This window comes from Mixophyes fleayi, chromosome 3 (genome assembly GCF_038048845.1).
Source record: "Mixophyes fleayi isolate aMixFle1 chromosome 3, aMixFle1.hap1, whole genome shotgun sequence".
Classification (NCBI taxonomy): domain Eukaryota; kingdom Metazoa; phylum Chordata; class Amphibia; order Anura; family Limnodynastidae; genus Mixophyes; species Mixophyes fleayi.
Window position 1 is genome coordinate 310641649 of NC_134404.1, and position 123051 is coordinate 310764699.

Here is a 123051-nt window from a genome sequence, read left to right on the forward strand (position 1 = left end):
CATAAAGGCCAGAGACAGGTGATTAGGATCAGAACACATAATGGAGGTTTAACCCCTTGCTGGGAGGTACAGCAGCATTTAGGAAAGCGATGCTGATCTGCAGCCAGGGGGAAAACGTGACACAATCATTTTGGCAGGTATCAAATGTTCATGAGCTACTTTTGTGACAAACTAACTCAATAATGATCATTTACTAACTGCAGATTATGCAGACATGCAAAAATTAATTTTGAACAAATGCAGTTATAGTTCCACAAAATGCATACATAAGTACATGCCCCCATTCCAGTTTTGAGAGCAGCCTACTTGTACTTTATGGCCAACCCTTAATTGATTTCAACTTTTACAGTTTTCTCCTGCTACTGCTTGATACTGCTACTTGGAGCCAGAACTACCTCTAAAATAGGTAACATCATCATCATCATCATCATTTATTTATATAGCGCCACTAATTCCGCAGCGCTGTACAGAGAACTCATTCACATCAGTCCCTGCCCCATTGGAGCTTACAGTCTAAATTCCCTAATATATACACACACTCACACAAAACTGAGCAAGGCATTGGGTGGGGTTCTCCTCATGTTTGCATGAATTTCCTCTCCTAGTCCGAAACCATGCTGGCAGATAATTGTTAATGTTAGTGTGTAGAAAGTACATTAAAAAGACATGGACAAGAAAAAGCATATATACGTGTTCATGTCATATACACTTCAAGATGAAGCCGGCTCTAAAATACTCGTGTTTGTGTGTTTGTGCCAAAGTGCATCAGGCATACAAGTGTTAATGCACCATGATACCATAGTGATCGCGTATAGATGTGGCTTGACAATGTTAGTAGTAAATGCTAAAGTTATAATACACTATTTGTACACAATATAATATGGGGTGTAATATACACAAGAGGGAATAGTGTCTTGACACTTATTAATAAATATGAAAGTCACATTTTCAATATAAAATGTAATTAAATACAAAGTACCAATTAAATTAATTACAAACAACTGCAGTTTTGCCCTTTAAATATCAAATGGGAATCTTCTGTCCCTGCCCACCCCCATTCAACCTCTCCATGTATAAGGAGACACATGTCAACAATACTCAAAATTGTATATATGAACATATTTATACCTATGTTTGCAGCAAATGCACAGAAAAATATGACATGCATCTATTTTAAATGAGCCCCTCTCTACAAAGCATAACATAATATTTTACATCTATTTAAATAAATCTTAATAATAATGGTGCTGCTGTTTTCTTGGAAACAGTGCATGCAGTATAAAATCAGTGGATAAAATTATAAATTTGAGAATTTTACATAATTGCTGAACTAGTGACATCTGCTGGTTCTAAGGAGTAATACAGCACTTGCTAGAAGAGAATGCGTGGAAATGTTCATCTAACACAACTGTTTCTTCATTTTTGTAACATGCCACTCTCAGAGAATTGCCTGATCCAGCATCCTGTCTTCTGGCATCAGGTCTGTGTTTGTTCCTTTTTAACCTGAGTTGTAGCCTGAACATGCTGCAGCTGATGTCAGCAGGTGTTTTATTTAAAAGTTCTTTCAGTGTACTATACTGTTCCTAATTATCATTTATTTTTGTTATCCTATACGGCTTATCTGTTTACCCATTACTGACCTGACTTGTCCCGAACTATTCTTGAGCCTGTTGTCTGTCTGCTGTTCTGACCATCCCTCACTGCTTGCGACCCGGACCTCCAGATTATATTTTAATTGGCCTATCCATGATTTGCAACTTATCATGTAGTATGGTTTGTGTACTGTCAGTTACTGCAAAGCGGGTTAGCCTAGGTGCTGCGACTGGTGTGTGTGTCCCGCAGAATAGCCCATTATATCATTGTATAAGCTTTGAACTCCCTGGGGCTCCGTCAGTTTGTGTGGCGTGTCTTGCACATGCTCAGAAAGTGTATGTATTTGCTCCTTATCAGACATGTGCGATTCTGGAACTTACACCCACCAGTCATATGCCCACAGGAGCACTCATATCCCAGGACAGAAGAAAGACAGGGATTATATAAAACATCGCTGTATCAGTTCAGGGACCGGGCTACAGGGTCACCGTAAGGCATCAATCCAATTTACATCCATTCTGCAAATTACATCTCCTCTGAAAATTATATATATATATATATGTGCATTGAGAAGACATCTTAATATGTGTTATAAACAGATGCAATAAATTTATGTTTATATTAGACATGGGAATTTACAAATTAATTGTGGATCTCACTAATAAGACCACAAGGCAATCTTGCACCAATGGAGTCCTTTGTCTAGCATCTCCTATCTTCAGTAAACCACCAGTCAGCAATCAGAAGGGGGATGCCTGCTGACTGGGGACTTACATTCACATATCCATGAGGGAGCCTCTAACTCTGAGGTGAAACACGTTAGGAAGATAAAACACTATTTACTTTATCTGCTTATACTATCAACTATTATCAGCATTATACTCGCACAGCTCAATCGCCACCTAACCTGCAACCTGGGAGCATTCACTCGCTTGCGGAACGCAAGAGACTGCAAACCGAGACAGAACAGCCGGAAACGCTGTAAGAGACTCTGGGCTAACAGATGCTCAACATTTTTATGGACACTATTTGATCAGCCATATTGCAATTTGCCTATCATATGTATGTATGGTTATACGCTTATGCACTCTGGCCAGAACTTTGCATGTTTTTGTTATTATGTCAATAGCATTTTTAATTTTTACATTTCAATATAATAAATTAATATCTGCAATCCACACTGCATATATTATCTCATATAAGCTACACAAACCAGTGAAGCACCAGGTGTTACTATCAATATTTTTATCACGAATGGTAGGGACACCATTTTACCCCAACAGGCAGCACCCCAGGTCCACCCGCTATTGAACATCTCAGGCAGACAGCGCTGGTTTATTTCTGTATTACACCCACATGTGCCTGGAACAGCGGGACAGGGGTACAAAGGGGACTGCAAATGCAGGCCAGGTACATTAAAGGTGAGTTCATGCACATGCGGCTCATGCATAGAAGAAACATGCATATACGCCTGTTATGAGACATGTGTTTGCACCTGCTATAGGTCAGGTGCAAGTATGCGCTGATGATGATGACTTATTGTAAACTAGGCACATATGCTGCTTATGCAGAGACAGACACATCTCCAGGTGCATACGTCTCTGCATACGGGTAGAAGTATGCTTGTTTTATATGCTGTTTTTTAAAAGTAAGTTACTCCCTCTGCATCAGCTGCCAGGTGAGCCAGCATCAACTGCTAACAGTACAGTAGATCTACCCACGCAGTCAGGGACATAACCCAAAAACTAAATGTTTATTTACTTTTAAGCACTCTGAAATCCAGTAAGAAACAGAAAACTGACAGTGACAGGAGAGAAAGTGAGTCAGGAATTTGCCTCCAAACTACTTGAAAGATTAGTGTACAAAGGGAAGGAGAGAAACAGGGCGATCGTTGGAGAGAGAAGCTGGATCGAAAGATGGTTTCTTTAGAATTGGTGAGATGAGTGCATGTTTAAAGGAGAATGTAAAAGTACTGTCTAGAGAGACAGATTGAAGAGGCGAGCAAGTGGTGGGCATGCAGTGGGGGAGGGGGATCTGAGAGGTCAGGAGGGAATAGGGTCCAGAGGACAGGTTTGTAGAATGAGATGATGAGATAAGTGCAGAGACTTCATCTGCAGTTACTGGAGAGAATGAATTAAGGGTGGATTGGGGAGTGTAGGTGGATAGAGTAGGTGGAGTGTGTGGAATTTGGCATGACGAAATATCTTTTTGATTGGTTTTGATTTTATATTTGAAGTAGGTTGCAAAATCATGGGCTGTGATAGAGGAAGGGGGGGAGGTGCAGGTGGGCAGATAAATGAGTTGAAGGTGACAAAGAGGCAACGTGGGTTAGAAGACTGGGTGAATATTAAAGATTTGATGTATATATTTTTTTTAAGTGAAAGGACAGCGCTATAAGATGAAAGGATGACTTTATAGTGGAGGAAATCGGGATAGGAATGAGTTCCTCCAGTGGAGCGCTGCAATGCAGAAGCACTTTTGCAGGTAGCGGGTCTGTTTGGTGTGCCGTGGTTGGGGTTTGGATCATCGGATACTGTATGTGGTAGCTGCATTGTCTAGGGCTGAAGTAAGTGTTTTGCTGTAGAAAGAGGCAGTTGGACAATGCAGTCATAAGAGAAAGTAGTTGTTTAATGAAAATAAGAAGTGTCTTTTGTTGAGGTGTGGCTGTGTACGTTTGAGTGCAGGAGTATGATTTGGGTGCAGGAGGAATGGCATGAAGTAAGATGAGGCTAAAGGACAGGAGGTTGTGGTCGGAGAGTGGGAAGGCTAAGTTGGAGAAACTAGAGATGGGGTAGTAACGGGTGAAGACAAGGTCAAAAGAGTGTCCATCACAGTGGGTGGGAGATTAGGTCCATTGGGAGAGACCAAAGGAAGAAGTGAAAGAAGTTGAGTGGCAGAAGAGACAGTGGGATTGCCAATGGGAATGTTGAAATCTCCTAGTATTAGAGTAGACATATGAAAGGATAGGAAATAAGTGAGCAAGGCCTCAAACTTATCAAGGAATAGGGAAACAGGACCTGGGGGATAGGAAATGAAAGCAACATGGAGGTGGAGATAATAAAATAGATGGATAATGTGGACTTCAAAGGAAGAGAATAAGAGGGAGGTTTCAGAGGGTATGATTTGGAATGTGCAGCTTGGATAAAGTAGAGTGCCAATTCAAACCCATATGGCTGAGAGAGTCCCCCATAGGAGTGAGCTACAGGGGATGCAGTGTTAGAGGAGGTGAGCCAAGTTTCTTTAATGGCAATGAGGTAGAGGGTTCTAGAAATAAATAGATCAAGTTTGTTGCAAACAGATCTGACGTTCCATAGTGCACATTAGAAGGGAAGAGAGGGTAGTGGAGATACGTGGATAAGGTTGGCGGGATTGGAAATATGGGATGGATGTAAAGGTTTGAGGTGGAGCATGGAGCACAAGCTTATAGTGGGGAGTGCACGGTGCCCTGGCATGGGTGAGATGTCATTAGCAGCCAAGGTGAGGAAGAGGATATGCAAGGATGATTTGTGGGTGTGAGGTTCATTTCTGTTTATGTAGGCTTTTGAGTGTTGTGGGTACAGGAGACAAAACAGTTCATGTGTGCAGACTAGTGAGGAGGAAAGTAGTGAACAGGAAATAATAATAGCAAAGGGAGAATAAGAATGATGGAAAGAGAAGATGAGTTTGTAGAGAAGAGAGATTGGAAATTGAGTGTGTGCATGATGAAGTGATGTTAGAGATGTGGAAGAATGTGTACAGTTATGGCCAAAAGTTTTGAGAATGACACAAATATTATTTTTCACAAAGTCTGCTGTCTCAGTTTATATGATGCCAATTTGTATATACTCCAGAATGTCATGAAGAGTGATCAGATGAATTGCAATTAATTTCAAAGTCCCTCTTTGCCATGCCAATGAACTTTATCCCAAAAACATTTTCACTGCATTTCAGCCCTGCCACGAAATGAGCAGCTGACATCAGGCCAGTGATTCTCTTGTTAACACAGGTGAGAGTGTTGACAAGGACAAGGCTGGAGATCACTCAGTCATGCTGATTGAGTTAGAATAACAGACTGGAAGCTTTAAAAGGAGGGTGAAGCTTGAAATCATTGTTCTTTCTCTGTTAACCATGGTTAACTGCAAGGAAACATGTGTATTCATCATTGCTTTGCACAAAAAGGGCTTCACAGGAAAGGATATTCCTGCTAGTAAGATTTCACCTAAATCAACCATTTATCAGATCATCAAGAACTTCAAGGAGAGAGGTTCAATAGTTGTGAAGAAGGCTTCAGGACGCACAAGAACGTCCAGCAAGCGCCAGGACCGTCTCCTAAAGTTGATTCAGCTGCGGGATCGGGGCACCACCAGTGCAGAGCTTGCTCGGGAATGGCATCAGGCAGGTGTGAGTGCATCTGCGCACAGTGAGGCAAAGACTTTTAGAGTATGGCCTGGTGTCAAGAAGGCCAGCAAAGAAGCTACTTCTCTCCAAGAAAAACATTGGGGACAGACTGATGTTCTGTAAAAGGTACAGGGATTGGATTGCTAAGGACTGGGGTAAAGTAATTTTATCTGATAAATCCCCTTTCAGATTGTTTGGGGCATCTTGAAAAACGCTTGCCCGGAGAAGGTGAGGTGAGCGCTACCATCATCCTGTGTCATTCCAACAGTAAAGCATTCTGAGACTATTCATGTGTGTGGTTGCTTCTCAGCCAAAGGAGTGGGCTCACTCACAATTTTGCCTAAGAACACAGCCATGAATAAAGAATGGTATCAAAACATCCTCCAAGAGCAACTTCTCCCAAACATCCAAGAACAGTTTGGTTATGATCAATGCCTTTTCTAGCATAATGGAGCACTTTGCCATAAGGCAAAAGTGACAACTAAGTGGCTCCGGGATCAAAAACATCAAAATTTTGGGTCCATGGCCAGGAAACTCTCCAGACTTTAATCCCATTGAGAACTTGTGGTCAATCCTCAAGAGGCAGGTGGAAAACAAAAACCCACAAATTCTGACAAACTCCAAGCATTGTGTCACACAGCGCTCATTCGGCTTCCACAACCGAAGACTAAGACACTCACCTGTACCTCATTAAGCATACCTCAGCTCCTGGCGTTGGTTCTGCGCATGCGCAGACTTAGTACCTTTCTGTCCGTTGCAGTTTCCTATTGGTTCTTAGTTCTGGCTCTAAACTTGAAAAGCCACTTTCTCCCTCTCCTCTGGGCCTGTTGATTAAGTTACCTGCCTGATTAGAACCTTGTCTGTTTCCTGTGTGTCTACTTGGATTGTCAGTGCGTCTGCTGTGTGTTGCTGTTCCAGGGGCTATAGCACTCAAACTGCACCTGTCTCCGCTGTGTTGCTGTTCCACAGGCTATACCGCTCAAGCTGCACCTGACTCTGCTGTGTTGCTGCTCCACGGGCTATACTGCTCAAGCTGCACCTGTCTCCGCTGTGTCGCTGCTCCAAGGGCTGTACCGCTCAAGCTACACCTGACTCTGCTGTGTTACTGCTCCAGGGGCTACATTGCTCAAGATACACCTGTGTCCGCTGGGTCACTGCTCCACGGGCTATACCGCTCAAGTTACACCAGACTCCATTGAGTAGCTGCTCCATGGGCTATTCTGCTCAAGTCGCGTCCTGCTGTCTGGATCATCTACTCTGCATCCGTCCCTGTGGTCCGGCTGTACTACAGGTTGTATCTCTCAAGCTGCTTGATTTCATCTACCTCTGTTGGCTGGACTGTTCATGCTGCATTTGTATCTATTGTGTTACTGTATTAAGGGCTATTCCACTCAGGCTGCACTTATCGTTATTACCGTGCTGGCTGCACTGTTAACTGCACCTCTCTTAGCGTGCTGCCATACTGTGGTCCCAAATACCTAAGCTGCACTTGTCGCTACCATTCTGCTGCTGGACTATTCATGCCACTACTACTCTGATTATGTCATTATACCGCACAGCTGTATTTACTCCTGTTACTCTGCTAGTGGAACTGTACATGCTGCAATTCTCCTTGTGTCAATATACTACAGACTGTTCTGTTCAAACCTCGTCATCATTAAACCGCTACTTGAATTGTTCATCCTGCATCTGTCTTCACTCTGCTACTTGGTTGTAGAGCTTACATCCCAATTATCGCCAGTGTGTCTGCATACCTCTTACACCTACTCCCCTGGGATCTGGCCTGACACTCCTGGTAGGGACCACGACCTGCGGACGGATGCTGCTAAGCCCAAATCACCTTGCGGTGATCACTGGTGAATACCATCCGTCCGCTAGACTCCCCGTCCTGCTGGGAGTAGCGCCAAGTTGGGCAGGTCCAAGAGTCCGGTGTACCAAACCGTGACACATTGATTAAGCAAGAATGGGCGGCCATCAGTCAGTATGTGGCCTAGAATGTTGATTGACAGCATGCCAGGGCGAATTGCAGAGGTCTTCAAAAAGAAGGGTCAACACTGCAAATATTGACTCTTTGCATAAACCTAATGTAATTGTCAATAATAGCCTTTGACACTGAAATACTTGTAATGTTACTTCAGTATACCATAGCAACATCTGACATAAAGGTCTAAAAACACTGAAGCAGCAAACTTTGTGAAAACCAATACTTGTGTCATTCTCAAAACTTTTTGTCATGACTGCAATAGCTAGGCAGGGGTATGGGGTATTATATGAAAAGCCTGATCACTATTCAGTTTTATTAATAACACGCAGTGCCAATACATAATTGGCTGTTTCTTTGGCTATAAAATCATTATTTTATTAATTGTTTTAACTTTATAAGTCTTTTTATTAAATTAACTTTGTGAGACATTTATGGTATTCCAATTATATATTTTTATCTAATTAAAAGAACAAAAGGGGCAAACAAATTGAGCTCTGCTCCTATTTTTCAATTAATGAAAGTGGTGTGTGACAGGCTGCTGTGAGTAGATAGCCTTACTCAGACTTAGGGCTAGATTTACTAAGCTGCGGGTGTAAATTGTCAGCCATCATATCTCCATCTCTATATTTAATCTTTGCCAGGGCCAAAATCTGTCCTCTTAATTGCTCAGATTGTAGACTTTCAATTGCATTGCTAAGACATGTTTTGAGCAAACAAATCTGCATCAATGTGAGTGTTATACAAACTTACATGTGTGGGAAGGGCAATAATTGGTCTATCTGAACTGTTTGTTTTACAATTCCTTATACCTCATGTCACGCTCCGGTGTCGCAAACGGGCACCTGTCTCGTTACCTGCATCTCACTGATCTTGAAACTGGCTTGTTCTGGTGTCAGGCTCACACCATTCATTTATCTACTGTCAGATCTGCACAGGTGCAAAGTCTGTTTCACTTCAGGACCTCCTCCCTTTTTCTCATTGGCTAAGTGTTATTGGAGCACTATTTAAACCTCCTGGATTCACCTGTCTGATGCCTGTTTTTCAAGTTCACTTCCTGCAGCCTGTGGTTCTGGTTCCTGTTCTCCTTGTGGATTGCGTGCACTTCAGTCTGCTCTCAGCTCTCTGGCCTGTGTTGAACTAACACTGATTCAGTATCTCTATTACATCTCCAGAGTACTTCATCGTGACAACCTCGGTTCTCTCATCATTACCTTTCAGAGCCGCTACTACTTCTGTGACTCATCAGCTGTTGTCCTGAGTTACCTACGCTACTTCAGTCTGCTCTCAGCTCGTGGCCTGTGTAGAACTACCACTGTTCCAGTATCTCTATTACCAATTACTGAGTACACCATTGAGACAGCTTCGGTTCTCTCACCGCTACCTCGCAGAGCACCTACTACCGCAGTGACTCATCAGCTGCTGACCACTATTTTCCTGTGTTCCTTTTCCCTCAACGACCATCTGCATATATTACTATTGTTCCTGTGTCTCAACCACTTACCTGTGGGTTCCAGCGTTACTTCCTGCATCACTTGGCTCCTCCACATCTTTCTGCTGTTCACTCACTCACGGGACCGCGACCTGCAGGTTCAGTGCTGCAAAGACCATATTTCCTTGTGGGGGTTCCTGGTGAAAACCACCTATCTGCTAGACTCCGCGCCCGTGGGTGGGCCCGGCCATGTTCAGCAGAGCATATGGATCTATTTCCAGTATAGCCAACCGTGACATCATGTCTCCCTTCTCGTACTTCTTGACCTATCTGCTGCTTTTGACACAGTCGATCATTCTCTTCTCCTCACCACTCTTCACTCCCTAGGTCTTTGTGAAACAGGTTTACTTCCTACCTCTCTGGTCACTCTTTTAGCGTGTCTGCTTATGACTCTTCCTTCCCCCGCTTCCCTTTTCTATTGGAGTCCCACAAGGCTCTGTCCTTGGCTCTCTGCTCTTCTCTCTTTACACCACCTTTCTCTGTGAATTAATTTCATCATTTGGCCTCCAATACCACCTTTATGGTGATGACACGCAAATCTATATTTCCTGTCTCCTAACCCAGGTATCTAGCTGTCTCTCTGCTGTAAGTGTCTGGACGTCACAGTGCTTCCTGAAGCTCCTCATCTTTTCTCCTGCCAATGTTGCAATCCCTCCCAATATCTCCCTCTTGGCTGACAACATCACTCTTTCTCCTGTCATCCAAACACGCTGCCTTGGAGTCTTCCTTGACTCAGCCCTCAGCTTTACCCCTCATATCCAGTCTCTCACCAAATCCTGCCACTTCCTCCTCCGTAACATCAACAAAATCTGTCCCTTCCTCTCTCAGGAAGCAAACAATCCTGGTCCATTCACTTATCATTTCTCAATTTGACTATTGCAACCTCCTTCTCACTGGCCTTCCTGACTCTCACACTTTGACCTTCAATCCATACAGAATGCTGTGGCTAGGCTCATCTTACTCTCCCACCAACGTCTTCGCTTCTCCTCTATGTAAATCCCTTCATTGGCTCCCTATCAAGCTCTTTAAACTCACTTACAAAGCCACTTAATAACACTTCTCCCCCTTACAACACTGACCTTGTCTCGAGATACATACCTACAAGGCCACTCTGCTCTGCCTCAATTCACCTCATTGCCTCCTCTCGTGCTCACCTCCAAGACTTCTGCCATGCTGCCCCTAATCTTTGGAACTCCCTTCCCCGTCTCACTCGACTCTCCCCCAACCTTTAGTCCTTCAAATGCTTACTCAAACGTCACCTTTTCAAGCTCGCCTCTCCTACCACTTCCTATCCATCACCTCCTCTTCCTCTCCTGCCATATCCATCTTTTACCAGTGGGCAGGGTCCTCTCTACCTATTGTCTTCTGTATCCGGTGCTACTGAATCTGGGGCGCCTAATAAATAAACAATAATAATGGCGAACTTAGAGAAGCCCATTGTGAGGCTGGTGGTGGTCATTTTGGAAAACTACACAGTGGAAACTACTACACTCAGAATGCACTAAGAATGGGGAGGTGTGCAAAAGGAGAGAAGAGACTGTGTGTGAGACATCAGAGAGAGATAAGGAGGAGAGAGATTAGAGCTGGGCGAGTGTCAGACATCCGAAGGATTTGCAAATTGAAAGTACAACCTACAGGAGAGAGCTGGAGAAGTAAGCAGGATGAGCAGAAATAAGAAACTGTCAGATAAGAGTAAGGCTGGGTACACACTCCAGAAGAGTTCTCCTGATGAGATATCGTTAACGGTTTTACCAACAACCCAAAGTCCCGATCAACATGCCAATTCATGTGTACACACTATACATGTTTTACAAACCATCGTCTGAAAAGATCGTGACTATGCAAACTCTATGGAGTTCTGCCTACATTGCTAGTCGTGAGTGCATACACACTTCAGAATTTGTCATTGTACCTTGTTTATAGAGATTTTTAGTTTATAGAGACTTTTGGTCCATTTATAAAATCAAATGCTACAATGTGCTTTGGAACAATAAAACATGATTGTTGGAGCATATACACTAATGCAATATCATACATAACGGTTGTTTATTGTGTGATTAGCACGATAATCGGGTGAAAAACTTGTAGTGTGCACCTAGCCTAAGAAAGCGGAAGACATAATAGCTGTAAACAAGCAGAAACATTATGACAAGAGCCACGGAAAGGGAAGTTGCTTAAGAGAAATCATCTAATTGGTGAGAAACAACATTATTACGCACACCTAAACCCTTATCATATTGCTGGACAGTAATTAATATTGATTCAACTGACAAGTCGAGTTCACTTAAGGCACATTGCTATTATAGCAAGGATTTCATGTTCACAGTTCACCTATATTAAACAGTGCTGCAACATTAAACAGTGCTGCAACATTTGTCTATTTACACATAAAGAGAAAGGGACAATCTATTCTATTTCCATACTTTGCAAGACAACAAGGGCCCTAATGTGCACATTAAAGTTTAGAATAACTTGGGTTAAACTCCTTAATATAAGTTTGTTTGTAGCATTATAACAGAAATTCTTGCTTAAAGTTGATTGCTATAAGACATTGTTACAGAGAGTTAAAGCAACAGTCTTAATTACTGTTTTATTTATTGCTGATTTATTAATACCTTTGCCTTATCTAGATGTCAGTCTTGTCCTGAGCAAAATTAATATTCTGCTCTATGCTTACTTCGTGGCATATTAATACTGTCCTGAGATAGGTATAAGTGAAATAATACATTTTTCACCTTCAAGTTACGGCTTCAGTGAATTTAACCCCATGTTTACAGTCGCAGCTGGATTTTCAGCCGTTTAATAAAAACTAGTGATTATTCAGCCTCTAACCTCAGTGCATCTTTACTATTATAACATCTCTCTGGTGGGGAGAATCCTTGTCTCTCGGCTATGGTGTGGTGGGAGTGAAGATGTGATAGTGCTGCCAAAGTCAGAGTGCAGGTGCAAGAGCCAATTCCAGAAGCCGTGCCATCTTACTCTAACACCTCACTTATACCACACACTCACTTCCCCAAACCTAGACATTTTATAACTAATAACCTCTCACACATGATGCACTTCTGTATGGTGCAAGAAATATACAAGCTCAGATAATCCTGAAGTGAAAAACGTGTCGTATTTCCATTTCAGCTTATTATGGAAATAAAGGCATGTATTCTAAGCGCAACCCGCGTTCAGTATTATACGCACGTGTGAAAGGATGGAACGCCTATGTCACCCTGTCTGTTGTTGCTGGGAACTGGCAGGGCTTACTTTGCCACCGTTCCCTTTTGTTATCCCAAATGTGCCCTCTTGCTGCAGTAGGAGGGGCTTATAATGCTGCCAACACTGAACTACTTTATGGCACTCAGAACCACGTTCCTTCTGGTTAACTGTCACTGCTAGTGTACTCTTGTGCTGGTACACTTGGGCATGTTTATATAAATCAGCGGCCTGCGCTATTTGCTTTAAATAAATTTATACCAAAAGTTACTTAATAGTGATCCAGTCACAGCACGTATCTAGACTTTGCGTTCGCAAGAATTTAGCAAGGCAAGGCATGAAGATATGTGTGCTTTTGTAATCGGGGGCAGGTCTGCTGTGCTCAACTACACCAGACACAGCAGGATGTGTGGATTATAAATTCGCCAAAGACAGAACAGGAAAATAAAAAAAAAATCTTGCATTATTGTTACCTGATAATAACAAAGACATTAATGTTAAAGCAGTAATAAAAAATTGTGTTTTCTTATCCCCCCCATGAAATACATTTATTAGAATAAAATAGATTTTTACAGTTGTTTGTGATTGCAAAATCATGTTATAGCATGCATACAAGACCGTCATCACTACTGATCTGGACTTAGAATAGCCCTGTAGATAGAGCAAGAGATACAGCAGAAAAACAAGTAACTTTGAGATGCCCAATTTCTAGAATTGGATGTGGCTGTGTGGGCTTGAGTTTGGCATGCCCCTAATTTAAATTTACTTGTTACGACTCTGCCAATTCCTTGTATGTAGCAGCAGTAACTCAAATCCACCAGAGGTGCTGCTGTTCTGTTCCTGAACTTTTCACCATGTCTGTAGGAGTTAATCCGCTTGCCTGATGGCTGATTAGAACTTCACCTGTCCCACAGATTGAAACACCTGCCTCATGCTGTGCTCTGTGCAGTTTATCTTTAATCTCTGGCTCCTGCTGGTTCCTCCCTGTTCCAGTGTTTGTGCTTCTGCTGTTGATCTCCCATTGTGACCCTAATTCCTGGACCCTGCTTGTTTGCCTGTTGCCCCGACCACGGCTTGATTACTGGACTATGCTATTTTGCTTGTGACCCCGACCTCTGCCCGGCTATTGGATTCTGCTTAACCTGATCCTTGCTTGATCACTGGACTCAGTTTGTCTGCTTCCCTGGACAGTCTTGTGCCTCCTGGACTGGGGTAACTCATAATACTTGTCCCTGCTATTTATCTGTATGTCATTATTGCCTGCTCTGTTAGAGAGCCGCGGCGGCCACAGGCACCGCCACGACTCACCGCCCCTCTCTCTGTCGTCCTGGTCGTCACTATGATGACTGGGACGTCACTTCCGGACAACGGCCGGACGCCGAAGACAACTTCTATGCACTCCAGCAAGCTGAATAGCTGGGCGCGTGTGCAGAGTCATTCACAGCCTGTGGGCTGATTAAGTAGTCCACTTCATTTGTTAGCCTGCACCTGAATGTGGGTTGAGAACAGGTTCCTATTGCCTGCTCTAAGTATTTAAGGCTTAGCCTCCCTGCCGGTTATAGCGCTTCTGACCTAGTCTTGCTGACCTGCTCCTGTTTGTTGTACCCTGTCCTGTGGATACTCTGTTTGATTCTCTATGTATGACCCCTGCCTGGACTTTGCCTGTTTGCTCGTGACCCTGACCCTTTGGCCTGTACGTTGGACTCTGCTACTTTGCCTGTAACTCCGACCTTTGACTACCATGCTTGCCTGTGACCCTTGACCTCAGCTACCGTCTGACTATCCGCTGCTTTCTATCCAGCCTCCTGGTCTGCCGCTACGGGCCTGCATTACCAACCCACATTACACCTGGAGTTAAGTCCTGGGGGCATCTGAGTACCTTTGAGCACATTAAGCTCTAAGGGAAAGGCGGCTGCTATAGGTGAAGACCTCCACCATCTAGTTCTGTGGGTTGGTGATCAGACCAGCAGCCTAACATAAGCATGCAGACATGGTCAAAAGGTTCAGTTGTTGTTCAGACCAAACACCAGAATAGGGAAGAAATGTGATTGTTGATGCCGGACAGAGTGGTTTGGGTATCTGAGAAACTGCTGATCTCCTGGAATTTTCACACACAACTGTCTCCAGAGTTTACAGAGATGGTGCACAAAATAAAGAAAATCCAGTGAGTGGCAGTTCTGTAGGCAAAAATTTGTTTAATACATGCCACAAAGAATTCAGGCTGCTCTTGGGACGAAGGGTTCTAAAAGTGACCACAGACATTAAGTACTGCCATGCTGGTGAATGCTTCCAGTGCCTATGCCTGGGGGGAGAGAGTATTTATCAAGTATCTCAGAATACCATTAACAGAAATACTGAGCTGAAATAAATGAGTTATTTATGAATCCAGCTTCCAGTTCAATGCATGCATCGGGCCCAAGCTCATGATTAGTAGAGCAGAACAGGGGCTCCCGAGCGATAAGTAACTCTAAACACGCTGGACAATTTTCACCATGCAGCTTAGTATCACTTTGTAGGCCTCTTGGATTATGATTTTGTAGCTTGCTGCATATTTGTTGCCTGCTCTTATACTTCGTTGCCAAGTTGGAATTCTTGGTCTGCTATCTACCACTGTCTTTCTGTTGTGTATCTATTTGGCCTACTAGTGAAAACTTGAGGCTTGCGTGCAAATACTGGGAGAAAATGAGTATCTGTAAACATGTGAAGTGCTAAAGTAAAAGTCCTGTAATAGCTGAAACCCACGCTAGCCTTGTATGATATGATCATGAATGGATTGTGGACTCAGACCTGAAGTGTGTAGTGAACCTCCCAGCTGGAGCTGCTATTGTACAAACAGTTCTACTCATTTTTTAAAACATTTCAGGCACTGAAAAATAAAATGTATTTTGTTCTACTTTTCAGATACAGGTTGTGATTCTGAATAATATAACCTCAAGGTTGACATTTCCCTATAATCTATATAGAATGTTCTATATATTGCCCCATAATCTACAAAGGGTAAGGCTTTTTCCTTTTAACATTAAAGTATAATCTATATGCTTATATGCAGATATGATTAGCACTAAGTGCTAATTTTAAGCAGTTACACAACTAATTCCTGTTTATACATATATTCACATGGGTTTCTAGATAATTTAGATCAATGCCACTTTCAGCTTTTATCATTCTAGGATCTTTACTGTGGTTATTTTGGAGTAACACAACCAGCAATATTGGGCCAACTGTTGTATTGCATTATGTGTGACCACCAAATCTATCAATCTAAACTAAAATTGTATTGGGAGGAGAGTTCTTGAACAGAATATTTGCAAAGATGTCACATATTTTTTACAAAAATGCATTAATCTCACTCAAAATAAATGTACCCCCCCTTCCAATCCACAAAATCAAAGCCACTCCTCATTATTCATATGTCCACCTACTCCAACGTTCATCATTTTGCGTTGTATTTCTGTACAACTGTGATATGCCATCAATGGAAAAATAATTTTTAAAAGCAGTACTGTTGTTCCATACAGGGCAGTGTCTGCCAGGAGGAGAGGAGTCTCTCAGTTGTCACTTTTGAGCAGCCAGGAGAAGATGAAAGTGCTATTATTAGATCACACTGTCCCTCTCACTACCTACATTGTCCCCAGTGCCCAGAAGCAGGCTGTCAAAGGGCAATATTGTACTGACAACCAATAACCCCTTAATAGCACATAAAGAACCTTGCTCCCATTATATATCACTATTTATCTCTTTTTACACCTAAGCATCATTACATGTTCTCCTATGCAATCTCACAAATCACACAAGTTCTCATTTTAGGTTAAATCTTGTCAGCTAACAAGTCTACCAATAAGCTATTTTTATGAGAATTGCCTTCAATAATGTTTCAATGTTTAATTTTTTTATCTTCTATTATTGTGACTATAAAGAGACATTAGTGAGGCTAACCTCCAGCATACACATCAAGGCCCCAGCTCTGGGGTAGTAATGCAGCACTGCCCTCCCCTCCACACTGCACAGGCGCGCTCTGCGTGTCGGGGCTGCGCGTCTGTACCCAGCGCGTCCGTACCCAGCGCGCACTCTCCCTTTCCCCCCGTTGTGGGATGGCCGTCGGTCGGGAGCGAGCAGCCTGGGCCGGCACATCCCCGGACCCCGGGGATCAGCGGGAAGATGGAGCTGGGAGCCGAGTGAGCGGTCGGGGCAGCGGCCGGCGGGATGCCACGGATTTCATGACGGCAGCGGGTAGGTGTCACAGCTCTTGCTGCAGCATCATCCTCAGGCTGGACCAGAGCATCCTCCCCCTATCTGCAGCCTGCATCCCTGCACTTATCCCCCATGCAAGCATCCGTCTGTTGCTTTTAAATAGCATTCCTTTTGTTCTCTTCTGCACATCCTACCATTGCTCAGATAATATATATAAAACCATTAATGTTATCCCTTATCACCTTTGTGCTGTGCCTTGTTGCATTAGCATCCTGGAAAGACTGGTCCTTTACCCTGCAGTATTATACTGTATCCAATTCAGTAATTCATATTTCAATTATTTTATGGTGTGTAATGTATTTGTTTGTTTTCTATCACCCAATATTGCCCAGGATCTACTTTGTGTATTTATAGGGAGCATCTTTCAGTTATATTCAACTCTTGTACAGCAGCTATCCTGCCCATAGTGAGATGAAATCACTTGGTCCAGCTGCTTTCTGTAAACTGGATAGTCCCAACCTCAGTGACCTTGTTAAGCCCAATAACCTCTTACTAGCCCTTGCTATAAGGCTTGAGTCATGATGTTCTGGTTTAGGAGATTTGCAGAGTTAAACTAGGCCTGTGTTCAGCAACCTGTGTACTTTAAAGCTTGTCTTCGTAATGTGGCACATTTATTTATACTTATTGTACACACACCATCTACTTAATATATTGCTTTTTGTATGCCACATGGCTTATTTTATCTCACTCTGTAATGACAAACACTTTTGTTATTGTGCGCTGCATAGTTTCTTAATTTGGGTTAATCTCTTGGTCCTGTATACAGGAAAATCAGTATCTGGTAAATTTTTCTCCTCCCAAAACGTGTCAGTATACAAAGCAGACAAGTGAACAACTGCATTTAAATTAACAGCCTATATTAACAAAATTGTGTCTTTCTGTAATAGTTTCAAGGTTGTTGTGTATAAAAGCATAGCTCTGTAACTGTTCCATATGGCCACCCTACTATGTTTGCTATGCTCTCCCACATGCTCATATGGGTTGTAGGCATCTCTCTAGGCTGCTTGGATGTGTCCCAGTTGTCTCTTGCTTTCCCTTCTTTTTGACAGAACAGTTGACTTGTTTCCTTGGTGATCAGAAGCGGCTATTAAGTTGAACAGATGGCTTCAGATTATCAGGGTCAGGCTACACAAATCCTGTTTTTGTTATCTATATCATTTTCTGACAATAACAGTTTTTCACATCAGGACCTGTAGTTAGATTTTTTTTTAAATAAGAAAGGCTTGAGAGCAGGAAGTTAATTGTCCTTTGAATGCAAGTACTGCTGCTATGTTCACCTTTACACTTTTAAATATTTGGATGTCCGCACTTTATGTTGCCGTGATGCTGTGCAGGCCTCCATTTGCCTCTGCACTTGTAAGTAACTGTTTGCCTGCATCAAATGTAGCATGGTGTATAGTGGGTACTTACATACCATAAATAAACTGCATATAAGTTATTTACACAACTCCAGTGGGTGCCAATCATCACATATAAAATTATTTCAATTTTAATGAAACTGATCCGACCAATGGTGCCTGAACATCTAATTTGGGATGGCTTCTGGACCATAAGGCGAGGTGTCACCTTTGACAGACATTGGGTTCTCACTTTGTCTCAAAAACTTGCTCCTTTTCTCTCCCTAGTAGCTCCGAGCACCAAACTCGTGAACAGTGAATTACAGAAAGAAATGCAGGGTGATACACAAGTGGACTGCATGTCCTCCTGCAGTCACTGTATTTACAAGTGCATTGACTAATAGAGTGAGTGAAGAAGGGGGGAAAGGAAAGTGTCTTCCCTCCTGCCACTAGTCCACTCATGGTGTTTCTAAGCCTGCTCCTAGCATTGATTGCAGGAGGACACAAAAGTGATTGGTTTGATTGAAAACGATTGTCCAAACATGTGTAGTCACCTTACACTCTCAGCAAAAGGGGTACACCAGAATAATTATTATTGTACTTGCTTAGGCTTTTCGGTTTATTGTTGGGGTCAAAATAACTTTATGTAAAAGTTAAATGGCCAAATTAACAAAAATAACTGTAAATCTGTTATTTGCTGTGTTCTCATTTTTTCTTTAAATAGGTTACCTTTTTAAGCTTGCATCTGATCATTTGTTTCAGCTGTAATCCCTCAAAATCGTTCTGGAGGGTAGACAAGTATGGCTATCAGACACACTCACAGACTCAACTGGAATGCATTTGTGTCTTCTCAGTGTTGTGTACTCTGTAGGAAGCCTCTGTGGTCATGTGATGGTAAAGGGAAGAAGGAGGGAGTTGATTTTTTAGAGCACAAGTAGAGTGAACTCAGAGGGGTATTCCAAAGCCTCTCTGCTCATTACTTCATGCGCCAAGTGTCTGTGGTTGCCATGGTAGTCACATGACACCTTGAAAACTCTGCAGAACTATAAATAGTAGCCTGGCGAAACAAACAAAGGTTTTAAATACTTTATTACCAAGCTTTTTTTCATAGCCTACCACAGTGATTTTTATGTTCAAAAAGACACCTATATACAATGGGCTAATTTTCTTTTAAACAAGCTATACACATGGACACTTTTCCTGTGTCTCTAGTACAGTTGGCCTGAGCTGGGTTCTCCACTAGGTGAACGAAATGCTCAATAAGCACTGCCAGTTGGGTCGTTAAACAATATGAAGAAAGTGCTGACAGTACATGAGAACGTTCTGAGTGAACTCTGGATGAAAACTGGATGCAGGACAATAGGACATGTTGCATCCAGTCAGTTTACCCTATTTGCAGTGCCAATTAAGTTGCGTTCACAAAGCAGTAGACTGAGCTCAGACAGAACATACCATAGGCACAGGAAAAGCGCATGAGGCCTTATGATTTGTCAATATTTTTTACCCTGAATATGCTACCTCAGACAACTAAATTGCTTATGCCACATTTAGTAAAACTACTACAAAATAAGAACAGAAAAACTAACTAAACCTCTGACAGCAGTGTTAAGAAAATGGAGCATTCTCTAGACAATTGGCAGACACATTTACAAAGTATTGCAGGGGACACTATATAATGACTTTTTTGGGGTGTCTGTCAAACCTCTCTATGGGCTAGATTTACTAAGCTGCGGGTTTGAAAAAGTGGGGATGTTGCCTATAGCAACCAATCAGATTCTAGCTGTCACTTTGTAGAATGTACTAAATAAATGAAAGCTAGAATCTGATTGTTTGCTATAGGCAACATCCCCACTTTTTCAAACCCGCAGCTTAGTAAATCTAGCCCTATGACTCTCTGGCTTTGGTAACATCCGAGCTATAATTGTATTCTCTCTCAGCTTGTCACATTTCCACTTAGAGATTGTCACATTCATGGTCATAGCAAACAGATATACTGTTACTGTGTTCTAGCGTCCTCCACATATGTCTGTACATGTGTCCATTACCTGCTCTGTCCCCCCATAGTGGTGATGCAGTAAGGCAATTTACACTAGGTACTACCTCAGGTGCTGTCAGCTTTGTCTCCAGCTAGAATGGATGTGTATAGAGATCATTAAGGTCTATGGCAAACGCAACCTCCATGCACTAAACAGCAGGCCACACTTGAAATGTAACATGTAGGACTTGTTCACACTAGGCTTTATCATCTGCTTTGCAAGCTGTGCGATCAGGGTGCGCTGTTTCTCTGCTACTTGTAAAACTCATGGTGACCTAGATTTTATTGTTTTTTATGGTTACCATCATCACAATTAACAAGTGTTCCAAGCACTATGGTTCTTAACGTGCATTATAGTGTTATTAGGTGAGGTGTGCTAGCCTAGGGATCAATGATCCCTGGTCACAGTGTGCTTTACAAGCCGTAGAAATACTGACAGCTTGTAAAGCGGATGATAAATGCTGTGTGAACGATTGCTGAAGGTTGTGTTGGCTATAGAGATCTATAATCCATATAGCAACAGCTTTTCTAGCTGCACCCAACATGTGGGGGACTCGGCTGCTGATGGCACCTAAGGTAAAACTACTGCTTTTGACCCATTGTGCACTAGGTGTAACAGAGATTGCAATATAGATTGTCAATAACTAAGGATAACAGTGACAGTGCACACTGATGATACACAACACAACCAGAAAACAAATATGCAGCATGAACTAATATTTCCAGTCATACTATTCCAAGCTCTTTCTTAAATGTCCATAGGTGTAGATTCTGCCCAGCAGTTTGATATTATATAGAGGGGATATAAAAAGTCTACACACCCTTATTGAAATTGCAGGTGTTTGTGGTATAAAGCCTGAAATCAAGATAAATTATGCCAAAATTCAAGTGAAAAACAAATAGACCATTTTTAGGAAAAATACGTTAAAATAATACACCTCCAATGTTGCATAATTGCGCACTCCCCATAAACTAATACCTTGTGAAAGCACATTTTACTTAAATTACAGTAGTGAGTTGGTTTTTTAAGTCTCTATCAATTTTGCACACCTGGGGGTAAATGTATCAAGGTCCTATTTTTTCAGTGATTTAAAATCGTGGCAAATCGCAGGTGATAAACTGCGATATTAGTCCCCAAATCGCCAGGTGCATTAAGCTGCGATTTTTACATGATCTTTAAAATTGCTGGTCATCTCTGGTGATTTGCTGCAATTTCAAACTCTCCCGTGTTTAGCAAAGTCTCCTGTGTTGTTGTAACTAGCGATTTTTAAAGCAATTCATACATTTGAGACTTGTATAGCTAGAGTGACATACAGTAGGGACTTTGATCTCTATCAATTTTGGAAATGGCGATTCTGACAGAAACACATCTCTGGCGATTTTACATAAAATCTCACTTTAATACATCTGTGAGATGAAACACCCGCAAGAAAATTGCTGGATTTTCAAAATCGGAGCTTGATACATTTACCCCCTGCACTTTGCAATTCTATCCCACTCTTCCCTGCAAAAAAGTTCAAGATCCGTCAAATTGGAGGGAATCTCCTGTCCTCAGCCCTCTTCAGGTCATTCCTCAGATTTTTAATGGGATTGAGGCCTTGGCTGTGACTGGACCAATCCAAGATCTTACTTTACTGGAGCCATTCCTTGGTTGGCTTAGATGTGTGCTTTGGATCATTATCATGTTGGAAGATGAAATTCTTCTTTATCTTCGGCTTTCTGGCAGAGGACACCAGGTTTGTGCCAAAATTTCTTGATATTTGGAGCTATTCATTACGCCCTTTATCAAAACTTGAGCTCCTGTCCCAGCTGAAGAGAAGCAGTCTCCAAGAATGATGCTGCCACCAACATGGTATGATGTTCTCTGGGTAATGAGTTGACTTGTCCTTGCGCCAAACATATTTTTTAAAATTAAGGCCAAAAAATTGGTCTCAACCTTGGTCTCATCAGACCCTGAAGCATTATCCCTCATAGGGGGGTTGTGATTGAATGTATTTTTTGGATGCTCTCTTGAGTAAGTCTTGCCACCCTACCCCATAACCACCCTACCCCATAACCCCCAACCAGTTTCTGACAGAAATTTCTGAAACTCCTTTAATGTTGTCGTATTCCTCTTGATAGCCTCCCTGATTAGTTTTATTTTCATCTATTGTCCCTGAAAAATTCCAATTTGTTTTCAGCCCTTACTTTGTATTTTATTAGTTGCAAGATCACATTAAAGGTGGAAATATGTCTCATGCTATTTATCTTGATCTCACCACAATCACCTGCTATATCATTAGGGGTGTGTATATATATATATATATATTACAGTGGTAAGTAAGGTTTTAGGCAGGTGTGGGGAAGTGCTGCAAAGTAAGGATGCTGCCAAAATCCAAGTGTTAATAGTTTATTTTTTTTATCAAATAACAAAATGCAAAGTGAATAAACAGAAGAGAAATCTAAATCAAATAAATATGTATTAATGTCCGATTTTTTTCAGCGTTTTAAATTCGTTCCTGCGTGATTAGTAAATACATCACTGTTACACTGCTCCTGTCTGTAGAGCCGGAGGTCCCGGCAGCTGTCAAATGTGTAAAAATAGCTAAAAGTTTTTTTTAAAAAATGCATGCGGTCCCCCGCCTGAGCACTAGTAACCCTAGTGCTGCCAGCCTACTGCTGGTTACGTGAAAATCGTGGAAACAATTTGCGTGGGGTCCCCCCCGATTTTCACTTAGCCAGCACTAGGCAAACCAGCAGGGGGACACGCGGCAGGGGTCCCCCTGCCATAATGACTAACCGACCCCAGGCTGTCTTCTAAACAGCATCAATGCATCAATTCTTCTAGGTACACTTGCACACAGTTTTTGAAGGAACTCGGCAGTGAGGTTGTTCCAAACATCTTGGAGAACTAACCACAGATCTTCTGTGGATGTAGCTTGCTTAAATGCTTCTGTCTCTTCATGTAATCCCAGACAGACTCAATAATGTTAGATCAGGGCTCTGTGTGGACCATATCATCACTTCCAGGACTCCTTGTTCTTCTTTACGCTGAAGATAGTTCTTAATGACATTAGCTGTATGTTTGGGGTCGTTGTCCTGCTGCAGAATAAATTTGAAGCCAATCAGATGCCTCTCTGGTGGTATTACGTGATGGATAAGTACCTGCCTGTACTTATCAGCATTGAGGACATCATTTTTCCTGACCAAATCCCCAACTCCATTTGCTAAAATGCAGCCCCAAACTTGCACGGAACCTCCACCATGCTTCACTGTTGCCTGCAGACACTTATTATTGTGGGGCCATATAATTCGTTTTGAGAGTCATAACTGTATCCATTAATGTCTATTCCTGTTCTATAGACATTAAATAGAGTAAAAGTGCAAAGAACTATTGAAAATACTTTTGAGTGTGTTGGTCTGTTTTGGCAAAAGACATAAGTGATGAGCTCTATCTTTATTTTAAAAGTGTGGCTGTCCCATATTTTTTTCTTTTGTTAAACATGCATAGGAATCTTCCACCCTGCAATGGAAGTTTAGCAAAAGCTGGAGAAAGAAGTAGGTTAGGATCGCCTGCCCACTCATCATACTGATATCACTGGAAAAACATGTTTTTTTATTGACTCACAAGCCAGTTGACTAATGTTAGTGAAAATGTCTATGAGACTACAATTGAGTAATATAGTTGGGAAAGTTTTAATTGGAAGCAGGGAGCGAAAAAGTCTAATCATTATCTTAAAGTTTACACACTTTGGGGTCTATTCATTAAAATTGTAATTAATGCAGTGATAACTGTCACTCTTTATACTGCTTATCACATATAATTAAAAGTTACATATCTTCCACATTTATCAGAAAAATATTGTGGAGACAGCTGAGTGTTATCAAGCTGCCCCAGCAATACTGACCTTTTGCAGAATATCAGTCTGTCTCTGATGATTCTTCTGGAGAGAAATGGCTTCTTTGCTGGCCTTCTTGACACCAGGCCATCCTTCCAAAGTCTTTGCCTCACTGTGCATGCAAATGCACTCATACCTGCCTGCTGCCATCCCTGAGCAAGCTCTGCACTGGTGGTGCCCCGATCCCGCAGCTGAATCAACTTTAGGAGACGGTCCTGGCGCTTGCTGGACGTTCTTGGGCGCCCTGAAGCCTTCTTCACAACTATTGAACCTCTCTCCTTGAAGTTCTTGATGATCCGATAAATGGTTGATTTAGGTGCAATCTTACGTAGCAGCAATATCCTTGCCTGTGAAGCCCTTTTTGTGCAAAGCAATGACGACTGCACATGTTTCCTTGCAATCTGTTATTGTGACTCAATCAGCATGACAGAGTGATCTCCAGCCTTGTCCTTGTCAACACTCTCATCTATGTTAACTAGAGAATCACTGGCCTGATGTCAGCTGGTCCTTTTGTGGCAGGGCTGAAATGGAGGGGAAATGTTGTTTTTGGGATAAAGTTTATTGTCATGGCAAAGAGGGACTTTTTGAAATTAATTGCAATTCATCTGATCAGTCTTCATGACTTTCTGGGGAATATGCAGCAGACTTTGTGAAAAATAATGTTTGTGTCATTCTCAATACTTTTGGCCATGACTGTAGGGCTGTAACAGCATCGTCACTCTAATTCTAGATTTCGAGAAGGAAAGTCAGAGAACATGAGATACATTTGAACGGTTGCAGAAATACCTCCAGGTTAATGGTAACAGTTTTTTTTAATGCTTTCCCCTGCTAGCCTGTGGGTCCAGAATGGAGAGACCATCTGCTTTTTCCTATCTGTGAAAGAAGCTCCCTCTTGGATCTGTTCCTTAGCAGGCCCAGGCTGATGTTTCTATATGTGACTACTTTGTTATTGAGGTATTATTGGCTGCCAAAGCTGATGAGTGTGGGCCTGAACTGGCATATGGACTCTACAATCTGCCAAATACAATCTTACATAGGTAAATATCTCTCATATTCCATTCTGCTCCACAGTTATGTACATTTCATAATAAAGCGTCTTTCATTTTCCAAGGAAGATGCAGGAACTTTGGGTTTACGAATTATATGTTTGTTTTTTTGTATGGGCAATTTATGTTGGATCTGGGATTGCTACATGTCGCACACATGCTGGAATTGATGAGCACATTTAAATAAATGTGAGAATCTCTAACATTTTTAAAGATCACTGGTGAAATCACATTTCATCACAAGACGGAAATCACTAAAAATTGTTGTTTCAATCATTAGAGAGTTGGGACAAAGAAATTCCCTTTTTTCCATTATCTCGTAATGTGGGGCCACAAAAAAGCTGCATCCGGCATCTAGTGCTAAAATCTAGCTTTTGATGGTGATTGAGTAAAACGAAATACAATAATAACTGACTACTTAGATGTTACAGTACTATAACTAAATTTAGAGCAGAATAACAAATTATACATGTGGAAATTATTTCCATGTGATATATCTTTTTTAACCCTTTGACAATCATGGGGAGAGATTCAATTCCCCACAACGCAGGGTGCGCATCATTACTGTTAGTTTGGTCATTTTAACACGGATTTCTGCCAGCAAAAATTAGCGATGAAATTACCTTACTAACGGGAATAATGCACATCAATTACAGTAGTAACGGTAATGATGCGCATCCCGCAGGGAATTGAATCTCCCCCTAAGAATTGCAGCTCTGAACTTGGAGTTGCAAATGGTTTACCCATACTTGCTGGATTATTAATATAACTTTAAGGGACTCTTTGCTTTCGCTTAGTGCAAGTCAGACGTGAAGCACATAATGATGGGCAACAGGCGGCCCAAAGGCTGGATACGGCCCTCCAAGCCTTCATCTGTGGCCCCCTGCTCCTTCTAGCACTATTATCAGATTTGTTTGTTACAGCTTGTTATAACAGTTGTATAAAATGCCTGCTGATATGTTGCTACAGATAGATGTCTCTTTCTTTGACTAGATATATTGTATCTGATCACAGAGATTAAAGGTTAGAGGGCCACCCCTAAAATGTATCAGGTTGCCTATCATTGCACTAGGTGGACATGCAGTATTACACACAGTAACATGACATTACCACTACAATACAAGACATCACAATACAGTTTTTCGCATACTGCCCGAAAAGTACATATATTGTGGGTTTCCTCCTGGTGCTCCAGTTTCCTCCCACACTCCAAAAACATACTAGTAGGTTAATTGGCTGCTATTAAAATTGACCCTAGTCTCTCTTTCTCTCTCTCTCTCTCTCTCTCTCTCTCTCTCTCTCTCTCTGTCTGTGTGTGTATGTTAGGGAATTTAGACTGTAAGCTCCAATGGGTCAGAGGCTGATGTGAGGGAGTTCTCTATACAGCGCTGCGGAATCAGTTGCGCTATATAAATAAATGGTGATGATGATATATCACCCCAACTTGCCCACCAAAATATAAAAAAGTAATCTGTTTATTGCTACTCTGGATTTTGCATACTTGACATATAATTACTTTGTTTGGCATCTGCCATTCACAGTGTAATGCCACTATACTACAGACTAGTTTGCAATATTGCTGCGATTGTCATTGAGAAAGGTTGTCACATAAGTCACAGGAGATCTGACCCAGACTGAATAATGCCATAGTACACAGAGACAATCAGAAACCTGAACACTGAGCAAGTCTGACAGTTCTCCTCATAAGTATTTGATGCCCTCCCCGAAGATGACTCCTATCACTCAACTATTACGCAGACATGTGAAAAGGTGATTATAAAAGAGACTATACAGTTATCTATCAAATTGTAAATTTTAATTATTTTATTTGTTTTCTGTTAAGATTTATGTTTAATGTATAGGTGACAGGTCCACATTAACTTGTATAGCATAAAAGCTTTTAAACAATGCATTCAGCCTATAGAACAATACAAAAACTATGCTGCTATTGGTCAGTATTTAAAAAGGAACATTGTAAGGCCATTCATGTCTAAGGACAAGTTTCCAAAAATGGTGAAACCAAAGTGGGAAACTGTTTTTTTTGCATTATGTAGTTACCAAAGAAACAAAAGAGTTCCCCCTCTTCACCTGGGAGAGAGCATTTCATAAAGAGCACTGTTTGTGCGCTATGCTGTCTCCTGGTCAGGTTTCCTACAGCCCACACAGCGATAGGACTGTTTCCGCAACTGACAGGAAGAAAGTTCTTTACTCTGACAGACCGACTCACCTTGTGAGTTGAGCTTTAATATTGCACTATGCTTCCTCCTGTGCCAGCTTCTTCTATTCCTCACAGCTCTGGATGAAGCCTCCCAAGGGAGAGCATTCCGAGGTGGATTAAATGCTCTGTCTCCCAGGTGAGGGAAGCTTCATTTCTCCGGAATTCCGTTTTTTTTTGCCTACTACTTAGTACAAAAGATGGTATGTAGTAAAGAGACAAAATAAGTGACAAATCTGCTTTAATTGTGACAATTGTGGGACCCTCACTATTGGGGAAGTAATTGTGCTAGGGTAGGTAGGGTTAACATGACGTGCAACTGTAGGATATGCCATTACTGTACTTATTCAGTAACATGATGTAGTGTGTACAATCATGCTCACAGACATGCATGAGATTAAGTGAATGGTGCCAGAACAACCATGGTAACTAATTTGAGCCCTCGAATATTAACAGCACGAGGGAGTATTTTTTAAACTCAATTTCTTTGGGGCCGATTCAGTTCTGCCACGAATAACGCGGCGTTAGCAGTATTACTGTTATTACGGTAAATCTGCGGATAATTACCGTTAATTTGGTAATTTCAACGCTGGATTTTTACTCGCCACTTCCTGAGCTGCGAGATGAAATCCAGGTTAAACTGACCGTATTAACGATAATACTGTTAATGCTGCCTTATTCGCGGCAGAATTGAATCAGCCACTTTGTTTCAATATAGGCAAGTTTGAGGGGTGAGGGAAACAGGTAGCCAACCGGATCTTCTAAACATTAAGGCAGCGATTTAATTAGCCACAAAATATAGAGAGCAGCAGCAGCTCTCTCTCTCAATTTTTTTGTGGGGGTCTAAACCCCCCCTTAAAAATGATGTGTGCGCCCCTGCTAAACAATGAGAGTCCCTGTTTTTGGGCCATACGTATATATGTTTTTAAATTGAGAGCTAACTTACCAAGAGGTAGCCAAAACTCCTCCAAGTGCCAATATAGCACCAGCACTCCCCAGCAGCCACTGACACCATAGCATACCGCTCAAACAATACAGAAGTGGAAGATACTTAATCAATTTACAGGTTCATAGCAGGTGCTTGAAAGTGTGGGGTTATCCTGCAAGGAAGTTTGAAATAGAGCACATTATCAGTGGGGGGATCTGTGGTGGGGTTATCCAGCAAGGAAGGTTTTAATAGAGCACAGGATTTGTGCGTAGTTTCAACCGTATTCAAATCTAAGCGTATCTCAAAATATGTTACATTTTGAATCTGGGTGGAAATCTCTGCTTAAACAGTATTTGCCATACGCAGGCACACAGAACAGACTGCAGTATACTCACATGGGAATATACAATAAAAGTTCACATCAGAATGCATAAAACTTTTAATTGATCATAAAATGATTACATATAAAATGATGATAATATTAATTACATGTAGAGATGGTTACAATGCATTTGTTAGTTGTTCTGTGATAGCTAGTGGCATGCATACATATAAATCAAAGACTATGCTGTGTCAGTCATTATCAGTCGTCATGTTTACCTGCCCTGACGAGGGTGTAAACGATACGGCTGAAATCAAGCGTACTTCTGAGAAACACAGTAGTTTAATCTGCCTTCCCTGTTTCTCCTCTCAAGGTGCAGGCAATTGTAAGTGTCATTCGCGTTCAGACATGAATTGCGCGCAATTGTGTTCATTGGTGTAATGTCCTTTTCTGTCTGGGCACACATGGAGCTATTTAGCTCAAGATAATCTACTTAAACATCCAAACATGAATCAGTCCCATTGTGCATAAACTCTGCTATTTGCAGAAATATTGGTGGAAATTAAGGGAGGCTGCTAATGCCCGTGAAAAACACATACCAGGATTTTTCTTTAGACAGCCATATTTGTTTAGGAAATTACAATATTTTTAGATTGGTAACGTAACAGATATAATAATAATGGTTGTTTAGCAAAAAGTGACTTTTTTTTTTTTCAATAATGGCAGGTTCATCTCACACACTTTGTATAAGTGCTGAAGAATTTCGACATTAATGTTGATGTATAAACCTTTTCACTACCTTCTGAGGTGTGTGAACTGTGTTTAGAGAATGTTTCACCTATACTTGAACGGTTCCGCGCAGTTCTCTCCAGGTCTATGTGAATTGATTATGCAAGGTGAAAAAAATAGCATTTTCACAGGTGAATTATTGGCACCAACATTTGCATGGTGATGGTCATCTATAGCATATATTGTATTCCAGCTAACAAATTTGACAATTTATACAGAATGCAAAGGATGTTGAGATCTGTATTAAGCCAGCTCGAAACTGGGCCGACTAGGCTGTAGATAGGGCATAAGGGTTTTGGGTGGGTGTTCCAATTCTGACAGGGAGAGGTATGAAATTCTTTTTAAAATATAATTAATAGTTGTCCTCCAAAGTAAAAAGAATATATGAAAGAAAAATATAGTAAGCCTTTAATCTGTACACATTCCCATGGTAAAGACTGAAGATAATGAGTCATCCTTGGGTGGAGACAGGTGGGGATGTGACAGCCCCCTCCTACCATCACATCTTTAACCTCAGTTGCACTCGTTCACACCTCTGTTCTGATATACAGTTGTTATGATTTTAAAAAACAAAATGAGTGACAAAGATTCCAGAGAGCCGTTTAAAAAGCCAAGTGGAGCTGAGTTTCGATAACACAAGAGCATAAACATTGGTGGGATGTGTGTGTGAAGGAAATTGGAATTTAAATTAAGGAAGAGTTTGTTTTTACCTGCCGCATATTAGCCTAGCCAGGTGAGTGCGTGCAATGAGTGTATTAGCCTAGGGCGTCCGAAACCCTTAATCAGGTCCAAACTGGATCGTCTCAGTTAATCATTCGATCATTGCCCCTACTAAGCTACATGATCTTTGAATGACAGTGATAAAAACTAAACTCATTAATTAAAATGAATTGTGCAGGGTTCCACTGAACAGCATATCTTCAATACAGCCTTTCACAGTGGAGTCCTCATTGAATTAAGCTTTTTATCCTTTTATTTCCAGATCACTCAGTTAAGAGGAAGCATTGGTGTAACATTTTTCTCCTACATAACTATGCCAGGATCCCAGGGGGTGGTGCCTAGGGACCATTGTCTGGAGGCTGAGCCCACTACTATAAGGTTGCCGCCTTTATTTTAGAAACAAATACATCAAATTATTGGCTTCCCTACCTCTTTTTTGTTTTTATGCCCTATTTATAACATTAGTACAGATTTGCAGTTTTACCTGCCAGGGTGGTAACATCCTGGGCATGTGGCAACCCAGTCGTAATGCTAAGCACAGGTGGCACAGCTAGAGGGAAAATGTAAATGAGTCAATGTTCCCAAATTTTCCTCTGAAATGTAGTTTTTCTTTTAGAAAAAAGTGCAAAAAAATTATTAATATTGTTTTGTTTTAAACGTGCAATTAAAATGACGGTATACTTTCTCAAACAATTCCTACACACATATTCCTTAATGTGGCATTTATAATTTATCAAGCAAGACAATTAAAAATACCTGGCCTTGATGCTATAGTGCATGAGACCTTCACCACCAGTAATAGATATGCTGTAATCCAAACTATTGAACAAGATAACTGGATTTTCAACACCAATGTTGTATTTTTTTTCATTGCAAATTGGTAATGTGTTTTGTTTTATTTGAGAGAACTTGTCTTCATTTGTATATTATACATATTTATATTCTGCATGCATTTTTACATTTGACAGAGAAATAACTGATTTGCTTTACAAATGTGGAATGCTGCATATTGTGTAGCGGTTCAGAGAGAAAACTATTATTTATGTTTTATGATATTCTAAATTTCCCACAAAAAATAAATCGTATATATTTGTTAAGAAACATGGTGATCACAGTCGCACGCCATGTCAGTTACCGAGCGACAGTAGCTGGTGTCCTCTCCTTAGCAGATGGCACTGCATTATGCCCCGATGTGAGCTAGTTTCCATATATGGTAGCAGGGTGTTCGCCGCAACACGCCATATTGATTGCTTAGAGACAGCATCGGTGTCTTCTCCTTCTGATGCTGCCGCAGCAAAGTTGTTCCAGCCAGTTGCTATGTAAATGCAACCAGCATCTTCTCAACTCTCAGCTAGTCGCTAGGCAGTGTTAGCTGTCTACTTTCTCCAAATCACTTGCTGCACTTGTGCTGCTAATCACTTTGCACCTTAAACTCTTCTTGGTTCCTCTCACTTTATAAACCTCTTCATGTTCAGTAATGCTGGTGATAGTTCCTGCTTGACCTAGTGAGCCTTTGTATCCTGACCTGATTCTGTCTCTCAGTGTTTGACCCGGATTCTTTAAATGGAATTGCTGTCTTCTCCTGCTCCAGACCTTGGCTTGTTAAACTAATCTGCATTTATTTCTATCTGCCCTGACATCTGCCTTGTTTAACGGAATTGCTGTCTTCTCTTGTCCCTGACCTTAGCTTGTTAAACGGATCTGCATTTGTTTTTACCTGCCTTGACTCCTGTCTTGCTAAATGGATTTGCTATCTTCTCCCACTCCTGACCATGGCTTGTTTTATGAATCTGCGTTAACCCTTGTCAGTTCAGTTCTCTGTTATAGACTCTTCTATTGCCATCTAGGTTGCTCACTATCTCTTTTCTGTGTTCTGTCCACTTCATTGGCAATAGTGTGATCAACATCAACATCTACTACTACTCAAGCACAAGTCCGGGGAGAAATGTGAAACACATATAGTTCGTTGGAAATGGGGCTACATCTGGTAGTTGAGGATCACATGCAATAGTGCCATTAACAATATCCTCTTCTTTTACAATAGTCACTTATTTTGGCTGTGTAATTTCTGTTTGCATTTATAGTAAATTAAAGGAGTTCTCCATCTTAGATGTCTAATTTATTGGCTTCTGGGGTGAAAGACACTGGCTGAGAGAAGGAGGATACTGGGGTGAGAGACAGTGGCTGGGAAAATGAGGATACTGAGGTGAAAGACAATGGCTGGAAGAAAGAGATTCAATAAATAAATAATTTTTTCTTTCAATATTTTGTGCTATTATCATCCTGAGAGTGTGTGCTACCCCTGGAGGTAGCCGTTCATAGATAGGAAGAAGCCCATTTTTACAGAGATTGGTCTTTTCTCAGCTTCATAAATACACCCCTTAATATTTGTTCAGGGATGAAAATCTATTAAAATTAATATCTGGTAGTTGTTATCTTCTCACCAAGTTTATCGGTGAAGCGGTTCTAATAAAATGTAAATTAAATGTGAAAATGTCTACAAATCATTAAATATGAGCTAGTAAAATTAGGTAGCCCCTACTACTATATTTGTGGTTATTTTACACTCTCAAAAGTAGCAGTCTGATACTCTTAAATAAAATTAAAACATTTTTAATTAAAGTTAGAGTAATAATTTTACTTATGTGTGTTGTTAGGGTCATTTTTTTTTTAATTGGAATTCTGAATGTCGACCCTTTAATTGTGTCGATATTCTGATTGTCGACAGCATAGTGTCAACATTATGAATGGCGACATTTTCATTTCAACTACATCCCCCTGTAACATACTGCATATATGTGTAGTGTAGTGAACATGTGAGAGCAAAAAAATGGAATACTAGGCAGAAAATGTTTTCAATATATTATCAATAATGTCTAGTTTTGTCACAAAACAGTACAAATTAATGCACAGTGTAGTATAGATAATGACGTGTACACCTTACAGCAAAGGAGATTATCAGCAAGGTGCATAGGCATATACACTAGAGCATACTTGGCACACAGCTACCTGTAGTCTGGTACGCCACAAGGCTTTCACTGCAGAACATTGCTGACACTGACCTTTTGCGGCTGTGCAGCAGTTCCTTCTAGGGCCCCATTGCGGAACGGATGACTCGTGTCTGCATGAGGTGAGTCGCGAACAGATGTAGCTAAGTGGCATCATATTAATTGGGGGCACTTATGTGTGGCATAATGGGAATTGGGGCATGTATGTGAGGCATAATGTGAACTTGAGGCAATTTTGTGAGGCATAATGGGAATTGGGTAACTACTGTGCCATAATATGAACTGGGGGCACTACTATGTGGCATAATATGAATTGAGGGTACTACTGTGTGGCATTATAAGACTGGGGGGCTCTACTATGTGACATGATATGAATTTTGGCCACAACAATGAGGCTTAATGTGAATTTGGGCACATCTATGTGACATGATATAAACTGAAGGTACTAACTACTATGTGGCATATGAATTGTGGACACAACTATGAAGCATAAAATGAAATGGGGGCACTATGTGACATAGCATGAACGGTTATTTGTTGGGCATATACACTAAGGCGCATATTCAGTTAGGTCCGGCACTCACGATTACGCGCGGCTGCGTGTGTAAAGGAACAATACGGTACCGCAAATATTCTTTATATAAGCTGCACCACACTGTAAAAGCAATAACAATATTCGTTTTTCACAGGCAGAAGCAATGGCGGAAGGGAGAGAAAAGCTGATGATGTTGCACTTCTTTATATTAAGGAAACTAATGGCTAAAGGAATATAACATAGTTGGGCCAGCTTAGCCAATTGGAGTTTTCTACTAACTATATTTTTATGTCCTGTAGAACCAGATTCCTAACGGGGCCAGATACTTTAACATCAGTTGGTGAATATAAGTGACAGAACAATATAACAAAATTTCAGTTAATTACATCGGTTGACATCGCTAATAAATATAACTGATGGCTTATTACAGGGGTGGGCCGGCAAGTGGACCAGTTCATATTAGCATTGATATTTGGGCATTGACATCAAGGGCTCTCTTAGATTCCTGGAGTAAGAGTTAGGGTTAGGGATTGGGCAAATTGAGAAGAAAATTGGGCTAGAGTTAAGAATATAGGTTTAGGATTTGGAAACTTGGGTTAGGGAATGAATAGGAATTTGGGTTAGGTGTTAGGGACTGCGGTTAGCAACTAAAGTTAATGTTAGTGATTTGGGGCGGTGGAGTTAAGGGTTGGGTTAGAGATTGGGGTTATGGGTTGTGATTAGGTACTCAAATGACAGGTAATATATAAATGGAACTAGACCCCAATTGGTAATTATTGCCACCCGTAGGTATCAATCACTAGTCTCTACGTTGCAGTTTTTTGGTGTCTGCAGCTATAAGCAGTTTAAGTTATCAGATGACTTTTGTACTAATCATGTCCACACTCATTACATACTCCTCTTCATTGAGTCATTTTTATGTAGGTGTTATTTGTTTTTCTTCCTTCTGTTCCCCTTCAATATAAAATGTAAAATATATAAAAAAAAATCTGCTAACATTTCACTTCTTACATTTCTACTCCCTCAGAACTGGTGAATAATCGCTGTCAATGTTCACCAAAAAATCTGAAGCATCTGGAGTCTATTTATCCTAGGAACAAACGACATGCAGTACCGGTATATTTTAAAAAAAAATTGACACATTGGCTGTTAATTAAAGCGTTCTCATAAATCACCTCTTACAAGCTCTGTACTTGAAACACACCTTTATTTATTGACAGATTGTCAAGGTTCTTTACGGTATAGTGAGATTTTCAGGAATAAGGCTACATGACCGGGCACATTGATGGAACTGACCTCAAGTCACCATGAATCAGTGAACCCATTAAGTAAATGAGATATATTGTCACAAATATGTAAGCTAAAGAAAAGTAGCCTGTTTTATATCCCCTCGACTTCTCTATTGTTTGGCAATATCACCATTTGCTGTAAAAGTTTGAAAGCCCTGCTTGATTTATCGTGTTTCATATTGCTATATGCAGTCTACACATCTTTTGTTAGCACCTTTAAGCTAACCATTAGGTCTGATTTAGCTTAAGTATCCTTCCCGTCCTGCCTATGCTAAACTCACTGTGTAGGTCACTGTGGTCTTAACACAGCGATTGCTGGAAACTGCACACATGACTGATGTGTTACTGTGTACTTCTTGCAGTTATTGCAGAGCTTGTGTGATCGTACTATTGGTCAAGGAGGGTGTTTCATGGGTACCTGCATTACAAGTGTTACTTAGGGTGACATAATGGGCTGAAGACCAGCTTCATTACTTTTCTGTTTTTGAATTATTATTTTTTTACCTATATTTTGGCCCTATGTAGTTTTATTGTGAAACGGAATTTATACATGCGCTCCTAATATAGTTTTCCCACATGTTTTATGGATTTTTTAATATGTAAAAGAGACTTTTGGCCTAATTCATTAAGGATCTTATCTGAAGAAACTTCTTATTTCAGTCTCCTGGACAAAACCATGTTACAATGCAAGGGGTGCAAATTAGTATTCTCTTTTGCACATGAGTTAAATACTGACTGTTGTTTCATGTAGCACACAAATATCAACTTTAAATTCCAGTGTACAAATAAGCTATCAAGTATTTGTGTGCTACATGAAAAAACAGTCAGTATTTAACTTATGTGCCAAACAGAATACTAATTTGCACCCCTTGCATTGTAACATGGTTTTGTCCAGGAGACTGAAATAAGAAGTTTCTTCAGTTAAGATCCTTAATGAATCAGGCCCTTTGTTCTTTCATAGGTTGTATGCATGTAAAGTCATTTTTGGTTTTTAACTATTACTGATACGTAAAAGAAAAAAAAAAAGATCAAAGCATAAGATCGTCTACTGCTTAAACAGGAGATAAGCCTTTCTAAACCTTAGCACCATTTTTAGAAATCTAGGTTAAGAAGTGCTGACAATTTAGTCAGAAGCTACAAAGAACATAGATGAGAGAGGAATTTAGAGTTGTACAAAATGTTAATGTAGATGTTGTCTTCTCAGGTTCATTCAATGAAAAAAATCTCTGGAAAAATGTTCAATGTTGTTAATGATTATAAATTATTTTAAAAGTGTTTTCCTAGTCTGAGTACACGCCATCTAATTGCAGGGAAACTCTTACTCCAGTCCCAATGCTGCTGGATACACTGTTACACAAATATCATCCCAATTTCCAGGGACCTTGATGTCTTGGAGGCCAAACTGCTGCTATGCAATTAAATGGACCTCAGTGTATTACTACGGCAGCCCTCTTACAACATTCCAATAGCCAGGGACACTGCCTCTTCTGATGTGATCTTGTATTGCTCATATGCTTGTGCGTACACTGCACTCTGTTCTGTCTGTTAACATACAGAAAGTACCGTTTAGGCAGAGCATAATTACACCCAGATTCAAATCAAAACATATCTTGAGAGCCGCTTGGATTTGAATACGCTCGGAACTATGCTCATGTTCCGTGCATGTAAGTTGTGTACCGATTTGAATCAGGCCCAGTATGTTTTTTGTTTTATTTTTTTATGTTTATTTTATCAAAACCATGCGCATAAACAGCAATCCCATTTTATATGACCTTTTTTTCACACCCGGGCAAATATCTGAATAAAGAATATTAAAGTTTAACAAGAGTGTTCACCAACAATGCTCCAGACCTGTCCCATAGTGGGCTACCTTGGGCTTGGTCACTGGGCTATCTGCATTTTTTTTCCGTTCGAAGCCAAGTTTAACTCCCCCCGGGATACAATTTGCCTGCCAGCAGCCAGCAATACAGCATAAGGAGATAATAGAACATTACAATTACCAGTCTCGTAAGCCAATCCCTGGGGTATCCTGTTTGGGCACAGTCAGATGAAAGCCAGGTGTTCCCGACTCAAATTGCTGGCAAGCAGCATTCCTGCACAAGTGTCACACCTGCTCAAGTGTCAACCACATGCACAAGACCTTGTGTACCCAAGAGATTGGGTATAATGGTATAAAGGAAGAAAATATTTGGTTGTCATATGTAGCCTTTAAGCCTTTAAAACCCAGTTGAAGTTGTAATCATCTCGCCAGTCCTGTCTTTAAGTCTCTAATTTCACATATTTTTTTACATTTCTTAAATGTTTGAATCTATTTTCTACAATTTTTTTTATTTTTTTTTAATCAGTAGAACTCGAACTTCACATGACACTTGTGTAAAAGATATAAAAATATTCCTACAGTAAATATAATTACTGTATAGTTATTTGTTTTAGCATGCCCCCTCTTGGAATGAGCAGCAATCAATGATGTGGCACATCCTACCTATATAACCTCAGCAGTGGCATCAACTGCTATTTAATCACAAAATCTATAATCTAGATATTGGGCACCACTGTTGTTTAATCCTTTGAGTGCTCCTGATATAGTTTGGCATTAGGCATTGATATTTAATTGTGTGGTCCCTCCTGGTATAGCCTACTGGTGTTTAGAGACGCACACTGCTAGGGTACTCGATAGCCCTGTGATGAGGGCCGGCGCTGGGATCTCCAACGCCTCCCTCTGCCCTGAGCTCGTACATGCACAGTGAGGTCCTTTCATGTGTCCATCCCTTATACCCCTGCACCTGTTCTGTTAGTCCCGCTCTAATTTTATAGCGGGGACTCTGAACATAAGGGGGCAAGTCACTGGAGTTGAAAAACCAACAATTTTGGTGCTGGTGGGCTGGAGTGGTGCCCCGTACCGCTCTTACCAGGCTTGCTGTTTTCAGCTGGCCCTGTCTATGGTATTTAATCATGTGATACCTCCACTCATATTTAAGAATGTGGGGCCTGATTCATTAAGGATCTTAACTTGAGAAACTTCTTATTTCAGTCTCCTGGACAAAACCATGTTACAATGCAAGGGGTGCAAATTAGTTTTCTGTTTTGCACATAAGTTAAATACTGACTGTTTTTTCATGTAGCATTTTATACTTAAAATACATTTTGTTTAGAATCATGTTTACAATAAAGCTTCCTCCATTTGTACATACACAGCACATATCTGTACATATACATTTTGCATGTGGAGCCTATGCGCTCAATGGCATTTTTACAACCTTTGCAATTGTTTAACAGTTTTCAGGGACGGAACTACCATTGGTGCAACAGGTGCTGTGCATCGGGGCCCATGGAGATAATGGAGCCCACTGCGCGGGGAACTAGCGAGCTGTGGGCCCAGGTTCATGCATCCACACACCGGGGCCCACAGGTCGCTAGTTCCTTCTCTGAGTGTAATGATCTATATTCTGCCTGGAATGGAACTGGGGTAACAAATGTAAAACTGTATTTGTGGTTTCCTTGTTGGAGGTAATATAAAACATAAATAGAAACCAAAGATGACAGGTATAGGTATATTTCTGGAGTTCTACTAATTGCATAAAATAGCATATTATGTTTAAGTGCAATGATTTTTTAAAATGAAATTATTTCCAGTGTACCTGATACATCTATAAAAGAGAAGATGTATTTGGTCATGATGACATAACATATCTTATGGGTTAAAGGGCAAAGATGCCAACTTTGAAAGTTTTGCACTCTTTCTCTCTCATACTGACCAATGACCTATAGCTGCCTCTTCAGTATGCTAGGTGTCATTTTCATTATCTGGTCTTATTCTTTGTTTATTAGGTCTGCTTTAATGGAGGTGAGTAACATTCAGTTAGATTGTAAATGCCCAGTGTTTCTACCATGTTGAAGTGATATATAGCATGACGTCCAGAAAACATTTCTCTTGTGGCTTAGATGAATGCATCTGCCCAGCAGCAAATTGCTCCTAAATATTGTATTCTCTTGTTGTTAGCTATGAAAGCATGACGTTACAATGTTTCATATCAAAGCAGCCTGATAAGTAAGGCATGTATTTCAAGCAGGACCTTGCTGGCCCTGTAACATCTCTGGCATACAAATCACACCAGCTAACAGTCTTGTGCAAATCAAAAATAAAATAGCTTAACCCAGTAATGTCCAGAGGACTTCATCATTCAGCAGGCAGCTCACTATAATGGTCTATGATGACCCAGTACATACCAGTACTGGCTGAGTTCAGACCATTGAGTGGCTTCTGCCTATATACTTAATAGCAGCAGATTTGGGTGGCCGTGCAAGAATTTAATAAAAATGTTTGTGAACCTAGGCCAGTCCAGGAATACTCTCAGGGATACCAGCTCTTATGGAAAATGGCAGATTTTCCAGATTGTCAGTACAGGCCTGGTTACAATCCAGACATGCCAGGAAAGTGCAGAAGAATTCCTGTAGTTGTCTGCTTGGGACACCTGACATTTCTACTAATGTTTGACAAGGATGGACGGAATGCTAACAACACAAAAAGCTTTATCCAAAAGCAGCTGACTAGGGCTGGAATGTAACAATGATCTAGTTACAACTACCAGTAATACAGTGAACAGGGAGGCTTGACACTGACTCTGAATGATCCTGCTGGCGTTTGCACTTTTATTGGAATCTCTATACACAGTTAGCTTACCGTTCACTTAAACCCACCGAGTGACCAACAGTAGGCTCATCATTATCTGAAGAATCTCCAGAATCACTTGCTAGCAAAAGTTTTATGTTTATAGGAATGCTGGAAGACGCCCTGGCCACAGGATGATTCACCTGAATGGTAAGTTCTATTCCTGTAACGGAGTCATTTAATGCTAAATGAGGAGTGTATACATGTTATTTTCCATTTTAAGAAGTGTTTATAAAAGCGGACAATTAACCAAAGGTTGAAGACTCAGAAACAGTGTTTAGCTAACTATATGTTAAAATATAAGTGTGGATGTTTTTGCTGCACTAAGTAATGCATTGACTTAACAGATTATTAACATGTCAGAGCTTTTATCAGTTCCAAAAATAACATCAGACCTAGCTCAGTGTAGAGTGCCCTGGTGGAGAGACATGTGTGACCTGTGACACTCCAGCTGGTGCTGAACTACATCTCCCATAATGCTTAGCCCCCTCGGCATTAATTTCCTCTAATGTTTCAGTAGAAAAGTCTATATAAGACTTCAGTTATTTACCTCTACATCAGCTAGAGTGACATTAGAAAAGGTATATGTTGCCTGTGTCTAACACTTTATGCCAGTGATGGGCAACAGACTGTCCTAGGTCTACATTCGGCCCTCTGAGCCTTTACCTGTGATTCTCAACTCCTTTATTGTCAGATTTATTTGCTATAGTTTGTATAAAATGCCTGCTGATATGTAATTTCAGATAGGTGTCTCTTTCTTTGATTAAAGATATTGTTTTTATTACTGAGATTAAGGGTAATGTGCGGCCCATTTGAAGGTTAGAGGACTGCCCATAGGGCCCATGAAATGTATCAGGTCACCTATGCCTGAACATATAATGTAGCTTTCTGTTATATGGACACATACCTCTAGAAGTATCTCATAAGATCTGTATTATTTCTTTATATGTAATCAAACATATTAATTATGAGAGGGAGAGGTAGAGGGGGAGAGGGTGAGGGAGGTAGGATGAAAGGGGGAGGGAGGGGGAGAGAGAGAGAGGAAGGGAGAGAGAGAGGCGTAGGGATAGAGTGGGAGGGAGAGAGAGGAGGGAGAGAGCGGGAGGTAGAGGGAGGGAGAGAGAGGAAGAGAGAGGGAGGGAGCGGGAGGTAGAGTGAGGGAGAGAGAGAGAGGGAGTGAGGTAGATGGAGAGAGAGAGAGGGAGGGGGAGGGAGAGAGAGGCGTAGGGAGAGAGCGGGAGAGAGAGAGAGAGTGAGGGAGGGAGAGAGAAGGAGAGAGAGAGAAGGTGGGAGAGAGAGGGAGGGACGGAGCGGGAGGTAGAGGGAGGGGGAGAGAGAGAGACTTTGCTGTACAAAGTGCCTCCATTGACAGGCAACTAACTGATGGTCAAGTAATATTCAGGTTACCTCTCTTACAGTGCCCCTAGTGTAAGAGCACGTATTTACATATTATTACTTAGGATTAAATACCTATGGCATACATGCCTATAGCATTTTTAAATAACACTTGTTCTTCAAGTTAAACTTTAAAAAAGTGTAACACTATAGCCTAAATACATTAAAAAATAATGTAACAAAGTATGGAAAAACATAATAATAATTGTAGATAAAAATATGTGAAAAGAAATGACCCATTAAAAATGCTTTAATCAGAGAATACAGCATTTTTCTTTGCCTTTCACCCATTAGTGCCATAGATGTCGATAACAGGACAAGTTTTGTTAAATAGACTTCCTCATGTAAACCTATAGCCAGCGAGAGCCTGTGAATCTTACCATCAATGGGGGCTACCGCCTACAATAGCACTGCTTACGATGGTGACCTCTTGATGTAGAGGATGTTGCCCATTTTTGCTGGAGGACGGGCTTTTCATCCTTTAATAAATAGGCCCCCTCTTCTCATTTTATTTTTCCAATTAGAAGTTGAAAGACATCCGCAGGCATAATAAAATATTATTAATTCAACAGTTGTATAATGAACTGTTGATTTGATATTGCATAAGTGTAGGTATTGCACAGAATAGGTTAAAGGTAAAGATGTGTTGCCTAGAAAAGTGAATATATGTATGTCTGCTCTTTAGCTAGACCCCTGTTGTCAATCACTGGTGGTCCAACATTGGTGCCAGGAAACATTTTTTTGGTATCTTTCCCCTACGATTATAGCCTACAAAACTGAACCCCGTGGAGGACATTTACGATTGGCTTTGTACCTGTGCACCCACTTGGTCCACTCAGCACACATCAAAGGGCAGACTTGTTCCTCTCTCAGAAGATGCATCTACAAAGTAAAAGTGCAAATATCATATTAAAAGTGCTACTTCCTACCACTATAGAAACACCCATTGCATTAAATGGAGCTTGTCAGTTTTTCTGCTAAATTACTGTGTGACATAATACAGGTAGAAATGCAACTAGATATGTCCCAATTAAAGTATAGAACGAGACACGGTCTGTGCCAGCTTAGAGCTTGTGTAAATATCAATTTCTTTTGCATAGTAGAAATGGCTGTGCGCCCCTCCGCAGAATATGGAGTGCTGCTAAAATGCTCCATCTCCACTACTTGATTTAATTTCAGTAATCACACTCCACCATGAATTCTCCTTTTTGCAAAACTAGGTGTGGCAGTGTTGAAATCTGTAACATTCAGCAAAATCGGTGTATTTACTCTACAACAAGGTGCCTGTAAAAATCCCAGATTTACGCCCATATGCTATGTTGTAGGCATTGCAAGATGCGCCCAGCTCTGCACCTGTAGGATATATGCCAGGTTTACGTCAGGCATACATACACACAATCAGGTCATAAGCACAAGAAGAGTTTCTTAACATTTATTTTGATAGTGGAAAAAGCATTCGCTATTAGGCATGATTTAATACAGAAGATGTAATATTCCTTCTCACATACGAATGAAAGTAGCAACAGAATAATTCTTAAAACACAGCCACAAAATCCTATGATATACGCATGATAGTGCAGTGTGTATTTCCACCTACCCTCTAGCAGGTGCACAGATATGGTTCCCGACAGGCGTATACACGTTTTCGCGCTGGTCCGCCTCAACCGCATTTGTGTGAACATGCCGTTACTTTACTCAAATTGTAAAGAGGCACGGGTGTCAGATGTGTATGCGCACATATAGCTGCGTTCTCTTTGTGAGTATGTGCAGTGCAAATTTTAAGCGTACATCCAAATCAGAACCAGGCCCATTATCTCCGGCTATTCGAAGTTCCACCTCTAAATTAAAGTAAATTGCTTGTTAATTGAGGCAACCCTAGTTAATACCATAGGCCTTAAGCATTTCATTTTAATAAGTCTCAATGTTATGTTGTCTTCTTTCCATTTTTCTCTTGCCCTAGATTACAGTAATTTCCACCCTTCACACCGGTACTGGCTAGTAAGAATAATTTAACCACTTAACTTTTGTCTTGTCTGGTGATGATCCTCGTGCATATGTATTCCCACTTGAGATATAATGCATTTGTAACCTCTAATATTACAATGATGAAATCATTTTTCTTCATTTATTCAAATTTATGACAAATGTTTGAAGCAGATCTGTGTTTCATCTTTCCCCATACTAGATTTTTGAAACTGCATTGGGAAAGACATCTTTAATTATTCATAACCAATGAATTTGTTAAATTGTCTTGTAACCTAAAAGTATGTCAAGCTCCTGCTATGGAGTAGGAATTTAAAGCTACATAGATGAAAAATGTGGATGGGTGGTCACTGGAATAAAGAAATGTAGATGATTTGTACTAGCTCAGTAACAGAATATGTTTCATGGTTGTCTCCCTGTTTGTTAGCTAAAATATGATATAGTTAATTTGGATATATACATCAAAGATGCAGTATTGGCCACAATTTCTATTTTCGGTCAGAACCCTGTGTCTTAAATGAAAAGCAAATTCACAGTGTGTAATCTTACATATATATATATATATATATATATGTATATATATATATATATATATATATATATATATATATACAAGTTAACCCGTGCATGATACTCATGCATTCTAGTCAAATCAAGCTACTTAAAGTGTTAAAAAGATTCTTGTCATGTATTTGGGCCTAGCCCAGGCCTCCTCAGGGGAAGAGCGTTACTTCCCGACGCAAGCGCCCTTTTTTAACGTGGTTTTGTCCACATGTCACCACCTCATCATTTTTCTCCATCACCTCATCCCTCTTCTTCATCGCCACATCCTTCATCAAGCTACTTAAGGTGTTAAAAACTCCCCACTGTCACCCCCGGCAACCACCAACCACTCCCAACTGTCACTTCTCCTTCAAGAAATATATAGGTCAGTGTATAACTCTGCCCAGCAGGTGGCGCTGCAGCTTGTTTTTTTTTTTTTCACACACGCCACTAGGCATTTATATAGTAAATATATATATATATATATATATATATATATAGCTATATACACTGTATATATGTAGCACATGTGCGGTGGGTGTGAATTAAACAAAATATTTATTTCCTCTCATTTCTTTGGGGCAGGAGTTGATGCAAAAGCGACAAGGATGCTCTTTTTTGTTATCACATTATGCTAGTTTGTGAAACGTTAGTGACAGACACCAAATTTGACACATTATTTTTGCAACATTTATTTATTTGTTACTGTTTATTTATCTTTACAGACAATAAATGTACTTATTTTTTTACCGGCTGTCAATAAATTTATTGACAGTAGACAACTATAAGTGACGCTCAGCTCGGTAATAGGTGTCTATCTAGCTAGTGTCCTGTGACTTGTAAGACATGACATCAGTGAAAATTCTCAGTAAAGGCATGCAAATTATAGAAATGACAAAAGTATGTTGATGCAGTTGAAAAGACAAATTACTTATATCTGAAGAGAACATAAAAATTAAATACAAGTGGTGTAAGGAGGAAGGTTGTGTGATGTGGAAATAAAGAAAGGAAGCCAAGTTGCACAGAAATGTGTTACCATATAGTTAGGAAGCTGAATGCTCCTCATTTAAATAATATGAATCAAGTATAAGTTGGGAGAGGCCATTGGCCAGGAGAGAGAACCTAGTGGCCTATTGAGGTGATCATTCTGGTGTAGGGCTCTCCGACATGCATAGCAGGCTTATGGCCTATTCCTTCATACCTGTGTATATATAACCGTGGTAACCTTGCATGCAGACTTGGTGTTCAGGACAAATGCAGGATTTCTAGAGATGGTTTCCATACCAATGTCATCAGAGTGAAAATGACCATCATGCAAGGGGTGTGACTATCATTTTAGCCAGTGCTAGGCTGCTCTCCAGTCCCTTCCCATTCCCTTCAGATACACAGACAATGCTGCGGGCACTACTGTTAGGTGCACACAGCTCCTCCTTCACAAACAGAGCAGTGTGAAGTCAGACATGCCCATCAACTGTCCTTGCAAAGTACTGACTCACCAGAATAAGACACTTGGCAGACTGTCCTGCTCTCTCCTACCTGTTCTTGTAGCTTTCATTAACTGCTGCTGCTTGTGTATTAACCTCAGTTGTTGCTTGTCTGAATCCTAGAATGTTTAGGCCCTGTTTGGGAACAGGATAGGTAGATGATATATAGTTTATCAATGAGTGAACCTTTAGGAGTTTGAAGTCTCTTCTTATTCAGTAGCACTCTAAGGGGGGTATTCAATTGTTAGCGTTAACGGGAAAAAACGAGCGCTCAAAAAATATTACCGTTTATACGGTAATATTGCGCGTGAAAAGCATTACTACGGTAGTTTACTCGCGGAATTTCAGCTCGCCGCTGTATTAACGGTAAGATTTTTTGAGCGCTCGTTTTTCCCCGTTAACGCTAACAATTGAATACCCCCCTAAGTCGTAAATACAAGGTAGTCTTGCCCCTTCATCTGAGAATATTGTAGTTTATTTAAAATGGCCATGTCATGAGTATAGCCTAATCAGGATAAATAGAATAATAATGTATTAATGTTGTCATGAGCTGTCCTAAAATCTGAAGTTACTGTACATAGAATGATTTCCAGAAAACCACTGAGTGTAAGTGAACAAGGTGTTAATGTATTTTGATGAAGGAAATCAAAAGGCTTCAGGGGCATCTTTTCTGTCACTGTAACTTTATTATTTACTGAGAGATGCCCTGTTGTCACAGAAGAGTATTAAACCATTTTATTTGCCCAGTAAAGAGTCCCAAGGGCCATAAAAGCTTGACTAAAAATCCTTTGACTAGAATGGACCATATTTGGGTCACTCCAAGTTCAATGTATAATCATTATGGGAAACCTAATGGATCAAAGCAATGATTTTCATAATCCATGCTTCAGAAGACCTTTGTAATATTGTAACTGCTGGAATTGTCCAAATAATATGTGTCAATGACACATGCATGCCATTTAGCAATCTATAGGTATAATGTATCTCCCAAAGGAATCAATATAATGTCATCATATTTCATATGTGTAAGTGCAAAAATACACAGTTTCGTGGAATTAATACTATATCTCTGCTATATGCCAGAATAGATTCATAATACATTTTTAGAACCCATTGCTGGAACTCTTCTTAGACAAAAGACATTAACAATTTCGTAATGTAGATTAGCATACCAACATATCTGTTTCAGTGATGTCACTGATGGGGGTGGGGGGTGAACAAAGAAGAATGTTTAAGTAATGGAACAATTTCAATTGTTAGTTTTTTTGGAGTGCAGTCTGCCACCTTCTAGCATTCAGATTACATGAAAAAGTTTGTGAGTGTAGTTTTCCTGATTATGTGTTTTATTTCTGGGGTTTTTTATGACACTGATTTGCATTTATGTTTCTGCATTTTAATTTGTTATCAACATTTTTATTCAGTAGGCATTGTGAATTTTTGACATATTTAATCTCATTTAATAACGTTCTGTCTTTGTTGTCTTAAAGAATTCACATGTCAGATAGGCTTGGTTTTTATAGCACTACATCTGTTCAGGGAATTGGTCAGATTTACACTAAGTCTGATTAAATTAGATTGTTATTGCTGTTTAGGATCAATCAGGGAATAACTGAAGACTTAAGAGTGTCAGCTCTCTAACTAAATTCAACTACAAAGATTTAACAATACTTTGTGGTTAAACATTAGTGAAAGACATCATTTTGGGGGATTTTAGTCATTTTTAGACTGACCGTCCACTTTTATTTGATTAACCCTTAGATACCATTATGTCATGCACATCCAGGTGGGTCTTGTCTTGAGGGGTCATCACTGCTCTCCTACCTTGTACCTAGAAGGAGAAGAAAGTAGAGGTAGTCGATTGTCACAATCAATGTTTAATATTTCCCTTCCCTTGCTAATGGGTTTTTCACATCACTGAACTTATGCTAAAAAGATTTTTTTTTTCTGCAGGTTTAACTGGATTGCCCAAAATGTTTGGGAAGAAGAAGAAAAAAATTGAAATATCAGGGCCTTCTAACTTTGAACACAGGGTTCACACTGGATTTGATCATAAAGAACAGAAGTTCATAGGCCTTCCTCAACAATGGCAAAGTTTGCTGGCAGACACAGCCAATAGACCTAAGCCTATGGTGGATCCATCTTGTATAACACCCATACAGCTTGCACCCATGAAGGTAAGGTACTTAGCTGCTAAATTGTTGTTGTTCATGTATACTTCTAATTCTTTTCATATAAATGTACAAAAATAACTTCATACTGTAAAACTACTGTTTATTGTCTTCTACGGTAATATATACCAACAGTATGAATATATAGTTTTATTCATCTTTACCACACAGCGTTAAAGGAACAACATCAGATATAGAACATGTAATGTACAATTTTAAATCAATAACACCAAGGAAGTATGGATTGTCTTTTCTTAATATTATTTCACACTGGGCAGCTCTATGGAACTTCTGTCATGGACATCGGGCCTCATCAATGTTGCTGAGTGTTGACGCATGTTCGCTTGTCATGTTCTTTCCATTCCTGAGTAATCTGCTGCTGATGCATGCCAATCCTACTACTGCCATTACAAGTCATGTTGTGCCAATGTTCAGTTAGACTTTCATTTTTACCTCCATACTTACAAAATAGGAGAGATTCACTAAGGACCAGCCTACAGGACCAACAAACACGTTCCATTTTAAAGCTGAGACACAACTTTGCTGTCTAGGTTTTAGAAATTCAATGCCCTTGGGTGTCTTGAATGCAGTGTCTTGAAGGAGTGTCAGCAAATTTGTCAACATCTATTATTATTATTTATTTATTTATATGGCGCTATAGATTATATAGCCATGGATACAGAAACAAGTAACCAATAGACATAGAAGTAGCACAGATGAGTGTGAGTAATGCTATGGGGACTCACATAAACTGCAACAAAAGATGTGACAGGAAGAACGAGTAAGTCAGACAGTAGATAGACGTGGGACAATAGGTAGAGAGGACCTTGTCTGCGAGAGCTTACATTCTAGAGGGAGAGGTGGTGAGAGACAGTAGTACCAACTGGGAAAAGATGGAGATGGCAGGCGAGGAAGAGGAATGGTTAGAAGGTGGTAGGATATGCGAGTTTGAAAAGGTAAGTTTTGAGTGAGTGTTTGAAGGACTGAAGATTGGGGGAGAGTCGAGTGAGGCGGGATAGCGAGTTCCAAAGATTAGGGGTAGCATGGCAGAAGTCTTGGAGGCGAGCATGGGAGGAGGTAATGAGAGGTGAATGAGGCGGAGGCCAGAGGCAGAGCAGAGTGGCCGGGTAGGTCTGTACCTCGAGACAAGGTCAGAGATGTATGGAGGAGAAGTGTTGGTAAAGGCTTTGTAAGTGAGGGTAAGGAGCTTGAACTGAATTCTGAAATGGATAGGGAGCCAATAAAGGGATTTACGCAGAGAAGAAGCGTAAGAGATGCGGTTGGAGAGGAAGATGAGCCTAGCCGCAGCATTCTGTATGGCTTGAAGGTCAAAAATGTGACAGTCAGGAAGGCCAGTGAGAAGGAAATTGCAATAGTCAAGGCGAGAAATGATGAGTGAATGGACCAGGATTTTGGTTGCTTCCTGAGAGAGGAAGGGACGGATTTTCGTGATGTTACGAAGGAGGAAGTGACAGGATTTGGCGAGGGACTGGAGATGAGAGGTAAAGCTGAAGGCTGAGTCAGGGGTGACTCCAAGGCATTGGGCTTGGGTGACAGGAGGAACAGTGATGTTGTCAACCAAGAGGGAGATATTAGAAGGGATAGCAACATTGACACGAGGAAATATGATGAGCTCGGATTTGGAGATGTTGATTTTCAGGAAGCCCTGTGACATCCAGATAGTTACAGCAGACAAACAGCTAGATACCTGAGTTAGGAAGGCGGAAGAGAGGTCAGGGGAGGAAAGATAGATTTGCGTGTCATCAGCATAGAGGTGTTATTGGAGGCTAAATGATTGAATGAGTTCAGGTGAGAGGTGGTGTAGGGAGAGAAGAGCAGAGGGCCAAGGACAGAGCCTTGTGGGACTCCAATAGAAAGGGAAAGAGGGGGGAGGAAAAGTCAGAAGCAGACATGCTAAGAGGTAGGAGGCAATACAGGAGAAAGCTGTTTCGCAAAGACCTAGGGAGTGAAGGGTGGTGAGGAGAAGAGAGGATCGACGGTGTCAAAAGCAGCAGAGAGGTCGAGGAGTACGAGGAGGAAGAAGTGACCTTTGGACTTAGCTGAGTGTAAGTAATTTGTTATTTTAGTGAGGGCAGTTTAAAGCTTAATTGCTTTGGGTGTTGTTACTGATATGTTAAAAGTTTGAAAGCTGCTCTTCATAAAAGGCCACAGTACAGACAAAGTTTCACTATAATTATTACTGTCAACGATTGCTGTGTCTAGATGACCCACAAGCAAGGAATGTTCACATACACCTTAATGAGAAAATAGGGAATACATACTGCACAACTAAGACATCATCATGTATCTCCAAATTTCAAATGTTTATGAAACAAATCTAAGCCACACTGTAATATATAATGCATTCAATTCACTACAATTACTATAATGAAGGTGCTATTACTTCAAAACATGGGTGACTACATTTAAAGCATTGTATATTACTGTGTGCCCCTATGAGAACATAAATGGCACAACAAGTCAGTGCAATTTTATCTATCTTATCAAGGGAGGGCTGATAATGTTCATAAGTGGCCCAGGATAAAGCCATACCAGTTAAGGAATGCAGAAGTAGCCATTCATAACAAGCTAGCCGCTGTGTCCTACTGCCCGATAATCATTACTATACCTGTTTCCTATGCCAGTCTTGAGTAGATATATGCTGTGTGTCAGAGATGCTACAGTCCTGCCTCTAATCTCTTCCAGTGTCACTGTTGCCTGTAAGTAAAGCGAGTAGAGGCAGGCAGGCGCACACAGGCCACTCTTGGCCACCTGTGATCATCTTCTCACTGCATTGTCATAGACGTCATTTTGGGGACCAAACACTGCAATATTTGGCCAACTAAAAGACATCGCAGTGTGTGTGCTACCACTATTAACACAACAACGGCATTCACCCACTCGTGGTGTGTTACCCTGTGCAGTGTTTACCATATGGTGATCTCGGCAGGAAACAATCTTTTTTTTTTCTTTTATAAGCGATCATTAATGCCTATGAAATAATACTATTCAGTACTCGTTCCATGAGTATTCAATGCTAACGCATGATGAAGCATGTAGACATGAAAACATAGAGCTGTATATGTTGATCAATAGTCCGTAATGAAAGAGCTGTTTCTGCTGCATTCACAGCAGGATAAACCCAGCAGAGGCTAACACACCACAGGTAGGTAGTAAGGTTACTCCTCTGACCCAATAGACACATAGCATTTCCCCACATCAAGATGAGCATAGGCTGTGTCGTCATTCCTTCCCAATGCAACTCAGGACAATGTGCCACAGGTGGATAAAACTGATGTTTGCAAGTAGCCTTAGTAAGTAAATAGCCATATAGTCATAGAAGTGCTGTATACTTAAACTCTACATGGAAGCACAGCACTTCTATCAGGGCTGGCCCTGTCAACTGCTTAGTGAATCTCTCCAAATATTTGAATATTTGTTCAGGCTACCAATAATGCATTTTTCTACTTCAAACATCGACCTGTCATGCTATTAGATGTGCTTTTATTCTGCAAAATGATGTTCTTCAAATAAAACCTCTATTACTATGCAAATGTGTGTGTAAATCCAGAATATGAACCTGTAAGCACTACAGTATTTACCTATTGTTAGAATAGTGTTCCGCTTTTTCAGTTTTTGTTTCTGTAAATCCTTCATTAACACATAAATATAATGAAAACATATATACACATTTTTTATAGTCCATGCTGATGTGTATAATCTTTTCACCTTCAGAGCCCCCTTAAACTGGAACGAGAAGCTTCAACCAAGGTAGGCAACAGATCCATGTCATATGAGGCAACAATGTGTCATATTAAAGGGGAAGTATCACTTTTTTTTCCAAATTTATATGTGCTCTAATAAACATGTTCTGATCTGCGTGAAATAGCAAGAGATTTACTAAGATGTTTCTCCCTCTATTGTCTGTCTTCATACACTTGTTTTCTTAATACAGTCCCTGTCTCTTATCACTGATCCATTGTAACAAGGATTACCTGAGATCCCATGAGAGTTCTCACTATGTAATTACTGTAAACCTAGACCAAGCAACAGTAGACTGAACAGAACAGATCACTTTTCAGTAGTCTCTAGTCTCTTACCACCTCACTCTTAACCTATCAACCCCATCTCCCTGCTTGAGTATCTTCACTACATAAATGACTGCACAGGAGAAAAGATTCTTCTAATTCTGCCAAAGAGTACAGTAAAATGGAAACAGCTGCATTTATGTTTAATAGAAAATAATGTCACCATATTATTCATAGTTAAAAGAAATGATACTCCCCCTTTAATAGTTTTGTTCTGTTTGAATTACTGCTGAATAAATCAAACAGAACTGCAAAGCACTCACAATAGCTAGATTACATTTTTTTTTATGAAAAAGGGTAATTTTTTTTCAATTCTGAAGATGCGGAACACTGACCTGTCTTCATATTATTTTTGAAGCAGTAAGTAGTGTCTGACAGCAATAGGAAATTTCCTTGCATTAGGCTAATCATCAGAACCACCATCAAAAAATTCAGGACCCTGACATGTACTGCCAACTTAATCATCCTAGATTTTTAAGACAAAACAATACAAACACAACACTGCACATAATTAATGGCATTACACTAAATTTAGCAACCAGGCAGACACTTATTGGAACCAGTGTAGAACTTTATCTGTACAAATATAAAAAGTACATCTAAGTGCAAAAACCATAAGAGGGACAGGGTGAATAAAAAAAAAAGGGTCTGTCAATTAAAGTGGGGGAGTTGGAAGGTATGTGAATTAAAATATATTAGTGAAAGTACAGAGGGAAATGATGGGAATTATTTATCATGTCAGAATATGTAACAAATGACTATTAATACTTTAATCCGCTTCACGCAGAATACCTTTTGTAAATTTATGTGAAGCCGCCACACTGCAGGTTGAAGTTTAAAAACATCATCAAGTGTGAACTGACAATATTCAAAACTGAACGTTGTTGTCACGGTAACAAAAAAATAGTTATTTGATCTCAGGGCGGGGAGTAGGTTGCGAGTGTGGGCTCTAGTCTTAGCAGTCACCAGCGGGTGGATGTGTCCCATGATTGACCAAGCAGAGTACCAAGGGTTAATCTTGTAAACTTAATCCACAATCAGGCTCAGTACACAGAGAGGGAATTTAGTTAGCGAGCTTCCAAGGGTTAATCTGACATGTGTAGTATACAGTCAGGCCAGTACACAGAGAGGCAACATATAATAAGCAAAGTTCCAAGGGTTAATCTAGTACGCGTAGTCAGATAGTCAGGCAAGGTCAGAACACAGGTTAGCAGAAGCAAGCAGGTTAACAAGGAGCTGCAAACTGAAAAACACAATGACGTAGTAATTGCTGTAGTGAAAGGATGTCCCCTTTATTGTAGCGGCCAGATACTGTCTGATGATGTTACTGGGCTGTCAGGGGAGTTTGGACATGTGTAGAATGCCAGTGTTTCCCGACTAGTGCCGGCGCTGCCTTTTCCTTAGATGTCGGGCCACAACTGCAAAGTGCAGAGAAACGTACAGTGAGAAAAAGGCTTGGCCTGATAGGAAGGGTTTGATGATATTGTTATTTTAACAAATAGCATAAGACAGAGTGGGACATGTTTTACATGATTGTTAATAAGTATATATTGTAACTAGGCTTATTCTTAAGCTGTACTATAAAGATTAGATTCTTTAAAACTGCAGGGCAGGTACACTTTATCCTATGTGCTTGGATATTAAGCAACTGCTAGGCATCACACATCACTTTAAAGGCTTTATTGTGCTGACTAATGCTTTTACAGTACAGATCTCAGTGTCACAAATATAGTGCTAGGGTCTGTCTACGCCGGTAGTTTTTCTTACATTTCATTGGCCAACCAGGCCCCTTTTTTGTTTCAATCCAACGGGATCATTATCTGTTGTTTAGTATTTTTCTTTTTCGTATGTTTCAATAAACACATTAAGAATCTTTTTTACTTGCTGGTGCTCGTCTGCTTCCTTCTAGGAATTTTGTTGAGTCTATAGTTAGGTATTTAGCTGGCAATCTGCAGAGCAAACAGAGTTACACATTTGTACAGTAGTGCACCTTAGGTAAAGAGATACAAGTGGAGGACATATGTGTGACAAAATAATATTAGAGCCAAATTTAACTTACATATTTTGAAGTGGTTTAAAAGCATCTCTTTCCACAGCTAGTTGTTAGCTGATAGTGTGTCTGCGAACAAACAGAACACCTGCAGAGGACTCTTTTTTAAAGGCATGGTGGGAGTGTCATTCCTAACTTGGGCTGTGGGAGGAGGGTGAACTATTTAAACGAGACTAAACTATTTAAACCTCTCTTTTTCTTTTGTGACAGTGGCCGATGTCTAGGGAGCTGGACTTTGTTAGTTTAGCGTTAGAGTCACAAGAAAAGTGTCTGCAAACTTTGTTATAAATTACTTTGCCATCCTGACAATGAAAAGAAAAGTAAAACAAATAAGGTGTTTGTGTGTGCATCACTGGAAGTGTGCCCGTGTCACAAGATATATATACATACATACATATAGTGCCAGAGTCATTAAGGAGAGTAAAGCATACAAAAGGAGTAACTTTGCACCTGGGCAAAACCATGTTGCATTGAAGGAGGTAGTAAATTTCAAATGTTGGAACATATTTATAGTTGGGGTAGGGCATGTACTAGATCAATTTTAAATTTCAGTAAAAAATTAAAGCTATCAAATATTTTTGTGCTACATGAAAAAACAGCCAGTATTTAACTTATGTGCAAAATAATAAACTAATTTGTACCCCTTGCATTGTAACATGGTTTGTCCCAGAGAACATTTACTCCTTTTTTTACCTTACTTTCCTTAATGACTCAGGCCCATATAGTATAGCTCTAATATACATTACAATATTTACTGCTGCTTGTCTCCAATTCAGCGATTTCCTTCTGCACAGCTGGTTCCTCAGATCCGCAAAAACATAAAGGTTTGATTAATACAACCCTTACACCAACTCCCACACGGTATCAATATAACCCCTGCACCAACTTGTAGATGGTATTAATACAACCTCCGCACCAACTCCCACATGGCATTAATATAACCCTTGTACCAACTTCCACATGGCATTAATACAAAACCTGCACCAACTCCCACATGGTATCAATACTACTCCCTCACACCAACTCCCACATGACATTAATACAACTCCCGCACCAACTCCCACATGGCATTAATATAACCCTTGTACCAACTTCCACATGACATTAATACAACCCTTACACCAACTCCCACACGGTATCAATATAACCCCTGCACCCACTCGTAGATGGTATTAATACAACCTCCGCACCAACTCCCACATGGCATTAATATAACCCTTGTACCAACTTCCACATGGCATTAATACAAAACCTGCACCAACTCCCACATGGTATCAATACTACTCCCTCACACCAACTCCCACATGACATTAATACAACTCCCGCACCAACTCCCACATGACATTAATACAACTCCCGCACCAACTCCCACATGGCATTAATACAACCCCTGCGCCAACACCCACATGGCATTAATACAACCCCTGCGCCAACTCCCACATGGTATTAATAAAACCCCATGCACCAACTCCAACATGGCATTATTACAACCCTCACACCAACTTCCACATGGCATTTATACAACCCCTGCACCAACTCCCACATGGTATCAATACAACTCCCGCACTAACTCCCACATGACATTAATACAACCCTTGTACCAACTCCCACATGGTATTAATGCAACCCCTAACACCAATTCCCACATGGCATTAATGCAACCCCTGCATCAACTCCCACATGGCATTAATACAACCCCTGCACCAACTCTCACATGGTTATTAATACAACCCTCACACCAACTCCCACATGGCATTAATACAACCTCTGCACCAACTCCCACATGGCATTAATACAACCCCTGCACCAACTCCCACATGGCATTAATACAACCCCTGCACCAACTCCCACATGGTTATTAATACAACCCCTGCACCAACTCCCACATAGTATTAATACAACCCTCACACCAACTCCCACATGATATTAATACAACTCCCGCACCAACTCCCACATGACATTAATAGAACCCCCGCAACAATTCCCACATGGCATTAATACAACCCCTGCGCCAACTCCCACATGGTATTAATACAACCCTCACACATGGCATTAATAAAACCCCATGCACCAACTCCCACATGGCGTTGGTGTCGGAAAGAATCCAACTCGCATTCAAAAAGAGTCACACTTAGGACTTGATAGATAGATGTTCTTTTAAACAAGTTATAAACATGTTAGTGAGATAGTATATTGCTGCCAAATGTTAAACATAGACCGTGTAGCCCAACGCTTGCCTTAATAAGCTCATATGCTCAGTAATGGTTCAGCAACCCATGTTGTAGCATGGGGATAGTTAGTGCTGGGTATTAGGCAGCTGTGCCCCACTTCCCTGTTAGTTTGAACCAACTCTCTGATATATTCACGTCACTTGTACCTTGAAATTTCATCATATATATCTGATTCGAGGTATTGTAGCCTCCTATTAGCCTAAGACTGTACAAAGATGTGCTGAAGATATACTTTTACTGTACACATGTATGCCCTACTTACCTTATTTCCTCCCTCTCCGCTGCTTTCCTTCCACTTTCCCAGATGCAGTTCTAAATAACTGATAGTGTAGCTATTCTAGTGGTGCTTCCTGAGTGTAGCTATGTGGACTCTGTGTTACTCCTGTTGGTAAGCAAGCCTCTATGTGTATGCCGAAATGACCGACTCTTTCAGAATACCCCCTGTGACCTTGTGATGGCAGCACAGCTAACCACAGATAATATCTGATTCATTTATGCTATTTTCATCATGTTATTAATTAAGTCATTAGTGTATTGGTACTCACCAGAGCCTTAACTAGACATTTTAGTGCGATGGGCGGGAGAGAACACTGGCACCACCTCCCCCTCGAAAAAAAACCCAACACTACAGGAGGGAACGTAGCCACCCTACTGTGGGTGTGTGTCTAGCTCTTTGCAAGTCCTTGCCCGTCCAGGGGGATGACCGCCCTCGTTACGGTCCTGCCGAGACACAACACTGACAGTGACAGTTAACAGTACTAAGCAGTCCACTAAACTGGGCCTACTAATAACAGGGGATACCTACTGTGGTGTATCGAGACTCTTGAAAGTCTAGAACTCCCTTCACCACACCCCAGGGTAAACATTTGTTTTTGTTTTTTTAAATATATAAAAATGAAGATAAAAAAATTCTTCCTTTTTTTTCCCCCACTATAAAGCATCAAATATTTTTAAAGTACACATATTTAGTATTCTACTCGGGAAAATCAGATAAAGTCTGTAGTAAACTTATGAATTCCCTATTCTGAAAAAGTAACATTTGATGTCATATTTCTCATGTTTGAATATATATTTTTCTGCACAGTCCATTTATAATAAAAATATATTTATGGCAATATGGTCCCAAAATATAACCCACGTGTTCAAATAAACCCCAAAACATTTGCTTGACTATGGTAAATAAAAAAAAATACTTACATAATTTCTTATGAAGCAGATCATGAACGAGCACGTGTGATAATGGCCCCTGCTGTGTACAAAGAAGTTTATTCTTCGCTAGTGGCAACAGTGGCGAGTAAAGCACTTCCAATATGTTCCTTTAGAAAAAAGTTTATTACGAGATCAGCAAATTCAACCCCTAGGTAACCGATGTAGACATGCATGAGACACCCCCCTCTCCTCTGCTCCCTCTTCCCCTCACATCTGCTCCCCCTCTCCTCTGATGCCAATCCCCCATCTCCTTTGCTCATCTGCTCCCCCTCTCCCCCTATCCTCTACTCCACATCTCCCCTGCTCATCTGCAGCCCCTCTCTCTTCTGCCCCCCCTCTCCTCTGCTGTCAATCTCCCCCTCTTCTCTGCTTCCCCTCTCCTCAGCTCCCCCTTTTCTCTGCTGTCAATCTCCCCCACTCATCTGCTGCCCTTCTCCTTTGCTCCAAATCTCCCCCGCTCATCTGCTGCCCCTCTCCTCTGCTCCAAATCTCCCCCGCTCATCTGCTCCCCCTCTCCTCTGCTCCAAATCTCCCCTGCGCATCTGCTCCCCCTCTCTGGTCCAAATCTCCCCCGCTCATCTGCTCCCCCTCTCCTCTGCTCCAAATCTCCCCCACTCATCTGCTCCCCCTCTCCTCTGCTCCAAATCTCCCCCGCTCATCTGCTCCCCCTCTCTGGTCCAAATCTCCCCGCTCATTTGCTCCCCCTCTCCTCTGCTCCAAATCTCCCCCACTCATCTGCTCCCCATGTCCTCTGCTGTCAATCTCCCCCACTCATCTGCTCCAAATCTCCACCTCTCCTTTGCTCCAAATCTCCCCTGCTCATCTGCTCCACGTTCTTTGTCCTTACCTTGGGTCTCTTCTCAGTTTGCCTCCTTGCTGGTGGCGCTGCAGGAAGCAGGCGCTTGTCTCCTTAGTTGCGGTCTCTTTCCAGGGGGAAGGAAGGTGCTGCTCACATAAATACCAGGAGTGGATTTGATTGGGGCAAATAGCGGGTGGCCATGGCGCCCCCTCAGCCTTGCGCCCTGGGCGGTTGCATCGGCTGCACCGCCCTAGTTACGGCTCTGATACTCACCTTCCCAACCATGGCCTTATTTGTGCGGAGTTTGTATGTTCTCCCCGTGTTTGCGTGGGTTTCCTCCGGGTGCTCCAGTTTCCTCCCACACTCCAAAAAAACAAAAAACAATCTGGTAGGTTAATTGGCTGCTAACAAATTGACCCTGGTCTCTCTCAGTCTGTGTGTGTGTGTGTGTGTGTGTGTTAGGGAATTTAGACTGTAAGGCCCAATGGGGCAGGGACTGATGTGAGTGAGTTCTCTGTACAGCGCTGCGGAATTAGTGGCGCTATATAAATAAATGATGATGATCTTCTGCATGAATGAGGGAGTACCTAAAAGTTTAAATTAATTGAATTTATAATAATATAAAGTCTATCATTCTGTACTTTAGTGTTTTTATAACATAAACATAGAACCCAATTGCCACCTGTCCCGCATTTAGTTGTAGGGTTAAGTGCTCAAATTGACCTATTTGCGGAGCAGTTTTCCCATAATTCAGATAATGGGCAGATAATTTGATTCTGCCCCTTAGCAAGTTTTACTTAGACTTGGTACACACTACAGGTTTTTCACCCAGCTATCGGGCTGATTAGACGATAAACGACTGTGAGGTCCGATATTGCATTAGTGTGTACGTTCCAATGATCATGTTTTACCGTTCCAAAACACATTGTGTCATTTGATTTGATTTATAACTGAACTAAAAATCTCTATAAACGATGGAACATGGTAAAAGACAAATCCTGCAGTGAGTACGCACTCACAACCAGCAGTGTAGGCAGATCTCCATAGAGTTTACAGAGTCACAATCTTTTCAGCAGTTGGTTATGACAGAAGAAGAGCACAGATCTGAAGGTAAATCATGTAAAATTGTGTAAGTGTGTACGCACAAATCAGCTTGTTGTTTGGGACTTTCAACCGTTGGTAAAATCATTAACAATATCACATCGGGAGAAATTTTCTGTAGTGTGTGCCCAGTATAACTTTATTTAAATAACAAATAAAGCAACTTGAGATAAAATATGAATCTTTGCTGCCATCTATAGGACATTTCATGATAACGTTTCTAAAAACCTCACTGAGCAGTTTTTAAGCATGGATAAATTGGAGCAGAGTTCAATTATATATTCTCTTTTACGTTTATCATACCATACACATTTAGAGATAAGCATAATACATTCTAAATCTGACATCCAGCTGGTCTTGGCTTAGTGAAGATGAAGTTGAAAGAAGTGCCAAGGAAAGGTGGGAGGAAACGTGTCTTTCTCTGGGTGCTTAGCAGAAGTACTGCATGAGCCATATTTAATTAGTAATATGAAAAGGTGGATTAGCAGAGGTGGCTTGGATCCTTCTTAGAATACAGAAATATGTTATTTTTGAACATTTTAAAGGGGGCATACTTTCAATACTGTCATTCGTTTTAAAACCAACACAACACACAGCCATGATAATTGGTCTGGTCATAAAAGTGTGAACTACCTTCAATCTTAAAGGGATAAATAGAGGATAAAGATGGGGAAACATAATCTATAGTGTTGTAGGCTGGGTTTAGGCTGAGGGCATAAACAGAAGTGAAGAATGCAGTATTACATTAACTCTTTGAATCACACCAATGTAGGTTTTACAACGAGATTGATGTTCCACACTGGAAAATGAGGTAAATTCTACTGTGGCGGGCGCCTATGGGCACAGCGCTCCTAACCGCAGACTATGACCACAGCTAAAATTTCATGATGGGGGCACAATTTATACTGCTCACTTGTGGCACTGCAAGTGCCAGCATGCACATGGGCACTGTGCTCCCATCTTGAAATCATAACTAATGACCCCGTTAGCAGTCAAATAATGTCCCTTAATTTAATAATAATTTAATTTTGACCCAATAAGTTAATTATAAATAAATTTTGCCACCTTAATCAATAAATATTTCTTACCCCATAATTCATAAGTTAAGGGTTCTTATGTTATAAATGGCAAGATAACTCAAGCAGCATGTGATTTTCTAGCAGTTTTCTATCAGTTCGGCCTTTCTTACGTCTGGTTTTCAAAACAGTCCAAAAATGCGGAGAAACAGAAATTTTCACAAACTGCAGCTTGATACACTTCCATCCACAGTGTTATCATCATCATCATCAGCTATTTATATACTACCACTAATTCTACAGCGCTGTACAGAGAACTCACTCACATTAGTCCCTGCCCCATTGGAGCTTACAGTCTAAATTCCCTAACATACACACATTCAGACTAGGGTGAATGTTGATAGCATCCAATTAACCTACTAGTATGTTTTTGGAGTGTGGGAGGAAACTGGAACACGCGGAGGAAACCCACGCAAACACAGGGAGAACATACAAACGCCACACAGATAAGGTTTGGGTTGGGAATTGAACTCATGACCTCATTTCTGTGAGGCAGAAGTGCTAACCACTAAGACACCATGCAGCCCATTGTTTTTGTTAATTTAATTTAACTTAAATAAGCATACTAGACCAGTAGGGTATTTTTGTTAAAAAAATATGTAAATATAAAATAATACTCCCGTTTGTGGTGAAGGTTTTCATGCAGTTCTCTGAATAATCCTGGTCCCCACTGCAAAATATATTCACGTTGGTGATGTCATGGAGATAATACAATAGTCGCACTGAAAAGGACAACCTAACAATACTTTATATAGTAGTTTGTTTATTTAAGAAAAGAAAACATGTGAAATCCTAACTTTTTCTTTTTAATCAGGTGTTTTTTATTATCTAAGAAAATGTTGATACATTAACAGAACAAACAGAAGTCAAAACAACAACTGCCAAAAAACATCATATAATATAGATAATAGGTGTTAAACTGCAAACTATTCTATTCTGCACCACCTAAAAGTAACAATAAACAGCAGAAAGATGTATGATGACATCACTTATCAGTTTACAACATACAACTACCGCAGTATACAGAATTAATACATACAAAAATCATCATTAATTGGCATACAAAACAAGAACAAGGGTGCCTTATTCTTGTAAACTGGGTTTCACCATTGATGTTACAGCATAGGGGAAATCTGAAATTGAATAGATCAAAATGTAAAGTAATGCAAGTAGAATTACCAAATGATTGGTGATGCAATTACAGAATGCATATTGTTGTAATGACAGAATAAATTGTAATGTCATATCAACAACAACTGAGGAAAGGGAACAGGTTATATGAAGTATACTTTATGTATTGGAAGAGGTGTTAGGAATGAAGAGGAAGAACCAGTTTATAGTACACTGGTAAGACTCGAGTCCTGTGTACAGTTCTGGAGACTCTATCATCAAAAAGGCAATAATCAACAAACTTAGGAGATGGGAAACTAAATGGTACTTGGGCTATAGGACAAAACTGATCCTGAAAGACTTCAATAGCTGCAGGGGCGCACAGAGGATTGTCGGGGGGGGGTTTCTCCCCGCCGACCGAAAAAAAAAAAAAAAAAAAACACGAGAGAGGCAGCAGCTCAGTTTCGCCAGCGCTGTCCTATACAGCAGCCGCGGCGCTGTCTAAGAAGCATCGGCGGCGGTGCTGTATACAATACAGCACCGCCGCGGACGCTTCTTTGACAGCGCTGTGGCTGCTGTATAGGACAGTGGCCACTTAGTTAGCGCAGGGGGGGTTTCTAGAGACTCAGAAACCCCCCCCTGCATGCGCCACTGAGCTGAGCGTGTCCAGCTTAGAGGAGAGAGGGGATATGGTAGAAACAATGATATATATCAAAAGTAGCATTCAGGAAGGTAATATATTTAAAAATAGAGACATGAATATTGAATTTTTTTTCTTTTTCTTTTTTTTTTTTACAGACTAGATTATAGGTCCATGATTTAACCAGCAGCTGTGATTAGAGCTCATACAACAAAAGTATTAAAAAATGCATGGGACAAACATATCTTTAGGACTTAGATTTAAATTATAAGTAAAAACGACAACCCTCACACACCATCATATTCTATGATTCTATGTCCACAAAAGTGGAATAAGTTTTCATTCTAGCTGCAAAATTTATATTTCAGCAGTAGATGGCAGCAAACAGTCCCGGAGAAAAGTGAATGCATTGCTTTATATTTCTATCGGTTGCAGAATTTGACAACACTATATAACACAAATGCATCTTTTTAGTAAGTTAATAAGTACATGTTTGTTGTTGTTGTTTTTTTGTTTTTTTTTAAATGCTCTGTCTGGTATAGCCTGTTAGTTGTGAATGAACTGACACAGAAATGACCTATTTACAGAACGTTGAAAAGCAATTTTGTAAAACTGGTATCCGGTGTAAAATATGATGTAAAAGTCACAAAATTAAGATTACATTTTCCTCCTTAAATATTCGTCATACTAAATGAACCATGAGAGTGAGAGCACATTGTAACCGATGTCTCACTATTGTGTATTTTCATGTTTTTATATACATAGGCATTTCTGTGCATAAAACTGCAAAACATGGCATACCATTAAATGTATATGACGACTCTTGAATGCTGGCAACTGACCTTGCCGAGAAAAAAAGGTTTCCCAGCCTGTCAGGGAACGCCACTGTAAATATGTCCGCTGCACCTCATGAATCTCAATAAATATCTCAACCCTGCAAAAAAAAAAAAGAACGCTTGTTTTTGCATGTGGGTACAAATCAAGGCGCATGAAAGCACCCAGTCTGCATTTAGCTAGGAACCCCCCAATCCTCCCACCTCTTCCCATCATAAGATGCCAAATTGGCCCCCTGCAGGCAACACCATGTTCCCTGGCCTCCTGTAAACATGGGCACATGTGCGCGCACCTATTTCATGGTGTTATAAAATAACATAAGAGCTGCAGTTTTGCAGGAAATGCACTTAATACAGAGAATGTTGCTTACATTGATTTTATTGCAAAAACATGGAAAGTCCTCAAGTATTAAACAATATTATAATTACTGGTCTAGATCGAGGAATTTACAATGATTGTTGCATAGAACTATTATTATTACTAAACAAATTAGGTGAGATGGTGCATGTTTCTCCTTGTAATTTCCTGGTGTTGGTTTTTAATCCAGTGCTGCTCATGCACAGAAATGTTGGTCTTGTACTAGCTGTGAGCATATAAAGACCCTCTTTAAGTAGGCAAATTCTTACATATATCACTAATATGTACTCAGTGGCCACTTTATTAGGTACACTTTTCTAATACTGGGCAGGAGTCCCCTTTGCCCCCAGAACAGAACAGCCTGAATTCTCTGTGGCATGGATTCAACAAGGTGCTGGAAACGTTCCTTACAGATTCTGGTCCATGTTGATATGATAGCATCGCACAGTCGCTGCAGATTTGTCAGCTGCACGTTCATGCTGCAAATCTCTCACTTCACTACATTCTAAGGGTGCTCTATTGGATTGAGATCTGGTGACTGTGGAGGCCATTGGAGTATACTAAACTCATTGTCATGTTTGTGAGAACCAGCTTGTGCTTTGTGACATGCTGTGTTATCCTGCTGGAAGTAGCCATTAGACAATGGGTAGACTGTGGCCATAAAGGGACTCACATGGTCAGCGGCAAAACCCAGGTAGGATGTGGCATTTAAACAACAGTCATTTGGTATTAAGGGGCCTAATGTGTGCCAAGAAAACATTCCCCACACCATTACACCACATTCACTAGCCTGCACATTGATACAAGGCTGGATAGATCCATGGATTCATGTTGTTTGCTCCAAATTCTGAACCCCACCATCTGCATATTACAGCAGAAATCGAGGTTCCAGGCAATGTTTTTCCCATCTTCATCTGTCCAGTTTAGGGGAGTCTGTGCCCACTGTAGCCTCAGTGTCCTGTTCTTAGCTGACAGGAGTGGAACCCGGTGTGTTCTTCTGCTGCTGTAGGAAATCCACTTCAAGGTTCAATGTGTTGTGTGTTCAGAAATGTTCTTCTGCATACCTCTGTTGTAATACATAATTATTTGAGTTACTGACACTTTTTACTTTCCTCTCTCATTAACAAGATGCTCACTGGTTGTTTTTTGCTTTGCGCACCGTACACTGTAAATTCTAGATATTGTGCATGAAAATCCCAGGAATCAGCAGTTTCTCATACCACCCCGTCTGGCAACAACAATCATTCCATGGTCAAAATCACATAGATCACATTTCTTCCCCACTCTGGTGTTTGATCTGAGCAACGACTGAACTCCTTGACCACGTCTGCATGCTATTGTGGATTGAGTTGCTTACACATGATTGGCTGACTAGATATTTACATTAATGAGCACATTTACAGGTGTCCCTAATAAAGTGGCCTTTTTTAAAATATTTAAACTTTTTTTTTTTTTTTTTTGCTGCATTGTATTTTACTTTACCTTATACAATTGCATCCTATACCAGTCTACATTTGTTTGGAGGGAAACAATACCTTAATAACAAAACATCATAAAAATATTGTTATTTACGCAAATTATGTTCAGTGTAAGGAAAGGAAATCAAATTACTGGTGTAAAAACTAAGAATACATTTCTCTAGCCCAGCTGCGATGCTTGTTATCTAAAAATATTGTCTGACATACATATATATTCAATTATAAAAGTCTGTTGTTGTCTGCTCCCTGATATCCCCTCTCCTATTTGCTAAGTAGAAATTGGCAAACAGCCATCGTCACTGTTAATGTTTGTATTTTGTTGCAACAATATTGCGGCTCATGCAGATCCGTTAGACCTTACTACTGCAGAGAAACTGTTACATATAAATATTGTTTTTCAAAATCTTTACATAACATTTTACTACTAGTTGCGCAATATGTGTGGTTTTACCTCTAAATAAAATGTGGTGGAGAAATATTTCCTGGCTCACCTCTACAAGTGATGTGTATACCCAGCTTTCGTATTACCTGGCTGCACTCCTTCTTGTGCCAGTGGTTAGGGCAGGAGGGGAGGAGCCACCACATTGCCAATGATCTAATGTTGGTGTTGAACCTATGAAAGAGGTGTAAGCGCGCAACGTGCACACCGTGAAGCTGTTGGTGGTGTGATTGGGGATTTATCAATGTTTATAGCCGGTTAGGTTTTTAGCGCTGCAATCTGTTTTTAGTTTATTGGATTTTACACAGGTGGTTTGCAGCCACCTTGGTTATTGCAGCAGCTTGACCTTTTGGCTAAATATTGTTTGTATAGTATTATTTTTAGTTAGGCGCCTTATCAAAGGGTTGTTGTGTGATTGGTAGTCCAGCAACTTCCTGCTATTGTACTACAAAACACAACGAGCACGCCATGCAGCAAAGGGAAAACACAGCATCGCTGACACTCAGCATTGCTAGCACTCAGCATTGCTGGCACTCAGCATCGCTGGCACTCAGCATCGCTAGCACTCAGCATCGCTGGCACTCAGCATCGTTGGCACTCAGCATCGCTGGCACTCAGCATCGCTGGCACTCGCTCTCTGTGCAGACTCAAATAAAAAGATCAACAAGGGTAAGTCAATAGAGTGGAAGGAGTGCAGGAATGACTTTGGAAAGTTATTTTGCCAGGATGAGCGGAGCAGGGGAGGGCCATACCAGTATTTTGTCTAGGACTCCATGGGGTTTTATTCCTTCTCTGATGCTGCCAGTCATTTTTTGGCAAAAGGGCCCGAATACTGTATCCTTTTAATAGGTTTACTAACAGGATGTTTGTTGTGTGCAGTAAATGATATCCCATCATTGCCAGAACTGTATCTTAAATATAATCAGTTCTGATTAGCTCCCGAAACTTGTACATTGTGATTTTTATTATAATCTCTCTTATATAAGCCAACTTAAAGGTTAGGTTTTTTTGGTCCTTTAATAGTTGGTTATTAATTGAGCCCATAGTAATTTAGTTAGAAACTCATTGCTAAATACTGGAACAGAAAAGATTCTCCCAGGAGAAATGTTTCCGGTTATGTACATACTACTGTGAATTAATAGAATTATTGTAAAATGCATTTTTACATCGTAATGTTTGTATTCTATTTCTATAATTGATCATAGTATGTTTATGCCTTGTTTGGGTATACAATGGATCATACATTGCACAGGAACCAGTGTAGTACATAGTGCTAGTCTTTTTCATCATGAGACTGCATGATAAGGTGCGGTTTACATACAAGTCCTCTCTTCTGGGGTAGAGAGGCACATACAGACATACTGGCAGGGGCAGAGGGACATTTGACCCCCCCGGCTGGGCTACGTTGGGTTTTGTAACTGAGCCACCTGCATTTTTTTTAATTGAAAATAGGCTGCTGATTTGAGTCTTGCCACCCGGGCTAAAATTTGTCAGCCCTCTCCTGCATACTGGGCAGAGTTTAATGGAGATAGTTTTAGTATCTCTCCCCCTTTCTTCTGTGCCCTCTGGAATGCCAGATCCGTCCGCAACAAGCTGACTGCTATCCACGACCTCTTTCTATCCAACTCCTTTAACCTTCTTGCCGTTACTGAAACCTGGCTCTCCGATTCTGATACTACTTCCCCCGCTGCCCTCTCCTATGGTGGCCTCTCCTTCACCCACTCCGCCAGGCCTGGTGCCCGCCCTGGCGGTGGAGTTGGCCTCCTCCTCTCCTCCACCTGTACTTTTCGTGTCATTCCCCCTGAACCCTCCCTCTCCTTCTCCTCTTTTGAAGCTCACTCCATCCGCCTCTTCTACCCCATCCATCTCCGCGTCACTGTCATCTACCGCCCCCCTGGCCCCACCTCCCTCTTCCTTGACAACTTTGCTAGCTGGCTTCCTCACTACCTCTCCTCCGATCTCCCCTCGATCATTCTCGGTGACTTTAATATCCCCATCGACAACCCCACCTACCCTGCTTCCAGCAAACTGCTCACCCTCTCTTCCTCCCTTGGTCTCACCCAATGGACCTCCTCCTCTACCCACTGCCTTGGTCACTCCCTTGATCTTGTCTTCTCCTACCTATGTAATCTCTCCGACTTCTCCATCTCTCCCTTTCCTCTATCCGACCACCATCTTCTCTCCTTCTCTCTCTCCTCTTCTCCTGCTCCCCTCCCCCTGCCCAAACCTACTCTGTCCATACGCAACCTCGATGCTCTTGACCCTGCCTCTCTGTCCTCCTCTCTCGATACCCTCCTTTCTCCCCTTTCCTCCCAGGCCTGCCCCAACCAGGCGGTCTCCCTCTACAATCACACCCTCACCTCCGCTCTGGACGCGGTCGCCCCTGCCCACTCCGTCCACCCCCGCTGCTCCAAACCCCAACCCTGGCACTCCAAATTTACCCGCTTCCTCCAAAAATGCTCCCGTTCCGCCGAACGTCACTGGAGAAAATCCCGCTCCCTGGCTGACTTCCTCCACTTTAAATTCATCCTTTCATCCTACAGCTCTGCCCTCTCACTCGCTAAACAATCTTTCTTTAAATCCCTCATCTCTTCCCAGTCCTCTAACCCCCGCCGCCTCTTTGCCACCTTCAGCACTCTCTTGGCCCCCTCCCCTCCCCCCACCCCCTCCTCCCTGACTGCCTCTGATTTCGCCTCCTTCTTCTCCTCTAAAATCGAGGCCATCCGACTTGAAATCACCTCCTCCACTCTCTCTTCCACCCCTCCCACTCTTCTGTCCTCCCCCCCAACCACCTTCCCCTCCACTCCTTCCGTCCCACCACCGGCGATGAAGTCCACTCTCTCATTTTATCCTCCCCCCCCACTACCTGCCCCCTGGATCCCATCCCCTCCCACCTTCTTCGCTCCCTTTCCCCCACCACCTGCTCCCACCTCGCTCACCTCTTTAATCTCTCCCTCTCCACTGGCATCTTCCCCTCCTCCTTCAAACATGCTCTCGTATCCCCCATTCTTAAGAAACCTAATCTCGACCCCACTTCTCTCTCGAACTATCGCCCCATATCTCTTCTCCCTTTTGCCTCCAAAATTCTCGAGAGGCTCGTCTGCAGCCGTCTCACCTCCTACCTTTCTGAATACTCCCTCCTTGATCCTCTCCAGTCTGGTTTCCGCCCCCTCCACTCCACTGAAACTGCCCTGGCTAAAGTCACCAATGACCTCCTCTCTGCAAAAGCCAGGGGCCACTTCTCCCTTCTCATCCTCCTTGACCTCTCTGCAGCCTTTGACACCGTTGACCACCCCCTCCTCCTTCACACCCTCCAGTCTTTCGGCCTCTCCGGCCCAGTCCTGTCCTGGTTCACCTCTTACCTTACTCACCGTTCCTTCTCTGTCACCACCTCTGGGTCTCTCTCCCCCCCATCCACCCTTCTAGTCGGGGTCCCTCAGGGCTCTGTTCTGGGACCCTTACTCTTCTCTCTATACACCTCCTCCCTGGGTGAACTCATCAGCTCCTTCGGCTTCAGCTACCAACTTTACGCTGACGACACTCAACTATACCTCTCCTCTCCTGATCTCTCTCCCTCCCTCCTCTCTAGGGTGTCCGCCTGCCTCTCTGCCATCTCCTCCTGGATGTCCTCTCGATTCCTCAAACTTAACCTTGCCAAAACTGAGCTCATAGTTTTTCCTCCCTCTCATACCCGATCCCCTTCTGACCTCTCCATCACTGTCGATAACACCTCTATCTCCCCTGTCCCCCAACTTCGCTGCCTTGGTGTCATCCTCGACTCCTCTCTCTCCTTTGGCCCCCACATCCTCTCTCTTGCTAAATCCTGCCACTTCCAGCTGCGCAACATCGCTCGCATCCGGCCCTTCCTCTCCCAAGATGCCACCAAATGCCTTATCCACTCTCTGATCATCTCCCGCCTGGACTACTGCAACCTCCTCCTCACTGGCCTCCCCCACTCTCATCTCGATCCCCTTCGATCCGTCCTTAGCGCTGCAGCTAGGCTTATTTTCCTCTCTCGCCGCTCCTCTTTTGTCTCCCCCTCTACCTAGCCCTTCACTGGCTCCCATTCCCCTTCAGAATCCTCTTTAAGCTCCTCATACTCACCTACAAGGCCCTCGCCAACTCCACTGCGCCCTACATCTCCACCCTCCTCTCTATTCATGCTCCATCCCGCCCTCTCCGTTCTGCCTCTGACCGTCGCCTCTCTTCCCCCCTTATAACCTCCTCCCACTCGCGTATCCAAAACTTCGCCCGCGCTGCCCCCCTCCACTGGAACAAGCTCCCTCCCTCCATCAGAACTTCCTCTAATCTGTCCAGCTTCAAACGGGCCCTAAAAACCCACCTTTTTCTTAAAGCCTTTCTGTCTCCCACTTAACTTCCTACCTTATCTTCTGCCTCTGTCCCCCTACTCTCCCTCTCTCCCCTGCGTCTCTCTGTCTGTCCACCCCCCCCCTTAGATTGTACGCTCCTCTGAGCAGGGCCATCTCTCCTCCTGTTTCCACCACTTCTAACTCTGCTCTCCAGCTACTTAGCCCTCCTCCTCGAGGGTCCTCCACCCCACGTCCACTCTCCCTCCTCCCCCCTGGGGGTCTCCCTGTCTTCCGCGCCCTCCTTCTTGGGCCCCGTCGTTTGCGGATCCTCCCTCCCCCTTCCCCGCCCTCTCTAGCTGTGCATTGAGCGTACTGAGTTGCTGTGTTTACTGTACTGTGCTGTCTCCCATTGTATTGTGATTTTGTTTGTCTCTGTACGGCGCTGCGGATGCCTTGTGGCGCCTTATAAATAAATATTATTATTATTATTATTATTAGTATAGTCTTGTGTGCATGTGGTGTTCTTGTGAGGGACTGTAGTTGTCTCAGTGTACAGTAGATGTGTGAGGTGGTAATGACATCTTTGTGTATGTAGGTGGTTGCTCCAGGGTGTGGGACTTCACCTAGCATCTTGCTTCTATCTAGAGATGTTGGTGTCTGTTGTGTGATGTAAATGCTAATTGGGGTCTTTATTTCTCTCTTAAATCTCACTTTTTCCCCTTTGTTACCATTCAAAAGAAACGTGTATGTCTTGCTTGTTACATTTCACAAATCGCAGTATATATATATATATATATATATATATATACCGGTATATATATATATATATATATATATATATATATATATATATATATATTGCCTGCAAACTAAGTATTTTATTGCACATAGTGGGCCTGATTCATCAAGGAATGCAAAGTGAACACAATTTACATTATTTTTAAATGGATGGAGAATGCAATCAGGACAAGCAGAGGATCTCAAGAAACGTTTCTCGTAGAATACAGGAGTAAGTACACTCTGCCTGTAGGGCACTTGCCATATGCAGACAGACACAACACACTGCACAATGCATATGTCTATATATAAAGTTCCATTAGAATGCACAGATTAAACATATATTATTTTTTCTTTTTTTACATGAAATACATATATCAAGACGTTATTATTGTCTACTGTACATAAAATTAATTTTACAGTTGCTCTTCATTGCAAACACATGTTCTGGCATCCATACGCAACCGTCAACACTCAACACGTTTACCTGCCCTGTAGCTGGTGCAAGTGATACGGCTGAAAATCACGTCCCTGAGAGATGTCCAAAGCTTGAATCAGACAGATGTGTGTGCGCACATCACGACATGCCTTTACTGTACATTGACTGCATATGCCCATTCCTTTGCCTGTTCCACCCGGGAAATCGTAGGCTGACGGAAGTCTCCTTTACGTTCAATGACGAATTGGATGCACTTTCGTTCTCAGGCATATAGTCCCTTTCTGAGCATGCACAGAGCAATTTTACACACAATGCGGCACATATCAGTATCTATGTTTCTTAATGAATCAGGCCCAGGGTGACTAATGTATTTTCCTAGTGTACCCATTTTCTTGCTTTAAGGTAGTAATTATACACTCTGTTGGACATTCTCCTCCTCCAATGAAAATACATTTCACAGGCTCAGTTCCTGGTGAAAAGGCAATTGTAGTGAGTGGCATGAGCTATGTGCTCCTGCTTAGTTTATGGGCAATGTTACCATCCTTATCTGCCTCACTGGATACTTATCTCCAGAGACCAGGCTGCCTGACTAGTCAATCTTTTTGTTTAATTACATATTACCCAGGGTGGTATTTAAATTAGAAAACAACCAGACTTAAGTGAAATATTGCATTGGCTATAAGATGCTATGAAAGCCATAATTGATACGATTATTAAATTGGTGTGATTCTAATAAAATAACAGCAGTAAAACAGAAGCTACTTAGTAACCAAACATATCCTTGGAACAGACTACAGCAGATCTATATCAAAACTCTGCATTACCAAAATAAATGTCACATTAACCCCCTCTGTCAGGCATGTTTTGCACCTCAGCGATCAGAGCATCATTTTTGGTGAAAGTCTATGCAAATCTTTTGTATGTGTGTGTGTGTGTATATATATATATATATATATATATATATATATATACATATATATATATATATATATATATATATATATATATATACACACACACACACATATACACAAACACAGACACACACATATTATGGGCTTGATTCATGTTCGGGACGTCCATTTGCATAGTATATCTGGCGTGCTATTTCACACCAGATACACTATGCAAGTGGACGTCCCGAACATGAATACACTATACACTCCTCTCATACCTACGGTTTGATAGGAGGAAAGGGGGAGGGAAGGAGCGGACTAACAGGCTAGGTACAGTAAGGGCGTTCTGGCAGCAGATTCAAGTCCTGGGTTTCTCGTAAGTGTGCTTGATTTGACATTTGCACAGCTACAAGCTACAGAGCAGGTGTAAGTGCCAAATAATAGTGATGACTGGCAAAGCATAGACTGTGTTTTACTAGCTAGCACAGAACATGTGTATGCAAGTAAGATATAAAAAGGCTTGTATGTACAGTACGCTTTTAAAGCATCTTTATGTATTTAATGTAAAAAATAAAATATATATTTTTTAAATCCATATTTTTATTAATGATTATACTGTTAAGAGTTGTTCATTTATTTTATACTATAATTTTTTTTCTGCTTTATATTGCACATACGCTTTTGTGTATACTGCAGTCTGTTCTTTCTGTATACATACGGCAAGTACTGTGTAGGCAAAGCGCTCTCTCTCTCTCTCTCTCTCTCTGGGGTAAATGTATGAAGCTCCAGGTTCTTCAACACCCGCGAGTTCGGCGGCTTCAGCGCTTAAATTTAAAGCGGCGCTGCCTTGTAAAGGGAAGTTTCCCTTTACAAGGCAGCGCCGCTTTAAATTTAAGCGCTGAAGACGCCGAACTCGCGGGTGTTGAAGAACCAGGAGCTTCATACATTTACCCCTCTCTCTCTCCTCCCCCCCCACCATTTAGGCAGCCAGACCACACTCCACTTATTAAGCTTATCTCACCAGCATTAAGGGTGCAAGCTTTTCTGCAAAATGTGATTCCTCAGGAACACAAAATGGCCAGAAGTAAATAGATATGCAAGCAGAGATCCCACATGGGTGAGCATAGCAGAAAGCCAAACAGATGTGTTTAAGCTAATAATCCACTAATCTCACAAATAAATGACTTGATCCACAGTGACAAGCAATTACAAAAGTCTGAAATCAGAATATACACCCAGATTGTGTAAAACGTGGTCCTTGACAGATTTAGGAAAGCACTACAAACCAAAGTACAGCATGTATTATGGCTAGGTTCACAAAAAAAGTCCCAATCATCATACCAATTCATGTGTACACACTACTGTATACGGGCAGCACAGTGGCTTTGCGGTTAGCACTTCTGCCTCACAGCACTGGGTTAAGTGGCTGCTATCAAATTGACACTAGTCTCTCTCTTTCATGGTCACTTAATTTGTTTGACTGAAAGTCTCGTTATGTGGTGTTTATCGTTTTAATATGACTTATCCAATATGTATAACTATGGGAGATCTAATATTGCACTCCTCCCCTTTGTAAATTAATAACAATGGAACAAACACCTTGTTTAGGTAGAACTGATATGCATATTTATTAAATGGTCTGAGCATTATCTTCTACATTTCTGGTACATTTTATACAAGTGCCAGTTCTAAAGATTGTTAGCTATTTTGTTCTAAAAGCACATTGTAGTTATTGAAATTAGATTTTAATGTTCCCCCCTTATGGTTAAAATAGTGCATTCTCTATTGGCCAAAGCACCTTTTTACATATCGCACTGTTTTGAGGGGCAAAGGAAGCTGCATCGCAGTGTTTTGAGGGGCAAAGGAAGCTGCATCCCAGTATTTTCAGGGGCAAAGGAAGGCTACATGGTACAGTGTGATGAAGAAAACCATTACTATGGCATAATATGAACTGGGGGCATTACTCTTGCATAATATGAACTGGGGGCATTACTGTGCCATAATATGAATATAATATTAAATAACAGATTTTTGTCAGGTAAGGTATTCTTTAATATTTTTTCTTTAACATTTTAAAACTCCTTATAACAATCTAGTTTTGTGTATCTCTTTTGCTTTTCTTATTTGAGTATTAAGTGCATGAAATATTAGAATACCTTTCGGTATATATTTTTGCATACTTTAAATGGTCATTAGGGCAGAGAACCGGTTGTTAATTTATTTGAATCCCACCACTGTATATATGTGTGTGTATATATATATATATATATATATATATATATATTATATATATATATATATATATATATATATATATAGATAGATATAGATATAGATATATATATATATATATATATATATATATATTATGTATTTGCAAGTATATCAACAGAATTCTTTCAGTAAAGTGCTAGCCACACCCCCACATCAGATTGGCCACACCCACTTAACAAATGCCACTCCCACTTAGATGGGGGCTGCCGGTGCCCTGTCTCGCCCAGGGCACTAAAATGTCTAGTTAAGGACCTGCTTGCTTACACCCAGGTTCAAATGAACGCTTGGATTGGAATACGTTTGGATCTACGCTCAAGTTCCATGTTCTGTTTTTAAAACGTAACTTGCATTCTGATTTGAATCAGGCCCTATATGTTTAAGGAACAGAGCTTTTTTTTTAACAATTACAGCAATCTCCCATATACAGTCATGGCCAAAAGTTTTGAGAATGACACAAATATTATTTTTCACAAAGTATGCTGCCTCAGTTTTTATCATGGCAATTTGCATATACTGCAGAATGTCCTGAAGAGTGATCAGATGAATTGTAATTAATTTCAAAGTTCCTCTTTGCTATGACAATGAACTTTATCCCAAAAACAACATTTCCACTTAATTTCAGCCCTGCCACTAAAGGACCAGCTGACATCAGGTCAGGGATTCTCTCGTTAACACAGGTGAGAGTGTTGACAAGGACAAGGCTGAAGATCACTCTGTCATGCTGATTGAGTTAGAATTACAGACTGGAAGCTTTAAAAGGAGGGTGTTGCTTAAAATCATTGTTCTTCCTCTGTTAACCATGGTTACCTGCAAGCAAACACGTGCAGTCATCATTGCTTTGTACAAGAAAGGCTTCACAGGCAAGGATTTTGCTACTAGTAAGATTGCACCTAAATCAACCATTTATTGGATCATCAAGAACTTCAAGGAGAGAGGTTCAGTAGTTGTGAAGAAGGCTTCAAGGTGCTCAAGAATGTCCAGCAAGCGCCAGAACTGCCTCCTAAAGTGGATTCAGCTGTGGGATCAGTATGGCCTGGTGTCAAGAAGGCCAGCAAAGAAGACACTTCTCTCCAGGAAAAACATCAGGGACAGACTGATATTCTGCTAAAGGTACAGGGATTGGACTGCTGAGGACTGGGGTAAAGTGATTTTCTCTGATGAATCCCCTTTCAGAACGCTTGTCCGGAGAAGGAAAGGTGAGCGCTACCATCATTCCTGTATCATGCCAACAGTAAAGCATCCGAAGACCATTCATGTGTGGAGTTGCTTTGCAGCCAAGGGAGTGGGCTCACTCACAATGCTAAGAACACAGCCATCAGTCAGTATGTGGCCCAGAAGTTGATTGACAGCATGCCAGGGCAAATTGCAGAGGTCTTCAAAAAGAGGGGTCAACACTGCAAATATTGACTCTTTGCATAAACTTAATGTAATTGTCAATAAAAGCCTTTGACACTTATGAAATGATTGTAATGTTACTTCAGTATACCATAGCAACATCTGACAAAAAGTTCTAAAAACACTAACGCAGCAAACTGCTTGTGAAAACCAATACTTGTGTCATTCTCAAAACTTTTGGCCATGACTGCTACTGCTTTATTGTAGCAGTGCCATATATGTGTACTTCACTGAAAATCTGACACTATTACAAGGTTCAGGAATAAGGATACACATTTTCCTTTTTACATTTTTGCCACTATTGCATGCCACAACGTCACATGACAGGTTTAAGTACAACATGATAGGCCAGGTAAGGCTGACACTATTGCGGGTGTTGTGAATCTTTATTCTGCGTGAACACAATGTTGTTTTAGATGGGGGAGGCAGGAATGAATTGAAAGGTTTTTTTGTTTGTTTGTTTGTTTTTTAAATACAATTTAATTGTTTTCTATTTATTGATTCACTTTGTTATTTCTCTTTTCTTCTGGTGCATACACTGATTGGTCTGTGGTAACTCAGCGATACAAGATTTATAGTAGATTAGGACTTAAGGAGCCACTAAATTCTTAAGTGAATCATTGTAATCCCTCCTATCCCTGCTCCTTCTCCTCCCATTGTGCATGGATTCAATAAAAAGTCAAAATAATAATAATTATAATAATAATATTGCATTATTTTTGGTGCAGTGCTTAACCCAAATCACACTATCTACCAAAGAAAAGAAGCAGAACAAGGTTTAATGAGCACTCACTATTTTAAAGAAGTATTTGGTTGAAAATAATTATGTCCGAATAATTATTTAAGTGTTTAGTGCACACTGATTGAAAATGACAAACACTGAAGGTAAAAACAGACACTGTTGTCTTTCATAACATCAGACGTGCATAGAAACTTCCACTACACCTTCACCAGAACAGGTACCAATCAGTACACACTTTGCAGTACATATAAATTATTATTATTATTGTTTATTCAAAAGGCACCACAAGAGGTCTGTAGCGCAATACAAAGGGAATGGGACAAGAATAGATTACAAATTGTACAGACAACAAATGATTCACAACAACAACAAGTAAGGTAGTAGGGTTGAAGAACCAACAATGACACAAAGAACAGACAGAACAAGTTGTATATGAGAGAAGGGAGCATCCTCGGGAACATACAGTGGGGGATTCAGGGAGGGCACACTGGGACCAGCCAATCAGAGTGAATGTGGTGTGTCTATGCTTTATCGCTCCCCCCCCCCCCCCCCTCTAAAAATATAGTCTAGGTGCGCCCCTGGGAACATATCAGCATGAAGCAAGACCATCCCCGGGAGCATGGGCACAGCTAACATGGCCCCGCTCTGATAGAGATGTAGAGACCAGGCAGGAGGTAGTTAACAAGAGAGCGCAGGAGGTTATGAAGGCGAACACAAGGGAAGAGGTCTCTGCTCATGAGAGCTTACAATCTAGAGGAGAACAGCTAAGACTAGCATAGTGACACTGAAGGATGAGAAGGAGTGCGGGAGGCAGTGGTGGATGAGTTAGAAGGAGAGATGGTATTCTTTTATAAAGATATGAATGTTTAGGGCACTTTTGAAGTTATGGAGACTAGATAAAGGTCTAATTGGACGTGGGAGTGAGTACCAGAGGCGAGGAGCAGTGTGAGAGAAGTCTTGACGGCAGAGCTGAAAAGAGGTAGAAAGTGGAGGTGTCGGCCTTTGGCAGAGCAGAGAGGATGGGAGGGAGTGTGGATGGAAATGAGGTTGTAATGTAGTGGGGAGCAGAGTGGGTGAGGGCTTTGAAAGTAATGAGTTTGAACTGGATTCTGTAAGGGACAGAGAGCCAGTGTGGGGGGAGGCTGATGTAGAAAAAAGAAAGGAAAATGAGATGGGTGCTGTCGCTGAGAACGTATTGAAGTGGGCAGAGACAGGTAATAGGTAGGCCGGAGAGTTGAGGCAAGAGAACACAAGAGTGGATGAGCGTTTTGGTAGTGTGAGAAAAGGTCTGGTGCTGGAGACGTTATGAAGATGGCAAGACTGAGAAAGGAACTGGATATGGGAAAGGAAGGAGAGGGAGGAAGCAAGGATAACGCCCAGACAACGGACTTTGGGAACAGGGGAGAGGGTAGTGTTGGCAACAGATAGGAAGAGTAGGGGGAGGTGAGGGGCCCTGGAGAGGGGAAGACAATAAGTTCAGATTTGGACATATTGAGCCCTGGTAGACATCCAGTAGGAGATAGCAGAAAGACTGCATGATACCCTGAAGAGAGGGATTAGGGGAGAGATCAGGGGAGGAGAGGTAAATACAGCAAATGTTATGCAGATAATTAACGGAGACATGATTGTGTATAAATGAATGCTGTTGCAGCTAGTTGTATACAGACATGCTCAGTTCATAAACCCGTCTATATTATACTAACGATGCACTAACAAAAGTCCCAAAAATGCTTCCTGCAGTCTACATCACTGATATTGAGGTAGGTGGTATGCATGCAATAGTTACATGAGGAGGTTGTAATCTTCATAAGATGTATAGTTGTTGCTGGTCTCGCAGCTGTTTATACCTGCGCTTACAGTTCATATGTAGATGATATAGCTGACATGATATAGAAAAGTCATCAATTAACCAGTCCTCAAATCATTCAGTCCACTGATGAAGGCCAGGAGGACAAATGGATTGAAAGATTGATTTGTCAAAAATGAATTTATTTCAAGACAATATAACAAATGAATCTGTCTTGAGAAACCACTAACAGTAGACGTGTTCAATTGTGTGGCCAATAGAGACTATTAGATATATTATAAATTGTAATTAATCAAAAGTCGTCAAATAAAGTGCCCTAAACGCTGAGAGTCCATATTGCTGAACACATATGAGCATTCTACATTCTAACATAAATGCTTATGACATAATAAAAACATAAATGCTTGCTCACTTTGAAATGTAAATATTTGGCATGCATAATTTGTTGAAATCTATCATACATGCCAACTGAAATGGCGTAAATGACTAAATTAATTGGTCTCGTTTGTTCACAAAAACTGTACAATGTATTGCAAATTTGATGTAGATTTAAGGTGCCATTGGCTTGTACAAAGATCACATCTATGGAGGAGGCATTTCTCAATGATCCCTACACGTACCTCCGTTCATCCTCCACATAAGCTGCATCTTCAATGCATACAAGCAAAGTGCTTCCAGTTAGAATTGGTTCTCTTCACTGATGGTCCAGAATCTCAGTGAAGTTCGATGTTCTTAATCTATTATAATATTGTTTTGGAAAGTGGTTTAGTCAGTGTAGTGAAGACATGCGATTAAGAGACAAAAAAAGAACTGAATGATGGTATGATCAGGAGCCAAAAGTTTAACTACTGCCATGTTATAATGCACTAGTCAATACAGTACGAGCAGTCTCTCCTATATACATTGAAATGCATGTTATAATTTGTGTATTCATACAGTAATGTTAGTTTAGATGAATATTTGTGGCTTACCACACAGGCTTTCTGATCTGAAAATTAGAGCGAATGAATCACCGCTGTTTTGTTATCTGTGTCCTCCCACTAAGGCGAATCACAGCATTACAAGGAAGCAGGATTAGAGCAGAATTACTGGATATGACCATTAACTGACTGTAGAGATTTCATCTTTGCCTTAGGTGAGATCCAGGATCTGTGCCACACACAGATAAAATACATTATTAATAGAGATATCTGACAGCACATACTGGTGTGTTACTCAGTGTGTGGGATTGTATGAATAATTTTCAACATTAAAGTGTTCGTGCTTTAGACTAAGAAAACTAAAGCTATATAGTGTCTCATGCTAGAAAAAAAATAGAGCAGTATATAAGTCAATGATTCTTTACAAATGGGGTTTGGTACATAAAACCATGATTAGAATGCATTTAGTGTACATATTACACATTAGTAAACTCCGGGCAAGAGTTAAGCCAACCTCCGTATTTCAGCGTGAGTGGCATTATTGAGCCAATAGTTACATTTTGGGGGAAATTTTCAAAATAAATTTAAGGGAAAAAATATTTTATAATGTAAATTTGTTGTTATTTAAAAAAAAAAAAAAAAGCGAACAATTGAATTTCTTGTTCCAAAATGACATTTAAACAATGCCTGTAAATATAAAACCATTTTAGAAGATGACTTTTGTACAAATCTGTACATTGTTTTCAAGTCAAACTTTGCAAATTGATTCGTAGAAAGGTGGGTGTTTGCTAAGTTGCTTTTCACATTCTGGGTCTGAATAATCTTCTGTCGCATGCCGTATCGTGTGTGAAATTGCTCTGCACAGACATTACGTTAGTGAACACAATTACATGCAATTCTTGTACAAACACAATTGACACTTCTGACTGCCAATGACTGGCTGGGTGGAACGTGGGCGAGAAGAGGTAGATGCACATAGACAATGCACAGTAAGGGTGTGCCAAGGTTGAGTGCACATTTGTCCGATTCAAGCTCTGGGCATCTCTTAGGTACGTGTTTTTTAGCCGTATCACTTGCACCAACTACAGGACAGGTGTAAGTGCCGACTGATGGTGATGACTGACACGTATACATGCTTGAATATGTGTTTGTAAGAGAAGCTATAAAATGCATTTTATGTACAGAAGTCATTAAGAACATCCTGATTTATGTTTATCATGTAAAAAAAATATTTTACATGTATTTTTTGTTACTTATAGCATTAATATATATATAATATTTATATCATTTTTGCATGTGTTCTGATGGGACATGATATTTTACATATGCATTGTGGGTATCCTGCAGTGTGTTCTGTCTGCATATGGCAAGAAAGATATTACCAGAGCGTACTTATATCTAGTCTGTACTTATACATACTTACTTATATTCAAATGGAAAAGTTTCATGAGAGCGGCTTGTACTTGAATACGGGCATACATGAATGCAAGTTAGGTCTGATTGTTTTTTGTTTGTTTTTATGTAAGTTGCGTTCACATTGCATTCGAAGATGGATCAGCCCTTCTTCTTCTATTCAGGACTAGTGTATTAAATGTGCAAAACAACTTTTTGCCCAGGACCCACAAGGATGGAAGGACCACCAATAGACTTCCTGGTAAAGGAGTTTGGATAGGGGAACTCAATATAAGAATCTCTGTTTCAGCCATCTATTATCTAAGGAAGAAACAAGATTTCAGGGCTTATGCAGAGTGGGACATACATTGGTTTGTGTAGTATGAAAGTGAAATTGCTCTGCACATGCCCAGAAAGTGGGTACACAGTCTGGCGCTTACTCCCACCTGCGTCTGGAAAGGCGAGACAATAAAGGGATGGGCAAGACAGTGGAGGGAGGGGCATTCTAACGTTAGTGAGTACAATAAAGACGTGTTTATGCAAATTAAGCTCATTCATAACTGCAGAAACACGTATATACACCTGTTAGGAGACGGATCTTTCGTACATGCTGTAGGGAAGGTGCAAACACATGCTGATGATGACTGGTCATAAACCAGGTGTATATGCTGCTGATGCAGAGGTGGATGCATCTCGAGATGTGTAAGGCTCTGCATATTGGCAGAATTACTTTATTTTTCTTTGAAGAACTCTGAAGAACAGAGCATTAAAATAATCTGTCAAGTGTCACCAGGTACTTAAAGAAACATGTCAGGATTACCAAAAAAAGGTCTAAAAGTTCCACTAGTGAGAGAGTTCTGGGGTGCTGATTTGTTGCAGTAGTACCATAGGATCCAGATCTTGGTGAAATTATGGGTTTTATTATTCAAATAAGCAGAGATTTTCACCATTGTCGCGGGGTGCCATATTGTATTATGCTCCTGGTTTGAGAAGATGGTGGTGGTGGGGGGGCAAATTCTTTCAATGAAGATAACACTTATAGTAAATTTTACAAGAGTTTTCTTTAATATGAGTCAAAATGAAATATTCTTACATTCTTTCCCTAACTGTTTTTTCCCAGTCAGTTTTGTGTTTGGGGTAGAGGTCTGGTTGGAGATTAACAATAAGTTGTCTAGGGAGGAAACCATGCCTTTTTATAAGGGACTGTGGTAGCAAAGAGACTCAAGTTGCGTAAGGGGTTTTAGCGAAGTGCGTTTTAGTAAGAGTACAGATATAATGTCTTATTTGCAGATGTACAAAGAGTCTCACCATCCGGAGCTCAAGTCTTTGTTGCAGCGTCTCCAATAGGGTACAAATATAAGTTTACAAAATATCAATTACTATTCTGATGCCTTTAGAGGACCGGTGTGAAAAGCGTGAAGTGGATTGGCCTGAAGGAAACTCAAAGTTATTTGAATGGGGTAAGAGAAGCGGGGAAAGAAGTGGGATTTACAGTAGTCGCATATTTGGCAGGAGAGACGAACCACAGAGTGTAGCAGTGCCAAGGAGGAGACCCTCCAGGAAGTGGCTTCCAGAGCTATCCACCTAGGGACATATTTGGACGCAAACCAGACGACTGTCTGGCTTAAGTGGGACGCCCGGTAGTAAAGGCGAATGTCTGGGAAGCCCCTTTGGCATGTCTGAGGTTGATGAAACTAGTTCTCAGGGGCCTTATTCTTCCAAACAATTGGACACACCATGTAGCTTGCTCGTAATGGGCTTCCACACTTGGATCAACAAGGTCTGGAAAAAGTATAGTAGTCTAGGCAGTACCATCATTTTGAGAGCTACAATTCTACCTAACCATGAAATAAACAGCTTCTGTCTCCTGAACAGGTCCAGTTTAATGGATCTATGAGGGTTTTTGAGAGGCTCTGGACATAAGAGTTGAATATAGAGCTTCCATCCCCTGCAAAAAGTGTCCTCAAAGCCCAAAATGACGTAGAGTGTCCAACATGAAGGACCAGATTATTCTATCAAATGCTTCAGTGTGTTGAGAGGAAGCACTAGTGTTGGGTTCTTCTGGAAGTTGATGGTATGAATGAGGCTGATAACTCTCCTGGTATTGTCTTAGACTTGCCTGCCAGGAAGATTGTTTTTTGTGGGTTTTTTGTTAAACAGCGGTGTCTCATCTCAATCAGTTTGACTGTTGGCTGAAGTCTGTTTTCTATCCTGGGGTGTCTTGTTTCTAACATTGGCTAAGACTTGAATAGCCTGTCGTGGCCAGCAGCATAAGTGCATTATACACTAAATAACTGATTGTTTGGAGATGAAAAAGTGCTTGCTTGATCCGTTCACCTCTATATAACAAAAGTACTGTAGATGACAATGACAATTAGAATGCATCTAACTTTCTTCCCTCTGCAGCATATTCACCTAATGTTCTATTTTTAATAATGTCTAATGCATTGTAGATAAGCATGATTGTAATTACATGTTTCTAGTGTTGTTATGGTAACACAAAATTTTAAAACTGCTGCAAAGAGTGGTAAATTACACACTGCGTGTACGACTAGTATTTTTGTTTATCTCTTTCATATGTAATATTCATTTTGTTCACTGAGCAAAATGAGAAAGTTGCTTATGAAAGCCATTATTCATATTGATTAGCTCAAAATAATGATTAATAATGTGACTTGACACTAGTATATAGATTTGGCCACGTTACAGTCACCCTGTTGGATAGGATGTTGTGTGCTTATACATAAATATCAGATATTAGTTATGGCATGTGAGTTGGGAAACACTGATTTATCTAGCTTCTAAAATGGAGTTAGGCATAAAAAACTGTCACCACTGCAAAATTATGTTACTAAATAATATACACAGAACATCTCTGGGACTGGTAAATATTAGATATTCAGTTATTTTATGGTGCTAATTACATCTGACATCAGAAATAGTGGGGCCTAGTACAATTGAAAATGACAGCCCCCCTCTCCTTGACCCACCCCCCCCCCCCAGGTGTAGCGTGGAGCCATAACACGAAGAGCAACAATATGACCCCTAGATCTCCCTTACATGCCCATCAGACCCCCACATGCCATCAGACCTCCACTCATTCCCCTTACATGTGCCTCATTTTTATGAATGATGATATTATTACCTGGTTTCACTGTATTTAATCTTTTTTTTTTGTGCATTCTGATGGGACTTTCTATTGTACATATACATTGTGTGTATATTGCAGTGTGTTTTGTCTGTCTGCATTTGGATTTGGCAGGTGCTGTATAGTCAGAGTGTGCTTGAGATTGTCCTGTACTTTAATATGGGCGTACGTGTATGCAATTTCCTTCCGATTTAAAAAAAAACGCACTTTGCGTTCCTTGATGAATCAGGCCCCGAATGTATATATGAAACCCTAATAATAAGGACAATGTAGTTATAAATCTACCTGACATTATTTAAGAATATACAATAGACATAGAATACATACATGGTTAGCACACTATAATCACTGCAATATGGACGAGAAGTGGGGTCCAACAGGCTAATCCACTGTTTTCAAGCCCTATCTCTGGTGAAAATACCCCTTTTCGTCAGTAATAGGGCTTTTCCCTGTTTAATAAATGGAGCCTTAAGCATCTTAGGATCAAATACTATAATATATAACCTTTCCAGTCCTTGCACACTCCTATAATATTATCTTAGGTAGCCAGAGACAAGTTTTTATATTTGCTTAACATGAAGAGAATCCAGAAAGAAGACATTTGCATGTTACCAAATGTAAGTGATAAAACAACAAAAGATAACAGATGTTTTTATTTACCCTGTAAAGTGCGTGTAGTTGGGATTTGAGAAACATTACATGTAAGGGCTTATAAGGGCAAACTGTTAATTACCTACTTCATTATTGTCAAAGTTAATTCAGTGTGTGGAAAGTGATGCAGTTTTTCATCTTCTGTGGGAAGCAGACAGCTGTTTTCACAGCTAGATCCATTATAGCTTATCACTAGAGGACAGACCAGCACAGGCACACCATGAAATATAGCTCCTGTCAGGGCTGCAGGGAACCACCCTGGGATGTGCACAGGAAGCAGGAGAAATAGAATAAGCAACAAACAGGGTTATTCCTCTTAATTCAAATAGATTGCGCTCTATTTAATTTCTTACAGTTAAAATGCGCAAATTGTTAGAAGCCATATTTAAACTTATATTATTGTCGAAACCTCTTTCTTATTATGATAATTTTGATGATTTACAGATTAGCACTTAAATTGGGCTTATTTTTTTTTTTTAACTTAGTGTTTCTGACAGTATGCACTTTTATCTATGTTGTGAAATAAATTATATTACAGATAACGTGTTGCTATAATAAACATACTGTAGGCTTATTAGTTGTTTGAAAAATGTACTGGTAGTATTTCAGGGCTTGTAAATTGCTATTTTATGTGTATTAGACACTAATGTAAGTATTCAATTGTCAGCGTTAATGCTGAAAAACGAGCGCTCCAAAAATATTACCGTTTATTCGGTAATATTGCGCACGAAAAGCGTTAATACGGTAGTTTACTCGCGGAATTTCACGCTAACAATTGAATACCCCCCTTAGGGGGGAATTCAAATGCCGGCAATTACGGTAGAAATCTTTGCTCATTTTTTCAAAAATGAGCAGAGATTTCGTGGAAATCTCCTCCCGGAATGTCTCACGGATGTTCTGGAGACACTTCGTGGCTAATTGAAAGTAGCTTATATGTACAACACAGTGTGGTTATATCAGCTTTATAATATAATTACTACAATTTATACACTTGTATTGTGTTTTAATTCTCATCTTCAAGAACTTTTTGTTTGTATATCATACAGAATAAGAAAAGGTGCTATAAATTGCATAGCAGCACTGAGTAATAAGTTAAAATAATAGATTTAATCAAAGAAAGGGACACAACGGGCCTGATTCATTGAGGAAAGAAAGACAAAAGAATGAGTTTTCTCCTGTACAAAACCATGTTACAATCAAGGGTGAACATTAGTTTATTACACAAATATTTGAATGCTTTATTTTTACACTGAAATTTAAAGTTGTTCTAGGACATGCTCTTCCCCAATTATAAATCTGTCCTCACATTTTAAACTTACATCCCCCTCCACCCCCCTCCAAAACAACATGGTTTTGCCAAGGTTCAAAGTTACTAAATTTTTTTGCTTTCCTTTCCTTAATGAATCAGGCCCAACATACCCTAGAATAGGCTGCCCGGGCCGCTCTCCCTGCTCACGCCAGAACAAAGCCCAGTCTGACAAAACTACCCCTATGCCCTTTAAAAGCCTACTTACCCCTCAAGCATCTCTCAGCCTTCCCAATTTCCATAAAACACCCTCAATCTCTCCACTCACTTATGTAATAAGAGTTTTGGGCATTGGGGCATAAAGCATAGAGAACGATAATGAATCATAAAGGAGGTGGGGGCTACAGGTGACGTTGCCCATCTCTGCTTTATGTAGTAGGACAGTATTCATTGTCATAAAGTCCATCATTATACGTTGACTGAACTTGGTTGTTTTGCTTTTTAAATACTCCACTGACTGACACACAAGTTACTGATGGGCAAATATTAAGACAAGTGTGTACATCCCAAGTACTGACAGCAGGGGAGGGCTGGCAAATTTAAGCCCAATGGGCAAGACTCGATTCAGCAGCCTATTAAGAACATTTTAAAGGAAAAAGAAATGCAGGTGGCCCCATGACCCAGCCCAATATAGCCCACTATGGGACCGGCATGGGGAGCATATGCCCCCCCAGCCCAGCTTGTCCCTGGCTGACAGGAGCAGGCTCACTGTGCTCACTAAGAGGACTACTTCTCAAAGGGAAGCAGGCTCACTCATGTGCAGATTGACCCCAGTTTTGCCTTATCAGTATCCCTGCCCCCGTGACCTTTTACTGATAAATAGTGTGGCCGAAGATTTTTTATCTTCAACATCTAAATCACAGCATCTTCATAAATAGACTCCTTAGAAACTTTAATTGACAGCCTAAAACTATAGGAAGTGTTCCAGCTTTTAAACCAGTCTGATTTGCTGTGAATGCTGTCATGAAATTACCTTTTGCCGCTTGGCTATTTTGGTTAACTTGTGCTAGTTTTAAACAGTGAGATGAGGCAGATTCCCCTATGCTTTACCTCCATACTGTCCTATAGCTGCCCCTTACATATATACTACACACTGCACAGCAGGTAGTGGATACTGATTGAATGCCCTTCTAGGAAGGAGAATATGCACGTATCAGCTTGTATTGTATCATATTACAGATCATATCAGATTGTTGTCTTCTACCCTTATATAGTTACAGACATTTTAAAATAGTTTTCAAGGACACTTTGCTGCTGAGATGGCTTGTCTAATAATATCACACTCTAGATTGACCTTGATAGAAACAAAAATTACCATCAGAAGATGTTTATTGGTTATGATAATGGTAATTATTTTGCATGTGTATGCTATTAAAAAATAGACAGATTTTAATGGACAGTAAGCTATAGGAACACCTCTTCAAAGTGTATCCTAAAATATTAGAGACCATTTGGCAACAGTGGACCTGAATTAATAAATACATTTATGATTTTTCCAGAAAAAAACAAAAAAAAACCTCTATATATGTTGAATGTATGCAAAGTAACTGAATTAATAATTCAAATGTTTTGTAAGAGAATGTGGGAAATACCAGAGTTGTGTCTCCTATGCTACTTAGCACTAAATTAACTTACAATAAGTGAAAACTTGAAAGATCACAAAGTAGTGTAAATTGTTTTCTGGTTATTGTTTTTTTATTATTATTAACATATAAATCAACTTTTTTAACCATATTTTTATTTTCTTTCATTCCTTAGACTATTGTTAGAGGCAGTAAACCCCCACAAGACTCTTCCATAAATGGCTTGCTGGAAGACTTTGACAATATCTCTGTAACACGCTCAAATTCCCTTCGAAAAGAAAGTCCACCTACCCCACGTCAGGGACATTCCAACCATTCTAAGAGTTACCCAGAGGAAAACGGCTTCTTCACCTTCTCCCATTACAGCTGTGAACCTGAGATCCCAAGAAGTAGTATCTCCGAACGATACAAGGAGCGGAGCTTGAGTGCGGAGGAGGCAGAAGGCTACTATAGGGCGAGCAAGCCATCCAGACACAATGGGCATCCAGTCAAAATGAGATCTTACGAAGCATACTTTCCTGAAGTTAAAAACGTGAAGGCTGATATGTTAAGTTATCCATCAGAATACCATCCACATCTGGAAGCAAAAAGTAAATCTGTTGATCAGTGTGGACTACCATGGGACTTGCACAGAGTCACTGCTGCATCCCTTCAGGACTACAGGGACTATTTCCAACCTTCTATTACAGGGACCGTCATGATGAGTGAGGGCTCAAAAGAAAGACTTGAATATAGTGAATGGGGAGACGGGCTTTCCAAGGACGATTATGATAAGAGGCCAAAGTCATCATATGTAACACAAACAAGTCCTCAACCAGCCATAAGACAACGGTCTAAGTCAGGATCAGGCCTTCAAGAACCAGTCATACCCTACGGTGCACTGAAAACAAACCAGCAGGGGCACTCGTTCGCTTCATACACCTACCCGCGTTTGTCAGAAACCGCAGCGTGCATCCCAAAGGTAATACAACAATATCTACATTGCACACTGTCATTTGTTGTGTTATGGTTGTAGTCAGTGTCTTGTCAGTAGTCTGTAGTATTTGTAATTTAAGTATTTTATTTGTGTGAATTTGTTTTAATAGGTTTGTATCACTGTTTTAGAAAAACCCATGTTCTCTAGCTCTGTTCCAACTGATTTTAACAAGGGTACTATAATCATTGCCACTATCAAAACATTTCTAAATCCTCTGTTTTACATTTCATAGCCTACATATGTCACTATTACGATTGCTGCATAGACACATCTGGCTATCTATTATTATAAGATTTTAAAGGGATTTGTAAGGTGCCACAGTGCTCCGCAGTGCCATACAGTAGGGAAAAGAGGACTTGCATAAAACAGGAACATACAAGGTAGACAAAAAAAGCAGACATGAAAACAGAGGGTATGAAGGACATAGAGCTTACATATTGTTCTATCTAATATATCAATCTATATAAATAACTAATATATGTAGCCAAATACTGTACTTTCTATAAACAGCAGTTGTAACACTGACATCTTGAGGCCACATGAAGATGTTGCACAAAACACGAAGAAAGCAAAACAATATATAGAATAAAATAATGCAATCTATACTAATCACATAAAACACAAAGTTGAGTTATATTTGTATTTGTACACAATATTTAAAAATATTTTGATGATACGGCCTGTTTATCCTTCAGAATCTACAGCTTGGCGCTAATGTTCATTATCATGATTTATAATATGGGACAGCTGTAGGCTCATCAGAATATTATCTCAAGCCTTTTTGTGAGTAAAATGATTGGGTAGATGTTTATATATCTTTATGTATTTCGATATGTTTATCAGTCTGTGGAGCTGGTTAGCTGAACAAAGCTGGTCATTAGGCTTGTATTATTTTTTTTTATTTTTTTACAGGTTTTTCAGTACTGGATGTGGGCAGTTCTGATTAAAATATAGTTTTACATATGCCACCGAATAGACATTTCTAACATCTCAGTGTTTGCCAGCGTTAATTATTGGTTTTTCTTTTTTTTTGGTTGGCATCAACAAAAGAGAAGAAAAATAAGATATAAATAGTGTTTCACAAATGTTCTATATCAACATTTGTGTGATAATTATATGTATCTTTGTCCTTGCAGAATAGATATGTGTTAGATTCATCATGATAGTGAGCTATATGTTAAGCAATCTATAAATACTATAATCATTATACGTTTATATTCATTATCACAGTTGTTTGTAGCACATTATCATTTGGTATACAATGTTACTGGGAGCAGTACTAGATATATCTGTGTAACACAAACTGCTTTTTGGTAAAGCTTGGAGTTCCTTAAGCCAAGGGCTTCTACTGTCCTTCAAGGAGTCAGGTATTTGCAGAAATATGGCTGCAGTGATTGGACAACGGTGTTTGGGCAATTAAGGTAAAGAAGTTGGACACACCTATCCCTCTAGACATCCTTGCATTTATATGCCCAACAGCATGTGGTAAATGCTATGGGGCATCAGTGTTATCCTTCTGTGTGTTCTGAAGAACTTAATTGATTTTAGCAATGGAAAAAGCAGAGAATCATCCATACTGATGGTAGCAAATCCCAGACATCAAAGTGCTCCCAACCTTGTTGCGTCCAAGGCATCTACCTCTTTTGTGTAGTCCTTATCCCGGTCCGCTAGTCTGCAAGACGCTTATACAGGTTACAGTACTTAGTTTGGCTTTCTGTACATTCAATCCTAACTTATTGAAATTGTTTTGTGGAAACATATATGCAAGACATGATTTAGACAGACCGGGGATGTTGTGAGGTGTGCAATAAAGCATGGTCCGATTATCCTTAAGTAAAAAAAAATCTTTCCGGCACCATGCTGGAAATTTCAATACTCCCTGGATAAAAAAATATTGTCCTAAGTAATGAATGCACTTTTTTCCTGGTCAGGAGCTCTAGATGATTGATCTGCATCTATCAAAGAAAGGCTTTTTTTTTTTTTTTTTTTTTTTATAGGAAGCCTTGGATTGGTGCTTTCATGCCCAAGTGCAAAAAAAGGTGCAAAAAAGTGCACATGGGTGCGGAACTTCAGACCCTCCCCAAAAGTGGAAGGGCCCCTCTGTCCCCAACTACCGACACCAATAGGTCCCTTAGAGAGCAAGGATCTTCAGACCTCCTTTTGCTGCAAGGCTAGGGAGGGTCTCTTTTCCCTGGGATCCACCATAGCTTCATCCAGGGCTCAGAAACCTCATGGCCATACTCCCACCAGATGTTCGGGAATTCATAGGGCCTACCATCCCCCTAAAATTCTGTGAAAAATAAACCTAAAATTGAAAGTGACATACATGGAGTGAAAATAAATAGTGCTGCGTAGATTCGGCCCTAGCCTAATGGCTGGACAAATATAAAAATTCTCCGGCCCAGCCAGAAGGCCAAGGCATACGGAGGCGTTGCGTAAAGGAAAGTGATCAAATGTGCAAGAGTGCCTTAAAAGTCACATGCAGTGCATCTACATCAGAGGAGCCACAGACTACCATTAGTGCATACAAACTGGGCCTTATACCTTTCCTTCTCATTGCTGTAAATAGCGTGATTTCCCTAATAGACGTATAACTGGAGGGATGCATGATAAATTCCACTGGAATTAAAACACAGTACTAATTATTGTTATGGCTCACGCCCCAGGTATCAACTCCTAGAACCGCTTCAGAGGTCTTCGCCTATAGCAGCCGCCTTTCCTGTAGAGCTGAACTTGCTCACAGGTACTTGGATGCCCCCAGGTCTTGTTCTCTAGTAGTAGGAGCTGATAGCCTGAGATCGTAGCGCAGGTGGAACTTCTGGCGGAAGGTAGTATACAGTCTCGCAGCACTACAAGCCCAGGCTTGATGGACTGAACACATGGAATATCTGAGTCTGAATCCAGGCAAAGAACCTGGGTCACTAATGAAATAACAGTGTCAAATATCCAGGCAAAGGTTTCAGGGTCACAGGCAATTCAGTGGTGTAAGAATTCAAGCGAAAGATCAGGGTCACAGGCAAATCAGCAGCATCAGTATCCGAGCAACGAGTCAGGGTCACAGGCAAATCAGCAACGTCAAAATCCAGGCCAGGGGTCAGCAACAGAGATACAGAAAACAGCAGGAATACAACAGCAGGAGAAGTATGCTTGGGAGCAGGGACTATAACCGGCAGTGAGGTCCAGTCCTCACTGCCTTAAATACTTTGATGGACAAATCAGAAAGGAGGAGGACAGAGCTGACAATCAGGCTCAGCAGGCTGCTAATTAATTCCTAGCTTAGAACAAGCATAGGTCATATCACAAACCAGGAACATGTATAAAAATATAAATGACAGATTAGAATCATGCGAGAGCTCCCCCTGGAGTTGGAGGATGTCCCTACACCCTCCTACTCTATGCCACAAAGATAACAGTGCATGTAACTAATGCACGTGCTCTGCTGCTACCTCACGCCAGGATGCGGCATACCGCCGCGGCTTGTGACAATTATAAATACTTTCTTCCCTAATAAATTCTCTATATATTCCTCATGGGTATACAGCAGTGGTCTGACGAGACTTCGCCCCAGCTCTGTGCTCCACTCTGACTTATGCTCTACCACTGATCCTCCCATTTAAGACTTACTCTCTGCTTTAACAGAAAGCAGAGAATAAGTTAGAGTGGCTTATGGGTCATGTGACTGCAGGGAGGTCACGCAGCACATCCAAAAGGAGGAGGAGGGAGTGTAGTGCATTCTGCACAATGTACTCTCCCTCCGTGGGCTCCGGACTAAAGGTAAGCTTTTTGAGTAAAGGTCACTATATTAGATGGTAAGAGTGGTATGTGGGTGGCATGTGGAGAGGTACGAATGGTATGTGGGTGACGCGGGGAGGTCCAAGTGGTATGTGGGTGGCATGTAAAGAGGTACGAGTAGTATGTGGGTGACATAAGTGGTTGTCTGTGTGGTATGTTGGCATGTGCACAGGTCTTAGTCCCATAGATTGTAAGCTTGCGAGCAGGACCCTCTTACCTCTCTGTCTGTCTGTATTACCCAGTCTTGTTTTATTACTGTATTTGTTCCCAATTGCAAAGCGTTACAGCACTATATAAGTAATTGTTGATGATGATTAGTAGTATGTGGATAATTGTGGGTGACATATGGGTGGAATGAGGGGCAGAAGTCTGTGGGAGCATGTGCAGAGGTCTAAGTGGGAAGGTCTGAGTGTCATGTGTGGAGGTCTCTGTGGCATGTTGAGGAGCTTTGGAGTACATGTGATATGTGAGGGGAATTATATTGGTTGTGTGGACATTTTGTGGCATGTCGTAGGTTATTGAAGCAAGTGAGCGGCATGTGGGTACATTTTGAAATGACTGAAGGGAGTGCTAAGATTTTGGATCTTTCATTTTAAAAATGAAGGGAAATGTGGTCAGGTTGCCCATCACTCGTTTACATGCAATTTTTGTTTGCAGCACTTTTGTGTATGGTGTTTACCTCGCAGCATACTCTATATTTCATGAGTTATTGTTCTTCCTTCAACTTGGCTTGTATGCCATTACATGAGCAATTGCCAAAGTAATCATTGCTTCATTATCTGGGCATTTACCATTGTTAGTCTCCCATTATCCGTACTGTTTTTCTCTTTCCTTTGTTGTTCTGCCCACTCACCCACTCCTCCTGCTCCTTTCACTTTGTGTGTTGTTTATATGGTTTACAATTTGCATTTGTTTATTAACTTCAAGCAATTAAAGGACAGGAAAAAGGGGAAGCAAACACGTACAATATTTAAATGAGTATTCTCTCTGTTTCTTGGCTCCATCCCCACAGAAACGTAGGTTTCGAAAACATCCCCAATTTGAACTATTCTTGTCCATATCTTAAGTGTTTACAATTTAAAATTGAATATTCATGTCAATGCACATTGGGATTTATGTTTTTGTAGAAAAAAATAACACTCTTAAAAGCCTCTTTGTAAGATTTGAAGAAAAGTTTGTAAACATGTTATAGTAATATCTTAAAGGAAAATAGAATATGACATGAACCCTGACCAGATTTCAGTGAGCTGTAATTAGCTATTGGCGGACTAGTGACACCAACATGTTTCTTTAACTTAGCTCTAGTAATGAAAAACAATTTGATGTTTGAAAGAGAATCTATTGGAGTTATCAAGAGCAGTTCCTTTAGCTAGAAAAGCTTAGTTCAAAGCAGACCTGCAGTACTTAGGTCTTAGTGACTGACTTGCATATAAAATATATCTTAAACCACACTGTAACAATCCATATAATATGCTGAATGTTTGAAATTATGTTCATGAATTTTCATGCATAATCCATGTATCAGACTGACTTCAGCAATCCTCTAAAGAGCTTACGTAAAAAATCCAAGAACTGAATTTCTTCATTTTCTGAAAAGTATGTAAAAAATATATATAAAAATCATATATGTTTACTTAACCTAGTTTTACATGATTACACTATATGAAAAGAAATTTATTACAATCCCAGCCTCATATCCATTCTAGCACTTTGATAGTGGATTGCTGAAATCGTCCCAGCTGAGCCATACGCACTGAGGATGTCTGTATGCTGGAGAAAGTACTCAACACACAGACTCAGGGGTCTATTAAACAAGCGGAGAAGAACCACAATGCTAGTGTAAACTCCAGCAATAGTCTGTTTCGCAGCTGTTTCATATTTAACAAAGGGTTCACCTTAACCTATTTACCGGTGCTTTCAACGCTCGCCATAGACCTCTTTGGGGACAGTGGTATTAGACAATTTATTGAGCTGTGAGCTGAGCTTCTCACAGCAATGTACTGACATTTCATGGAATCTTTCTGAAGGCTCTCCGGCTTTGCAGGATCCCTCACCGGATCAAATGCTATGCACATGCGCCACTGTTATGCTATCTACTAGAACAGCCCCGGCATGGTAAATAGTGGTACAATATTCTGTATAGCTCTGATATTCAGCGATACATAATTTTAGTTATTAGCACTCCACTGACCCCAATGATAAATAGACCCCTCAGTTACTAACCACAGAATATGCTGACATAGGGGGGAATTCAATTGGCCGCGTTACTGCCGGAAATAAAGCGGCCTGCGCACTATTACCGTTACTATGGTAATAGTGTGCTCTATTACCGTTACTATGGTAATAGTGTGCTCTATTATTACTATGGTAATAGTGTGCTCTATTACCGTTACTATGGTAATAGTGTGCTCTATTACCGTTACTATGGTAATAGTGTGCTCTATTACCGTTCGTACAGTAATTGATGCTGATTTTCGCATATGGCTTCCGGGTTAAAATTAACATATTAACGTATAGAGCACACTATTACCGTAGTAACAGTAATAGAGCGCAGACCGCGTTGCGCGGCCAATTTAATTCCCCCCATAGAGTGCATTTAATGTTGCACAAATATGCCATTCATGTGAAGGAAAACCATTCAAAAGTTCCTGGGGAGTGCAATGTCAAGATGAGTTTTTCGTAAGTTAAAGATGTTAAATATGTCCAACACTTTGGTCCATATGGTAGATGTTGTGTTGCCTGTTTACCGGTGACATCTTCAGCACAGATTAGAGCATTTTGGGAACATTCTATGGAGCTTTGCTGGGGTTTTCCTGTGATAACTTGATATTTTGTATTTACACTCTTGACACTTATTGCTGATCTAGAAGTGGACATATTAGTCATTATTGTGAGCCATTGTTTTTCCCTCTGGTTTCCTAACTAGTTTTGATTCCCATCCTTTAAAAAAATATGGCAAAAGACTGATTATCAGTATGAATCATTTTAATAGCAAGTCTGAGTCCCCTATTTCTCATTACCGGACAATATGAAACAGAAAGAAGATCGAAAAGTGTCACTCAGCTCCCCGGCAATACTGGCTTACAGCGGTAAGGCTCAACTTACCACTTCAACAGGCCAGTGTGCCTTGCTGGTTCACACCTGCGCAGTGGAACTGGAAGTCCAGACTTGGGCAATTCCAGTTCCACTTTCAGTAAAAACATAGAAATAGAAAAAAAAGTACCAAAAATTGATAATGTGTAGGAAAAAAAATAATTTTCATTTTTGCCCCCGAGTCTGAATCTTTGATTGTAGACACTGACAACTCCACTGTTGGCACTATGTACTAAATTTACGATGACCATGTGACCTCCCTGGATTCTAATTGGTCAAATGCATTACAGTGGATCCATGGATTTATTTGAACCCTGCAATATTTATACAGATTCAGAAGGGTTTAATTTCCTCATGAAGTTATACTATATGAATACACATAGCAAAAACAGTAGTAACAAATATTGCAATGGGGGGGGGGGGGGGGGGAAGAGCCACAGAAAGAGATCATTCTAAAGCATTATAAAGCATCATCAGAGACAACAGCAAACATAATAACACTGCAGTTGTAATATTAACAGGCCTGAAGAGAGAGGCAGCCGAGCGTGACAGATATACTGCAATTGAGCATCTCCAGCTGCTGTCATATTTTGCAGAATGTTAAGATTTTGTACACAGTATCCCATCAGCCTGAACACACCATACCTCATGATTCACCCCATTTTATAACAATAGCATATTAAAGATACAGTTAAGTTTTCTAGAAACTTTAGGATTTCTTTTATATTTACAATACAGTTGGCAGTTTAATTACATATTATTGTAAAATTGTATTGGGATGCAAGTAAATCATTTTATTTGCGCCTCACTGGATTGAAAACCATGAATTAAGTCTTCGTCTGTCAGTAGTGTTTCTATACTGAGGCCAGCTCAGCCAGCTTCTCGGGATTAGAAGTTGTATGCAATTAAAGATGCTCAGCCAGCTTCTCGGGATTAGAAGTTGTATGCAATTAAAGATGCACATTTTACGTGTTTCCATTGGGGTCTTTTATGAAGCAAAAAAATGCAACACAATAAAGTTGTTTTTCCACCATCTGGGGCATTGCTGTTTTTATACTGGTTTTATTGATTTGTGCAGCAAGATGGCAACTGTTGCAAATAAGAAATGTTTGACTTGGGATCCAATTGGTTATTTTTATGGATAATGAACTTATGTGGCTATGCAGCAGAATTTATAAAACAATTTCTCATTATGGGGCACATTCAATTAGCTGCGGGCGGCTGTGCATTATTATCGTTGCTACGGTCATTTCTCCGTTGATTTTTGCTCGCAGCTCTGTGAGCTAGGAGAAAAAATCAGCTGAGATTTTCTGTCAAATCCTGCGGCCGCGTTGTTCTGAAGAACAACGTGGGTAAGTGAGTCCAGTGTTCATCCCAGCACCTATTGCCCGAGTGCTCCACCCGGCTGGCCTTACTTGCCACCCGGCTCTTGGAGCCCAACAGAGTCCTATTATAATAGAATAAACCATTGTTTCTCCTATTAGAACAGGTACTATGTCAGCGCTACAAGCTACAATGTGTGTTAGACCACTGACCACCAGTCTGACCAGTCCTGGCAGGTGTGGGCAATAACCTCCAACATTTTTCATTATTATTGCAATGTATTACAAGTGCCCTCACTTAATGACACCCGACTGGCAGCATTTTCTGGGTAGAACACTGGAATCTGCACCCATGTGCCCAACATAATTGTGGGTATGTGTCCCAAGTGCACAATTGCCTCCACTCAGGAGAGACTATTCACCTTACAGGTAAAGTTGGATACACACCCTGCTAGAGGGAGAGAGAGTGTATCTAGAAAAAGAGAGAAGTGAGTGATACAACTGGCAAAAATTATCCTTTAGGTCATTAACGTTCAATAGTTTGTTAGTAAAAACTCTGACTCTGGAAGCACTAATATACAGTAACTTAATAGGTGTCTTTCAAAGTCACTGAAGTCTCCTCTTGCAGCCATGCTAGCCATAAATCTAGGTAGCCAAGGCAGTCCAGCATTTGTATACATTTATTTACTTGATTAACGCACAATTATGTGGAAGCCCTTGCTTTCAATATGCTTGTTGTCCCTCATTTACCCAGGTCTTTCTATTTAGTAGCAACTGTATATTCCATGTGTAATACCATTTGCCCCCTAAATGTAAAAACATTTTTAGAATTAAATCAGGGATGTACAAAATAATATTTGTGTTTATGACACATGTGACTCTTCCTATAAAACCTACATAATTGCAGATATGATCTTATTAAGTATTACATTGGTAGTATTTTTATATGAGTAATGGACTTTAGGGGGGATACTACTACCATTCTTGCTTCCTCGAGGTGTATAGATTTTAATTTAATTCCTGTAGATTTTGTCATTCTTGTAGCTAACTCTGCAGTACCAAGAGAACAAAGCTCTCAGTTAATTCCATTCCAACAAAGCTCTCTTCTGGCTCTGTGTTACTCTTTGTCCTGTAGACAATGAGAGTCTAACGCCATTGACGGAAAGGAATATCAGGAAATATTTTGTCTCCAGAGTCCCAGGGATCCCAATAATGATATTAGCAAGCTTGGTTATCCATTTGTACTGTGAATCGGTGACCCGGCACTTGGACAAGACCCACAATTGCATTTCAGCACAGCACAGTGATGGATTTCATGTCAGAGCACAATCCGCTCGGCTGATCTCGAATGGTTTCTGCAATCTCCTCCTACCCTACTGTTCACTTCCTTGGGGAACCTAATTGAATTGTGTAGAGAAAAAATAGATTCCCTGTGCATTCTATAGTTCTAGAATCTGTTCATCTTCCTCTTAGAGCCTTTTAGGAGATACAAGATACTGTGCATCTCCCACTTGCTTTAAGCTTTCTCGCGTTAACCCCTGTATATCTGCTTTGTGTTTAATACTTAGGTGCACGTTTTATACCTTAAACACAGAAGGGGTTAAGACAAATATTGCCACACACAGTGCTAATTACTGCTCAGCTGTGAAATAGAATGAGCATCATTAATTTTGCTCAGCTGCAGAGTTAAGCAGCTATTTGCAAGAAAATTGTAATGATCGCTCTATTTGCCCTGTTTTGCAGCCAAAATTCTGTGTATGCTGGTACGGTGCCCGGCTGGTTCAGAGACTGAGCCCCAGATCTCTAGCCAGATAACAATTTTGTGCCACTTTTTATTTTTATACCAAAGATACATTGCTATTTTTGCTCGTGTGAAAAGATAGGCAAGGCTTAATAATATTAAGCAAACCAACGGTAAAAATTTGTTGCTGCAGATTCCCATCCATGAGCTATACAGTTTCCCATCCATGTGCTATACGTTTAATAGATCAAAGTATACAGAGCTGTTTTGTTTCATGTATTTTTAATTTTGTCATTCCCCTCCTACTGGTTCAGCCTAGCAAACATTCACGTGTATTGTGCTAGGAGTTCAGTGACAAATTGATTCTGCGGCACTTTTCTTTTTTTTTTTTTGCAGCCTTAGCATAAAACGGTCATATGATGTTCCACTGCAGAATTCAATTTCACAGTTCAGTTAGGTCCTTGATTATGCTGCCAAATTCAGATTAATGTTCGCTTAACTAACATGAATCAGGGGACTTCTGGCTGACAGCCAATAGTAATACTCTGGTTTTAATGGCAGTGTGGAGTTTTATGCCCTGGACACCCCTGTGCACGGCTACTGATATTCATTGATTAAATGAATTCAATAGTATAATTATTTGAAATCGTAATACATTAGACGGACGTGTCACAGATTCACCTTAGACAAGTTACACTCACATTGTAGTAGCTGCAGTGCTGGGGGGGGGGGGGGGGGTAGAGCCATGTGAACCGTCTTATCCTTACGTTGTTGTTCCGAGATTATATATTATATTTACTAAACTGCGCGTTTGAAAAAGTGGAGATGTTGCCTAGCAACCAGTCAGATTCTAGTTATTATTTAGTACATTCTACACAGCTAGAATCTGATTGGTTGCTATAGGCAACATCTCCACTTTTTCAAACACACAGTTCAGTACATATACCCCTAAGGGAGAGCAACCTCTTGTTACCTCCTCAGTGTTAGGAACTAGTCATACTCAACATCACTGTGGTTATTGTTATTGTTAAAATTAAATCAAAGGACATATGTGACCATCCTATAAAGTGACATAATTGCAAAAATTATCTTATTAATGGGTCTATCTGTAAACTTGCGAAAAGCCCTATCTTGTGTGTTTTAGCTGGATATAGGGCTTCTCCCTATCTATTAAGGGCTCCCGCTGAGCATGGGAAGCCTGTTTAACAAGGATTGCAGCAGTCCATGTACTGGCGATAGTGGAGGATTCAAGATGTACTGAGGAAGATGTACAAGATATGTCCTATGTCCCTACTGTATCCTCCAGTCCCCTCCTCTCAGAGCTGCTGCAGCCCCTGTAAGAAGGAAGACAACATGGTTTATTGTTTTAATAAAGCATTTTTTGTCCACTGGGCTATTGATTAAAAATGTTTTTGTTGGGTTTTTTTTTTATCTATATTTTAACATTTTTATTTTTTCTCCTTGAAAGTGGAACCCATACATAGGCTTTCTATTCCACTGCGCATGCGGGAGTCAGAAAGCTGGGTCACACATGTGTAGATGCATCCAGTCAGTTTTGATCGCCGTGCAGTAAGCAGCGATAGCAGATCTTTGTTATCGATGGAAATAGACCTGTTAGTTTTACATTGGTATTTATGCGTGATTGTATGACAAATGGACTCTGGAGGAACAATACTACGACCATTCTTGCAACCTCGCAATCCTGTGATCTTTGTAATTCTTGTAACTAACTCTGCAATGTGGGGTACATTTAAACATGCATACACCTTATCACATTGTTTTCTTAAAAGGACCAACCTTTTGATCTGTATCTACTAAAGGGTATTTATAGTACTAGATTACTTTGAAATAGATTTTATGATTTTATATTACTTGCTCTGTCTGTCCATAAGCAGCCCTATTATCACATGTAACATCACACAAACTGAAGGTGTTTTATAGTAAATGCAAAGTTGTCAACATTTGAAAATAATGTCCAGGGACACTGGCTGCTGAGCCTGTGATTCTAAGCACATCATGATGGACATTGGAGCTTCCTCGTGTCATGTTTACTGTATTTCACGTTAATGTACTTTTTGCATTATAAATTCTCTTCTTCAATAAATATCAATGTGTGAAGCCTATAAAATAAGAATAGGCAGCAAGAATAGCATCTAACATGCATTAAAAGATACGTTTTATTGTGCAGTTGGTCAGCGCTGAAAAGTAGGATATTTTCAGGGACAAACATACAAGTACAAATATTTAACACCTGGAAATTAGGGACAGCTGCCGCTATGTTTAGATGACCTTATCTCTTGCAGCATAACCAGTAGTGCGGCTTCAATACATAGAATGGGTATATATGTGTCTATGGGGTGCTAGGAAAAATCGGGGACGATATATAATGTCGGAGTGCCGTCATGACCGTGCAGAAGGCACATTGCGGGGAATTGAATTCCAAAAACAAGTTGTGGGATTTTTTCAAAGGTGGTGTCACTGGCTGGATGAAGTAGCAGGGATAGGACCAGTAGTCTGCACTGCTGCTGGGCTTCCTGCGGTCTTGGGTCCTCCAAAGTGAAGGACTGGAAAGTTGGGGTATCCAAGGGAATCATCAAGTAGTAGGGGATAGGACCAATAGTCTGCACTGCTGGGCTTCCTGCGGTCTTGGGTCCTCCAAAGTGAAGGACTGGAAAGTTGGGGTATCCAAGGGTATCATGAAGTAGTAGGGGATAGGACCAATAGTCTGCACTGCTGCCGGGCTTCCTGCGGTCTTGGGTCCTCCAAAGTGAAGGACTGGAAAGTTGGGGTATCCAAGGGTATCATGAAGTAGCAGGGGATAGGATCAATAGTCTGCACTGCTGGGCTTCCTGCGGTCTTGGGTCCTCCAAAGTGGAGGACTGGAAAGTTGGGGTTTCCAAGGGTATCATGAAGTAGCAGAGGTTAGGACCAATATTCTGCACCGTTACTGGGCTTCCTGCGGTCTTGGGTCCTCCAAAGTGAAGGACTAAAAAGTTGGGGTATCCAAGGGTATCATGAAGTAGCAGGGGTTAGGACCAATAGTCTGCACCGCTACTGGGCTTCCTGCGGTCTTGGGTCCTCCAAAGTGGAGGACTAGAAAGTTGAGGTCTCCAAGGGTATCATAAAGGTCCCAGAGTGAATAAAGGGAGGCGCACACAAATGTTTTAAAGGGAGATGTCTAGAAGCTGCCCTATGTTTTATCTGGAAACAAAATTGTCTGTTGGGCATGCTCCATTTTGTTGTAGACTCGACCCAAGCTGTGGTCAAGGAGCTGCCTCAATACCATATGCATTGATCAGGCCATTGCAGCAGATATTAGGACCTGGGCCACATTTTCTATTTAACAATGTGCATGGTAGAAATACAGTTTTTGGAAAGTCGGAAGCTTACAAATGGTCTGTATAAAACAATTGGAATCTTCTGCTTTCTGCAGTTTATCAATGTCAATGTACAGTGCTGGTAATTTAGATGGGCTCAAGATTGCACATTCCATTAGAAGTTATAAACGTCAGCTGAAAGATTCAGTAGTGGAAATACCATGTTTATCAAATTATGTTTAGTTTCTCTAGGTGCTAGATTGGGAAGGAACAGTAATAACTACATCTTACATCATAAGAAAAGAAGGATACAGTAGAACAAGCGACATCTGTGACATGTTTTGTACATATGCAAAGCTCCAGGAACAAATTTGATAGGCCATAAAAACCTGTTTCCAGCACAGTAACTAACATTGATATTTGGTAAACTGATTTGCCGTTGATATTGTTTCTTTCAACCTAACGACGATGCTTAAAAAATAAATGCAGCACTAGGTAATAATTATAATATTAATTTTGTTTTATTTTGTTTTTTAAATTAAATGACATTTTCCTTATTCAGGCAGTTATACTGACATTCTGGATAGACAGCATACTTATATTACAGTATACATTAATGTCACTATGTGTACGTCCGTTTGCTACCATGTCACGGGGTATCCTATTGTAGAGTAGAACAGTAGTATATCCACAATATTTAGCAACCTTCTGTATTTGTTAGCACCTATCTTTTCAATTATTTACATGAAGACAAACACATGTATAACTTACTATAGAGTCTATGTTGGTTATCAGAGATAAGCGATAACAACATTGAAGTCTTTGGAGGCCGCAGCTGGCCCATAGGCCATCATTTTCCTGCCCAGAACAACATTAGCAGCGCATGCCAGCAAACCTTACAATGTCATATAGTATAGCCACTACAATCCTCAAGAAGATGGGACAAAACAGACAACTGTGGTTAAATGCATGAACGTCCGATTTCTGCAAGTCACCGGAAATCGTCGACTTTGCAGTGAAAATTTAAAAGGGCGATGGCTTGTAAAGGCAAACTTGCCTTTACAAGCCACCACCGCTTTAAATTTTACCTGCAAAGTCGCCGGTTTCCGGCGACTTGCAGAAATCGGACGTTCATACATTTACCCCCTGGACCAGGTTATAATAGGCCTTAATTACATGTTAAATATAAAAATTGTAACCCATTCAGGGTACAGATTACAGACTAATTCCACCTAAATGTAGTGTCTTAGCGGCCTCCAGCAGGAGCTACTCTCTCCAGGCCTTGTTCATACTAAAAGCAGTGTTGGGCCTATATGTTCGATGAGAAGTGTTCAAGAGAGGGGATTTGACTACACTGAACACGGCCCACTCGAGTAGGAGAGAGGACCTCCTGCTCTGGGCCAGTAAATGCATCTTGCCAAATCAGAGAAGCGCAGGTAAGTTAAATTTGTATATTATTTTCTTTAATTACACCCAAAACTAAAAAATAATCTTCAAACAAAATTGCTGAGAAATATATGCAGCATTTACTACATTGTAAGTAGTACTTTGCTCTTCTTTATACAAAAGAATAATTAGCAGATATGTGGGATTGAATCCTGGAAGCAGAACGACAGACGTGGCGCAGTGAAATTGTTCATACATGCAGAAATTAAGGCAGATGCTGGCAATTTTCCCTAGTATACAGTAGGAGAACTGGAGTTTGTTTATGAAGTAATATACACTGGCAATTACATCCAGCCTAGAGAACAAAAGAAGTCATGTGCAGTAACTCACAAATTCGGAATAAGAATAGATACTCAGAATTTTTCCCAGCAAGAAGAGACAGGTACTGTACAGAAAGAAAGCAGAGCCCTGTTAGCCAGGAAAGTATTAGTAATATGCTTAATTTGCACTATATTACCAGTGAATAGTTAGTAATATTTGTTGTGCAAGACATGCCACCCTTGGTTTTTTTTGTGTACATGCATCTTAGTTGTCTCCCTTTCACTTATGATGCATGTTTTTATAAAATTAAGAAGAATCACTAAATCTTGAGGTCCCACAAAATTAGTTTGGCCATCAGGATAAACCAAGATTTAGTGGGTCCTAATGCATCCAGCTGCGAATACCCACTGACTACTATTGTGGAACTACAAGCACCAGTTGCCCTGTCCGCCAGGAAATGCAGAAACAGTCCCTCGGTAGTATTTCATTATTTTTTTTTACCACCAGTCCCGTTATTTTCAATGGAACTGGAAGTCAGAACCTGCTCAGCCAATCATAAGTGTCCAGCATGTAAACGTTGCAAATCATTAGAAATCCAAAGGAAGAATAGAAATAATTGTGCTGTATATTGCGGCTGCCACTGGAGGTGTGGGAAAGGAGGGGGCAGGAGGAGAGAGGGCTATTGGGAAAGGGCTAAGAAGTTATCATCTTTTGCCAAAAAATATCTCAAAGTGAGGTAGGTATTATGCCCCTGGCACCACCATGTATACCTTTTTTGCAATACCGTATAAATGTCTATCAGAAACAAGTATAATTGTTATAATATATCTCCAGCTACTTTTTTTTTTCAATAGTTGAGCTTTTCCCATTCATTTGTAAAGAGGTTTTCTGCACCCACTGAAATGCATTGCCTATCCAAGTGATTGGGACCAACAGTGATTTTGTTCAGCAGAGTAAAATTGACGGAATTTAAAAAAAATTGATTTGTAATAGATTGGAGAGAGATTGGATAAATTAAGGATTTATTTATAGCTATTTTGTGTGATTTGACCTCTGAACAAAATTGACTTTTGATTGATATTCCCGTTTGTTTTCTATCATTCAAACAGTTCACCTATTTTGAACACAAAATCTAAATATATGACATTAATAACACTACCAAGATCCCATTTGAAACTTAGCTTTTCATAAAAAGACATATTTGTTAGGTATGACCACTGCCTCGTGATACCATGCTGACACTAATATAGAATTATATTCTATAATATATTTCAGAATCGCTTTATATAATTCATCCATACAGCAGTCAGACTCACAGGTCTATAATCCCCTGTTCCAATTTTATTCCCTTTCTAAAGATTGTATCGCACCTGCTTTCTGCCAGTTTTGTGGCACTGACCTGGTTATGATGGAGTCCATAAATATAGGATATAGGTCTGTCGATTTTCAAACTTAGTTCCTTTAGCACACATGGGTGGATCTTGGCAGGTGCTTTATTTGTCCTAATCTTGTTTAGGTGTAACTATCGTTTTTCTTTTGTTAGACAAGTAAGATTTAATAGTGTGCATAGGCTATTGCCACACAACCTATTTCCTAGCATTTTCACCCTTATAGGCAAAAAAACACATTTAAAAAATCAGATTTATGTTTTGTATCAATTAACAATTATCTTCTACTTTATCATTTCGTTTGCCCAGGATAATCAGTATTAGGATTAGATTTGCTATCTTTTGTAATCTGTTTTTCTTCCATCTTTGCCAAAATTATCTCCTTTTACTGTACTTAATTTTCTACATAGTTAAAATATCTACACATTGACTTACTTAGCCAGAAGCACTAGTTTCATTGTTTCATTGTTCCATTGCTTATCTGGACAGTTAAAATCACACATGAGGAGAATCAATTTTTTCTTTGCTGCTCAATTTTTAATATTTTAGAATTTCAGTACAATCATTTACGCTGTGTGACTTACAGAAAAAACCTGAATCAGTACTTTACTGGTGTCTTTTTCTCCATGTGTAGCTATCCAGCTATATCTCACTTACACAGACTGTATCAGAATTCTCTTCTTACATCAGTAATTCTAATTCACTTATTTTGCTGGGAAGACTCCCAGCATTTGTTACAATACATCTGATATTGGTACTGTCACTTATCATTTTATACACCTCATCACCTCGTCTAAACCCTCCACCAACTCCTTCCTCATGTGCCTTGACTAGGTCCTGTTCCCTGTCTACACTCTCTTGCACACCGCATCTATATTCACCCCCACCCCATTCCTAGCCATATATGCATCTTCTCTCCATCAGAACAGCTGTACCCTCCACATTGAGGTGCAGCCGTCCCTTCTGTAGAACCTTTAGGAGACATAGAAGTCATCCAAGTTCCCTAAAAACCTCAAACACCTCCCAAATCTTCAGCCGTCTTTCATGTGTAGCACATAGCACAGTTGGTATTTCAGAAAATACAGCCTTGGAGGTTCTTGCTTTAAGCTTATAGCCTAGTTCCCTGAAATAATTTTAGTTGCCTCTGCACTATTTCTGACGGTCATCTCACTTTGCCTGAAGTATCTTCGTTGTCTTGTGGCTGACTGGCAAATAACCAGGAAATATTCACCATTTTTTATTTTTCAAAATTCATTACTTCTAGTTTTAGGCAGCCGTCCATCCATAGTTTAATTGTATTTTCTTCACATCGTTGACTTTTATATCTGTAAGGATTTTAATTACACAGATTATTGCTATAGCGAATTCTGGCTTGCAGCGCAGTAGTTGTATAGATTTTGCCCGCAGGTTTTAGTACGATAGAATATACGTTTGTCCCTATTAGATTGAGAACATGGCAGTGTATTGATATACACAGTGGTTATATTACAGTATTTCACATGCAAACTGGCATTGGGACACGTTGCTATAAGGTAGAATTAAGGTCTTAGGTGCCTATTTATTAAAATTAGACTTATTGCAGTGAAAAAATACTTTTGTTCATGATTTAGTGATTTATTTTCAATTAAGTGATCCAGTCTGAAAACATTCATTTATTTAATACTTTATTTTTGTTGCAGTGATCTCATCTGTTAATGTCACCTTGAGATGACATAAACACAACAGGCATAGCGGCAGTAATTGATAAATAGGATCCCCATCTTTGCAATGAAACAAAAAACCTTAGTATATATGGCTAAGACAATACAAGCTCTATTGCAGGTGAATACACTTTTAATCTTTCACCCTTTGATAAATCGGTCTCTTAGAGATCGATTTACTAAAGCTTCTAAAAAGGAAAAAGAGATGTTGCCAATAGCAACCAGTCACATTCTAGCTATCATTTTTTAGAATGTACTAGATAAATGCTAGCTACATCTGATTGGTTGCTATGGGCAACATCTCCACCTTTAGTGTTGTTTTCAGTTTCTTATACCAGGCCGTCTGTTCATGCACCCAACTATCCGCTTGGTTTGCAGGTTCCAGAAATAAAATATGACTACAAGGATAAAATTACAGTTTGCTACAGCTTGGCGGTGTCACAATCCGTGGTAAAATTATTATTTTTTTTACCAGCAACTGATATGCCTTCTCACACCCATACCCAGAGCCTTATTTGGGTAAAGTTATCTAAAGAAATCTAAATATCTGTTTTTAGTAATGGATATTATTTATTAATAAGTTTGCTAAGTTATGGCTCATGCAATATTTGATAGGGAAACGTGATGGCATGATGACAGAAACTTTGAATGCAAAAAATGGCATGTTAAACAAAATACACCAAAAACCTACAGTATTATAAAATTGTCCATGTTATATATAGATACAATGATATAATTATAAGGGTAATAAATAGAAAGATACTAACAAAAGAGATAGCAGGCAAAATTACAACAATAATAAATCATCATCAGTTATTTATATAGCGCCACTATTTCCGCAGCGCTGTACAGGGAACTCATTCACATCAGTCCCTGCCCTATTGGAGCTTACAGTCTAAATTCCCTAATATAGATACACACAGACAGAGAGAGAGACTAGGGTCAATTTTGATAGCAGCCAATTAACCTACATGTATGTTTTTTTTGGAGTGTGGGAGGAAACCAGAGCACCCAGAGGAAACCCACGCAAACACAGGGAGAACATACAAACTCCACACAGATAAGGCCATGGTTGGGAATTGAACTCAGGACCCCAGTGCTGTGAGGCAGAAGTGCTAACCACTATGCCACTGTGATGCCCTAATGATAAAAATAACAATAATACACCTTATTGGAAAAACAAACCCTGGATGCTTTTGGACAAATTTATTGTTGTGCTGGAACACAAAGTGAATTGAAATGCTCTAACTTAAAGAATATTTAAATTAAAGTAAGCAGCTGCTGTAGGTGCACAATGACCCATAATATATATACAATGTTATATGTGGCCTCTGGATTAGCAATGTTTATACTCAATGGGTTTATATTCAGGGTAGTAAGGCAAAATAAAGGAGTAAATGTTCTCCTGGACAAGCCATGTTACAATGCAAGGGGTGCAAATTAGTTTATTATTTTGCACATAAGTTAAATACTCTCTGTTTCCTCATCTAGCACACAAATACTTGATAGCTTTATATTTGCACTGAAATGTAAAGTTGATCTAGGACATGCCATATCCCAAATATATATCTGCCATCACATTTTTAATTTACCTCCCCCTCCATTGCATCATGGTTTTGCCCAGGTTCAAAGTTACTCCTTTTTTATGCTTTGCTCTCTTCAATGGCTCAGGCCTTATATATGCATTTGCTGTTTACTTGGTTTAATTTTAGTTTACTTGTTTAATGTTATAAATGCAGTTATTTGACTTGTTTATACCATACTTGCCAACTCTCCCAAAATTTCCGGGAGACTCACGGATTCCAGGTAGGTCTCCCGGGAGAGCATGGCAGCCTCCCGCATCTGCCCACTTCCTAGTGAAGTGGGCCGAATTAGATCCAACGGCTTTTGGCCCCACCCACCACTGTAAAATGATGCAATTACGTCACGGAGCGGGGCCAAAATTGCGTGATTTGCGTAGCCCCGGCCCCGAAACTCCCCCCCCCCCCCCCAGGCAGCTCCCGGACGCCGTCTTGAAAAAGTTGGCAGGAATGGTTTATACTTGTCATGGTCTGTTTTCTATGTGTGAAAATGACATAAATGAAGTCTAAAACACATTATTTCACCTATGAGCGAAATCTACTTAAATAAAACCTGATTTATGTGCATTTGTTTTGCAGGCAGACTATGACCGAGCACAGGTTATCTTGAGCCCTCCACTCACTGGATGTGATACATATCCTCGAGGTCCTACAAAGCTACCTCAGTCTCAAAACAAATCCAACTACCCCTCAAGTAGTTACCAATATCCATCAGTTTACCATAAGCCATCTCCCTACCATCAACCACCCCTTCATGGGAGCCCCCTCTTCATGTCTACATCTTCTTACCCCAGCTCTCCAAGTACGTCATCCAGTATTTACCCCCCGCCCAGCTGGGGCTCATCCTCAGATCAGCAGCCATCTAGAGTTTCCCATGAACAGTTTAGAGCAGCTCTGCAGCTTGTGGTGAGCCCTGGAGACCCCAGAGAATATCTGGACGACTTCATCAAAATTGGAGAGGGTTCTACAGGGATCGTGTGTATTGCAACAGAGAAGCACACGGGGAAGCAAGTAGCTGTGAAAAAAATGGATCTCAGGAAACAGCAGAGAAGGGAGCTGCTCTTTAATGAGGTATGATGATTATTAGCTACTTTGAAAACACTGGAGAATAAGTTAAAGAATTTCAATGTTACTTATACATGGTGATATACTGTATATTGATTGTATGTTTGCTATTGTTTGTCAATTTGTTGTTTTGAAAACTTGATATAAAAAAAATGTCTTTAAATGTACTGTATGTATACAACAAACATCCCACTACAAAAAGTACGTTTGCAACGTAGGGACCTATTTATTAAAGCAACACTTATCACAGAGATAAAAAAATTACTTATTGCCGCGGTTTAGTGTTATTTTATTGTGGCAGCTGAGAGTCACCATGATATAAATGTTGCAGAGCTATAAGGGTTACTTGTCACTTTGGAGGACCCGCTATGCTCTACCAAACATATGGTGGCCTAGCAGATACATGGAACTGGAAGAACATTATGTTTACTTTTTTTATTTATTTTTTCCAGAAAATAATATTTTCGGAGGAAATGGGGGCAATGGCTCCATTCCTTTTAAAAAGATTGAAAAATAATAATTTATTTCATCATTTGATTATATCTATAGTTTTCTTTCTGTTACTGCCCTGGGATGTCATTAAGAGAACAGGTTTAGCAGCAGTAAGCTGTACTATTTGAGCAAAAGGTTCCAGCAGGGTTTTTCGTGAGCTGGTTGGTCATTTTTATTTTTATTTTTTTAATGGAAGTTTATTTCACTTAGACTATGATGGATCAGAAATAATTAAAATATAATTATAATTCACATCTGGAATATGAAGAAAGAAATAATCAAATATTTTATTTTGTATTTGATAAAGTTTTAATCAACGGTTCGGGTGAGTTATTTATTCAGTTAGAGTTTATTTGAAAGCTGTGTATATCTGTTTCATTTTTGGTATAAAAGCACTTGATACAATGTAACCCCACATGGGGTGCAATCACTCCTAATGAATTCAGAGTGGCTTTCCAATGCTCTCACCAATCAGAGAGAAACCTGTCAGTAGAGTTGCAGCTCAGTAAGGAGAATGTTCTCATCGTCCATAGTGTTTTATATTCTTTCCCACATGGACTTCAAGCAAGAAGACAGAAGAGAACCCCCCTGAGCAATAAAGGGGTAAACGAGGGTGTGTGGGGGAGTTTTTTATATATATATATATATATATATATATATATATATATATATATATAAAGTTTTTGTTTCAGTGTCTGTGTGTTTATGTTACAGTATTTTTTAAGGTGGACTAAAGGTCCCATCAGGACAGCGATGGATATGCTGGCACTGTACTTTTACAAAGGCCAGCATACCCAAACAGTTTAGGGCTGCCAGGGCTTGCTGGGACCTGTAGGGAACTAGCTAAAAGATGTCAAGATCTATATTTTACAAATGTATTACCCCAACACCCATTGTGGTGTTGGGAGCAGCCCAAGCGCTGAATAGGTCAGGGCGAGTGACATTATGAAAATAGACCTCGCACTGTGCCCACTTCATGTCAAGCTCGCTCCACTAGAATGACAATGAGTTCAATGTACTCCAGGGGTCTCTATAATTACCAGATCTCAGTCACACCTTTGGGATGTTATGGAACAAAAAAATTGCAACATGAATGTGCAGCAACTGCGTGATACTTGCATATCAACATGGACCGGAATCTCTTAAGGAATATTACCAGCACCTTCTTGAATCCATTCCACTAAGAATTCAGGATGTTCTGAGGGCAAGGTGGGGTCCTACTGAGTATTAGAAAGGTGTACCTAAAAAACTGCCCACTGGATGTATATAGTATATACAGCTAATTATGTATACTGTACAACTATATAAAACTGTAAGTACTGTAAGACAGTACTGTCTCTTTCACTCCTCTGCAGCATATTGCCTTGTTACTGTGTTCTCTAGTACAGCAGAACCAGAGTAACTGGTAGCTAGGCAGATTTGCTTTGCAGAATGGGAGGTATTACTTTAGTTTATAACAGATACGCAGTGGAATGTCAGCTTAACATGGAACAGTGTATTTTATTTCTATGGTTCGTATTTGAAAATTTCAGTTGTAGGGCTTAGCAGTCCTTCAAGTTATAAGTAAAGGCAAATGGACTAAAAATTCAATAAGCGACGTTCAGGGTATTGTAGTTGTGTACGTCATAGGAACCTTTTGACCAGGGCGACACACTTGGATGGAGTATAATTGAATACAGAAAGAAGAGGGTGCTTGGTTTAATAAATTTTCTGTGGTACTTGGTAAGAAATGGTTATCGGTAATACTGTGACACAATAGAAGTGGAGTCATGAAGGTTTTCAAGACTCAGCAATGATGTGAGAGATTAAGCAGGAGAGCACAGCATTGGAGAAGGCCAGTTTAACCATCTCCCCATCTAACTACCGTGACATGATGGCCACTAACCCCCTTTTGAGATATGTTTTTGTATAATTAATAGTATCTGTCACTGGTCTAGTTAAATGTGTGGATAAGCTGCACAAGCCTCAGCTGTCTATATGGTACTAATCTGATGACCTCATGCTGCCCCCATACACTATCATTTTTATATGTGATAGTGCTAGTTTTCACAATCAATTGTAACACACGACTAGGTATCAGAGAGGCAGGAGACTCAATGAAATATGGGGCTGCAGACCTATCATATTATTATAGTGCACACTAGAATCAGTCTGTAGTATGTATATACTGCCCAATCAGCAAAAGGAATTGCCAGTCAAGTAAGTGTAAATAAAATATATTTCCCAAAACAGGGTGGTGGTTGAGGGTTTACAAAGGGTGAGGGTTAACATTTTTTTACTTAAAAGAGAGAGCCTGTAAATGTCACATCAGTTTCTGGGAAATATTGTTTACGATAGTGGGTGGAAAAAGGTTGTGTAGTCAGTGCTGTTATTTGTGGCATCGCTACCACATGGCCAGGCATTTGTCACAACTTGTTTCCTCTGGATGCCAGTGGAAACACAACAACCAATCCAAGTCACATTGTGATTGTGATATCAATAGGATTCACAATCCCTTTGCTTTCAAATGGGCTCCCACCCCAGCCTCCACTTTATTTTTCAGTTTCTCAATCAAGACGCATTCATAGACAGGATTACACATCGTTTTCATTATTTATTTGGATATGTTTTTAAACAAAATAAGTGAATGTTGTTTTCCATTAACTTTATCTGTATTGATTTGCTCATTTTCTTCTTTTAACCCTATGAGTTCGCAATATAGGTTCAATACCAACTATTTAATTCTCTGCACAACTTATTTTTCTTTCAAAAACAGAATTTGTTTTTGAATTAATTTGTGTGAATTTTGTGTTGACAGGTAGTGATCATGAGGGATTACCATCACGAGAACGTTGTAGATATGTATAATAGTTACCTGGTTGGTGATGAGTTGTGGGTTGTCATGGAATTCCTTGAAGGTGGAGCACTGACAGACATTGTCACACACACAAGGTATGTTACAGTCAGATTCCACTCATTTACAGATTTACGTAATTTGGAACTGGATGGGTGAAAGGCATATTTTGGAACATATGAATTTTTTAACTTCTTGCAAATTGACATTTATACCTAGTTGTAGAATACCGCTCCACAGCATGATGCTTAGAAATGTCACGTGAAATAATCAACCCATTAGTGCCCCATTGGCCAGACTGCCCCCGCAATATATCTAATGTCACTACAACTTGTGATGTCACCTCTGTTCATTCTCATACCTTTATTACCTTTGTACTGAGGCTGGGTACACACTACCAGAAATCTCAAATAATACGATAGTTTGAGTGATTTTACCAACAGCAGGGCGGAAAAAAGTCCCAATCAGCAGCCGATTCATGTAAACACACTATGCACGCTGTACACGATTTACTTTCAGACCTGTGCTCTTCATCCGTCAAAACCATCGGCTGAAAAGTAGCAGCATAGTGTCATTGTCAGTCTCTCGAACCTGATCTCTTTGGTGACTGCATCTGACACTATGATGGCTCTGCACCTCAGCACACACACTGTTGTAGCTGGTCCTGGGAATCATGCACGGTCCCCCCAGTGCTTACTTTCCCATGCTCTGCTCTCCAGTCAGTTCCTCCAGGTTCATATTACCAGCGCTGCACAGTGTAATACCCGGCTTCAGTCACAGCTCGGTGTCCGTATAATCCTCTCCGTGTTCCGGCTCCATTCACAGCTTAGTGTCTGTATAATCTTCTCCGTGTCCCGGCTCCAGTCACAGCTTAGTGTCCGTATAATCTTCTTTGTGTCCTCGCTCCAGTCACAGTTTAGGTCTGTATAATCCTCTCAGAGTCCCGGCTCCAGTCACAGCTCGGTGTCCATATAATCCTCTCCGTGTCCCGGCTCCAGCTCAGTGTCCGTATGATCTTCTCCGTGTCCCGGCTCCAGTCACAACTTAGTGTCCGTATGATCTTCTCTGTGTCTCGGCTCCAGTCACAGCTTAGTGTCCGTATAATCTTCTCCGTGTCCCGGCTCCAGTCACAGCTTAGTGTCCGTATAATCTTCTTTGTGTCCTGGCTCCAGTCACAGTTTAGTGTCTGTATAATCCTCTCAGAGTCCCGGCTCCAGTCACAGCTCGGTGTCCATATAATCCTCTCCGTGTCCCTGCTCCAGCTCAGTGTCCGTATGATCTTCTCTGTGTCCTGGCTCCAGTCACAGCTTAGTGTCCGTATAATCTTCTCCGTGTCCCGGCTCCAGTCACAGCTTAGTGTCCGTATAATCTTCTTTGTGTCCTGGCTCCAGTCACAGCTTAGTGTCCGTATAATCTTCTCCGAGTCCCGGCTCCAGTCACAGCTTAGTATCCATATAATCTTCTCCGTGTCCCAGCTCCAGTTACAGCTCAGTGTCCGTGTAATCCTCTCTGTCCCGGCTTCAGTCTGTCTCATCCAGGTCTCATACTTCATGTGCCAGCGTTGAGCCAACCGCCGCGCAGCTCATTACCATATTCAGCCTCTGATTAGCTGCAATCTGCTCATTACATTGGACATTACATTGGACAATCTCCGAGGAGGGGGATTTCTCCTCACAGCCCCACACACTGCAGAATTGGAACGACATTGTTCCATCGTTGAATGAGATTTTTAATTCAGTTTAAAAATCTTGTTAAACTTCACTCTGGGCTTTTGGATGATAATCGTTCATCATTGCAGGGTACACAGTACTGTGATATCGGGCCAACCAGTCATTTATTGTGTGATTGGCCCGATAATTGACTGAAAACACTGTCGTGTGTACCCAGCCTAAGGCAGAGTTAACTTTGACTAGGGAACCTCATTGTCGTTTTCTTTCTTTTTTTTGTTTATGCTGTTGCTGAATGCAATAAATAAAATAAAATAAAACATTCTGATTAAAATAATTGTCAAGTTAAAGATGGTGGCTTAGTGCTCCCATGCAGACCTTCACCACATTCACGCTGTTAGTGACAACCTTCTGGTCGATTGATGGGGCCAAGAAATGTTTTGAGCAGTTCCTGTTTGCCCCAATAATTGCAGATACTGTATTATTAAATGTGACAGGATATGACCATCTGGTAAGCAAAATATATACTGTATATGCGTTGGTATCTTAGAGGAATGTGTCCGAGTCTTAACTACTGTGTTCTGCACAATAAGAATCAGATGATGACTGCAGATGTGTTCAGAACGTGGTCATCATCCAACCACATTTTCTGCTAGGTCCGATAGACATTTGAAAGATCCTGACCAACTGTTAATCAGGATTTGACAGTTATTTTGGACCGATACATTATGCGATTTTTGACAAGTTGGCCTGGCACCATTACAGCATTACAGAGAATATAGGCACCCTTTAGATTTTAAATTTAGGTTTTTTTACTTGGGACACAGTGAGATAATACTACCCATAAAGGTCACAAAGGAGCGCCAGCAAAACAGACTGTAAGAGGATCTGTAAACTTAAACATTACTCATACAATCAGAAGATTCAGGAGCAAAATGCAAATCGTTACGTTCTCCCATGACATTGATGTATTGCAGTGCTCTCATCCAAGTTAATCACCATCAAGATAGCGAAGTCCTGAAGGTGAAAAGTATTCCTGGAGATAAAACAATGACAATCTTGTTTTCTGTGCCGTCTCCCACTGCAAATATTTTAACATAATTACAGTTTTATTTGAAAACAAACTGGAATGAAAAAAATAATGTAATAATTAATCCTGCTGGTCACATTAACTAAGTAATGTATACACATAGGGCCTCATTTAGAGTTCTGAGTAAATCCAGTGAGATGGTGCAATTTTGCACCTTAGCAAAACCATGGTGTGTTGCAGGGGGGACAATTAAAAATGTGCTGACAGATTTAGTGTTGGGAATGTGGCGCATGTCCTAGATCAGTGGTAAATCACGGTGTTAAAATAAAGCTGCCCAGCATTTGTGTGCTACATGCAAAAGCGACCACAATTTACCAGCATCTAGTTGTTATATGAAATGTAACAAAATAAGATATTATTGGATCCAAACATACATTGGTCTACACATCAGTACAGCAATGGCCAAGCATTGCACTGCACATCCAAGTCACATAGTTGATGAGGTTGAAAAAAGAAACCAGTCCATCAAGTTGAACCTATTTGGATTCCTGCGATCCCTCTATTTGAAATTGATCCAGATAAAGCAACCGCCAATATCTTTCAATCGGAAAAAATCCCTACTGACCCAATATTGCAGTCCTATTTCTCCCTGGATCCACTAGTGTCCTTCATTTTAATTAACGGTCGTAACCCTGGATACCCTTTTCAGATAAAAATGTATCTAACCCTTTCTTAAACATCAATTAAATCTGCCATCACAACCTTTTCTGGCAATGAATTCCATATCTTGACTGCCCTTACTGTAAAGAACCCCTTCCTTTGCTGGTTGTGAAACTTCCTCTCTTCTAACCTTAGAACAGTCCTTGGTGTAAAAAGTTCCCATGAAAGTTCTCTGTATTGACCCTTAATGTATTTGTACATAGTGATCATGCCCCCTCTTAGATGCCTTTTTTCTAAAGTAAACATGCCTAAACTGGCTAACCTTTCCTCATAACTTAATGACTCCATACCCTTTATCGATTTTATCGACCTTCTCTGAACCCTTTCTAGTTCCAAAATGTTTTTTTTTATGGAGTGGTGCCCAGAACTGTACTCCATATTCAAGATGAGGTCTTACCAATTATTTATATAGTGGACAAATTACACTGTCTCCCCTTGCATCAATGCATGCCAATACTTTATTGGCCCTTGCAGCTGCTGCTTGACATTGAGTACTAGTGCTAAGTCTATTGTCTACGAGCACTCCCATATCCTTTTCCATTTTGGATTCCCCTAAATTTGCCCCATATAATTTATAGAGCACGACCATAAGATTGCATGTCCAATACTTTCCCCTGTAGATGGGATAAAATAGATGTTCTCTGGTCTACTGCCGTCAACATTCTTTGTTATCACTCCATCCCTCCATTAGCCAGACATGTGGGTGTAGATGGGACTGGGTGTTAGTGAGACTTACGGAGTCTTAAACTTCCACAGCACAGCAACAACTGTACAATTTGTAATTCAGATGAATGTTGTGTCGACCCCGTCACTTATTGATTTCTGCCCAGCACTGATGTTTCTCACCCTCATCACTGTGGCCAATTAAGTGCAATTTGATAGCCCTAAAAATAACTCATTTCTAGATTGTTGCCATATACCGTATACTGCAGTTTTTTTAACAGATATATTACTCTTACTTTTCAGGATGAACGAGGAGCAAATAGCTACAGTGTGTTTCTCTGTTCTGAAAGCTTTGTCCTATCTGCATAATCAGGGAGTAATTCACAGGGATATAAAAAGTGATTCTATCCTGCTCACCAGTGACGGCAGGGTAAGTGGGTTTTACTATGTCAAGTTTATTGTCAGTCTTGTTCTGTTGAATAATAAGAAATAATTGAATTGCCAATCGGACCATCAGCTTTAACAGGGATTTCCACTTTAAATATATCATTAGAGCTTGCATCCTAAAGGGAGGACAAACACACATTACCTATGCAGGCTGAGAACAGCACTGTTAAATATTTTTATTTATTTCTCTTTATTCTGTTTCTTTATTTTCTCTTTAATCTGATTTTAATTTCCATATTTGTAGATAAAGCTTTCTGATTTTGGATTTTGTGCACAAGTTTCCAAGGAGGTTCCCAAAAGAAAATCCCTCGTCGGAACTCCCTACTGGATGGCCCCAGAGGTCATATCAAGACTTCCCTATGGAACAGAGGTTAGATTGCCAGATACATAATTATGGGGTACTAATTAATTAACCATAAAACCATTACAGTAAAAAAAGACTAGTAATCTATATATATAGTTAGGGAGTTTATTGCTTGCTGAAAGCAGCCCAGGGGGTATATTTACTAAACTGCTAGATGTTGCCTATAGCAACCAAACAGATTCTAGTACTCATTATTTAGTACATTCTACAAAGTGACAGCTAGAATCTGATTGGTTGCTATAGGCAACATCTCCACTTTTTCAAACCCGAAGTTTAGTAAATATACCCCCATAAAGAACTTACTATATCAGGAACTAAAGAAGACCATCATTATATAAATGTGTGTCCGCTGTTCCTGCTTAAAACGTGCTGTCCTATACTGAAGGCATTATTTACCATAAAGGACAGTTAAAGTACACATTGATGGTAGCTGAAACTGCCAGGCTCCCTTTCTATTGCTTCACCTGTCTCCCTACACCTAACAGTAGACTGACAATCCCCCATAATTTCTTAATACCACTGATGTTACAAGGGCCAGTGTGACAACACTGCGCAGCCAGGGAGGTCCATGGGAGGGCAGGTGGCCTGTTGCAGCTAACAACAGGTTTTATGTATTGGAACAAGCTGGGCAGTTGCTTGTATTAACATTATGCGCCACTCAGGCGTAATGATTGCATCGGAAATAACTTTTTTTGAAAGTGAAAATCACATTTGAATCATGTATCCTAGCACTGAGCGCAATGAACTTTCTGCTGCAGGTGGATATATGGTCTCTTGGGATTATGGTGATAGAAATGATTGATGGAGAACCTCCGTATTTCAATGAACCGCCATTGCAGGCAATGCGTCGGATACGAGATAATTTACCACCGCGAGTCAAAGATGTCCATCAGGTAACACTATGCAGGTCAACCTACATGAGTCCCGGTTCACTTACCTAAGTTATGGAGGACAAAGTTTACATTTTTGGTGACACTATGTAAAAGTAGAGGCATTAAAACTAGTGCATTGAATCATTACATTGAGCAGATGCATAGATAAAAGGGACATGAAGATCATAAAATGCACTGCCGCAGAGCATGTGTCAGTTTGTGATATCATGCACCTACCTTATTTTGTGTAAATGTTTCCTGTTTTACCAAGAAATTGACATCTATATAGGGGTGCAGAAGTTTCCCCCACCTCCTGATGGAAGGACGTGAGCAGGTCAGGATGTTCCCAGCTAAATGGAGGCTGGGAGCATTAATGTGCTTTGAATTGTGGCCGAACAAGATTTCGTTTTCCTAGACAAGTGAAATAAGATTGAAGTGGTGGGTTACAAAAGTAAAAGGAGTGTGGTCCCCTGGACTGCACATATCATCTCTGCATATTTTGGTGATGGATTTTATACAACGTGCAGGAAGTTTACATGTCAGAAACGTTACAGGGGTGCAACCTTTTGTAAGTCCCTAAGGTTAGCAAACATGAGAACTGGTTGATAGTTTGGGGGGGATCATAACTAAATCCAACTAAATTAGATTCAAGGGATGAAGAGGGCACATTCACAGGATGTCCCCTGGTTTGTGCAAAAGAGTTTGGTGTCTAGAGTCCTTTTAGGCAGTGACCAGCCCTCGGCCTCTACATTGATAGGCTACATGCTTCCACTATGGCAGACAAGAGGTACATTTTTCATTATATAATGATCATTCAGCTCAGAGTTAAACACAGAAATGTATCTCTGGTTTTTATTCCTAGGTTTCTTCAGTGCTCCGTGGATTCCTAGACTTGATGTTGGTGAGGGAGCCATCCCAGAGAGCAACAGCACAAGACCTATTAAGACATCCATTCTTAAACCTCTCAGGACCCCAGTCATGTATCATCCCCCTAATGAGGCAATACAGACACCAGTGAGCTCCACTCAACAAGACCGAGGATCAAACATAACTTTAGAAACACAAAAATGCAAAACGAAAGCAGCTACTTATAAAAAAAAAAAAAAAAAACTGCCTATATTTCTGTACAATGAATACAAGATGAAAGGCTGGGGTGTGCTGAAACCGAAACCTCACTTTTCACTCTTTTTTGCTTTTACGTTTCTTTTGGTTTTTTATTTTTAATTGATTCAAAATGCAGACTTTTTACAAGGGTTTCTTTTGAAGTGAATTTAGATATTTAGTCCTGACATATCTCCCAACGCTTATTTGAAACAAAGGGAATTTCATGGCAATTTATTTAAACAATGTAAAGTCCTTCTTTGAGGTAAAATGCACTTTTTTTCAAAAGTAGGAGTGTAACGTATTTTGAAATGAATTTGTAATTTTCTGTATGATACTTTTGATAATTTGCAGTTTTTTGATGTTATGTAAACATTGTGCCAGTTCAAAAACCAGGTGTAATTTACCAAACATTTTCAAAAATTCCTACTTTTATAATCCTTTTGGAAGCACCCAAACCTCTGTTGCAGCGCTGACTGTCTATTTTGCTTACATTGAATTTCAAGGCACATCTCAAAACTTTGACGACTAGAGTGGTTTGCAAACTTTTTTTAAGGCCCTTTCATCACCATTAGTTAGTGTTACCAAAATAAATAAATAATTCATATGTGGAATAATTACAATGACATCAGGACTTACACAGTAAAATTGTCCAACAATATTTAATACAAGGTATTTAAAAATGTACAATATTTATAAATGTATGTATTTATAGGTTCCACATCTAATAAACTTGCAGAATAATATTGGGGTAAAGTTGCTTTTTAGCAAATAAAGGAAATTATCCTCGTATTATATTTTAGCCATGGAAGAGGTCATTCTTTTTTGTTGTTTTTTTACAAGATGTAATTTTTATTTTGTTTTTATTTGCTAGTTATTTAATTCATTAACCTACTTGAATTTGTACTTGATGAGAGACATTTTTTTTATTTATTATGATTTTAATATATTTATTTTGTTATGTTTGTGTTCTCAATTTGAAGCCCAGTGATTTATTGTCCCGGTTGACTGAAGCTGTCAACATTTTAAGCGGGTATTTTTCCAAATGTACATCATATTTTCATTGTAATGATGTTGTAGGACGTGTTTGACTCGATACATTTGTGCTGCTGTCTATATTTTTTTTTTTTATGTCAAAAAAAATGGATGACTACAAATTTGTGTTGCTTGTTGAATGAACTTGCATGTCAACGCTAGGCCTAAATAGATTTGTGTTTTGCAGCCACTTGATTCATATTTATTTCAATGCAAAATAAACTTTATTTATTAAAGAACATGATTGTCTTTATTAAGCACCGTTCTTCTGAAGCTGACATTTGACATAGAATAGTGGCTCTTTTTACATGCAGTTTACAGTTCTTTCTATTTATGAAAGTTGTTTCCTAAAGGGCACATTTCAGTTACAAGTCTTAACAAGTCCATGTAACTTAAAGGAATACTAAGCTATTTTCTCTCTCTCTATTTGTGTACTAAAGTTTTTTCTCCTTCTGTCAATGGCCTTTGCTTCATACAGCATGGTTGTCCTCTCTGCCTCCTTCTCCCATTGTCCACCCATCAAATATCTGGTAACAAAATAAAATACTTCTGCCTGCAGTATTGTGCAGTGCAGGGCCATCTTTTCCATTGGGCATGATGGGCAGGTGCCTGGGGGCCCCACGGACAAGGGGGCCTCATAGGCAGGGCTCTTAATTACAATAAATAATCCTGAATAAAAAAAACTGCAAAAAAAACCTTCAAGGGTCACTGAGCAGGTACATCTATCTATCTCTGGCAGATATATATATATAGGGGCCCCGGTGCACTGCTTTGCCCGGGGGCCCATAATATTGTTAAGATGTCCCTGGTGCAGTGGTTGAGATAGGCGTGGAGTTCAAACATAGAACAATATTGGTGCATCAATAGAATTCTTAGCTACCATTCGTAGCATTGTCACACATTGTACAGAAACATTTATTTTATTCTTAACATATATTTCTTTATAAATCCATTATACAGATCAGGAAAAACTTGAGATTGTACTTAGAATGCCTTTAAAGGACCATTATACCTAAAATAAAAGTTGTCTTGTATAAGAGAGCTACACATGACATTCACAAATATACAGTATATGTGAAAGTCCCAGAGGCTTATCAGACCTGGATATATAGACTGTATATGAGAGGGAGACATTGTACTACACATGGCAGACTTCCTGCCAGCAATCACATTGAAAAACACTGCAGCCAGCCACTTGTAGCCATCAAATGACTGATAGCAATAATCTGCACTCCCCCATAGCAAATAGAAATATCAAACATATTAAGCAATGGTACATTTTCAGTATTCATATATATTTGTTAACATGATTAGCTCTTTTATGTCACTTTCAGTGCTCCTATAAGTCCATAAATACTGATTTCAAGGCTGGGCAAGCACACCACAGAAAATGTTCTAGGGAAATAACTTCTAAAGGGTAAGTGATTTTTAGGTGCATTTCACTAGGGTCAGAACACCTATTGTTACCATTCTTCAAAATATCAGACACATGGGGGGAGCAGGAGATAATGTAGGCGGGTCTTGAACAACCTGAAGGCAGTGAATTAGAATGTTAGTAACACAGAATATTTCAGCCTCATGATCTCTCACGTGTAGAGGGGGAAACAGGTAGCCAATCCAAGCATCTAAATGAAAAAAACGCATCTCTATATGGAACTAAAGTTCATACATCCAAATTGTTAAGATATGACAATTACTAAATATGCTCAAGTGTTTTTTAATTGTTTCTGTGCGTTCATGTCTTAGTTCTAAGTATCTTATTTTTTTATAGTGTTCCAATTAGATTTTAAGGCAGTGTTCTAAGAGATGCTTCAGAACCCTATCCAATGTGCGTTTTCACTTGCAGAAATTTATGTCTCCATTCCAAAGTTCCTTGCTCTCTGACAGTTTTGTTCTGTTTATAAAGATGACATTTTAAAATAAAATATACCTTAACTTTTTATTGCAGTCAATTATCAGAAGGCCAGTAACACTGTCTAGTGTATGACAGAAGATTTGCATGGGTTGAGTTGGCAATTTGAGCACATATATGTCATTATCTGGTTATTATTCTTGTATGATAAATGTACGGAAATGTTTGCCTCTCACCATTCAGTCTGATCATCGCATCATTTACTGAGCAATCGCCATGAACCTCTTTCTGCATCAGTGTGAGAAACATTAGCAGCAGGAAGAAATATGAAGGAGGTCAGCGAAGATAGGTGTGGTACCGGTAGGTGTCAGACTGGTATACGGGGTCACAGAAAAGTTGCTTACATCCTCATCCAGAACATGGCGATATATTGGACAGCCCTACAATAAGTGTCAAAGTATTGCTACACTGATTTAATTCCTAGTTTTTGGTGGGTGGTGTTGATTATATCTCTGTATAGAGAACTTGGTTTGTGTAAGAAAACTAGATCAGATTTTATATGCCCATTACAAATGTTGGGAATTTAATATATAAAGAATGTTTTAACTATTTGTAGATTCATAAGTAACATAGAAACAAACATAGAATTTGACGGCAAATAAGAACCACTTGACCCATCTAGTCTGCCCTTTTTTTTATTATTAACCTATGGTACATTAAACCATGTTTGATCATTTATTCTTTATAAGGATATTTGTATGTCTATATCAAGCATGTTTAAACTGCTCTACTGTATTAGCCTCTACCACCTCGGATGGGAGGCTATTCCACGTATCTACTACCCATTCTGTGAAGTAGTTTTTCCTCAAATTTCCTCTGAACCTACTTCCCTCCAGTGTCCGTGCATGTCTTCGTGTTCTAGTACTTCTCTTCCTTTGAAGAATGTTTCCCTCCTGTAACTTGTTAAAACCCTTGATATATTTGAAAGTTTCTATCATGTCCCCCCTTTCCCTTTTATGCTTCAAACTATACATACTATACTATCTTTGACTCTTTCCGGGTTAGTTTTGTGCTGTAGGCCATGCACCATTTTAGTTGTCTATCTTTGTACAGTCTCTAGTGTATTTATATCCTCCTGGAGATATGACCTCCAGAACTCAACACTGTATTCTAGATGAAGCCGTACCAATGACAGTGGCATTATTACTTCTTTCTTTCTGCTACTGATTTGGGTTCACAGACAAACTGGTTGACATTTTGTCATTAGGGAGAATGGATGTCCTAAATGACAGCACTGTAGTGACGGAAACCCTTTGCATAGCTACTTGGATTTAACAGGTTTATATGATTCTATATTTGTGTTTAAAGCTGTATTAAGAGTTGGTGCTTCCTAGTTACACACTACGTCCTTCATCATCATCTTCATCAGGTATTTATATAGCGCTACTAATTCCGCAGCGCTGTACAGAGAACTTACATCAGTCCCTGCCCCGTTGGAGCTTATAGTCTAAATTCTCGTAACAAACACAAACACACAGACTATGGTCAATTTGATAGCAGCCAATTCACCTACTAATATGTTTTTGGAATGTGGGAGGAAACTGGAGCACCCGAAGGAAACCCACGCAAACACAGGGGGAACATACAAACTCCACACAGATAAGGCCTGGTCGGGAATCAAACTCATGACCCCCTGTGCTGTGAGGTAGAAGTGCTAACCACTAAGCCACCGTGCTGCCCGCATCCTTATCCATTCACCCTTATTTTACTGAAAAATAAGTACAGTACTGCCTTAGGGCCTAGTTTGCTTATATGGTGAATACAGCCTGATGTATAGCCAGTTTAACTCTGCAAGTTGGCAGATAGTTTGCTAGACCAGTCTGACGTAAGTTAACTTAATAAAAACATAGTGGATCAGTTGCTGTGGCTATTGGTTAATTTATGCTATTTGTCCAATGTTAGTAAATATGTCTTATGATGTTATTACTTCTAAAGTATAA

General features: G+C 40.3%; 1 protein-coding gene across 2 annotated transcripts; it reads left to right on the top strand.

Moving 5' to 3' along the window:
* Positions 1 to 16697: 16697 nt before the first annotated feature.
* PAK5 (p21 (RAC1) activated kinase 5) lies at positions 16698 to 119438 on the top strand. Of its 2 annotated transcripts, XM_075203983.1 has the most exons (10): positions 16698 to 16877; positions 47025 to 47248; positions 50978 to 51013; positions 86470 to 87255; positions 107490 to 107981; positions 111265 to 111398; positions 115684 to 115810; positions 116072 to 116197; positions 116950 to 117084; positions 117926 to 119438. In XM_075203983.1, exons 1-10 carry the CDS (start codon positions 16739 to 16741, stop codon positions 118079 to 118081), a joined length of 2355 nt encoding a protein of 784 aa, XP_075060084.1. In that variant the 5' UTR covers positions 16698 to 16738; the 3' UTR covers positions 118082 to 119438. The 2 variants fall into 2 exon arrangements, with proteins under 2 accessions (XP_075060084.1, XP_075060085.1); XM_075203984.1 differs by lacking the exon at positions 50978 to 51013.
* The last annotated feature ends 3613 nt before the right edge of the window (positions 119439 to 123051 follow it).

What these genes read in the sequence shown, in the direction of transcription:
- PAK5 (XM_075203983.1), top strand. Translation starts at nt 16,739, where the DNA reads ATGGCCGTCGGTCGGGAGCGAGCAGCCTGGGCCGGCACATCCCCGGAC. An exon ending in TACAGCTTGCACCCATGAAG is followed by an intron (nt 47,249 to 50,977) that starts GTAAGGTACTTA and finishes TTTCACCTTCAG; the next exon opens with AGCCCCCTTAAACTGGAACG. An exon ending in GACATTGTCACACACACAAG is followed by an intron (nt 111,399 to 115,683) that starts GTATGTTACAGT and finishes CTTACTTTTCAG; the next exon opens with GATGAACGAGGAGCAAATAG.